Source organism: Marmota marmota, unplaced genomic scaffold, assembly GCF_001458135.2.
Source record: "Marmota marmota marmota unplaced genomic scaffold, marMar, whole genome shotgun sequence".
NCBI classification, from domain to species: domain Eukaryota; kingdom Metazoa; phylum Chordata; class Mammalia; order Rodentia; family Sciuridae; genus Marmota; species Marmota marmota.
The window spans coordinates 24,351,934-24,494,169 of NW_026000211.1; the positions used below are offsets into that span (position 1 = coordinate 24,351,934).

Sequence of the window (142,236 nt, forward strand, 5' to 3'; positions counted from 1 at the left end):
GCTCAAGAGGTAACGTGCTCGCCTGGCATACGCGGGGCGCTGGGTTCGATCCTCAGCACCACATAAAAATAAAAATGTTGTATCCACCAAAAACTGAAAAATAAATACTAAAAAATTCTCTCTCTCTCTCTCTCTCTCTCTCTCTCTCTCTCTCTCTCTCTCTCTCCCCCTTTAAAAAAAAAGAAAAAGAATCCCAAAATATTATTTTTTTTACCTACCAAAGTCCACAGTCTTATACAAAGCTATGGGTATACCGTAGCTTAATTCTAGGAAAATTTTAATCTGTATCACTGAAAACATTAAAAAAAGGTCTGCCAGCAGATTGGGCTAATATGTGCAAAGCTGTGCTAAATGGAGGACAATACCTGTTATGGAAGGTTGCCAATGAGGAATTTTGCAAGGAGACGGCTAGGCGAAATGCAGCAGCTGGTTATCCTCAGAGAAATCTAGATATGTTGTTAGGAAAGGGACCTTATGAGGATCAGCAGCAACAAATTGCATATGATCCTGGCGTATACGCACAAATTGCTGCAGATGCAATTAAGGCATGGAAGACTTTACAAGGACATGGAGGTTTACAAGTTCAATTATCTAAGGTAATACAAGGAGCTAATGAACCTTATGCTGAATTTGTAGATAGGCTTATTCAAACAGCTACCAGAGTTTTTGGGAATACAGAACAAGCAATGCCATTACTAAAACACCTGGCTTATGAGCAAGCGAATCGTTGGTGCAGAGATATCATTAGACCATGGAAACATGAAGATTTAAACACATATATTAAATTATGTAGAGACATTAATGAACAAGAGCAAGTCGTGGCAGCTGCAGTAAAACAGGCTTTAGATGCCAGAGACATTAATGAACAAGGGCAAATTGTGGCAGCTGCAGTAAAACAGGCTTTAGATGCCAGGCCAAGAACATGCTACAATTGTGAACAAACAGGACATTTTAAAAGGAATTGCCCCATTGGAGGAGGGTTTAACAAAACTAGGTATCAAAGGAGTAGAATACCAGGTATTTGCCCACGATGCCGTAGAGGGAGACATTGGGCTAATGAATGCCGTTCTCAAACCACCATAGAGGGTACTCCATTATCAAAAAACGAACAAGGACCAGGTGTTTATCCACGATATCGTGGAGAAAGGCATCGGGCTCCATTGCCAAAAAATGGACAGGGGGGCCCAATGCTCCGGGGCCCAAAACCACAAATATACGGAGCACTGGAGGAACCCAGCAACCCCATCAGGGTAGTGCCCAGGACACATTGTCCATCAGATCCCTCATCAGACAAACCAGAGGGAGCGCAGGGTTGGACATCTGCGCCTCCGCCAGAGCAGTACTAACTCCAGAGATGGGAGTTCAAATCATTCCCACAGGGGTGAAAGGACCTCTTCCCAAAGGAACAGTAGGCTTATTATTGGGACGCAGCTCTTCTACTCTAAAAGGACTTATGATAAGTCCTGGGGTAATTGATCCCGATTATGAAGGTGAAATAAAAATTATAGCCAGTTCTCCAAAGGGTATATCAGTAATTTCACCAGGAGATAGAATAGCACAGTTACTAATAATACCCAGCCTACATGATAAATTTTCCAGTCGTACTGTAGAAAGAGGTTCCAAGGGATTAGGCTCCACAGGTGTAGATTGGGCTATGCTTTCTTTAAATTTAGATTCTCGCCCCATGCTAAAACTAAATATTCAAGGACATGAATTTAATGGGCTACTGGATACAGGTGCAGACCTTAGCATCATCTCTCGTCAAGAATGGCCAAAACATTGGCCATTACAACAAGCCACTCAAACGCTTCGAGGCCTAGGAGTGGCGACTAATCCCCATAGAAGTGCAATGGTATTAGATTGGAAGGATCCTGAAGGATGTGAAGGAACTATACAGCCATATGTATTGGATCATCTTCCCGTAAATTTATGGGGACGAGATGTCCTAGATCAATTAGGTTTGACATTAACAAATAACATCAACCAAAATGCACCCACTATTATGACTAGACAAGGTTTTAGGAAAGGAAAAAGATTAGAAAAACAAGAACAAGGTATAGCAGCACCAATACAAATAGATCAAGGAACAGACAGACATGGGTTGGATTTTCAGAAAGGGCCACTGAGACAATAAAAATTACTTGGAAATCAGAAAGACCAGTATGGGTTCCTCAGTGGCCCCTGACTAAAGAAAAGATACAAGCAGCCCATGACCTGGTCAAACAACAATTAGCAGAAGGACATATACAACCTTCTGTATCTCCCCATAATACTCCCATTTTTGTCATCAAAAAGAAATCTGGTAAATGGAGATTATTGCAAGATTTAAGAGCCATTAATAATGAGATGGTTATTATGGGACCTGCTCAATCAGGGATTCCTCAATTGTCTGCTTTGCCAAAAACCTGGTATGTTTTAGTTATAGATATTAAAGATTGTTTTTTTTCAATTCCAATTCATCCTGAGGATAGTCCACGTTTTGCATTTACTATCCCTGCACTGAATCATGAAGGTCCTGATCAGAGATATGAATGGAAAGTACTCCCTCAAGGGATGGCTAACAGCCCAACTATGTGTCAAATTTATGTTAACAAAGTAATCCAGCCACTTAGAAATCAAAATCCTGAACTACAAATATTTCACTATATGGATGATGTATTATTAGCACACAAAGATAAAAACACATTGCTAGAATGTTATGCCACACTTACAAACTTATTAAAAAATTATAATCTAGAGATAGCAATAGATAAAGTACAATTAAATTTTCCAATTAATTATTTAGGAGTTCTATTATCCTCAACCATGGTCCGTCCACCAAAAATTCAAATACGAGTAGATCAACTCAAATCACTTAATGACTTTCAAAAGTTATTAGGAGACATAAATTGGATAAGGCCTTATTTAGGTATACCAACAGGAGAGTTGGGACCTTTATTTGATATCCTAAAAGGTCCATCAGATCCAAATTCACCCCGAATGTTAACGCCTGAAGCAAGAAAGGCATTAAAAATCATTGAAACATATATGGAAAATATGCATTTGGATAGAATTGATATAAGTTTGCCTTTATTATTTATTGTACTACCAACAAAAAATATTCCTACAGGAGTATTTTGGCAAGAAGGTCCATTATTATGGATACATTTATCTTATTCTCCTAACACTATTCTTACTAGGTATCCTGAGGCTGTAGGACAATTAATACTCAAAGGAATAAAAGCAGCAAAGGGAGTGTTTGGAATTTCTCCCAATAAAATTATTACTCCATATACTATGAATCAAATTGATGAGTTAGCTAATGAGTTAAATACTTGGGCAATAATCATGTGCAAATCTAATGTTTCATTTGATAACCACTTACCATCTAATCCTTTATTGTCTTTTTGGTCATTGCATCCTGTAATTTTTCCAAAAATGACAAGAAAAACACCTATCATGAATGCTCCAAATATATTCACTGATGGGTCAAATAATGGTACAGCAGCAGTAGTTACCCCTGATCAAACTTTTACATTTTTAGTACCCAAACAATCAGCTCAAAAGGTAGAGCTTAATGCAGTTTTACAAGCTTTTGTGATGTTTAAAGATTCTGTATTTAATTTATTTTCTGATAGTCAGTATGTAGTTAATGCTATAGTATCTCTTGAAGATGCTGGTAGGATTTCCCCTTCTTCTACTGTTTTCTCTTTGCTTTCCACTATACAAAGTCTAATCTGGGACAGAAAAGATCCATTCTTTATAGGACATATCAGGGCACATACAGGATTGCCTGGAGCCCTTAGTTTGGGCAATGATTTAGCAGATAAAACTACACATGACATACATATTTTCTCTACACTAGAAGAAGCTATAAATTTTCATAAAAAGTTCCATGTCAATGCTAATACTTTACAAAAGCGTTTTAAAATAACTAAGGAACAAGCTAGACAAATAATAAAACAATGTCAAAATTGTGTGACCTTTTTACCACAAGTTAATCTTGGAGTCAATCCTAGAGGATTGATACCTAACCATATTTGGCAGATGGACGTCACACACTTGCCAGAATTTGGAAAATTAAAATATTTGCATGTTACAGTTGATACTTCTTCTGGATTTTTGATGGGCTCCCTTCATGCCGGAGAAAAAACTAAAGATGTTATAGCTCATTGCTTACAAAATTTTGCCACTGTGGGTGTTCCAAAACAGTTAAAAACAGATAATGCCCCTGGTTATACTTCTACCTCTTTTAAACAATTTTGCTCAACATTTGGCATTACTCATATAACAGGAATCCCATACAATCCACAGGGACAAGGCATAGTTGAAAGAGCTCATCAAACTATTAAAATGTACTTATTAAAGCAAAAAGAAGGAATTGGGAAGGGGTATATATTCCCCAAAGATAAACTTAAAATAACCCTTTTTACTCTAAACTTTTTAAATTTGGATTCATCAGGACTTAGTGCTGCGGAAAGGCATATGTGTCCAAAAAATGTACATAAGCCCAAGGTACTTTGGAAGGATATTCTAACAGGACAATGGAAAGGTCCTGACCCAGTAATTGTCTGGAGTCGGGGGTCTGTTTGTGTGTTTCCACAGGGAGAACAGCAGCCGATTTGGATTCCAGAGAGATTAACCAAGGTCCTGACCCAGTGATTGTCTGGAGTCGGGAGTCTGTTTATGTGTTTCCACAGGGAGAACAGCAGCCGATTTGGATTCCAGAAAGATTAACTAAAGCGATTTCTACAGACCAAAAAGAAGATGATTTGGCTCAAATCCATAACAACTGATATCCAAAACTCCAGTTTGGCTATTCTTACATCTGCAACAGAACCAGGATGCTTTTTTCAATATCTATTTTATTATTGCCCTTTGCCATATCATGAAGTTCTATTTTGTTTTTTGAGCTCATACAGACCTAGGTTAATGTTTTGCTGATCAGTTCTATTTTTTGACTATAGAGTTTTTAAACATTGCAATGGAGATTTCACCTGTAAAAAGTTATAAGGCCTTTACTATAATGTTATGTGTTGTATGTATTATATTATGTGTGCACACTTGTGTTTTGTGTTATATGTTTGAATGTATGTATGTCCATATATCATATATGATGAGCGCTCATGATAAAATGGATCCAAATATTTTTTTTTAATTCACGTGATTTAAATGGTTTAATTTAATTGGGTAAACAGCTGTTAAAGATTGTTTTAATATGTGAACACAAAAGAAGGTTAACAGATCTGTTTGTTTACTTTCACCTTTCCTTTTCATTATATTTAATAATTCTCTTAAAGATAATGTAAATTGTTAAGAAAATTGTTTTCTTTTAGTGCCTTCTGTAATGTTACATAATTTTTTCTTTAGCCATTATTGCCAGAATTCCTATCTTCATCCCAGTGCTGGTGAAGTCAAAGATAAAACCAATCTACAGCTTCTACAATAGCCATCACTGAACTGCTTGCAGAACTTGCCTGGACACATTGTGAGCTCACCTGTATGCATTGTGAACTATCTGTTGGTGCAGCGACTTGTGGTAGTGTTGGGGTATTTTTGCTGATGATGTCATCGGTGGTACAATTTTTCCAAAAGGAGCCGTCAATTGGCTTGGTGTATCTTCCTCCCTTCTGCTTGTCATGATCGTCCAGCTAAAATTTGGGGGCCAACAGAGGTGAGGCAAAGAACCTCACCCCCCCGCTGGTACAAAGACCTCTCCACAGGTGTGGCTGTATACTGGACCGGTAGTCAGTGACGGGTAAGATCCAATTGCAATGGTACCAACCTAACGGGTAAGGACCATATGTACTATTGGACAACCTAAGGCAGGCACGGTCCCTAAGCCACATGCTTGTTGTTTAAACAGAGAGGGGGAGATGTTGAGAGCCACAGCTGAAGGGGCCCCAGCAAACTTCCAGCTGCCAGCAAACTTCCAGCTGCCGGCTGATGATTGGCTCACAGCGGCCCCAGCAACATCTAGCTGATTGGCTCCTCTGTGGTGATGCTCATTGGGCTGTTTCCCTGCCCTTTCAGACCACGGAGCTGCTCACTGGGGGACTTTTTTGGCTCCGCCCACGTGACCCAGCCAATCGGCCTCAAGAGCAGGAGGATGGGGGGAGGTGGGGAGAAGCTTGTGTGGGAGAGGGAGGCTTGTGGAAAGCCGGTGGTGGCAGTTGAGGCTCTGAGGGTTTTTCCTGAGAGGCTGTTTTGTTTGGCGTGTGTGGTTCTAAAAATAAAGTTAGTTTCTTTTGATAAGTGGCTCCTGATTGTGCCCAGCCAGACTGCAGCAAAGGTCTTTCATATTGAAAGGGAATATCACTTACGACCAACTCACTAGGGGAAAACAGAATTGAGAAGTTAAAATTTTTTAACTTCAAATGGTTTCTTCTGAATTTTGTTTGAGAATTAGCAATCATACAGACATGAGAAAAGTACCAATTAGCCCTAGTAAACAAAAAAATAAGTTATTTTCCCCAAAGTAATTACAAAGACATTCAAGATGAACTTAAAGGGCACAGCAGGAAATAATTATTGCATATCCCCTTTTACTCATTAACTGATCATCTTGAAAATGATGGACCCAACATTTTGTCTACTCTCTTGGTTAAAAGGAGGTTTGGAGGATGTGGTAGAAGAGATGTATCTCTTAGAAATGATTTTCTTAATTAAAATAGGATTTAAAAATCATTCTGTAAAATACAGACCTTATTTAGTGTAATAATATAACTCTGTGAACTCTCCTTTCCTGACAGTATTCCATAGTTTTGGGAGTACTCTGGACTGTCAGATTATCAGGCTTGATTCCTACTCCCAGTACTTACTGTGTGACCTTGGAAAATTCATTTAACCTCTGTGAGTTTTAGCTGCCCCAACTACAAAAATGGGATAAAAATAGGAATTACCTCATAGACTCATTATGAGGATTAAATGAGTTAATATATATAAAGTAGTAGAATAATACTATTGTGGTTTATGAAAAATGTTCAACATCATTAATCATGAGGGAAATACAAATTAAAACCATAATGAGGTGTCATCTCACACCTGTTTGAATGGTCATTCTCAGACAGAAAAGATAACAAGTTTGGCAAAGATGAGGAGAAAAAGAAACCCCAGTACGCTGTTGATAAGAATGTTAATTAGTACAGCCAATATGGAATATAGTATGGGGGACCCTCAAAAAATTAAAAATAGAACTACCATATGCTCTAACAATGACACTTCTGGGTATATATCCAAAGAATTTATGTCAGTATATGAAATATATATCTGCATTCCATACTCACTGCAGTATAATTCACAATAACTAAGATATGGAGTCAATCTAAGTATCCATCAGCAAAAAATGGATCAAAAAATATGGTATATTTTCAGATTCAACTGTTAAAAAGAAGGAAAGTCTGTTATTTGTGAAAACATTAATAGAATTGGAAAAAAATATGTTAAGTAAAAAGCCCAGGCATAGAGAGACACATAATGCATCAACTCATTTTTACATGGAATCTCAAAGAGTTGAATTTATAGAAGAGTAGAGTAGGGGTCACCAAAGTCTGGGGTTTGAGGGTAAGAAAGCGGGAGACACTGATCAAAAGGTACAAAATTTCAGTTAAACTGAAGGAAAATTCTTTCAAGATCTGTTGCACAAAATGGTGACCAGGGCTGGGGATGTGGCTCAAGCGGTAGCACGCTCGCCTGGCATGCGTGCGGCCCGGGTTCGATCCTCAGCACCACATACAAACAAAGATGTTGTGTCCGCCGAAAACTAGAAAATAAATATTAAAAAAAAAAAATGGTGACCATAGTTAAGAATGATGTATTTTTATATTTCAGAATTGCTAACAGTAGATCTGAGATGTTCTCAAAGCAACACCAACAACAAAATAAGTATATGAAGTAATGGATGTTCATTGACTTGATCTAATCATTTCACAATGTATGATATAGTCAGCCCTCCGTATTCACAGGATCCACATCTGCAAAGTCAACAGTTTGTAGATTAAAAACCCCCAGGGAGCCAGGCACACTGGCACACACCTGTAATCCCAGTGGCTGGGGAGGCTGAGGCAGGAGGATTATGAGTTCAAAGCCATCCTCAGCAATTTAGCGAGACCCTGTTTCTAATTAAAATATTTTTAAAATGGCTGGGGATGTCGCTCAGTGGTTAAGCTTCAATCCCTGATACCAAAAAAAAAAAAAAAAAAAAAAAACCAACTTTCAGGGAAGCAGTGCATCTGTATTGAACATGTCTAGACTTTTTTCTCATCATTATCCCCTAATAATACAGTACAAACAACTATTTATGTTGCACTTATGTTGTATTAGGTATCATAAGTAATCTCAGAAAACTGAAACTATACCAAAAGATATAGATAGGTTGTATGCAGATATGAAAGCATTTTATTCAATGGACTTGACTATCTGAGGATTTTGATATGGGGGATACTGGAACCAATCCCTTCGAATACTGAGGAATGGCTACATATCAAAAAACATCTGACTGCACCCCATAAGTATATGAAATTATTTGTCATTTTAAAATATAATACTATTACTTATTAAGTAGTATATTATCAATATACCTTTTAGTTAGCTTTTGGGTTGCTATAACCAAAATACCTGACAAGAACAATTTAGAGGAGGAAGGTTTATTTGAGGCTCATGGTCAGAGGTCCCAGTCCATAAACAGCCTACTCCATTGCTCTGGGCCCAAGATGACGCAGCACATCATGGGGGAAGGGCCCAACAGAGGAAAGCCACTCAGCTCACCAGGATTAGGAAGAAGAGAGAGGAGGCAGGGAGGGAGGGAAGGAGGGAAGGAGAGAGAGAGAGAACATTGAAAATGCTACAGGGAAGATGCACATGCCTCCAGTGACCCACCTGCTCCAGTTACATCCCACCAGCCTACAGTTACCACCCAGTCAGTCCATTCAAACTAGGATGGACTGTTTAGGTTACAGCTCTCATACTCTAATCATTTACCTTGGAATTTTCCTACATAAGCAGGAGCTGTTATTCAAGCCATAGCAATACCAATACTGACATACTGTCCCTGAATTCAATGAAAAAGTGCCATATCTTTATTGTGTTAGTGACAAAATACCTGAGATAATCATCTTAAAGGAGGAAACCAGTACAGCAGGCCAACTGAAACCCAAGTTTTTTCAGAGCTCTGAAAGCAAGCAGATTAACATAGCAAAACATCACAAAGACTCAGGAATTTCTAGCACCGTACCTTCACAAAAGTATGAGGTGAAAAAAAATGTCATTTAGTCAGTTTGACTCCTAGATTTCCCCTAGTGGCAAAGTCAGAAAAACATTTTCTACCCTCTATTCCCATCCTGCAATCTGCAAAAATATTTCTTTTTGGAAATATTGAATCAGGAAGACATGGATTCAGAGACAGCAGACACAACTGAAGGCACAGATGCTATAATTGAAGAATGGTCTAAGTGAAAATCTACATGAGGGTTAATTTTATGTGTCAACTTGACTGGATCACAAGATAATCCATAGCTGGGTAAATATTACTTCTGAGCATGCTGTGAAGTTGCCAAATAAAGTAGGCCGTTGGCATCCAGGTAGGTGGGGTCATCAATCCATTCAATATCCAAATAAAACAAAAATAAGGAGGAAGGGATGATTCATTTTTCTCTGCCAGACTCCTTCAGCTGGATCATCGTTTCCTGCCCTTAGTGATTCTGTCCCTAGGAGAAGAGAAGCCTCCAAAGAAGGGTTCCACAAGTTTTAAGAGAGAAGGGGGAAATCTACTCAGGAATAGTAGGGTTCTTAATTTACTTAATGGAAAAGAATCTCACCACACACCAGTTAGAGGCATAGACAGAGATTTATTAAGGAAAATAGATACATATTGAAGCAAGAATGCAAGTCATATCTGTTAGGTGCAGGGCAGGCTGAACTAAGTCTGCAGGGCAGGCTGAACGAATGTTAACTGCAGGATAACCCAGGCACTCAAACCCCTCTCTGTCTGGTCCTTTATCACCTGTTTGCGTCAAGTCTGAACACTCAACCCCACTCAAGGCTGAACACTCGACCCCCACCTCACTGGTCTGGTGCAACAGAAACCCACATCTGACCTCTGCCCCATCTGCCTGAAGGCAGAAGACAACACCTTTAGGAACTACTGTGTGATCTAATCATTGTACACCAGCAAGGCAGCTTGCAGACCCAGAGACCCCATTAGAATTTGGCTATAAAAACTCCCTCCTGCCAGGCCCCTCTCTCTTGCTCTCTCTGTTTCCCTCTCTTGCTTTCGCTCTCCCTTGCTCTCTCTCTTTCTTCTCTCTCTCTCTCTTTCTCCTCTTTTGCACTGCTGCAATAAAGATCTCTTGGTCGCTCCAAGTATTGTGGTCACTTTCCTTTCAATATCTAGAGTGAGAGATAACAATTTGGGGATTCCTGGCTCTTCTTTTAAAGGAAATTTGGTGAAGAATGGTTATTGGAGTGCATGTAGGAACAATATCAGTCCAGTGATGCAAGACAGTTTCTGGTGGTCTGGTCAATCGCAGGATCCTCACATTGATGTGATCTTCATTATCTGAACAATAGATAGTGATGGAAAGTCCCCAAATTATGGACTCCTCATATGGATTCAAGATATTGTATTTCAAGTGGACATGAAAGTTCATACCTGCAATCCCAGCAGCTCAGGAGGCTGAAGCAAGAGAATCACTAGTTCTAAGCCAGCAATTTAGCAAGGGCCTAAGCAACTTACTGAAACCCTATTGCTATAAATAAAATATTTTTTTAAAAGGCTGGGGATATGGCTCAGTGGTTGAGCTCCCCTGGGTTCAATCACCAGTACTGAAAAAAAAAATTCATCTCTTGTTAGGGTCCGTAAACAAGTCAAGATGGCGCCTGGCACTTTGCCAGAGGGAGTGGTTTGTGAAATAACGCCAGCGAGCGGTTAAGATGATGGAGATTCCTTAATGACTGACTGCTGTATCTAGTTTATGTTAATTAAGATAAGCTGTGTGTAATTGGTTAAGTATATATACCTCTCTGTCCCGTAATAAAGTGGCTCCCACTCCTGCTGTATCAACCTTCACAAGTTGCTCGTCACCCCACCCCCCCTTAGTTTGCTGCAGCCAGACTGGGGCAATCTCTCTCTTTACTTAATCTATTGATGGGGGAAAAGGGAAATTGCGTGGAAATGGAAGGAGACCCTCATTGTTATACAAAATTACATATAAGAGGTTGTGACGGGAAAGGGAAAATAAACAAGGAGAGAAATGAATTATAGTAGATGGGGTAGAGAGAGAAGATGGGAGGGGAGTGGGGGATAGTTGAGGATAGGAAAGGTAGCAGAATACAACAGTCACTAATATGGCATTATGTAAAAATGTGGATGTGTAACCGATGTGATTCTGCAATCTGTATTTGGGGTAAAAATGGGAGTTCATAACCCACTTGAATCTAATGTATGAAATATGATATGTCAAGAGCTCTGTAATGTTTTGAACAACCAATAATAAAAAAAATCTATTGATGGGGGAGGGGTGTTTGTTAGCTTTTCACGACTGTAACCAAAATACCAGCTAAGAATAATTTAAGAGAAGGGAAAGTTTACTTTGCCACACAATTTCTGAGGTTCAATTCATAACCAACTTCATAGCTATAGGCCCAAGGTAATGCAGAATATCATGGCAAAGGGCATGGCAGCCAGGAAGAAAAGGGGAATGGGGAAGGGGCCACAGGGAAGATCTACACTTCCAAGGCCCACCCCTAGTGACCCACCTCCTCCAGCCAAATCCCACCAGCACCAGCCTACCCCCACTCAGTCCATTCAAACTAGGGTGGACTGATTTAGATTACAGCTCTCACAATGCAATCATTTCACCTTTGAATATTCCTGTGTTAACACATGAGCTTTTGGAGGACACCTCATAATCAAACAGGGGGTTTTAATAGTACACAGTGAGATTTACAGATTCATTAGGAATTTAGGAGTAACAGACCTGGGAGAAAGACTGGCTTGAGGAGAGACAGGCCTGGAAAAGTATGTGGAACTGAATTAAAATCTTTTCTCCTCATGCTTCCTTTATGTCTCCTTTCTATCTGTTTCTTATTCCTTCTGTCCTGCTTCAACCCTAGCTCACAGTCCTCCTGACTGGGACTAGAATCTACACCACTGTCAGCTACCCACCAGTAACCTGGCTCTCAGAGCTTCAAATCACAGCATGTGCCCTCCTGGATCTTCAGCCTGCAAACAAGTTTTTGAGATTTTGTAGGACTTTTCAGCTCCTCCTGTCCCACACCAGTCGTATGAACTTATGATAGATAAATAGCCTATTGGTTCTGTTTCTCTGGGGAAACTTAATACTGTGTATACACTAAAATTATTAAGATTCCCAGCTTCCTTTCCCATGGAGCTTCAAGGAAGCCGTATATTCTCAAAGCAAGTAATTAGAAGAGTAGTCTCTGGAAGAAAACAATCAGGCCCTTTCCCCCCTCATCCATCTTGCCTAGCAGTTGACAAGCCTTTCCTAAATCCACAAAGCACTGTTTTAGAACAATACTTCTATATGTAAATTTACAGCAGATTCATCACAAAAGTTGAAGAAAGCCTTTAGCATTAAGGACAGAGACCAAATATATACAAACTGCCAACCAAAAGAAACTCAAAAGAATCAAAGCCAATGCAGTTATGTAGAAAGCATTTTTTAAAACCCTGCAATTTATGTCTTGGTACATAAAAGGAGCCACATCCATGACAAAAACATGTGATGATATAAAAAGAATAGACTAAAAAGAACTCTCAAATATCACTTTGGGTAGCCGGGATTAAGAAAACTGTACTAAAAACACCTGGAGGGAGATGGGATTAAGAAAACAACACTGTACTAAAAACACCTGGAGGGAGAAGGGGGAAGAGAATAGAGGACAGATTGAGTTACTTCTGGAAGATAATTGGGGATTAATTATTAGCAGGCAATTATAGCATAGTGATGGAGGGAGAGGATAAAGGAGAGCAACAGGTTAATCTTTTAAATAAATAGAAATGCAGAAAAAAAACAATGAAGGAGCTGAAGTGAGGACAAGGTCATACATTCAACCTTGTCAACAGTAAACACCTCTGGTCCACCTTTACATTGTTTTCTTTTTTTTTTTTTTTAATTCTATCCAGGGCTGTCCTTGAACTTGCAATCCTCCCAAGTTATATATGACAGCAGAATGCATTACAATTCATATTACACGTATAGAGCACAATTTTTCATATTTGGTTGTATACAAGTTATATTCACACCGTTCTTCACACATGTACTTAGGATAATGATGTCCATCTCATTCCACCTTCTTTTCTACTCCATGCCTTTTCTACCCCCTCCTTTCTCCTCCCACCCCTAACATTTATTTTCTTATTTTTACTTTGAGACAGGGTCTTGACAAATTGCCAAGGCTGGCCTTGAACTTGCAATCCTCCCAAGGGGCTGGGTTTATAGGCCTGGGCCACCGCACCTGGGTTCAAGTCCACCTTAAGGAGAACAAAACTAGGTAGCTGTGGAGAATCCTGGAGCATCCCTGGAAGGTAATTCCCAGGGCACAGTGAACCGGAGGAGAGATCAAGCACCAATTGCCCCACAGGGAAGGGGGCGGAGGGCGGGGGAGTGGGCGGGGCCGCGGCCCGCTCTGACTCTCAGGGGGCGGGGCATAGGCGGAGCCTTTGCTCTAAATTGGCGCGCCCGGGGTAGCGTGGGGATTCGGATTGGTGACTTTTGAACCCGGAAGCAGTCGGATGCCTTCGGTAGCAGCCGGAACTTGAGGCCGCGGGCGCGGCAGAGGCAGAATGGTCGGCGGCGGCAAGCGCAGGCCCGCCAGGGAGGGGCAGCAGGTACTTCCTGAAAGGCTAAGCGGGCTCTGCGGGGAGCTTTAGGTGTAGTCGGGACACCTGGGGGCAGCACGTTGCATTCATCGGGTAACCATTGAGCGCCAGCTGTGTGCCCGGGAACAGCGGTTTGTCCAGGGCCGCTGTTTCCCGCCCTGCGGGGGTTTGGACTGGGAAGTAACCTTTACGTCTGCTGCCCGACTTTTCTCGGCTCAGTTCCTTGGGAAGCAGATTGAACCACCCAGCTGCGCTGCTCATTCATTCACGCAGCCACATTGATTGGAAACCGACGCCGTCCCATACCCTGTGCAGGACGCCGCGGGTTCAGGATGAGCCCGGCGACCCCTGCCCCATGTAGAGACCCCCCAGCCTGGGAAGACCGGGCACAAGTGAATAAACGTTTTACGGTAACCTTTTTTTGTTTGAGATGATAATGCTGGAGAGTAGAAAGTGCTCTGGAAACACTGGAGGAGGATTTAACGAGTTCCAGGGGATTGCTCAAGAAGACTTAAGACAACTGGTGTTTGAAAAAGGTTCTTCAAGGCAGAGAAGAAGAGCAAAGAGTTCCTTTGACGTAAAAGTGTAGGGGATTGGGGGGCCCAAAGGAGCATTCTACCTGGCAGGATCCTGGGAGATGGGAAAGTAAGGAGGACTGATCATAAAGGCACTATTGCGGTCGGACAGAAAGTGTACTCATTCTCTTACACTTTTACACAGTTCCAGGAGTCGCATAAGCACTGCAGTGGTAATAAGGGAATTAGGAAAGAAGTGTCATTGTGATATTGAAAGTTTTACAAAAATTTCTCTGGCTGTATTTTAAATTGGATAGGGTGTGGCATTGTTTGAAAGCTTAATTGTTGAGAGGGCTATGGTTACAGGCATTCTTCTCCTTGAGGCATGCGTTCTAGGAACACCTGGGTGAGAGTGAAGTCTGAAGAGGACAGCTGTCTCAAATTTTTAGTCGTTAAGGATTTGGAGATGCTGAACTAGTGTGTGAGTTAAGGTAAAGCTGAAAAACCCTCTTTGAAACTGCAGTGAAAAGCTGGTTTGGTTTAATCAAAAAATAAAATGCCAGGGGCTGGGGTTGTAGGGTAGAGCACTCGCTTACCATGGGCCAGGCCCTAGGTTCGATCTTCAGCACCACATAAAAATAAAATGAAGTTATTGTGTCCAACTACTACTAAAAAATAAATATTAAAAAATGCATTTAAAAAATAAATAAATAAAATGCCAAAGGTGAAGATGATCCTGTAGAGACTATCAATAGCTAACAATAATAGCTAGTGAGATTGTTCTGCTTATTTTTAAATATAATTTATTCCTCATAACAATCCTGTGATACAGGTACTTTATAGTCCTTTATTATAGATGAGAGAACAAGGCACTGAGAAGTAACTTGCCCAGGGTGACAGCTGGAAACCAGTGGAGTCAAGTCAACCCAGACAAACTAACCATTATGCAAAATTGCCTTTCTGCAATGCACATTAAGGCTTTTCTAACATCTTAAGTTTGAGCCAAAGACAGTTACAAAAACAAGAGATGACCAGTCAGGACTTCATATATTTCTGTTTTTGTTGTTGTTGTTGTTGTTGTTTTTAAGAGAATTTTTAAATATTTTTTAGTTTTCGGTGGACACAACATCTTTATTTTTTAATTTTTATGTGATGCTGAAGATCGAACCCAGGGCCCCAAGCATGCCAGGCGAGGGCGCTATTGCTTGAGCCACATCTCCAGCCCGCTACTATTTTTTATTTGTAGTTGGAGAAGCAATATGATGAGGTAGTTAAGAATCTGTTCTGGAGCCAGGTTTAAACCTGGGGTTAAATCTCTGCTCTTCAACCTTCTAGTTAGGGATATAGGGAAAGTTACATAACCTCAATGTCCTTGTCTGCAAAGTATGGATGCTAGTATTAGCTCATAAGCTAGTAGTGAAGATTAAATGAGATAATCCGTAGAAAGTGCTTAGAATGGTGGTAAGACACAAGTACACAATAAATATTCCTTGTTTTTATAATTCTTACTATAAATGGTTCTTATTGTTGACTTATTGTTTGATTCCTATTTCAATACTTTTGTTCAATTTAATATTTTAATGACCTTGGATGGATGCATTATAAGTCTGGCTATAATAAACATATTGGTCGATTTCTGATCCTCTTTTACCTTGTCTATTTAATACAACAACTGTAAACCCACTGCCCATCCCAAGAACTGAAACAGACAGTAGCTCCACATCTACATGTGTTCCTCCCCTAGCCTTCCTGCCTAACTTCTTATAGTCCCTAATCAGAGTAGGTAGCATTCTGAACTTTGTTTGCCCTTGCTTTTGTTCTACAGTTTATCACCTGTGAACATATATATAAACAATGTTTTTTTAGTTTATGAACATCATAAAAAGGCTGTCATGCTGCATATAAAATTTTTGGTACTAGGTTTGAACCTAGGGACTTAAAAATGCTAAACAAATGCCATACCACTGAGCAATGACCCAGTCCTTTTTATTTTTTATTTTGAGACAGTGTCCCACTAAGTTGCCAAGGTGACCCTAAACTTGCAGTCCTCCTGCCTCAGTCTCCAGTAGCTAGGATTATAGACATGTACCACATACCAATGTCAAACTGCATATAATCTGGATGACTTTTTCTTCATTAAATTCTATATTAAGATAGGTCTATATTGCCATTTAACTGTATTTCCTTTTCACTAAGTATAACATTCCATTGTTTGAAAAATATTAACCACCCATTCTGTCAATAGGCATTTCATTTGTTCTGGTTTCTTGGTAGAGCAGTGCCATACTGAGCATTGTATCGTTTAATTTATAAACATGTTATAGACTGACACATAAAATAACATCAGTAAACTTGAGTCTATGGGAAAGTAAAAGAATATAAATATGTGAAACATCTAGGTCAGAATTCTCAATTGTAGCACTATTTACATTTGTGGCCAGATAAAATATTTGTTGAGGGGATCTATCCTGTGCTTTGTAGAATTTGAGCATCATCTATGGCCTCTTATCTCATTAGATGCCACTAGAACCCTGCCCCCTATTTTATGGCAACCAAAACTTTGCCAGACGTTGTTAAATGCCCTTTGGGAGGGTGTGGGGTCAGGGGGAGGATGGTTCCTATTTGGAAACCACTAATTAGGTAGAAAAAAAGAATAAAACGGGAAGAACTTAATTAAAAAAGAAAGGGTCTAGGTTCCTATAAAGAAAAACAGTTGCTACTTAGAAAACTAGAGAGATATCTTTCAACTGATTATACTGTCTGCAGAAACTTACCAGATATCCAACTGGCTTTGTAAAATCTAGCCTATTCACATTTCAGAGGCACTAGAGAGAGGTTTTATAACCTACTTCTGACATTAAAAGGCCTTTTCTGAAGTAATTGGATTTGGGGCCCAGAGTTTAGCGCTATTCTTCTAATTTTGTTAGAGACTATTGATGCTTAACCTTGTTTCTAACCTCTTTATTTGGAATGTCAGAAGGGAGAAAAATCATTCTAAAATGGAAGGCTCAGTAATGCTTGTAGTAAATAACCCTGAAGAAACTCTGGTTGCACTTTGCTAAAGAAACAGCTTTTTAACTGATTAATTTCCTATATTCAGTTATTTACAGTTATCTATGATAATTTGCTTTTGATATGATGATTTTTTTTTTCTGGTACCAGAGAATGAAACCAGGGACTGGGATATTTAACCACTGAGCCACATCTTCAGCTCTTATTTATTTTTTGAGATAGGGTCATGCAAAGTTGCCTAGGGTGTCACTAAGTTGTTGAGGCTAGTCTTGAACTTGCAGTCCTCCTGGCTTAGCTCCTGAGTCACTGGGATTACAGGCATGTGCCACCGTGCCCAGCAGTGATCAGTGGTTTTTTAAACAAAATGCATGATCATATCTTGATAACCAAATAAAGGCAAAACCTGCCTTGCCTTTATTTCCTTTTTTTCTGCTTTTTATTCTTTTTAAAATTTTTTTTTACTTTTTTGTTTTCTGTTTCCATTATCTTAGCAAGTCTTTAAGTACATTTCTCTATGTGGATTCCTCTTGACCACCATATAAACATTTCATTTTTCTTGGTCCAAAAGAATTCCCAGGCCTTTACTCAGAAATAACACTTAAAAGAGTGTTTAGCTATGAGTAGAGGTACACACCTGTGATTCAGGAGGCTAAGGCAGGAGGATCATAAGTTTAATGCTAGCCGGAGCAACTTTGCAAGATTCTGTGTCAAATAAACCAAAAAAAAAAAAAAAAATGTAGCTCAGTTATGTAGAGCATCCCTGGGTTCAATCCCAGTACAAAAAAAAAAAAAAAAAAAAAAAGTGTTTAAAAGCACAAATACAGAGATGGGTGAATAAGAATAAGCAATGGTGTTATGCAAGGAAAATTGCTGAAATTTCTTTTGGAGAACAAAGTTGTATATGCCAATTTTCAGTGTGAAAAGGCAGTTGATGTGAAGAAGAGTAAATCCTGTGAAGCTGATGTCTCCAGTGACCTTCGCAAAGAAGTAGAAAATCATTATAAGCTTTCGCTACCTGAAGACTTCTATCACTTCTGGAAGTTTTGTGAAGAACTTGATCCTGAAAAGCCAGCTGGTGAGTTGCTCCAGAAACATTCTGCTTCTACAAATGAAAAAGATAATAGGAACTTGGACCAAAGATACAAGTAGTTCATAGAAAAAAAACATCTTCAATGTTTCCCGGCTTTTAGTCACTTTGTTACCTCTTTTGCATCCCTGTGTCCTTCTGTAACTGGATCCTACCTGGAGGAGTGCTTACCTCCTCTTAGAGAAGTAGCAAGGGCCCATCTGAGTTAAAAGTTGCATCTTTGCATAGATTTCATGACTGTGGTTTTATTTAGCACTGTATCTCAGTGGTCTGTGAATGGAGAAAGAATGGAATCATGGAGGATTAGGATTGGCCAAATAGACTATCAGAGAGTTAAGGGAATCTGAAGTGATAATTAACTGAAATAAAGAGGAAAAAAAAGTATTGTCATTAAAAAAAATTAGTTGTATGTGGACATAATACCTTTATTTTATTTGTTCATTTTGTGTGGTGCTGAGTATCAAACCCAGGGCCTCTGACACATGAGGCAAGCATTCCACTACTGAATTGCAGCCCCAGCCTCTGTTTTATCATTCTTAATCCACACTTTTTTTGCTATCTGTTGTCTCTCCCTTAATCGATGTATTTAAAGTTGACAGCAGTGTAGTAAGGAGTAAGGTGAGTGTTTCTGGCTCTATTTTGCCTATAGCAGTTCAAAAGTCTTACTTTGGTTGAAATAAGAATGCTTGAAGTATCAATCTGATTGTTAGTGAATTTAAGAGGAAATCTTAAAATCCTAAGTGTTAACACCTGATTTCTTTTCCATGGGAATTTTTACAAGTAACATCTTCACATAATGAAGTTTTTTGTTTTGTTTGTATTTTATTTTTAGAAGCTCTTTAAAGTAGTAATTACTTAAAAGTAGTTTGTTAATAAAAGGGCAGTATTTCCTGTTTGCCTAAATAAATTTATTTTCTCTGTAGATTCACTTTCCACAAGTCTTGGACTTCGATTAGTGGGTCCGTATGACATTCTGGCTGGAAAACATAAAATGAAGAAAAAATCAATAGGTTTGAACTTTAATCTTCACTGGAGGTTTTACTATGATCCTCCTGAGTTCCAGACCATTATTATTGGCGATAATAAAACTCAGTACCACATGGGGTATTTCAGGTAAAGGATCTTTTCTTTTTCTCCTCTAAAACATGGCTACTAATGTTCTTCTGTGCCTCTCATATAATTTATTTTATTTAATGAAAGTATTGCTTAATCTTGGGCTGAGGGTATAGTTCAGTGAGTGTAAATAGACATTCACTAGCATTACCAATGTGAAAGACCTATTTTCCCCTTGTTGGTGATGACATGAACCATCTGTTATTCTTGATGTTTTAACCTACTATAGGATAGTGACTCTTAAGACTGAAACTGATTTTTCCTTTGTAGGTATAAACCTGTTTTCCCTTGGGGATTCAGAAAGGTTCCTTTAGCTAAAGATAGATATTTTAGAACAGTTGCTTTAAGTAAGCCAGGTGCTTCCAAGGGACACAGTAGCAGTTGGTAGTTTAGAGTGGGCTCTAGAGTTGAAAAGGCTGGTCCTTCTATGTGAGTCATTAGTGACTATGGTTTTTCTGTGACTCGGTTTCCTCCCTGAGGAAATAATGGCAATAATAATTGTATGTACTTGATAGGAATATTAGGAGGATTAAATGAATATATGCAGATACTTAGAATGTTAAGAAATAAAATTAGTTTGAGGTGGAAAATACCTTGTTCACCTGTACCAGTAGAGATTCTTTAGAGATTAAGTATAATATGATAGAGGAAAAGATAAAATGAACCCAGGAAGAAGTATTGTACAGAAGAATGCTCATGGGGCTAGAAATTGGGTTGTTTAGATTCTGTTTCTGACTTTGACATTAATTTGCTAGGACCTAGTACAAGTAACCTAACCTCTCTGTTGGTTTCCTCAATTTTAAAATAAAACAATTTGATTACATACTTGAATAAGATCATGTCATCTCTATTGTCTTATAATCTTCTATCCTGTTTTTCAGTTTTCCACCATTTTTCAACAGCTTTTAAAATCAATGATTATGTATATTTTGTGTATAATTTTTCCTATTTCTTTTGACAGGCCTTATTCCCCCTTTCTTTGTGTTTGGGTATAAAAGTAGGTACTAAAAATCTTAATTTTAGATTCTGTTGTATAAATAAGGTTCATCATAGATATTCCTAAGAAATTTAGAGTTAAAACCTAGCAAATTTGTTTCAGTTTTACAGGCAATTTATAAATTGTTACTTATGTATCTAAAATTCTAGTTGACTGATAATATACATTATGGGCAGCTAAATTTTTGATCTTTTCTTAAAATAGGGATTCTCCTGATGAACTGCCTGTATATGTTGGTATAAATGAAGCAAAGAAAAATTGTACAATTGTTCAAAATGGAGATAATGTGTTTGCTGCAGTCAAGTAAGAAAATGTTCTATTTCAGTTCTTCTATTTGCAATTAAATATCTGTTAGCACATTTACAGTGTATTGCAAAGGGGAATTATGGTAATCCAAAAGTTGTAGATTTCTAGAGAGCATTTTCATGACTTTTGAAGATAATCTTGGGTTATCTCAACAAAACATATGTGTCTCATATATCTAGTTATTTTATTTAATGAAAATATTGCTTAATCTTTGGCTGAGGGTATAGCTCAGTGTTAGAACATTTGCCTAACATGATCAAGATCCTGGGTTCAATCCCCAGCACCACACTGACCAAAAAAAAAAAAAAATAACAATATCAACCATATAGATAATGAAGCAGACTGTTGGAAAGTACATTTGAAGCTGAGACAATGTTTAACTAATAAGTATAAAGATACTTATAATAATGTGGTAAAGAGCCTTGATGGCTGCATAAGAACTTACTAGAAAGATTAGAAAGGAAAGTGTTTTTGGCAAAGGAGCAGTACTTCCATATGAATGTGGGAAATATGTGGCCCAGAGAACTTGAAGGCTCTATATGCCATGCCAGAGAGCTTGGGAAGGACTGAAGATTGACTAACTTATAGTTAATATAAATATATTCTCTAGGTATACAGCTGATGATTATTGAAGGTAAGGTTTAGTGTAACTATGTGTGTTGCAATCAGGAGGCACTGGTTTGGCTGTTTTGAGTTTCTATGGCACTTTAATCAACACCATTAATAGCTCTCCAAATTGGGGTAAGTTGATTATCCTTTGTTTCAGTTTCCTGATATGTAAAAAGGAGTGAAGAATAGCACCCACTATAAATTTTCTAAGACGTTTATAATACTCAACTCATGGCAGTGTTACAGTGGACATTATAAACTCTTAAAAGTAGGTAGCAAATAGAAGCGTTTCTTCCTGGGGCCTGGCACTGGCTACAAAGGAAGGGGATCAACATGTGTGTTCAGCTGCCACTCCAGCTCTTCCTTTTACTCTTGATCTTCTATACTGCTGATAAAAATCTTAACCTGCTTATGATAAATATAAAATTATTTTGGGCATTAACAGTCTTTTAAAAAAACTGCTTTGGACTATGCTTTTGTATAAGCTTTCCTTCCATATTTTTTAAATTTGTCTTAACAGATTTGAAGTGAACATTTAAAAAAATCTGTTTACCCTAAGTATTATAACAGTGTCCTCTGGCTCTTTAAAAATAAAAAATCCTTTTTGGTATTTACGTACTACTTTGACTTCTTATACCAGACTTCTCCAAAGCAGCATGCTGTGTCTTAATATTCAAGCGATGCTTAAGACTTGACTTAATCTCAGCTTTTTAAATAGCTCTTACTTCTCTATCTATAATTAAGAAATACTACAAACTTGAATCATATTTGCTATTTCTGTGACTGGCAACTTTTTATTAATATTACTTTTCCCTTGTTTGAGGAAAACTATTAGGAATTTTGAGAGAACCATTGGTAATGATTCTGAAGACTTTCTTGCATGGAATTTGGTGTTTTTATCTTAGCTTCTTTGTACTTAGTATAGTGATCAGCAATATAATGTGGGCTTTTACTTCTTTTCCAGATTATTTTTGATGAAAAAACTTAAAGAAGTAACAGATAAAAAGAAAGCTAGTCTGTTGAAAAACGTAGATGAAAAACTCACAGAAGCAGCCAGAAAACTGGGGTACTCACTTGAACAGAGAACTCTGAAGATGAAACAGAGAGATAAGAAAGTATGATTTCAATCTGTTGATCTGACTGCTATGTTGTTTAGCAGATATTTCCCTACCTGCACTTTCTCTTCTTTAGCCCTATCCTAAAAATGTTGGATGCCATTTTTCAGGGACTCCCTGGGTGGCCTCCAGATACCTCCAGGAGTGTGGAGGTAGTGGGGCAGCAGTCACATGACTCCTGTAGGTTGCTACACAGGCTAAGTCACTTAACTTGTGCCAGTTAACTTTACTACTCTTTTAATCTTGTTATATCAGTTGATCCTTTCTTAAAGTTAAGTGAAAGCAGCTTTGTCTGTATTACTATTTATTTAAATTTCTTTTTTTAATGGCCAAGATGTGTTGCTTAGTGCCAGGTTTTGTTTTATTTTTGGAAGGGGCTAGTTTTGCAAAGATAGGCTTTAGAGTGACTTGGTTAAGGACCTCGAAGATAGTTCTGTTTTGAAAGACAGTATGTAGAGGGGGGTTTGTTCATTCTCTCCAGTTAACATGTATTAAACATGTATTATTAAAGTCCTTCCTCTTTCCCATTAACATTTCTTTTTGCATCACCTAATGCCTGCAGTGTTGAGTAAAGTATTTGTAAAGAAGCAAGCACTTCTGAGTTGTGGATCCTTTTGGTTTTTTAATCGTAAATTTCAGGGTAAGTTTACAGATAAGCTAACAGAATTTTGCTTTGCTGTAAGAAGATTCTGTAGGAGTTTCTTCTTACAACCTCTGAGGAGGAAAGATATTTGTCACTGGAATGAGAGCTTCTCATTCTCTTTCAGCTTCTCATTGTTGTCTACTGGCGCTTGCTCACTTGAACGTTCTATTCTAAGCCAAATGAAATACTTGTTATTGGTAAATAAACTAGTACTGGTGACAAGTGTATACTTAGTTATTGGAAATATACTTCACTTTCTTCTTTAAACTTGATTCATTTGCAGGGTTAGTGATATTCTAAGTTGTAGACAATAAATTGCAGTAGCAATTCTATCTTTGGTCCTAAAGACCAAAAATAGTTTGTAAAAATTTGCATTTTAATGAAACTCATTACAATGGTATTTTTAATTACTTTTGCTCTTCCACCTTTCTGGTTATTGTAGGAAGTTTCTTTCATCCCTGTTTTTATTTATTTACTTATTTTTTGTACTGAGGATTGAACCCAGTGGTGCTCTACCACTGAGCTACATACATCCTAGTCCTTTTTATTTTTATTCTGAGACAGTCTCAGTAAGTTGCCCAGGCTGGCCTTGAACTTTCGATCCACCTGCCTCAGCTTCCCAAATAGCTGGGATTATAGGCATGTATCACATTGCCCTGCTTCTTCCACCTTATAAGAAGGGTAGCAATTCTGGCCTTGTTATTTTGTGTTCCTATTTTGTCTGAACTGAAGACAGTATGGATTAAATAGTTGTTAGGGAATTCTTTTTTCCATATTTTTATTGGTGCATTATAATTGCACATAAAGGTAGGATTCATTGTTATTATATTGTGTGCATGTACAAATATATAAGATTTGGCTGTATCACTTCCCAGTTTTTCCCCATGCCCTTCCTTTCTTCGTCCCCTATCCTCTACACTACTGATCTCCCTTAGATTTTCATGAGATGCCCTCCACCCAGCTTTCTTTGCCTTTTTCCTCTCTAGCTTTTGAATATGAGAGAAAACATAAAACCCTTGATTTTTCTGAGTTTGGCTTATTTTGCTTAAATTAATGTACTCAAGTTCGTGCATTTTCTTGTGCGTTTTTCCATCATTTTATTCTACATAAAACTCTCTTGTGTTTAAATGCCACATTTTCTTTATCCATTCATCCACTGATGGACATTTGCATAGTTTGGCTATTGTGAATTGTGCTGCTATAAACATGGGTATGCATGGTAACTTTATTTGTTTAGGATAAATAGTGAGGAGTGATATATATTAGATTACTTAGAGCCTTGTTTTATTTTTCTGCCATCAACTATAATTTTTTTCATAGCAGGTTTCCTTAATTCTTCCCTGTAACTATAAGACATGATTGAGATCTAAATTTCATGTTTGTACTGCCCGCCTCGCGCATGAGATTTTTTTTTTTTTTTAGTATTTGTTTTTTATACAAACATGGATAGTAAAAATATCAATTAAAAAAACTTACAATAAAACCATGATTTTATCTTCCCCTATTGGTAAATGTATCCTTTTTTTTAATATTTATGTTTTAGTTGTAGTTGGACACAGTACTTTTATTTTTATGTGGGTGCTGAGGATCGAACCCAGGGCCTTGCATTTACTAGGCAAGCACTCTACTACTGAGCCACAACCCCAGACCTTCTTTCTTAAATTATATGTACGTTTGTTTTTTAAATATTATGAGTTTTTTCATTCATATTTTTCCATTCCTGAAAAATTCAGTTCCACTCATATATGTTAATGACTTTGTCCTTAAGTATTAGAGTAATAAGAGAACCATTTTAGTATAATAGAGCACTGTATAAATCTTTTACACTGACAGTACCTTATGGTATTTTGGAATGCAAAGTCTTGATATGAGTTACCTCATTTGACCTCTACAACATAGAGGCTTATGCTTTATCCAAAATACTGAGTGATAGGTATAGACCTAAGTTTACACTTTCCATGTTTGGTATTATTTTCATTTTATCTTCTTAATGATTAACTGTATGCCACTTTGCCTTTTTTATGCCTAGATTCCTTCATTTTAAAAAGTGAATATTTGTTAAATAATGCTGTAAAATGAAGGCATCTCATTTCATCCACTTCTGATCTTTTGCCTAGGGATATCACCTGCCCTATACAGGGTATCTATACAAGATTATTTCTCATAATGTTAGGATTCTGATATTTGCCAATGGTTGATACTTCTTTAGGGACAATTAGATTAGTTAATCATTTGTGAAACTATGTATACACAATAGTTTTAGTTGTATGTCATTCAGTCTGAGTGGAAAAGAAAAGTCAGTGAGTACCACCATTATCTTTTTCTTTGTCACTGTTCTGTGACCTGCTTTTTACACTTACAAATATATTATGAATATCACTCCTATTGCTAACTGTAAGATCTGCCTCATAATTTTGAATGGCTGCAGAGTATGGTGTTTAGGTTGCTTAAAATTTTTCATGATTACAAACCCTCAGTAGTTATCCTTTTATATCTTTCTTTGCACATTTACCTGATTATTTCCTTAGAACAGCCTGCACATAGTATTGCCAAGTCCAAACTAGTAGTTTAAGGTAGTTGTGTGCCTGTTTTTTCTTGGCTTGTTTCAAGTTTTATGAGTTTTTTCTTTTTTTTCATTGGTTTAGTTTTTTTTCCATGCTGATAGTTATGATACTTCATTGTTTTAATTAGCATTTTTTAAATTATAAAGGATGGTACTTTTCACTTCTGTCAAGCAATTGCCTTTATTTTGTGACTCTGCCTAACTTGGCCCATTTTTCTATCAAGGTTAGACTTATTCTTGTGTTTTGAGTGTTAGTCTTTTTCTTTAAGGATTTCTTATAGTTTTAGAGACAGTAATTTTATTTATTTTTTCTTGGTATTGGGGATTGAACCACATCCTTTTTATATTTTGTTTTGAGACAGGGTCTCAACTAAGTTGCTTAGAACCTTGCTAAGTTGCTGAGGCTGGCTGAGGCTGGCTTTGGCTGGCTTTGAACTCGGGATCCTCCTGCCTCCAGCCTCCTGAGTCACTGGGATTATAGGCATGCATCACTGTGCCAAACTATTAATTTTACCATTATATGTTTTGCAGTTATTTTCCATCAGTTAATTTGTCTAAATTGTTTTCTTGATTTTTTTTTTTTTCCTACTTGATTTGTTTAAATATTGTTAGCTCTTTTCCTTCTCCAACACAGAATTAGAAAAAAGATTTGCCTTCCAGTAGTTTACTTATAGGTTTGTTTTTATATTAATCCTAAAATCCATCTGTAATTTTTTGGGGGTATAAAGATACAAGGCTATAACTTTGTTTTATCCCAAATATTGAGCAGTTGTCTGTAAACTTCCTTTGCAAAAATCTATCCTTTTTGTGGCTTAATAAAAGATAATGAGGACATTGTGTTTTAGGATGGTTTTTTTTTTGTGTGTGTGTGGGTTCGGGGGGGCTATTGGGGATTGAACTCAGGGGTGCTTTATCACTGAGCTACATTCCATAATCCTTGGTTTGTTATTGTTTTTGATTGTTGATTTTTTTTGTTGTTGTTTTGAGACAAGATCTTACTAAGTTGTGCAGGCTGGCCTGGAACTTGGAATCCTCTTGCCTCAGATTCCTGAGTGGCTGGATTATAGGCTGTGCCCAGCAATAAAAGATAAAGAAGCAAGAATGGACATATGTGAATGAAATAATGTAATGTACAGAGACATAAGTGAGAATTTTAAAATGAGAGTTTGTTTGCTGGTATCATGGTATACACTTGTAATCCCAGCTACTCAGGAAACTGAGGCAAGATAATGGCCAGTTCAAGGCTAGCCTGGACAACTCACCAAGACTGTCTCAAAATAAAACAAAGCAAAAAGGAATGTGGAATATAGGTTCATGGTAGAGTGCTTCCTAGCATGCACAAGGCCCTGAGTTTGATCCCAGTACTGGCCTTCCCCCACCCCGCCCAAAAAAAGTTTACTTTTGAAATGTGCCCTTCTTCTGTCTTGGTAGGTCTCACTGGACTGCACAAAGAAGTAGACTATTGAAGCAGATGTTTTATTAAAAGAACAACCTAAAAATAACTCCACTGGTGTGAATAAGAGGAAGAATGTTGATTGGAAGAATTATGATGGTGGTAGTCCTAGTTGGGCCTTTTTTATCTATGATAATTATCACTTAATAAAAGCAAAGATTATATGATTTGCCTGCAAAGGGCACCACATAATTAAAAACTGCCCTACTTTGGGGAAGTTTGTCAACAGGCCTGAATTTTCCAGGTAGAAATAGGGAGTCATTTTGGCAGGATAAATGAGAGAAATGCTGTCCTCTACTTCTCACTAAAAGAACCCTGTTCCTCTGTCTTCTCTTTAAGCCCTGGTTCTTACGCTTTGTACCTGGAAGATACATTGACCTCGGGGGAAAAACCCATGTTCTGACCTGCCTCCTGTAATAGGAAGTACTCAGATTCCTTCCTAATGGATCAAATACAGACTTGAAATGACAAGCACAATTAATAAAAGCCATTTATGTCATTCTTTTATAATTACTTACAATTATAAAAACAAGTATTTGACTTCTAGCTAATTTTAAAGGAGAGAGTATCGAATTTTCACCAGAGTCCAAATTTTCTGAAATAAAGTATCATGGAATGTTATGTTTAAACAGAAATATTCAGAGTTTGTGTGCTTATTTTAGGTTTTTCTCTTATTCCTTTTTGTTTGATTTGGTCTGTTTGCCATGATTTAATTTCATGTTTATCTTTTTCTTTAATTTAGGTCGTGACAAAGACCTTTCACAGTGCAGGCTTGGTTGTTCCAGTAGATAAAAATGATGTTGGGTACAGAGAGCTCCCTGAAACAGATGGTAATATATTTTATATGTAAAATGTGCAAATATGTTAATATATATGGAAGAAGGTTTTCCTTATATTTAGAAATAGGTAGTAATAAAGAGCAAACTTAGGTTTTAGTCATGCCTGAATTAAAACTGGGTTCATAGCAAATTATGTAGCCTCACTAAACCTTGTCTTTTTTATGTGCAAAGTGAGATTAATGGCACTCAGTTTATAGAGGTATTTGAGAAGTAAAAGATTATATAAAGTGTTAGCATACAGTGCTTGCCTCATAGTGCTAAGTATGCTAATTATGTTTAAGAATTTAAAGAATTTTAACCTGTCACATAAATTACTTTTTCTGAGCTCTTTCATAACCTTTGACATTAAGTCAACTTACTAAATAGTGATTTTTGAAATAGTATTTTTATAGTTCTTTGTAAACATTATAATCTTCATGTAAAACTATTTCATTTTTATAAACCCAAGATCCTGAAATACTCATATATATATATATATATATATATATGTAGAAAGACTTTGAAAATGAACTACTACACAAGATCTAATTATTGCTGTTGAAAAAAAGAATTGAAATCACTTCTCAGCTCTTTTTTCTTCCCCTCTACTCACTTCTTATTGTGAGCATCCCTGTTGGTGTTCTTTTATTTATCATCCTGTTGAAGAGAACATACAACTTAATAGGAAGTAAAAATTAGCACCTCCTCAAGGTGGGAACAAGTATTCTTGCCCAGCACACACATTTGACCATCCTCTTTTCAGAACAGAACTAATTAATATTGGTCATTCCAGTTTCTATTGTTGGACCTGGGAGTCTGCATTTTAACCAGTTCTCTGGAGGACCTGTTCTCAGACTTTGAGATTGAGATGTCTTATAAGACAACTATTCATTTATAACTATTTTTTTCCTGTATTCCTACCACATTAGAGGAATTCATGGGGGAAATAAAGGTGGCTAAGCTGTCCAGTACAGTGGCCACTAGCCACCTGTGGCCACCAGCACGTCAAATGTGGCTGGTATGACTGAGAGAAGAATTTGTAATTTATTTTAATTTTAATGTAAATTTATAAGTTGAATCAGCATTATTAGTTTTTATATTGAATGTATGTTGAAATACTATTTTAGAAATACTAGGTTAAATATCTTAATTTCACATTTTTCTTTAAGGTGTATACTAGAAAAATATCAGTTATATAATTAGTCCGTTTTATATTTCATTAGACAAGATGATCTGTCCCGTATCTCTTAATCGATCTCTGTTGGGGAAGGAGTATAGTACTTAGTTCCTGTCGTACAGTCTCTTTCTTGTACCCTAAGTGACCTTCTCTTCTGCCTTCCTGCTTACTAGTCCACCCACAGCTTTTAAAAGCATCATTACTATCTCATTTAGGCAAAGTTGAGAGTGTTATAGTGAAAGCAGTCTAAAACTTTGGGGTAGTGGATTTTGAATCATGGCATCCTGGAATAAAGGCTATTATCTTACCATAGTTGTGGTCTTGAAGTTTTATGTTCAATATTAAGCCTACTATTATAGGTTTTAAGTTCTTTTGTAGCTTATTTTTGAATGAAAAGTAGTAGAAAGATGTAAAATTAAGAATCTAATCGATTGGCAGTTTAATATGTGACAGGGATTAGCAAGTCACAGTTAAACTTTTTGCTAGTTATTAATGATTCAAAATCTTCTTTGAAGCTTCCTACATTATTATTTTAACCTGGCAAATAAGATACAATTTTTTCAGCACTGGGGATTCAATTCAGGGGTACTCTACCACAGAACTACATTTTTAAAATTTTGAGACAGTGTCTCCCTAAATTGCCAAGGCTGACCTTGAACTTTTGATCCCCCTGCCTCAGTCTTGCAAGTCTCTGGGATTACTAGTGTGGACCACCACGCCCAGTTTATGGCACAATCTCAAATGTCATGATTCACTATATAAAATGCTATATACATATTATGTGATCTTCATATAACTCATGATTTTATTCCCATTTTCAAAAGGGAAATAGGTTCACAGTGTTTAGTAGTAGTAGTAAATGAGGGAACTAGATCTCATACTTGGTCTTTCTGACTGTGGAGTTTATACAAAGTGAAAATAGTTGCTTATACAGTTACCTGAATCTTAGACAAAACTACTATGGCCTAGCTTAAGTATTCCAGTTGGTGTTAGTGACAGGCTACAATAGGAATTAAGTATTAGACCTCCAGAATTGTTAAATCAAGTATTTTGAGTAGTAACATTTAAACTTTCATTTTTGAGTCAAGTATTCACAGAGAATTACAATAGGGCTTCTGTTAAATGAATTTCTGTAGAATGTTTTATCCTTATGTTGATACATGTGAGCTGTCTTCATCTCTGTTCTTCAGTAGTTTTCTAGCTCAATAATTCTTGTAAGTTGCTTACTCTTTTCTAGCCCATGTGATTTGCCAGGGACAAAACCTGAAAATATGGTACCAGAAAGTGATAAACCTTAAAGTGTTTCCTAAAACAAACAGATCTTTACTTCCATAGCAACCCTGATTGATGGCCTGGAGCACTGTGGTGAGATAGATTCTAAGGGTCCTGATCAGTTAGCTATATTTTATGATTACAGGAAGGAACCACTTATTTTTCATTCTTAAGAAAGGAGGGTTTTGAAGGAAGCTCATGCTTTTCCTTGAAATGATTGGCACTGATTTTTCCAAAGGGGGGAAAAAAGATCATGAAACTTATTTAACTTTAAAAAGATTTGAAACCAATAAATATCACTATAATTTTTAGCCACATAGTGAGGAATATAGGTGATAAAGGTTATTTATCCAGTGTGATACTGGCTATCAAAGGTGGGAAAGGGAACAAAACACATTATGTCACCTCATATAACAGCATGTATTCTGCATGGCCATCACAACTGAATCAATCAAATAATATACACCAGGTTAAAAATCCTGGTGTGTCTTTACTGCTTTTGATAATCACCATATTTTTTAACTAGTATTATCAGAATATTGTGACTTATACATATAACTTTATATGTCATTCTCAAGTGCATTTAGTAATATTTGAACCATTTCTTGTATCACCTTGTTTACAAATGGTTTTTTAGTTATCTGTTAAGAAGTTTAATTTGTCAAAAGTACTCCTGTTTGACAAAAGGAAGTCTAATTAGATATTTAGGATATTCAGTCTCATTTACATCCTGAGATCTGAGATAGATTGGCATTCAGAAAATTAAGAAAATGTTGAAAGCCAAATTAGAAATGTGAGGTCACTGTTTTTCCTTATTAAAATTTTTCTTTTGTTATCTCAAATTACACTTTCACCATGGCTACACTTTTCCCATTTTGGTAAAGGCTTTAGTAAAGATGTAATTCTGCAATGATTTTTTGTCTTCTATATAGCTGTCACTTTGTTGTTTTTTATTCAAAAATAACTTTTTTTTTTTTAATAGGACAGGGCAGGAAAAAAAGAGTAACTTTATTTGTATTTTCTGTTTTTAACCCAACTCCTAACACAGTGCATGGCCTGGTCTGGAGCTTGGTAATCTTTCTGTCTAGGGCTCCACAGCAAATATTTTGCATTTTGTGGGCTACAGTCTCTGCTTCATATTCCTGTTTTGGTTTTTTGTTTTATTTTCCAACTACTTAAAAAGGCAAATTTAAACTAACTGCCTAGTTTGAGGACAATTACAACTGAGATGAAGCTGGGCATATTGGTGCATGCCTATAATCTCAGAGACCTGGGAGGCTGAGGTAGGAGGATCGCCCCTCAAAATAAAAAATAAAAGCTGGGGATGTAGCTCAGTGATATAGAATCCCTGAGTGCTGCCAAAAAATAAAAAATAAAGATGAGCCAGAGTTGTTCAAAGCTTGTAGATTCCTAGACTACCCTCCTGAAAACTCATCTAAAGCTTATATAAAATTAGGATTAAAATTAACTCCTTGTGAAAGTCACACCTTGCCAAGACAAGAAGTCTTTTCTGCTAATCCATTTTTATGCTTGAACCCCAAGTAGAAAAACTATAAAATTTCCATTCTAAACTGAAGCAAGGCATCGTTTTTACAGATGAAAATGTTTATGATCTTATAATTGTATAGATGATTTCTTTATATCATTGATTTTTTTTTTTTTTTTTTTTTTTTAGCTGACCTCAAGAGAATTTGCAAGACAATTGTTGAGGCTGCAAGTGATGAGGAGAGACTGAAAGCATTCGCTCCCATTCAGGAAATGATGACTTTTGTGCAGTTTGCCAATGACGAGTGTGATTATGGCATGGGGCTAGAGCTGGGAATGGACCTCTTTTGCTATGGTTCACACGTGAGTAAAACTCCACCTCCCACCCAGTACCACACATTCCTCTGTGCACATTTATATCCCCAAGTTCCAGCAGAAATAGGGTATGGATTCCGCGTGTATTTCAAAGTGAACTTTTTGAAGTGATTTTTAAGCATACATTCTGAAAGTAATTTTTTGAAAGTCTATTTTGTATTCTGGTGAAGGCAAATAACCAGGATGATTTCTTTCAGGTTAACATTACCTATTAGACATATTTCAGGGGTACACCATTTATTTTGGTGTGTTAGTGTGCATATGAGAGCATATATATACACACACATATTTCCTTTGGTTCCATTTCATTTCTGTTATGGTGGGGTATCTGCTATCATACTTGAATTCTTAAGTGTTTTTTTTTTTTTTTTTTTTTTGGTGGTACTGGGGATTGAACATATAGGGGTACTCCACCACTGAGCTACATCCCCAACCCTTTGTATTTTGAGACAGGGTCTTCCTGAGTTTCCCAGATTGGCCTCATAATTGCAATCCTCATGCCTCAGCCTCCAGAGTTTCTGGGATTATAGGCATGCATCATGCTGCTACTGTGCTGAACAACAAATATGATTTTAACATACTTTTTAGGTTGATATAGGGGGTATCATTAATTATTAGATATTTGCTAATAAAAAAATACTTCACAGCTAAATCAGTGCTTACTCAGTTATTTGTCTCAAGGTTTTAAAAAGACAGGTGTAGTAGCTCTTACATGCTTCTGGGGCTAAACTGGATTTAAATCATATCTTCCTAGGATGTGTAATATTGGGCAGTTTTTTCCCAACATCTTTGTATCTAGTTATATATAACATGTGCATATACACTACACTTAGGCCATTTAGTTCTCATTTAACCTACTTTGTAACTAGTCAGAGGGGTAAAGCATCTTGCCTGTGTTCACATAAGCAGTCTGATTTCAAAATCAGCGTCTAAGGCCATAATTCCTGAACTGTAATGTAAAGTTCTTATGAAGCACCTGGAGATACTGTTAAAATGCAAACTGATTCAGTAAATCTGAGATGAGACTGAGACTACACATTTCTGATAGGTGATGGTAATGCTCCTGCTTTACAGACCACATTTGAAGAGTAAGACTAAACCAATGACTAACTTTAGCATACATCAGAATCATCTGGAGGACTGTTCACGGATTGGTGCTCTCCATCCTTCCCCAAGTTTGACTGAGCTCTTGGGTGGGTCTCAAGAATTTGCATTTTACAAGTTACCAGGTGAAGTTGATGTCACTGGTCAGAAAGCGTGTATCCTGGGCACCCTGATAAAACCATATAATACTGCCTTTTCCCGCCTACCTCATATATGGTGGTTTTCAGGAAAAGTCATGAAAATGTTTAACTACCAGAATGATACAGGCATTGACCAGGACAGTACTTAATCTGCCAGAAAGGACCTAGTCATAAATAAGTAGAGCAGCTATAAGATGTGACTCAGCTAAACAGCACACTTGTAAGAGTAATATACAAGTAATGAAAAGGTTTAGCACAGTACTTCTTGTGAAGTACTAAATGTTTACAACTTATCAACAAAAGAATATACCATTGCTAGTTTTTCTATTAGTATATATGTAAAAGCAGTACTATAAAATAATTCAGTAAACCTGACTATAACTCTTAACAGGGATGAAGTGGTTAATTGGTAGGGGTGGGAGAGAAGTTTGAGGATAAAGGGGAGAGTGATTTGTAACCCTGTATTTGGCATACCTATTCTTATAGAAGCTACAAAAGAAAATAAAGCTTAATATCTATCTTGACTGGTGGGAATACCCTGAAGAGAATGAAAGAGGATTTAGGGCATAACTGGGGATGAAAAATTTTGATAAAACCTAAGTGACTAGGGAAGCTTAAATTTTAACTTGTTTTTCTTCTGAATTTCCTTCAAGACGTGCTATTGCACAATTGCTTTGTGGGGCAAAATACCAGTTGCCTGCCCCAAAATTCACTGTTCACTAATTGAGCAGCTAGTTGTTCATTTTTGGAAGTAAGCTTTGTTAAACAGTGCTTTTTTTATTGTATTGTCTGCTACTCTGCTTAATGTCATATTTTATTTTTCAGTATTTTCATAAAGTAGCTGGCCAGCTTTTACCTCTTGCATATAATCTATTGAAGAGGAATCTGTTTGCAGAAATTATTGAAGATCATCTGGCAAACAGAAGTAAAGAGGACATAGACCAACTTGCAGGATGAATCCGTTTGCTTTGTTTGGTGTACAGTATTTTAAAACAGTATCAAACTTTGTTTTTAAGGAATACGGAAATAAATTGATGGAAAAAATTAAAAATTTTTATAAGGCTCTTCTGACCTATTTTTTTTCACATGCAAATAAATGGCAGTCAGACTGACCATCTAGTGACACCTTAATTCTATTTTGGAAGACAACTAAAGTCATCTGAAGGTCACAGGAAGTCACTGTCTAATGTCTCTGGATGCCTAGACTCTCCTCCTCTTATGGGAAATTGTTTCAATACAGGTTGACCATCCCTCATCCAAAACTCTGAAATCTGAAAGTTCTTGAATGTTAACATGATGCTGAAAAGGTTTTGTATTTTGGAACATTTTGGTTTTGGGTTAGGATGCTTGAGTGAAAGTTTTCTGGGTGTGGTGGTGCATGCCTGTAATTCCAGCTGCTTGGGAGGCTGAGGCAGGAGGATAGCAAGTTCAAAGCCAGCCTCAGCAATTTAGTGAGGCCCTAAGCAACTCAGCAAGACCCTGTCTCAAAATAAAATATAAAACAGGAATGGGGATGTGGCTGAGCACCTCTGGTTTCAATTCCCAGTACAAAAAAAAAAAAAGTTTTATGCAAACATTACAAAATCTGAGAGACTTTGAAACCTGAAACACTTCTGGTTTTAATTATTTTATAGAAGAGATACTCAACCTGCATTTATTGCATGGGCAACTAAGAATTTGTTTGTTCTGAGCCTTGAGTTAATCAACAGCTACAGCTTCAAGGATTGGGTTTTTGTGGGTCAGGAGTGTCACAAGTAAACTGACCAGGCAACTTAGGACATGGTAGCTCTCCTCCTGGCCTTGGGCTTATTAAAACTACATTTTAACAATATCTCCATGACTCCTGTTCTCCCAACCAGTGATCCAGGTATCCCACTGTGAGACTGCAAGTTTTCTGTTAAAATCCAGACACCCTAGGCACCTAGGGATAAGAAACTGAGTCTCTTATTTTTGATGGCCAGGTCTTTCCCTCTGAGAGTTGAAAGGCTCCTGACTAGGGCAACACCCTAGTGGAACCTGAAGGCCAGGATTTCTTACAAAATTTCTGAACGTCGGGGCCTGTTGGAGTAAAAAAGACCCCTCTTTCCCTTCCTCTGCTATTATTAGTTGCTTATAAAGGGCACTTCCCTACCTCTCTTCTCTGTTCACCCTTTGTCTAAGCTTTCATGAAACACTGATCCAATCTGGATTTAATTAAAAAATCACTACCGGACTCAAGTTTACTTAATGTGAACTCTTAGGAGTTCAACAGTGGAGTTTCTACGTATACTTTCAAACATGTATGTGGAATAATACAACCAAGGAAAAATGAAATTTGTAAAATGATCTGGGAGATAATATATATATTACTTGGCAATGACACAAGACCAAGTTCAAACATTTACCTACTGGCTTAAGTGGGATTCCGTCCAGATTACTACTATCATAATTAGTACTGATCCAGATGACTCCTTTAATACACTGACCACTCCATTCCTTGACTTACTCTTTCAATGACGTAGTAGACTAGGGTTTGACAAATACCTTGTCAGTACCAATAATGAAAACCTCCCTAATATCAATTCCAAGCATTCTACTATCTAAACATCATTTCCCATCTTTTTACTACTACTCCAGCAATTTTTCAACCTGACCATACCCCAAGATTTACTTATCTATCTTTTCATTGTACCCAGTCCATTCTGCTTCCTTCTTCACACAGCATTTAGGGTCAATTCCCTGTCATCCTATCATTCACACCTACAGCCTCAACTCCATTTGAGTTATACATGTGTCTGTGTGTATCTGTTAGACGCCTAACCCAAATGAGGAACTGAACTGCCCACTCCTTACCTGAATCTGCTCAATATCAAGGGGCTAGAGGGGGAAAAAAAAAAACAACATGCCAGCTGATCCTATTTTAACCAAAGGTGGCCATGCTGGATGCTCGTTGATCCTGCTACTTTCTCAACTTTGCTTGGGCTTCCAATACTTCAGTTAATTTCAATGAGAAACTAGGAGCCATCAGGAAAACTTCAATAAAATCTCAAGACCCATTCTATGCTGCCTTCCTACATTTCTGTGAATCTTGCTTCATGTCCTACTATGTGTCCAAGAGCCTAGCCTTTCATTTGCTCAAGGACCTCTCTTGCAGATCATTAGTTTTTCCTCTCAAATATTCCCATAATTAGCAACAAAAGAAACTAAATTATCCTGCATCTTAAAATCTGATTTCTCTCAGGTCGTAAATTTTCTCTCCATTTCCATCAGCAGCTGCAACAAAAAGTTATAACAAAACCCTTTATAACATATACCTTTTCTGAAAACCTCACAGCGGTCTTTGATTCTTCTTTTAAACTCTGTCAAACCCAATCCAGAGAGGACATTGCTTGCCATCATCCCATGGTCTCTGCTGTGGTCCAAATTATGAGGTATATTCACAGTGATCAACTTTCCGCCCTTATTTACTTATGTCTGTAACTCCTGAGGGTTGATGACTCCTTGGAATGACAGTTCACTTGGTTTAGATTACCATTCCTTCATGGCACCACTCCCCACCCTCCCTCACTGGTTCCTCTCTTGGCTGGCCCTCACTTCACCATATCTACACAGGAACACGTCAGTGTTCAGTCCTGGGACCTCTTCTCTATCCACACTTAAATCCTTGTAATCTCTTACTATCTATGGAAGATGAGTCCTCTGTCTAGCTTTCAGACTGGAACTTTTTCCTGAATTTCATCCTCTATATACTAGTGCCTTCATTGACCCCCCCAAGCGGAAGTCTAAAAGGCATTTCATATTTCACCTGGATTATTCCAGGAGCCTTCTAATTAGTTTTCCTGCTTCCATCCCTTCCTTTTTATAGACTACTCCCAAGAACAGAGAATTTTGTCAAATTACATCACTTCTGCCTCAATGGCTTCTCATTTTATTTAGATTGAAAGTCAAGTTCCTGTGCCCCCTACCTCTCCTTATCACCCCTTTCCCTTTTTTCCTTACCCCAACCACAGTTACCAAAAGTTGATGTTTCTGGAAACTGGCAGGCATATTTGCCTCACAATGTTGGTATGTAATATTTCTCTTCTTGGAACACTTTTCTCAGATGCCATCCCCTTGCTTTCTTTTAGGTTTAATGTTCAAATGTCACCTTATCCTTGAGGCCCTTGCCTGATCACCCTCTATAAAAGCAGGTTACCTGCATTCAAACATGCACATACCTTTTCTCCATTAGAAAAACTGTTAGGATGGGAATTTTTGCCTAATTTGTTCACCTATAATAATGTCTGACATGTAGGAATCATTTTGTTTTAGGTTGATGAACTAATAGTATTCATCACCATCTAACATACTATATATTTCTTTTCCTACTGGAATGTAAATTTCAAGAATACATAATTCTGCCTGGAACACATTAAATTCAATAAACAAAGAATGAACACATAAGTGAATAATAAAAGATCAATCCTGGACTCTTGGTGTTTTCTTTTGTACTAAAAAATTTAATATATTAGAAGACTACTGACATTTCACTCAATTGTTTCTTACCACTCCCTTTTAAAACCTATTAGCAAATTTCCAAGGTAACTTTTTTAAAGCATGTAAATTATTTTACTTGCTTTCTCTTCATGCATGTAGCATAATTTTTCTTAATGACATTTTTCAAAGTGAACTGAAATGAAACCTTTCTGCAGAACTGCAACTTTCGCTCACAATTGGGGCTGCAAGCCTATTGCTAGTAGCATGTGCTCCTGCTCTTCAGGCCAGCATCTGCCCTTATCCAGCCCCTCGCTTACAACGCACAAGAAATGGCTTTGCAACCTCAGAGAAGTGCTGAGGCTCCCTGTGCCAGTCATACTGGCCTACATGGCATGGGGAGGCAGTACAGAGGGAGGGCTGTCACAGGTGTAATCAAAGGCGAAACCACACATTGTCATAGAGATTTTAATAGATTTTCTGATTAACTCATCACAGTAATCATTTCTACTGTAATGATATGCAGCTTTACTACACTAGTATAAATAAAAACAGATAAATACAGCTCTAGGCAACATCACAGATTAACAAACTAAGCATTCTTCATGAACCAAAACTGAAAACAATTATTAATTAAGAAGAGATGCTGACACCCTTGCCCATTCTCATCATACCTTCTCAAAAAGGGTACTCAAATAAGGCGCTACGCTCATATTGGTCAATTAATTTGCCAATTAGCTAGGCACATGTATTTCATGGTCTCCACTATTTCATCGTTTGGTTGAAAAGCAGACAAACCTCAATAAATCAAAAATAAAAGTGGAACAGATAATATCAAAGAAAACCACTGAATGCATTAAAAGCACAGCACTTTTCCTATATTTCAGCAGGAACACACACCAGAGAAAGAAATATACCTAAGAAAATTTATGCTTCAATGTGCACCCTGAAATGTCAGTCTCTGAAGCAAGATGGGCAATGAAAGCAGGACCTGAAATCAAAAAGGGAAATGTGGAAAATAAAATCCATATGCAGTTTAATGTACAACGACTATCTAAAAGACAAAAACAAAAAAAACGTTTCTCCTTTGAAGGCTTGTAACTCATGACAAGCAATTAAGTCATCCATTAGCCATGCAGAGGAGTCCATACTGTAGCAGTGCTGTCCACACTGCAAATACACTTGAGACCAGTTGAAGACATACAGAACTATCATTCAGAAATGACTTCACTCTGGAGAGCTAAAAGAACTCTGAAGGGGCTATGAATAAAATTTGGAAGTCTGCCAAAGGAAGGAAATAATGAAGACAAAATACTAATTTTTGGCAGATAGCACAGCTAACAGTGTTTCATGGAATTCCTAAAATTTTGCTCAACTTTCAATCATCATTCTAATATGGCTTCATGATCTTTTAAGTCTTCAAGATCGTACAGATTTTAGTGATCTTACAGATCCTACAGGTATATTATTACTAAGAACTAGGAAGTGAAGAATCACTTTCAAAATGTAAAATGGCTCATTGCCGGTTGTTTCAGAAAATGTCTGTCTGCAAAAATTCACTTGCCTATCAAAAATGCATAATCATGTGATATTTAGGCTAGTCCTCTGAGTAAACTGCCTTTGCCAATAGTAAATTAAGACCATAATTAAAACAGACATTTCCAAAACCAAAAATTCCAAGCATACTCCAGTACATTTTAACTCAGCCTGCAAAATTGTGCACTGTGACTATTCCAACCATCATTGAATACTTCAAATATGGATGTGACCAACCCAAAGATTCAAAGGTTATGCTCAGATTCAAATTTTCACTGCTACCTTTGAAATTTTATTGTTTTCATCTTGGGGTTTGATTATCTAAAAAAGGCTAATTAACACTTTTGTTATAATCTACTAAGTAATTTGTAGTGTTTTTAACTTTCTAGTTTTGGGGTCAAAATGGACAGGTCAGAAGACATAATTCAAGAGATGGCAGTGGAAGATCAGAAAAAGGTTTATGTATGCACTGGATCACAGATAAGTAACCACACCTCTTTTTAACCCTTGCTCCCATTGTAAACTTTGTTCATATATCCATATTTGTAAGTCTGAATTAGTCTATAAAAATCACATTAAAAAGGTAAAATTATTTAAGTGAGATATTAACTGATCTGTATTTTATAAATTTTAATCCATAAAAATATAAATAAGAATGGTAAATTTTTAAGAAAAGAAATATACATTTAGTGCAAGTTATGAATTACATTTCATCTTCAGTGTCAGCAGTGAAATATCTCAAGGAAAGAAAAGAATCACTAATCTAATTTCAAGAAAAAAAAAATTCCAGTGTTTTAACATGCAATTAATTCCAGTTACAGCTAAACAGAATACTTCCTCCTCTTTACTGTCAAAGCAGCAGCATTTTGTTTAATTATGCTGAACAGCACTTGTATATTATAGAAGTAGTTTTAGAAATAGAAAATTTGCATAAGACCAGGTCACATTATCCATAAAGTCTGAGAGGAAAAAAAATAAAACAAAACTGTTTATCCTTTAAAGTCAAGTTTCATTCTTTTTGATTCTGAACCACACAGCACACAAGCCAGGAGATTTCGTTCATGCTTCATCTGAGATTTACCTGTCTGGCAGCCTTTGGTGTGGTGTGTGGGCACTGCTCCAGGCCTTTAGTGATGGTACAAACTACATGGTAATGGCACAAGAAACACTCCCTTCTTGTGATGAAACCTCAGTAAAATCACAGTACATCTCAATATGAGAAAGGACTGCTTCAAAAGGTACACCAATTTAAAGAGGCTTTGTTACAGCTCGGGAGAGAGAGAGAAAGAAGAAATAAAAGGTCTTCTGGAATGTAGAAAGGTAATGCTTAGCTATGCGACTCATGAATGAAACAGAACAGTTCTGATAAAAAAAGGGCAAGACCTCGCAGTCTTACAGATGGCTCAATTCAAAGTAATCCCTCGAGGAACAGGGACCAATAGCATGTCTTTGTAACGCTGGAGTAATAGGCCAGGTGCTCCAGGGCTCTGGTGGTGTCTCCTTGAGGCTCCAGCCTGCACTATCACAGCACATCCTCAGCTGAATGCATCCAGTGCAGAACAACAGGAGTTGGATGCTGCCTTCCAGGTAGACAGTGGAACCTCACTCCTTTCCTTCTCTCTCTCCTCTCCCTCCCCTGACAATTCCTCCTTTCTACCAGCATTATTTGCAAACCATGTTGCACAAGCCGGCTTTAATATTTCCTTTTTTTAAAGGAGAAAAAAAAGTGGACGACTCCCTCAGGTTAAAGAGTTGTGCTATTCAACAAATGAACTTCCTCTTCTGTTTCCTCTCTCTCCTCATCTATGGGATTCAGTTGAACATTATTGAAGCGGGGTCTTGGTTTGCCGTCTGGGCCATATGACGGAGGATATCTTTTTTTGTTATAATGCCAAGGAGGCGCCTAAAAGGAATAAACAGAAAAGTACTATTAAAATAAAAGGGAAAAAGAAAAACAGAAGCTAAGTCTATACTTAAATCCTTTTTGTTGACAGGAATAAAGCAATGCAAGCAGCCTGATTTTGTGTTTTCAAAAGTATTTTACTGATAAAGATGATAAAATTATCCAGCAACCATCCTTTGATATAAAAAGTATTATGGCCACTCAGAGTGAGGTCCTTTCCACTGAGACTCTGAGGACTGGATGCCTCTTTGAAGCACAGCTATTCTGATTAATATATGCCAACAAAAAAGTAATAAAAAAAATAGGTGTAGGAAAGGGAAATGATACTGATCCCATCTGAGAAGGAAAATTCATTCCCATCACATCAAGAAAGCAATAAAAAAAGCCCAAATCCCCTCAATACTTCCATAATTTTGTTTAACTAAAATGAACCAATTTTAAAGAAATAATTAAAGGATTGCCCAGTTGTATGCAGAAGCTTCATGAAAGCACATACAATTGAGATAAAATACATATAAAATAATCAACACAAAACTCCACTCCCAAACTTCAGAACCCCAAGAACAAATCTATAATGCAACCCATGTTTCTAGTATACTGATTAATGTTTTCCTTTTTTAATTTTGGCCCCAATAAATAAGATACAGTGCTTTTATGAAAGTCTTGGGTGTTAATGCTTACATTAAAAAAAAGGTGAGAAATCAAGAAGCAGTCCTAACAGATTATTACAGGTGAAGCAGAAAGCAGAATGAGTAGCTACTATATTATTTTGGTTAGTAGATTTTTTTAAAAAAGGATGCATGAAACACTTGTGAAATATTAGCATACAACAGAAATACATAATCAGTTGTGTACTAAAGCAAACGGGGACAGGTTTCATATACATATGACAATTGCAGGGCAAAATAATTTCAGGCATTAATTGCTAAAGCCAGACAGTTTTTGTTATATGGTAAGATAATTCAAAGTTTATCTGTAGTCATGAAACCACTAGGACATAAAGCCTGTTAAAACAAACACTTTTGACCCCCAAAAGCTGCTTACAGCATTCTAGAGACATCATACAAAAGGGGCACATACATATCTACATACAATTCCCTAATGAAATGGCAGGACACACACTCTGGTATGAAGGGTACAGCAGAAAAAGAACTGACATTATGATTGCAAATATATACACATTGTGCTATAGTTAGTGTGCCCATTTTAAAAATCCATTTAACCATCAGCAATTCTAATTGCTAAGCTCAGTTAAAATCATTTAGGAGCTTAGATTTACCACAAGACTACCACAGACTAGGAAACATAAAAAAGAAAAAAGGGTTTGGGGGTGATAGGGCAGACATCTTTAACCAGTCAGGAGTCTTCTAAGACCGGTGAATCCCCTACAATTGACAGATTTGTCACGTTTACTTTAAGCATGTCCGATATATTCCTCATTCAACTATCAAACTGTTTGCAGTCTTTAAATTGTAACTAATGATTTTGATGAACAATACTAACTTTTGCTTACTTTCTATGAATGGAATTTTACACATATCTAATTTATCTTACAGACATCTGATAGATAACAAAAGTAATTGGCAGCATGGTAGGATTTTTTTGTTCGGCAGGTATCTGGGAGAGAACTGAACAGTTCACAAGTTTCATGCCTCCTGACTTCTAAGGTGTCTAGTGAGGAGATCTGACACATCTAATCACCAAGGGGTCCACGTGCTGCTTTAGTTGCTCGAGATGCTCTAAAATGTTCTTCTTTGTGATGATTCCCAAGACAATCCTGAAACAGATTATTATGCTAATAACTGTGTGAGAAATTAAATTAAAAGAGGTTCCAATCATAATGATAAAGAATGAGAGAAGAAAATAAAAACATGAACCATAAGAATGCTTCTCATGAACTTTAGAAAAATAAAAATGAAAATGATTTAAAATCCCAGGTTTCTTTTGCATATATTCTACTGTCTTTCAAAAGTGACACAATACTGTTTTAAAATATTGGTGGCTTATTCTCCTTTCCAAATTAAAATCAAAATTATGAAAGCTTAGCATGAAGATGACAACAAAAGAAAAATGCTAAAGAAACAATGATACATATCTATAAATTCTTTCGAGATTTATTTTCAGTGTTCTCTCCTTAAAGAAACATATTTTTCTAACTTCTAAGATTCATGGCCGCCATCTTTGGAACTACCTCAGCAGTGAAGGAAGACTTAGTTTTAATGCCTCTGAGGAGATTTGAGGAGGAGCTAAAACTAAAGCAATGTTTACTAAAAAATTAATGCTGACCAACAAAAAGTCTTCCTAATTTACAGGAACTGAATGCCACTTCTTAACCCAATAAAACACATTTACAAGTAGGGATCAAAATGACATTTATTTTATGCAATTTTTTTCTAAAAATAGATTCCCAGTTAACCTGTCATTGTTATCACATCAAAGTAATAGATATGAATTCTCAAAATGAGGATACCTGAAAAAACTAATTAGACTGCTTTCAGTTATTAAAACAAAAGTCTGGTACTGGTTTTATAATGGAAAACAATAAAAGTCAACTGCAATATGTGGCAACACAAATAGCAAAAGTTAAAAAAAAAATGAAAAAGACTCGAAATTCTGGAAGCCTATCCAAAATGCCCATCAGGGTGATTAGACATTTCCTTGGTGATCTGGGTAAATCAACTGTTCTCTTAAACTATCTTTGTACATTTTATTCTGACTTCTTGAAGAACATCACCAGGGGCCTTCAAAGCAATCTGATCTTATGTCACTTATAAAATAGTAACTTAAAATAATGGCTGGTGTTGGGGAAGCAGGGGGAGTAGAGAATTTGAAGGGCAGAAATAGGTTTTCTGCTCATGTTTTCTCGTTGTTTTAAAAACTTATGTACTGATCCTTAAAAATTCTCAGAGGATACAAACAACTTCCGCTCCTCAAAGCCCAGAAACTGCACTCTATAAAATAAGCATTCAGTCAATAAGTAGATATTCTTTGACTAAAAAAATTATATTGATCAGAGTTAGTCATCCAGTTCATACATAATCCTAGAATACCCTTTAAAAATTTATTTTTTAGTTATACATAGACACAATACCTTTATTTATTTGAGGTTTAAAAAAGAAAAAAAAAAAGTCGTCAATTCACTTGATTTTATTGTTGAAGTAAAGAAATGTGAAAATGTGACAATCTTGGGTATTTAAATAGAATAATACCAGTTTAATTCTCATTTATGCTTTTCTACCCAATTAAGTAGTTAATTGGTTAATTTCAGTTAATATCATTTACATTAGTAAATTCTCAATAACCACAAGACACACAATAAAGAAAATTACGAATTTATAAAGACCAAGTGACAAACTACTTAGAAAATAATCCCTATATTTACAAAGGAATATATCCCTAAAAAGGGAGAAATTCACATAGTTTCTCTCTTTAGTTAACAAAGATTGATTTGAGGCTAGTAAGGCCAGTTTCTGTGCTGCTTTATTAATTTTAAGAAAGAGAAGGAAAATCAATGCAAAATGCTGTTTCTTTTTTGTGCTAACAAGTAATGATGTAAGAGTTAGTGGCATAAACCAGCATTTCCAGCATTTAAAGTATGTTCTTCTACTCACTTTGCCCCATCAAATAATGACTGCATTTTCAAATACATTTGGAAAACTATGTTTCCTATTATCCTCTGAGGATAAAAAAACTATCAAATATTTTTAAACTTCTGAGGAGTTTCACAAAAAAGAAACCTTAACTTTTTAGACTCCTATGGTCACAAAACTTTTTGTTGTTGTTAGTAACTCCTATTAACATCCTGCTAGCTACATCAAGACTAAAAAATTTTGAAAAATTCTGCTAAATTAAAATATAAAATGTGGGTCATAAATATGTCACTGGTATGTTTACAATTTACAGACACATTTCCCCTGGTTTTTGTATTCCTTTCCTCCTTGCATCAAAGGTCCCAGATTTGTTGTGTCTCTTCCCCCAAATAACTATTTTCCATTTCTAAGGTTCTATAGTATCAACTTTCAAACATCAATAACAACCAAACTCCATGCTCTCTTCTAAAAACCAGAAGACAGGATTTCTTTTCTAGGTTTAAATCATTTAAAATTGAGGGAAAAAAACACCCTACATTCTTATAGAGTTAAAAAAAAAAAAAAAAAAAAAAGTCCCAAGAGCTACCTCCCCAAATTATCTCTTTTCTTTCCATGTATATAAATCTATTTTACTGAATATGTTCCCTTAGAAAAAAGCTCCCCCATTTTTCATATAAATAAGCAGCATCAGATATATGTTAAATTATCTACCTCTACTGACTTTACTGTTTTACGCTTTAATTTTTTTTTCTTTCTAACTCTATGCTGCCAAAATCAGAATTAATCAACAAGGTGAAATATAAAAAATTAGCCCATGCAGCAGCTTTCTGCTCATAGTTGATCAACTCAGAGAATAACATTTATATTTAATTGACAAACTATGTCAAGTACAGAGAATAGCTAAAAAAAAAAAATTGCTTATAACAAATCAGCTTAGATTCCAGTTGAGCCATTTAATAATTAAAAAGGGCCCAAAGACCAGCAAAGCTATATCAAAAGTTACACATTTAAATATATTTATTAAGGTTTTAAATAATGAAGTTTGGTTCCATTATTTTTTAATTAAATAATTTAAACAAAAATAGTTAAGAGTAATATTTTATTACACACATCTCTTCTACTGTCAGTATCAATATTTAATTTTTCTAAGCTTCCTGCCCTTAATTAAGAGCTTTATTCCTTTAATGATTTATTTCATATTGAAGTTATTTTAATTAAAACATGAAAAACACTAAATATAGATCTAACTCTCCAGCTTTCTATTTATATAAATATAATATTTCTATTTCTAACCCAATATGGTCTAGTGTATTGGCCAAGACAATGTTTTAGTAGTTTAAGAAATCACAGAGAAAGAGGGTAAATTCCATTAGTAAAAATTATAGTGTAAAATAGTAGCAAGAGCTTGGGTTTTATGTTAAAACTCTCTGAACTCTAATTACTACATCTGTAAAGCAGGATACCACGATCTACTTTGCAAAGTTAAATGCAAAAACTTGAAGGTGTTCAGTAAATAATTCACTTCCTGAATTGTTCTTCTTCCCTCCTTTCTCTAGATAGAGGTCAGATGTTGTACACATGCTTTGTACAAAATGTTAAAATACAAACTTGCTGTGATTTTCTAAGTGTCTAGCACAGTTTCAGCCAGCTCAGCCAGGGTTAGTCATCCAGTTCATACATAATCCTAGAATACCCTTTTTTAAAAAATTTTTTTTAATTATACATAGACACAATACCTTTATTTATTTGTATATGGTGCTGAGAATTGAACCCAGTGCTTCATAAATGCAAGGCAAGAGCTCTACCACTGAGCTGCAACCCCAGCCCTGGAATACTCTGTTTCCCCTTTCTAGTCTTTCTATTTCCTGCTTTCATATAAAACAATGTTTTTAAGACTTCTAATAAGGATTAGAAATAAAGGAAATACAGAGGCATAAAGAAAGAACAGGTAGAGACACAGGTCCCAGGCCCAGGAAAAGAGAGCAGGATGATGAAGCAGGAGAGTTTGCTGAGGCCCCACAGCCCTTTGAGATCTGTCATGGACAAACACTGGCAGCTTATACATAGAAGGCAGAAAAATAAATCACCAATGTATACATTTTAAATACCTGAGAGTGTGTGTGGTGTGTGTGTGTGTGTGTGTGTCATAAGCTGTTTATACACAAGATTTATGGATGGAAAAGGTGGACAAAAAGCAACAGAGCATTTGTTAAAGGACATTTTTAGCTAATTTACAATTTTCATTTATGTTCTTTCTTTCATTACATGACAAATCAAATTCTGGCTGAAAAAGTAAGTAGTAAATATCTAGAAAGTTATAATTGTATGAAAAATCTATACACTAAAAATGAAATACTCACAAAAAGGAAATAGGTCTCTGCAGTACTCCATACAGATTAGGCACACTATTCCTCCAAGAAAGGAAATGTTCTACAACCATGTTAGAGATGTTTCAGCATCTCTTTCCAATTATGAAGTACAGAATTCTCGACAAATCCTACTTTATGTTTTGGCAAATTGTAGGCAGTTGCAAGTCTTACTTTTTGGTACTTATGAAACTGAGGTGACTGATCCTGTTTTTATAACAGTATACTAAGTCACAGACTTTCCCTTTGGGAGCTGCCTTACACTCTCCCCTAAGAGGATCCCACTCATACAGATCATAAATTCTGGTTAAGTGAACTGACGTCTGTGGTGTCAGACTTACCCATTGTGAGTTACAAGGCACTGCCTCAGACCCAACTTTCGGAAGATATCCACCACAATTTCCATTGGGGTGTGGTCTGTCACTGTAAAAGGGCTCATGTCAAGGATACTTCGAAGTTTCAATGGCCGAGGACTTTCTGCTGGAAGAGATGGGGTGTGTTGCGCAAAACACACCCTAGAACTGCCAACGATACCTTCTTGTTTTTTTCTGGCACTTTCTAAAAAGAGAGAGACCAAAAATTTTAAATTGATGAGTTTTGGGTTTTTTATAGGCAACTTGTTTATTTGGAGGTAAATAATAAATGTATTCTATAACTTTTTTGTGTCTTCCCCTTAACCAAGAAAGGAACCAATTGAAAAGTGATCTAGTAATTTCTTTTTTAATCAGAATCTATTAATGACCAATAATCTTCATGTAACTAAAATATTTTTGGCATAATTATATCATGATACAAATTTTCTTTACTGAAGCCAAAGCTGTTTTCTAACCTTAGGAAAAAAGGATACATGTTTGGAATATGGAATTTTAAAACATGTACACATTCTGAGAGCTGTTCATTATAGGAACCCATCATTGAATCAAGTCTACCTCTTATTCTGTATTGGAGATAAGACCAACAAGTTTCTTCCTTCCTTTGACTCTGCTGTACTAACTTCTCTTTCTAACCAACTGGCTCTCTCTTTTTTTCTGATGTTAAAGTGTAATTTTCCAGATGAATCATAAGCATTACAGATGGGAAGAAACTACAATTATGCTTGCAATGGGTACAGACTGACTTTTTGGGAGGTCTTATTTGTAAAAGTTATGTCGATTTCTCTACCTATCTAGCGGGCTCTGCTTCCAGTTCTTCTGTCCTGCTGGTTAGTTCCATTTCCACCTTTGAAGGTGCCATACAAGAAGTAGCAAAGATGGAGAAAACTATAGAGACTACAGAAAGGAGAAGGAAACCCGAAATGTACAGAATACGCAAATAAAATACTCATTCAGCTTCATGTTTCTATTTTAAGGTATTCAAAACCATATGTGTATAAATATGGTATTTGTTTTAGTGAAAACATTTTGAACATAAATTTTGCTGCAAAAATATTTAAGCCAAAATACCATCAGTTATAGACTGAGAAGCTGATATTACCATTCACAAACACTGAAATACTTTTTACTCCTTTTGATGACTAAAGGCCTTTATTTAACATGTCCAAGTAGCAAGGCACTAAGTGAGGAGGTTCTAACAGCCAGTACTTAGGAGGCCACCTTAAAAGCATCATTATGGTATGGGAAAGAAAATGACATATATACAAAATGTAGTGTATGGATCTGTTTTCCCAACAAAATATTTAAAACTTCCCAAAAATAATACTGGTAAATATTGAAGGTGTGTTCTAAAAGTCCTCATGCGCCTAACATTTCTGAGGGCATGTAATGATTGATATCTTGTACTTCTAAAGTACCCCTACTCCCTAAAACCAACATTTTCTCCCATCCCAATATTTTTTCTCTCAAGATAGTGAGAAGACTTAAAAAAATTTCTACACAGTCAGTAGGAATATCAATTATTCTTAATTTTAGCACTTCTTTTAGGATTTTTTCCTTTGAATATCTATATTAATTCTCATCTTTTCCTTTTCTTTGGCTGGCTAACAGTAAAATCCAGAGAATGGGTATCTAACAACAAAGTTGCCACGTAAAGGTTTGAAACTAAAACATTTGAATATAGTCAAGTCTGACAGCATACTTTGTCATCCCTGGCAATAACTATTCTATTACTCAAGCAAAAGCAAAACTTGGAATTATGGGACTGCAAATCTTTGAAAAATTCTTTCAAATATGTAGGCTTTTCCTAAACTGTGTGTTCTCTGTAGTTTTTTTTTTTCTTTCCTCCCTCCTCTCTTCAATAGCTCTGCAAATTGAATTTCCAGTTTGATTTGAGAAACAATCCCCCCACCTATACTTCCCAGTCTTCCCTTTCAAATGGCACAAGAATTATTTTATAGTCCTTTTGTAGGGGCCACAGAGGTAAACTGGACAGAAGGTAACATGCACCTCACAGAGATATCTTCTGGGATAAGACCAAATGCACAACATTACCAGGTCAGGGTCCTATATAAGAAACTGGGGCATAACAAAGCAATAGTGTAATGTTTCTAGCCTTTATCGCCTTTGGGTGTCAGGGGGAATAAGGCTTAGATTGTGTTGAGAAGATTAAAATTCTTACCTGGCCTTCTTATCAATACTGCAAAACTACTTCCTTTCATTTAAATTGAAAGATAAAACTATATTTAGCAGAAATACAATTCATTAAGGCATAAATTCCTTTCCTGTAGAACATGAGACTTAAAGGAATACAAATTTGTGCTCCTTACCCCTTGTAAACCCAACAAATTAAGATTTTTTTAGTGTAACTAGACCTTTATTTTATTTATTTATATTACATGCTAAGAATACAACCCAGGGAGGCCTCATGTGTGTTAGGCAAGCACTCTACCACTGAGCCACAACCCTAGCCCCTAATTAAACTTTATTGCTTTCCTTTCTTCAAATCTATTACATGTATAGACAGACAGACAGACACATGTATTTTATAAAAGGGTACCTATTGCAATTGTTAAGTCTCTTCTGAGGGCAAATCCCACTAATCTCTGAGATTCTTTTGACATTATGACAGGAAAACCATTGTAACTAGTTTCATTAATCATATTTTCTATATCATCCACTGTCATATTGTCCTGTGTCAGGACAGCTAGAGGAGGATCATTCCTTCGAGGTCTCATGACATCGGCAGCCAGGGTGGTATGAGTGAATTCTTCTTTTGCATCCAGAAAAGGGTATCCATTTAATCGGATGTGAGCTTCATAAATGCCTTCTCTGCCAAAGGCATCTCCAACCCATTTACTTGTCATTACTGCAGCCATCAGGGGAACAATATATTCCAAGCCTCCAGTAAGCTCAAAAACAATAACCACCAGGGAGACTGTCATCCTTGTCACACCACCTGAAAAAAATAAGTACCACTGTTCAGAAAAGACAGGATCCTCACCATCACATGTGACTAGAATTTTGTACTAAACAATAGACACAAAATTGTAGCTACAACTCAATGAAAAGCATCATCATCAAAAACTACTCCTCTTAGGACAATAATCACTACCTTTTATAAAAAAATTTTAGTTGTAGATGGACACAATATCTTTATTTTATTTATTTATTTTTTAATGTAGTTCTGAGGTTCAAACACAGTGCCTCACATGCATTAGGCAAGCGCTCTACCACTGGCTACAACTCCAGCTATAATTACTACTTTTAATAAAATGTAGAGAAAAAAAACCAATCTTTGTTTATAACACAGAAGCCTATTCGAATTACATTTCAAAATCTGTTCACCTAATATGTATTAAAAAAAAATCACAGATGACCAACTAAAACAATATTGCCACTTTGGTCTACTGCTGTAGCAAAAAACCCAAGTTCACACTTACAAACAGTTATTATTAATTCTTAAAGAATTGGTGAAGCACATCACTGTTGTCTTGTTTGCTACCAATCACAGATTAAGCTCCTTTATGGGTAGAATATCAATCTTTAATAAATTTCTATCCTCTAAATCTTTTGAAAATGAGTAAAATATTTTGATGCCTTGGGATCTATATTCACAATATAAGTAATATGCCCCCTGTAAGAAATCACCTATTCCTTTACTCAAATCATCATTCTCCACTATTATCTAGATGGCGATGCCTCCAATCCACATCCTTTTATTTACTACTGCCTTTGTTCCACATACTTCAAATTCTGCACCCGATATCTTAACTGTTTCAACTGTGAAGACTCTGGAAGACCCAACATCACAGAAAACATAATACCAAACTCCTTTTCTTCCTCATATATCCTCATTTAAACTTCCCTAACCCCAATTCCTGGCACCACATTCTTCTTAGCAACCTAAGTGATCATTCTTGGTTTATCCCTTTATTCCAATATCTAGACTGCCATGTAGTCCTAATTTCCTCGACAAAGTATCCAAATATGGGTTTCTTCTTCAGTATGGTCACTGTTACCAGTCTAGTCTAGACACTCAAGACTTTGCTCCTTAATTTTAATACCACTTTATGTTACTGCCTTGACTCCAGGCCCCATTTCCTTCAATACACGTTTTAGCCATGTTCCCAGGAGAGCCTTTCCTAAGTACTACTTTATACCATGTTGTTTCTTTGTTCAAAAACCTACATGGGGCTAGTCAATTCACACTGTACTGAACTTAAACTCCTCCTCTTATTTTATCCTTCAAATAGAAGGGAAATATATATCATATATCTGCTCTATATCTGACATGTCCTACTCAGATTACAAAGGCTTTTTTAAAAAATATTTATTTTTTAGGTGTAGACAGACACAACACAATGCCTTTATTTTTATGTGGTGCTGAGGATCGAACCCGGGTCCCACCTGTGCTAGGCGAGCGCTCTACCACTGAGCCACAATCCCAGCTCCTACAAAGGCTTTAAAAAAAAAAAAAAAAAACTAAGCATTTAACTTATCAGGCACCATTCTAATAGCTTTACATGTTTTTCTTTGTTTTGGTGCAGAGGATTAAATCCAGGGCCTCACATTTACATGCATTTAATCTCATATAATCCTCAAAACAACCATAGGAGATAAACAGCTATTCTTTCCATTTTATAGGTGAGAACATTAAAAATCGAAGAAGAAATGAAAGTTATCAAGTTGAAAATGGCAAAGCCAGGGTTCTGTCACAAATTCTATTCCAGATACAAATTCATCATGACAGAAATCTGGGCCCTTGTCTTTTTTTTTTTTTTTTTTTTAGTTGTAGATAGACACAATACCTTTATTTTATTTATTAATTTTTTTTTTAATGTGGTGCTGAGGATTGAACCTAGTGCCTCACATGTGCAAGGCAAGCGCTCCGCCAAGTCTTGGGCCCTTGTTTTTTTATAATCTGTTCCTTCTCACCAATCCCACTTTGTTTCCCAGAAGTATCAAAAATATACTCAAATATCATAAGTTTCTTCAAAGCCCCAAGAATACACTAAAATTATTCCCATCCCAATTTTTTTGTCTTTACGTTACTATCTTCAAAAGAATTATTTTTAAATTTTTACTAATCTTTTAAAATAAAGCTCAGGTGGAGGTCCATCCTGATAGGGCCTTTCCTATAGCCACACATTGCTGTAAATACCTGATAGAGTAATTATGGTTTTACTTTACTCACAGAACTATTTGTTAGATCTATGAGAAAGAACTAAAGGATAGTTACAATAATAAACTTTTTACCTTAGGTATTAGTATATCCCACAGATCTGTACCAAATATGATTTGACTTCATTCATGCTTACAGATGGTATCAGTAATTGAAAACCAGGCAGGTCTGGCTACTCTAAAAATGACCCTAAAGTAAAAGAAATTAAATCCCAAAGATTCCAGGAAGGGAATTTTGAAGTTGTTATCAGTGTGTCAATAATTCAAAGTGGAGAGAAAAGCAGCCCATATAAAAGGATCATGGCCTGATATTACAACTGTGGATAGAGCATCAGTGCTTAGGGGGTTTTTGTTTGTTTATTTTTAAGGGCTATTTTGGAGATAAATCTTGACTCAAGAAGAATGAAAGTGATCTAGATGGGTAATGGAAGGAATCACAACACATGAAATTCCTTAAATAAAAATGGATGGACTTAGACACGAATTGGTGTGAAAATACTTTGTATATAACCAGAGATATGAAAAATTGTGCTCTATATGTATAATAAGAATTATAATGCATTCTGCTGTCATAAATACATAAAGAATTAATTTTAAAAAGTACATGATATTAATAAAAAGCATAAATTGCATTGTTTAAAAAATGTATTGATTTTTAAAATAATAAAATAAAGCTCAAGTTCTATCCTTCCTAAACTACTTTAGCTCTTTGTTCCTCTAGATTCCTACAATATTTAGACTCTTTCAGCACTGTATATAATAATTGTCATTGCTCATTCTTGTTTTCTCAGTGTTAGTCTTCTCTTCCCCAGCGTGATTGTAGTTGAGGCTGGGCCCATGTTTTATACTTTTTGTATCAAAAAAGAAAATGGAAGCTTAATAATTACTTGCTACTTTAATGAAAATATTCTGTCCTTCATTTCCATTTGATATTACATTTTTGAAGATCAATAATTACATAATTTTGACTCGCTAAACAAAATTTTTAAAAAACATTAAATATTATAACCAAAGTTTAACTATATTTTAAATATAAAAAGAAATGACCTGTTTTTCATGCCAAAGAAGATAATAGTCTCTTGAGTATTTAATACAGATAGTTTGCTTTTATTTTTGTTAAAATTAGTTGTTATGTTTTCTCCTTTTACTATAAATGCACCTTAAGTGGTGGGGGGCTGATAAAGAAATGTTTTACTAAGGCTAACAATAAATTATTTATAAAGCTTAAACCCAAACTATTCTGAAGTTTTGTTATAATGCTAATTTTAACAATGCTATAATTGTTAGAGATAAGCTAAGATCCTTAGTAATGGAAACAAAAATCTCCTTGGACAGGATTTGAATTAAGCCAATGTTGTACTGAGATGATTTCTGTCATAAAGAATTATGTGTATTACAAATATGCTAACTACTATTCCATTTTTTGCAATTACAAATGTTCTCACACAGGTAAAATGAAAACCAGTACTGTATGATACCATAAAAGCACTACTGTTTCCTTTGTTAAAATAATCTCTCACTCAATACTACAACCTCTGTCTCCCGCCAACTCGCCTACCAATTAAGTGTGAGTGTACTACACCATTGGCCATTTTCTTAGACTTGCAAACATCCAAACAGAGGCAAGACAAAGACATATTACCTAAGCATGCAGCAGCACCAACCATGGCATAAAGACCAGGCGTAATGCAATCAGCCCCAACCTCGCACCACTCCTTGAAGATGAACCAGTCGTGGTGATAGTAGGCAAGCTGTTCCACTGCAATCCCCACAATCCTTCCGGCTATTGCTCCAATGGCCATGCTGGGGATGAACAAGCCTGAGGGAACCTAAAACAAAAACAGAACTCTTGGGAGGCAGAGATCCTCTAATTAAATTACATGCTCATACCTACATTCTGTGGTTTTAACACTTTTGATTCTTTTCACATTTTACTGATAAAGCAAAATATTAGTACAAATATAGCAAAATCTTGTTTAACAGTACTTTAACAATTCCATGAATTTAGTTACAAAGTAACAAACCACATTCTCTAGGCTAAAGAGAAAATAACTCAAGGATTAAATACTTTCATCTCAGGGATTTCCTAATGCTATCCCCTAACAAAATTTCATTAGTTCATGTGAAATGGAAAAAAAAAAAAAAAAGGACAATGAGTATTTTTCATAAAATTCAGTTTGAAGCACTATACTTTACTCCAAGATTATGTCCTTCCTACATATGTACAAATGACAGAAATAGATGCTATTCCTCTTAAGAGGTATAATGCAAAGTGAACAATCTTATTAGAGTCCCCCAATATTTTGACTCAAAAGTCAAAAATATTTATTGACTAAATTTTTTTAAAAAATATTTATTTTTTAGTTGTAATTGGACACAACACCTTTATTTCACTTATTTATTTTTGTATGTGGTGCTGAGGATCGAATCCAGGGTCTCCCACATGTTAAGCGAGCGCTCTATCGCTGAGCCACAACCCCAGCCCTTACTGACTAAATTTAAAGAGGATAATAGAAATAGTAAATCTCTTAAGCAAAATGATTTAAAGACCACTGACAGGTTAATTGCTCTAACCTGTTCTGGTCATGAAACGAGCTGAGCACAAAATGATGAAAAGATAGAGAGCCCAAGGGTCATTAAAATGATATACAATAGAACAGATCAAAGTGCCTTTTAAGATCTCCTAACAGTTACACTCCTTCACCTGGAACAAACATAAACTGGAACTTAACTGCCAACTATTTCCAGCTTCCTTATATAACTGTCCATGACAGTTAACTCTAGTAACTGATAAAGTTGGGATTTATAGAAAATAGATTATTATAGTAAAAGGAGCTTTAACAGCTCCTTTAACTTGATTTGCTAAGAAAAAAAGTAAAACCTCAAAGCTTTTGTTATATAACTCTTTATAGTCAATGGACTAAACAAGGAAAATGGAAATATAGATCTTACTTCAAAAATTACTGCAACTACAATTTTTAGAAATAAAGCTGCTATTCCACATAATTCACAAATGGAAAAGGACACTATCACTGGCAAATATTAACTATTATGTAAACTATCACAAAAAAGGGATATGGCTCAGTGATAAGTGCTCTTGGGTTTGAACTATATTTACTGGCAGATCGATAATCAATGAATGTTATTTAAAGATAAAGGACAAGCCAACATCTGCTTCCCCATATACATCACTAACAATCAAAAGACAGTGGCACGTGCCGGAAATTCCAGTGACTTGGGAGGCTGAGGATGAAGATCCCAAATTTAAGGCCGGTCTCACAACTTAGTGAAACTTTGTCTCAAGAAATAAAAAAGGGGGTCTAGGGTTGTGGCTCAGAGGTAGAATGCTCGGCTGGCATGTGTGAGGTCCTGGGTTCGATCTTCAGCACCACATAAAAAAAAAAATTAAAAAAAAATAAAGGTACTGTGTCCAGCTACCACAAAAAATATTTTTTTAAAAAAGGGATATGGCTCAGTGATAAGTGCTCTTGGGTTCAAACTATATTTACTGGCAGATCACTAATCAATGAATGTTATTCTCACTTTTGTTAAGTACAAGAGAAACAACATTCCACAAACTTAGGCTTAACTGCCTTAAATCCTTGATATAAAAAGGCATAGTACTCACAGACCCAGTAATTCAATTCTGTAGTATCTTTTCAAAATAATACCCTATAGTGCTATGGCAGGCAGAATAATGATTCCCTGAAGATGTCCATATCCTAATTCCCAGAACCTGTGAATACTGTTACATGGCAAGGAGACATTAATGTTACAGACAATTAAGGTTGCTAATCAGCTGATACCAAAACAGAAGATTATCCTGGATTGTCTGGCTGGGTCAAAAGTAATCACTAGGGTTTTGTTAAATGTGGAAGAGAGATTTAGAGGTTAATGTCAGAATAATGGGACTAGAGAAAGTCTTGACCAGTTGTTTCTACTTTGAAGATGAAAGAAGGGGACATGAGCCAAGGAATGTTCACAGCCTCTAGAAGCTGGAAGAGGCAAATCCCAGACTCACTCCTACAGCCTCTAGAATGCCCTGTGAACACCTTGATTTTACCCCAGTGAAACCCTTTAAGTCATCTGACCTCACAAATGTAAAATAATAAATTAGTGTAGTTTTAAACCATGCTTATGAAAATTTATTAGAGCAACCATAAAAAACTAATACAACTGGTTTTAAAACATGACCAGGAGTAATGACACTTCCTCTACTAAGTACATGTCTTTCCCCCTGAACCTGAATGGCTTTCTGTCACTGCCTCAGTGAATAGAAAAAAAAAAAAAAAACAGAAGTCATACTGTGTGACTTCTTTAGCTTTCCTGGGACACTTGCTTTTGGAATACTGAGCTACCATATATGAAATCCAACTATCCTGAGGCTACCATGCTGGAAAAAACACAGAGAGAAAGCAAGACATGTATATTCCAGGAGCCTAGAAGTTCTAGTACCAGTTGTCTGAATCTTCTCAGCCCAGGGGCTAGACATATGAATAAAGTCTGAGATGATATGTCTGATAACAATTGTACAAAACATAAGCAAAAAATGCCCAGATGAGCTCTTCCCAAATCAAGAACAAACCAGGTAGTTATCTTAAGATGCCAAAGTTTGGGGTAATTTGCTAAACAGTAACAAATAATAAACTTAATAATCTGCTTAAGGAATTACTTTTTTCCCTATTTAAAACTAAACCTCAAAGATGTGCTTTTTCAGCCTTCATTTATGAAACAATAACCTTCATATAAAAATTTAATTTCTTATTCCACATATAAGTTTTGAACATGCCAAGATTAGATCACCTCATATTAGCACTTACCTTTATACCAAAAGTGAATACTGTCATTATGATTTTAAATATGAGTGCTAAGCATAACTGCCATATAGCTGAATAGACTCCGACGCCTGCTGGACGATCAGGAATATCATCAACAATTTTACTGGCATTCATGTCATTTCTGTAGTCACAGAGAGAAGAGGATTCCAAGGGACCACAGTCTGTAAAAAGCTCCTTAATCAGCTCACTGGTGTTGAGCCTTGTGTATGGATTGGGGAAGGCTATCACAGCAGTAATGGCTGCAACAATAATGACTTCTAGAACAGGGTACTTTCCAAACTTGGTGGATTTGCGTCGACGACACCAGGCAATATTTGCCCTAATAAAAAAAGCTCCCCAAAGCCCTCCAAATACCCCTAGCAGAATAAAAGGAAACAGTTCAAAAAGGTACCATGGTGTATGATATTCCACATAAAAAAGGACCAGACGGCTGTTACCAAATGGATTGATGGATCTCAAAACAAATGCAGCCACTAAAGCAGCAAAAAATGATCTCCATAAAGTTTTGAGAGGAAAATAATAGCTAACCTAAAAAAAAAGAAAGAAAAATTAATATTATCATCTTAAAAGATGCTTCTGATATTTTATAACTTGAATGGGAAGTATCTCTGTAAGTTTTAATGCAGCTAACTCTAAACTTTGTTGCAGCTACAGTTTACATGTTTTACACCAATAAAAAATGTTTTATCTTTAGCTACCTTATTACATCATTTATAAGAACTGATGATAAATGTCTAATAATTATTTCATATACCTAGCATTGTTTTATTTTTAAATTGAATGTCACATTCAATTTTATCATGGTAGTTAAAATTATATGTAACATCAATAGCTCATAAACATATATTTGATTTGCCTCTTCTACATTAAAAAAAAAAAAGAAGAAAAACTAGAAGAAAAAATGAAATTCAAAAACACCCCTGGCCACATTTTGTAAAAGGAAAGTTTTAAAATTAATAATAATACATATATGTAATTCCACTGAAGCAACAGAAATTATTTCCTTAAACATTAATAACTGTTTAAGAAATAATCACAAGAAAAACTTGAAAAGCTAATTTAGGAACTGATTTTAAATTATAAAATAAGAATATGGATTACACTTTAGCTAAGAATAGGTTGTTCTAAATGTCTTCTATTAAGTCAAATTCACATTTTCTTAATTTTAACTATTTCAACAAAGTAAAGTTCAACTTTAAAAAATGACTAATATTTATAAATGAATAATAGGTTTAAGACGCTTTTCTCTAGACATGGAACTTGCCTAAAAGTAATGTAGTATATTACTTTTAATGCAAGAATTAGTAAAAACATTCAATTTTTTTGCAGAGGGTGTGGAGGATTGTGGTCCAGAATAAAACTCAGAGGCACTTGACCACTGAGCCATATCCCCAGCCCTATTTTGTATTTTAGAGACAGGGTCTCACTGAGTTGCTTGGCACCTCACTTTTGCTGAGGCTGGTTTTGAATTTGTGATCTTCCTGTCTCACCTTCCCAAGCTGCTGGGATTATAGGTGTGTGCCTCTGTACCTAGCAAGAACTAGTGAAAACTTTCTAAAAATAAATCTGAAAACTTAAAAAGAAACTCTTTATCTATTATGTCAGGTATAAAACTGAAATGTGGGGACCAGGGGGAGGGAGGATAGGAGTGAAAGGGAATTATTAGATAAACAATAAATCACACTATTACATACAATTAAAATTTACCAATAAGAAATTGTTTTGATTTGAAATGTGTGATAAGATATATTTGTAATGGTAATAACATATGATTTTTATGCTTACACTTTTGTACCTACCTCTTCCAGGCTAAAAAGAACTCCTCCAATTGGTGCACCAAAAGCTACAGAAACACCTGCAGCTGAGGCAGCTGATAGCACCTAGAAAGAGGATGTGGCTTATTGCTTATTCCCTTATAAATTCAAATATTGCCAAATAAAAATTCCTATTACCTGAATTTCCCAAATGCTGCTTCTGCATTTAACTCACATGTTCTCCTCCCCAAGCAAAGGGCAAGTATTCATTTCTTCTAAAAAGATTTTTTTCTCTTCTGCTTTAATTGAAAGTTCATTCATATATTCACTACTCAGTTAAAAACATTTGGACCAGAAATACCAATGTGAGTATGTTGTAAGAAAGAGAAGGCAATGAACACAGACAACTTTTAATATATATGGCTGTGTGGATAAGAGGAAAGAGCAGTAAGTGGAATGGGGGGGGGGGCAATTCTTTCTTTACTTTTAAATAGGATATAATTTCTCCAGATTTGAGAGTTAGATGCTTCACCATTAGTAACTACTCTATTTTAAATCCTGGCAAGATATCAAGGGAACTTAAAACCTATTAAATAGTTTCCCTATATTTTTACTACCCTAAGTCCCCTGAACATCCTGCTATCCTCAATGTAGAGTCTCATTCTGAAAGCACAAACAGCTTAGTCAAGAGTTTCTCTAGCCAGAACTCAAAGAATAAAGTTAAAGGAAGAGAACAATCCACACACATTCTTCTGGAAGCCCTGTCCAACTGACTTACTGGTCCATCAGTTGATTATTCCCTGGTCCATCAACTGATCAAGTAAGGAAATAATTGCAAATATATTTTTGGGAGGGCATTTATTTGTAATTATTCTTCTAGGAAGTCTTTATTTATTTCACCACTGTAATACAGGAAATAAAAGCAACCTAAAACATTTCCTCAAATAATTAATTGTTTCATTTTTGGAAGGGAAATTAGAAAATTAAGTTGTAAATGGTCAAGAGCACAAACTGCACAGTCAAGCTGCTAGGCTAAACATTCTTTTGTTGCAAATACTGACTACATAACAATGGGTAAGTAACTTAACCTCCATGAGCCTCAGTTTTCTCTTCTCTAAAATGAGGATACAATAACATTACATAACTCATAAGGATTAAGTGAGTAAGGTATGTAGAATAGTATGTAGCACCTTGTAAGTACTTAATAAAATTTTGATAAATTATAAATGAGCAAATATTTGCTTCAATTAAAGGGTATCTGGCTTTAGAATGTAGAATCTACTTATTTAGGAGAAGAAAGAGAGCAAATTTAGCTTCCATGTTTTTTTCTACTTAATAGGACTATAGGCAACACATTAATTATTCTGATTCTACATTTAAGAATTTTACAATTAAGCTAATACCCAATGTATCTATAACTTACACACGTTTTAATCTGTAGGAGGTGTCAAAGAGCATTTAATTGAAAAATGTCAGGGAAGTAGGTATAGGAAGAAAGCCAAAATATAGAGTCTTAATACTTGCAACTAATAAGAGAATTTTTACTATGTATAAGACATCATATATACCTAATTACCACAGTGTTGACATTAAAATATAGGTGAATTAATTCAATTCAAACAATATATTCCAATAAATACATATTTGTATAACTTATAATGACTAAAAATCTTACCAAAAAATGTGTTCTGTCAACATATAACAGAAAGTAAAGGAATAAAATTGGGGAGGCAAATGCTACAGCTGCATCTTAGCCCCTAAGTTGATACACTGTAATATAGTTGGGTTTTGTTTTGTTTTTAAAATATATACCCACACAATTATAGTGGTAGCATAGTAGTTAAAAGCATAGTCTTCAGAATCAGATAAAAATTAATTTAATCCACATTCTACCACTAACTATGTGGTCATGAATAAGTCAGTTGGCTATTTTAGGCCTTCATTTCCTAATTTATAGAAAAGGAAAACAGTGCTATGTTACTAGAATTAGTGTGAAATTAAATTTTAAAATGCAAGTAAATTATTTGCTACAGCATCATATATACAATAAGTAATCAATAATGCTAGCAATTTTTGTTATATAGTAAACTATATATTTTACTATATATTATTTAATAATTCACAATCATTATTTAGAGATGGAATATTATGCTTTTATAAGTGTTCCATTTTTGGAATATCCACTATTAATGCAAGAATGATATTTTAGTGCTGATATTAGAAAGTACTATAATTATTTCAATTAAAGAACTAAATAGCCTGATAAAGTATTCTACTATTTTTGTTACACTACAAAAAACACCAGAATGAGGCTGGTGCTATAATTCAGTAGCAGAGTTCTTCCCTTGTATGCATAATGCCCTGGGTTTGAGAATCTCTAGCATCACCAAAAAATATTAAAAAAAAAAAAAAAACACCCAGCAGGATGAAAAGGTCTGTGCTAAAGCCAGAGGCACCCGAGTTTTCAGTATTTGATGACATGTTTTTAAAAAAAAAAATCATGCCTTAAGAAATTAGAAAATTGGGAATGGAACCACCATTTGACCCAGCTATCCCTCTCTTTGGTCTATAACCAAAGGACTTAAAAACAGCAAACTACAGGAAAACAGTCACATCAATGTTTATGGCAGCACAATTCCCAATAGCTAAATTGTGGAACCAACCTAGATGCCTTTCAATAGATAAATGGATAAAAAATATGTGCCATATATACACAATGGATTATTACTCAGCAATAAAAGAGAATAAAATCATGGCATTTGCAGGTCAATGTATGCAGTTGGAGAATATAATACTAACTGAAGTTAGCCAATCCCAAAAAACCAAATGCTGAATGTTTTCTTTGATATAAGGAAGCTGATTCATAGTGGGATAGGGAGAGGGAGCATGGGAGGAATAGACAAACTCTAGATAGGGCAGAGGGGTGGGAGGGGAAGGGAGGGGGCATAGGGTAATTAATGATGGTTGAATGTGATGATCATTATTATCCAAAGTACATGTATGAAGACACGAATTGATGTGAGTGTACTACGTATACAACCAGAGATTTGAAAAATTGAGCTCTATATATGTAATAAGAATTGTAATGCATCCCGCTTATATATATAAATAAAAATTAATTAATTAATTTAAAAAAAGAACTTTAATTGGATTATTACAGGGGACTGGGAGGGAGGCAGGAAAGGATGTAAGGGAGGAGGGTAGACATGATCAATGCACAATATACACATGCATGGAAACATCACAGTGAAATCCATGAATCTGTACATTAATATGTGCTAATAAAAAAAAGCTAAGGAAAGAACAACAACAACAAAACAACTCTTAAGATCTCTGTCCCATGATCCCTTACACTAATGGTTAATGTTCACCAATCATGGAGGAGCTGCAGTATAGTAATGGGCTCTAGAGCTAGCTACCTGTATAGCTGCTGGGCTCCCATATTTAACTCAATACTAGAACGATGAAAGGTGAAGCAATGCAAGTGGCTCACTCAGGTCTTACAGAACACTTTATAATAACTTCTAAACGAGTATACAAGAAATCATTAGAATAACTGGCCTCAGGTGAATTTAATTTTAATATCTAAAGAAATGGGGAAAATGGAATACTAAAAGTAATCAAACTCTGTACACAATAAAAAAGGATGATTCTGAAAGATAAAATTAAAAAAAAAAAAATCTCTGTCCCACCTAAAGCTACAGATTTGCATTTGGGAGGACTAGGTTTTAAAGCCACTAACCAAAGTCTCAGGAGCCCACTTTTCTTCCAGAAAATACCCAGAAAAAAGAGACATGAGGGAAAGTCTATAGTTTGAAGGCCTGCTGGAAGACCTTATGCTGTTCCAAAGAAATGGTAAAGGAAATTGCCTTAAAACAGATGAATAAAGAAAATTTCTCACATCCCCTTTAAGTGGAGGGGATTTTGGCAAGGGTAAGATCTGACCCTGCAAAGGACATCCAGTTTCATTGTCCTTTTCAGTGGTTCTTCAGTATTTAATCCTTACCTCCAATCCCCTCACAAAAATGATCTGAGCCCCCATACACACAAATAAAAAAATAAAATGAATTTCTGATTTAAACTTTGGGAAGTCCTCAAGGTCTTCAGAATTTCCCCACTGGGTTAGAAAGTTTTCTACATATAACACACCACTTCCAATGACGTTAGACACTGCTGACCCCAAAAGAAAACAAAGCAATTGAGTTTGCCCAACCCTAGAGATGTTAAGAAATGTTGAGAAATAAGAGTTAAAGCAATGTTATGTTTGGAAAAACTTCCAAAGAGGTTGGGCGTAAGGCACAGTGAAAACAACTAAGAAAGATCTCTGTGTAATTTAACCAAAACCCAGTGAATACTAGCTGGTCTATAAAGCATTCTAAAACACAGGAGTGACTAAGTAGCAGTAGAGTGGATTCTAAAAAGATGTTAGATAGTCAGAAAAAGGAAAAGAAGCACAAACTAATCTCAAAAATTTTAATCTAAAAAAAATTTATCCCAACACAGTAAAATATGATCTTCACATTAGGAAATTCCCAACTGATATCAAGTCTACAAAATAGATATTTTTCTGTCAAATAATTACAGAAAACACTTACCTCCCGTTTTTTAGCTTCATTTGTGCTATACTTTGGAAAGAGGTAGGAAAAGATATTTCCGCAGCAACAGGCCACATGTACCAGAGGACCTTCTTTTCCTAAACTCAAACCTGATGCCACAGCCAGTACTAAAGTGATGGTTTTAATCATTAAAGTCCATTTTCCCAAGTAACCTCTAATGATGAATCCACTCAAAATCGTTTTAATCTACAAAGAAAAGTAAAAGCAGTTTAATTTCCTTTAAGAAACAGGAGAATGTAACTAATCAAAAATATTCTCATTTTACTCACAAAACCTAGGAAAATTTGAACAATTATGGAACAATACACAATTAATTTTTCAAAAGTATATTATGTGTATGATAAATCTACATTGTATTCTTATTCTCTACTCAAATAAAGTTAAAAGATAACCCTACCCCATGAAAAAAATAAAAATTATAAGCCATGTTAAAGAAAATACAGATCTTAAGTACAAAGGTATAACGAAAAAAACAAAAAATAGCAAATTTGAATATTTCTGTTGTAGAAATAAACAACATATTTAGATACTTAGGACTTTCCACCAAAAATAAAGTTATTATGCCTTTTCAGAGTACTTCAATTATGTGAAATGTATTTCATTATATACAAGAAGGAGCAATGAACACTTCTAACTACCACATGATGCAGTTCCTTATTAAATATATTCTTAATTAATTATCCTTTTAAAATCACCATAATTTAGTCTTTAAAAAATACACTAGAAAAAGCGGATGTGGAAAAATTAAAAAGGGAAAGAAATGAGTTCAAGCCTAAATCTAATTCGCCTTTAAATTACTGTTGGCTGGGGCTGGGGTTTAGTGGTAGCCCACTTGCCTGGCATGTGTGAGGCACTGGGTTCGTTTCTCAGCACCATATACGAATAAATAAAATAAAGGTCTATCAACAACTAAAAATATATTTTTTTTAAAAAGATGATTAAAATAAATAAATTACTGTTGATGAAAGTTAAACCCTGTAACTTTGTAACTCAATGGTAGAGAGAGCCCTTGTCTACATGTACAGGCCCTGGCTTCAATATCCAATAATGCAAAAAAATAAAACAAAACCCCCGAATTTCTAAATATTTTAATCAAATGTTTTCTCAAAGCATAAAATAGACAAACTTTGCCATGCGCAGTGGCGCACGCCTGTAGTCCCAGCAGCTCAGGTGCTGAGACAGGAGGATCATGAGTTCAAAGCCAGCCTCAGCAAAAGCAAGGTGCTAAACAACCTGTTTAACATTCTGAGACCCTGATCCTAAATAAAATACAAAATAGGGCTGGGATATTTGGCTCAATGGTCAAGTGCCCCTGAGTTCAATCCCTGGTACTAAAAAATAAATAAATAAATAAAGCCAGATTGAAGAATCGTTAACTTATTTTTTTTTTAAAGCTTCAAACATGGGTTTTTGTTGTTATTATTGTTGTTTGTAGTTATAGATGGATACAATATCTTTATTTTATTTATATGAGGTGCTGAGGATTGAACCCAGTACCTTACACATGCCAGGCATCCACTCTTCCACTGAGCCCTAACTTATTTAATTTAATGAACCCCAGTCCCTAACTTATTTAATGAACAGATAGTTTTAAAAAAGTAAATTAATGTATTCAAGTCAAGGTCATAACAGAAAAGTATCATCTATCAAAGAACCTTAGACCACAAAATATTTTTGCAGTTTCTCGATGTTTGACCAAGTTTCTTGATAATCTGCTTAATCATGTGCTAAATTAGTGGTGAGAGGAAGGAAAAACCATCAACCTCTACAGTAAATGAGGAAATGATTATGGGGAAGTAGTTCTTGAATGATGTCTACAATTAACTTACACTTTTCAAACATTTCTTCATACTAATACAACAATAACAAAATCCCACCCCCAAACTGCTTTCATTAAGTGCAAAAGAATCATGACAATTACTGCCTAATGATAGTATTACATGGCTTACCTCTGGAATTCCAGAGCCACAGGCATATGGAGCAAATACCTTTACCAGGGAAACTGCAAGAAAGGCAAAACTCAAGGCCCAGAAGATGTACATTATGTAATTCATGATGTAAGAACCAGGACCCTAAAAAGCAAAAATAGTGCAAGAGTATGAAATTAACTTTCACTGCAACCTCTAATGCTTGCGACATAAGGAACCCGAGTAAAACATTTTTATTTTTTTTAATTTTTGAGACACTATGTTACCCAGGCTGGCCTTGAACTTCTGAGCTCAATGATTCTAATGCCTCAGTTTCCTAAGCATCTGGGACTGCAGGCACGTGCTACTGTGCGAAAATGGGTAAATCTTTTAGCAATCTCCTGGTTTATTTTCACAGTAATACAAAACTTTATATTAAAAAATATTTAGGCATAATCTAAAAACTAGTTCTTATATATATTAAGTAGCCTTAATCCCATTAATCTTTTTCTTGATCCCTAGGTATTGTTACCAAGACATCTAAGTTATACTTTAACTTCTACCTACCCATAAACAAATTTTTGGAAATAGCTGGTAGAGACAAAACTGAATTGTCACTCAAGATTACATTCTGTTCCATTTTCTTAAAACATTATTAAATTGAATTCAATCAAGTCAGGCAAGAATCAGCATTCAATTTATATCTTACCAGCAAATATATTCTTTTTAGCTCTGAAGTGCAACTGTAACAAAAATTTTAAATTCCATCTGTATGTGAATATATTTAATATATGATATGCTAAGTTCCAGAATGCTCTTCATTACAAAACATAAAAGTAGTAAAATAAAAATTTAATACTGTAATGTCTCTCTCACACACACACACACACACACACACACAAAATCTCTGAATTTCTTCAATCTCTGAATTTCTACTTGGCTTATCTTACTGATTTTTAAAAATAATTTACACTTTCATAATTCCCAATTCCCAATCTTAGTGATGTAATGTGTCAAATCATTTTTAATAACTCCATATTAACTTTCCACAGATTGTATTGCAATGATTTATCCCTTCTACTACAACTCACAATAAATAAATCTGTACCATACTCCAGGTAGTTTGTTAAATGATACAAAAGTTGCTTAGAGCAATCCTTAGTTTTTTCCTGCTGTAATATATTCTTGTATTTTCCATTCTACTCTATTACATAATTTTTCTTTTGGATGAATGTAGGTTACAATCATCCAATATGTGATTAATTCTATAATTTCACTGTATCAATGATTAACTCATCTTGAGCAAAGCAAAACTTACCTCTGCTTGACCTATGATTAATTCTGCCCATGTTTTCCACTGTGGACATTTATCCCTCTCTTCAAATGTTGTTTCATTAGATCCCCAACAACACTGTTCATGGTTATACCACAATGCACTAAGGCAAATGCCCTCTTTTAGATCAGTCATCCAATCAGCAGCAATGTCTATCAATCCAGCCAATGCCCCTGTAAAAACATGTTGGAGATGGTCAAAAAAACATATCCATATTTTGGGGAGCTAAGATCTATCTAGTTCAGAGATTAATAGAAAACAGGAGATTTCCTATAAATAATAGTTTCACTAAGGAACATGATTTTAAGATTTTCAAATTTTATATATAAATGCACATCTATTACTTTAAAAAACTATAATACTATTCTTTAAAATAAAATTGTTACTCTTTGAATAAAACTCAATTGCATCATTCAAATTAATTATAATTACAAAAAAGTTCTAATATTCAAATACCTTTAAAAGAAAGCTGCTTGGCAGGAGATTCATATATCTGGCTATTGAAGCAAATGTTTTAACTATCCAGTTTCAATCCAAAACTTCATTAACAAATAATGTCAATCTCATTAAAACTTAATGTCCATTAGAAATAATTAGTGAAATTCATTCATGAATTACTGTGACAGATTAACAATTTTTTCTTAAATAATAGAAAACTATATGTATCGAGATTATTTTACTGACAGAATATAAAAATACACAAATTCATGGTCAAATCTGGGTCATTCTTATCATATAAAAATTGGGTCATACACACAGAAGTCACAAAATTTTTGTGCATGCCAATTAGTATTGTTAATACTTCTCTCTGTTTTCCACAAAAACTTTAATTTTTCATGTTTTCTGGACACAATCTTCCATGATGGAAACTGAAAATAATTAAAAGTTCTTAATTTTTTTTACTTAACTGTTATTTCCTAACATTTCTCACCTAGGACTTTGTGGCCATGCATACAGCATGGTAATTAAAGGGTCAGTCTCTTGAGCTAAACTGCTGGAATTCATACAATGGCTGAGCCACTTTTTGACCATATGATCTCAGCCACACTCCTTAATTTCTCTTGTGCTTCAGTTTCTTGATCTGTACCATAGTTATAATCACAGTAATTATGCCATTTTTAGAACACTGCATGACATATATAGCACTCAAAAAAATAATTATTAATTATGATGGTAAAATAAAAGATATCTTATTGATCATCTAGTTCATACCACTTATGTTACAGAGATGGAAACTGAACCCAGAAAGATCAATCATGTTGGATAGACCCTTTAAGTGACAGAACCAAGAAAAGACTAAAGTCTCTTGCCTCCTACTCTTTTAATATGAGAAATTTTTGAGGGAGAAAAACACATGCTTTTAAAAATCTAATAGTACCTGAAAAAAAATTTTTGAGGGAAAGAGGGGAGAACTATTTATAGTTCTGTTATTTTTTTTAAAAAGGACTACTTTAAAAATTTTCTTTACCTGATGCCAATCCTGTTAGTGTTACTACTAGCCATCCTGACCACGCATCATATAAACTTTTTGTCATTTCCCATGCTGATTCTTTCTTTTTGCTGTTGATCTGAAATTAGAAATGTTTATGCTTCATTTTTCAAACTCTGAATAGAAGATAGAATTCTAATATCTAGCAATTTTTCTCAGTTACCATAATCAGAACAGAACCTTCTAAACTAAATAAGGGGAAAGGTGAGTTTGGGGAAAAATCAGTATCAGAGAGTCATTATACCTGTAAGCCAGATGATAAGCATTTATCCAGCATTTTATAAGAACCTCAGATTTAAGTGCAATGGGACCATAAGCCACATAAAAATCTGACACAGACTGTTTTTAAATGAATCAAATTCAATTTTGGATCTATATTTGGTATAAACTTTATATTAGTGGAAGTGACTGGAAATGTCTATCATTCCCTGGTGCTAGAAGTTAACTGAATTATAACTGTCTAAAAGATAAGTATGTGACAGTAAATGCCCATAAATAAAACGTAGAAAAGGCACATGGATAAATAGACTCCTGAAACTTAGAGACCTATATACAAAGATGTGGCAAGCTCCAATCTCACTGGTAAGGCGCAGGGGCTCTTTCATCACAATGTTAAGGCAAAAGTGTCCTTCATTGAATATAATATAGGCAGGTAGGAGATTAATAAGAAGGTAAGAGATTTTTCTGATCTCATTCTACTGAAACACAAGAAGGCAAGTCTTATCTCTCCCTATAAGAATGCATTTTTAAAGCTATCTCTAAAGAGTACTAAACTCTTCTGTCCAACTAGAGTTGTTGTTTTATATTCTCCAGCTAGGATTACATAGTGCTCAACCATCCCATTGGAGGGCTTCAATGACCTGATTTATTTCAAGCCTATGGTCTACTTGAAGGCAAAAGGCCCCACTAAAAAGACACAAGAAGGCTGAGAGTTTATCTCAGTGGTAGAGTACTTGCTTAGCATATGTGAGGCTTTGAGTTTGATCCGCAGTATACACACATACCCACAGACACAAACACACACACACACACACACACACACAGAATAAGTTCTAAGTTGAATGAGGTAATTTTACTCCTATACTATAAACATCCAAACACAGATATTAACTACTTTTAGAATTGGAGGCAGGTCATTTTTTAAATAATCACTAAATTTTATGTTGATTTTCCTCAATAAAATAACTATAATGTCTAATAAAATATTATTTTCAGGCTGAGTCAGACATTCTTCTTGTACCACTGCTTGCATACTACTATAGTCACTTAACAAACATTTGCTTGATAGCGTATACCAAACACAAAAAGATACTGTATGTGCAAGAATGTACCCTCATCACTACTTCTAACAAAAACATTTAATGTTTAGTAATATGTAATACAGTTGAATAAACTGTAAAATATCTATGTAATGAAAAGTACTTCAGCAATTAAAAAGGAGATAGAAGCAGTGAGATGAAGGACAAAGACAAGGTGGCTAGAATTATGCTATTTGTCTAAGAAAGATAATATAGGCACAAATGCTGGTGTTTTTTAAATGAAAGGATAAACCATAAAATTAAAAATGTAAAACATTATTTATAAGGGGAAGAAGACAATTAAGTTAGAACAGAAAGAAACTAGACTTCTTTGACTATAATGTGTTTTATACATTTAGCTTGGAATCATGAGAATATTCTACATAACTGGTGTGTGTGGGTGTGTGTAGTGTGGTAAATTAAATGATTCTGTTTGTGATGTTGAGATTTTTGGCATGCTTTAAATGAGGCACAGATTTAAGAACTAGATATTAAGCCCTATGGTAATGATTTTAAATTAGAACAGTAGTATAAACTTAGGAGAAATAATGACCAACCCACAAGCAAACAGTACCCACTTTTGCCCAGACTGTCTCTATGTATCATTCTCCTTCAATGGGACTGAACTCCTTGGAGAAATGGCTGACTTTAGGTTTTCTGCTGAAATGTGTAAGATAAACTAATATAACATAATGTTTTCCCAGAATACATCACGCCTGAACTCAAGTCAGAGAACACAGACACCAACCAATATCAATTCACTCCCACTAGTCAAAAGTAGAACAACATGGCTGAGCATGGTGTCATAGACTGGTAATTCCAGCAACTAGGCAGGCTGAGGCAGGAGTATCACAAGTTCAGGGCCAACCTCAGCAACTTAGACACTGAGCAACTTATTGAGACCTTGTTTCAAAATAAAAAATTAAAAAAGGCCTGAGAATGTGGTTCCGTGATTAAGCAACTCAGGGTTCAATCCCCAGAACCAAAAATAAACAAAAAAAGGATTTTTTTTTTTTAAAGTGGAACAGGGACCTCAACGAAAAGAGTAACTGTGATAATTATGACACATAAAATGTTTAAATTCATGAGTTCATGAAGATACAGAAACAAAAGCCAACAAGCAAACAAAAATCTCACTGGTCAATTTTCAAGATACTAAGGAACTACATTTTTCAAACTCTCTCTTTGCTGTACGATCTGTTCATCAGAGAATCTGAATAGTTGATGAGGGGAAGGTTCTCTTTATAGAAGTATTTAAACTAATAAATTTTTTTAAAAGACAATTTGATTACCACCTTTTTGTAAAATATTTAAACAGTAATATCTGATCAGATAATGTCAATAGCTTCAAAATAATCTGGAATAAGAGGGCTTTGAGTAAAATAAAAAGGTCAATGACAAAGAATCAAGTGCATGTATACACTGAGACATGTATTTTTAAAAATTTTTAAGATTTTTTAAAATTTAATGTTTTAAGAATAACTGTAAGAACATAAATGTCCTGAATTTCTCAGCTTTAAAAATTGCAAAATATTTGACTAGGAAAAGATGATTAGCTAGGACACATATTAGCTCCTTCATATATTGCTATGTTATTTGAAATGTTTTCAAGAACTATAGACTATTCAAACATCAGAGGAAAAGAGTTTGTTTTGGTTTCTTTTAGTATCCATTTTCCCTAAAAGTTTAAGAACATAGTGGCTTATATATGACACTGTCAGAGTGCCACACTTTAGAACACATTTAAACCCCAACCGGAATACTGACTCTGAATGTATACTCTCAGTACAATTGTACTTACCCCGTAATTACATGTCAGGATTTATAGTGTGTCTGACTTAGGCACAAAGGATTAAAACAGAGGTTCTCAAAATGTGATCCACTAACAATCTTAAGAGTCCCTGAGACCTCTTTAAAGGGGTCTCCAAGATCAAAACTATTTTTATAATAATAGCAAAATTTTAGGTGCCTTTTTGATTTTTTTTACATGCTGACATTTTTATTGATAATGTAAAAAACAATTGCTGGTTCCTTAGCATGAATCAGGAAGTGTCACCTGTCACTTTCAATTTTCAAGCATCCCAGTAAAAAATAAATAAATGCCAATTTTGCTTTAAAAATATTAAGAAGTTACTATGTGTTATGTATTATATCTTGTGTGATCAAATAGCTGCATAAAGCATGTCTGCCACATACTGAATATGAAGCTACATTTCAAGGAGAAGCTCTTGTGTAATGTGAGCTGCAAAATAAGTTAGGTCTTATATGAAATGTCATTTTTACTCAAAAGAAACACTGACATCAAAATATGGTTTTTCAGATTTCTGAATCTACAGTATTTTTTCAATAAAGAACAAAGTAGGATAGGCATGGTGGTGTATACCTGTAATACCAACAACTGGGGAGGCTGAGGCAGGAAGATTACAAGTTCAAGCCAGCCTCAGCAACTCAGTGAGAGGCCCTAACAAATTAGCAAGACCCTGTTTCAAAATAAAAAATAAAAAGGACTGGTGATGTGGTTTAGTGTTAAGAGCCCCTGAGTGTTCAATTCTAGGTAACAACAACAAAAACAACAAAAATCAAGTAGTCCTGTCATTTCATTTCCAGTGATAAAATGTGCACACAAACATTAGAATTTAAAAAATTAGTATTTTGAAAATTAGTACTGTGAGCAGTACCAATATTAAAGACTTTTTTCTTAAGAGAACCATGGTGATATTATAAACTTAATATTAAAATCAGTGACTTTTTGATACAGTATTTTCATTGTTTAAGTGTCAACATTTGAAAGAGCTGCATAAGTTAATGTATCATTGTTTTCCAAATGGTCACTATATGTTACAAAACTGTATATTCAAAATTCAAAGTTTAAAGTAAATCAATGTAGGACAAAGTTCACTAGTACAATTTCAGAGTACACATTACAACTAACCTTTTAGAAACACTAGTACTTGTCACTTTGTATAGTATCAAAGAATACCCACAATAATCTTTTAAAGCCTATTAAAATACTTGTAGCTTTTTCAACTACATTATCTGTGTGAGGTTGAATTTCTTTATATACTTCAATCAAAAGAACATACCACAATGTCTGAATGCAGCCAGGTGTAGTGGTACACTTTTGTAACCCCAGTTACTTGGGAGGCTAAAGCATGAGGTTCTCAAGGTCAAGGCCAGCCTTGGCAATTTAGCAAGACCCCATTCAAAAAAAAAAAAAGGACTGGGATTGTAGTTCAGTGGTAAAGTGCTCCTAGGTTCAACACCCAGTACTACAAGTAAAGACGATGATTATTGTTGAGAGCTACAGCCAAAGGGGCCCTAGCAAACTTCCAGCTGCCAGCTGATGATTGGCTCACAGCAGCCCCAGCAAACTTCTAGCTGCCAACTGATTGGCTCCTCTGCGGTGATGCTCATTGGGTTGTTTCCCTGCCCTTTCAGACCACAGAGCTGCTCATTGGGGGCCTTTTTTTGGCTCTGCCCACCCGACCCAGCCAATCGGCCTCAAAAGCAAGAGGAGTGAAGAGGTGGAGAGGTGGAGAGGCTTGTGGGAAGCCAGTGGTGGCAGTTGGGCTCTGAAGGTTTTCCTGAAGAGCTGTGTGGTTTGGCCTGTGTGTTCTAAAAATAAAGTTTGTTTCTTTTGACAAGTGGCTCCTGAATTGTGCCCAGCCAGACTGCGGCAGATTATGATGATGATAATGATATAATAAAATTTGAATGCAAAAGCAGATATAACAATCAGGCAGTCTTTTATTAAGCCAGTCAATACTGGGAGTTATAAAAATGTAGTATAAGAACTCAGTAAATATCTCTTATTTTGGAAAATATAGTTATTTTTATGAAATTCCATTTGTTTACAAGCAACGGGTCTTGTTACTATTATTTTTAATGAATTAGTGAATATTTTAAAAATTTCTCAGTTTTATATCTATTAATATAACATATTTTAAAAGTTCTTTGAGGGTTCTCAACACTTGTTAAAGTTTAAAAGAAATCTGAGACCAAAACATTTAAGAATCACTGGCTTAGAATATTGATGTAATATATATTTCCTCACATATGTCCTGAAGGTAAATATTGTCTAATGAATCTCAGAAGCTATACTTTTTATAAACAACATAATATAAACCAATTTCACATTTCGTACACATGTATACCTTTATATGAAAGCTTATAACTAATTGGTATAAAGTTATTTTCATTTACAAGTAAATTTCAGATACCAAAATTAGAAAGAGGCTTTGGAGATTTGGAATATTTTTCAAAAGAGATTGTCTTCTCTTTTTTAAAAAATATATTTTATATTTTTAAATATAAACATTATACCAATAAGCCACAACTGCAAATAAAAAGGATCTATATATTGTACTATACTTTAAAGTCAAATTTTTTAAAAATATATTTATTTATTTTTATGTGGTGCTGAGGATCGAACCCAGTGCCTCACACACCCAGTGCCTCACGTGTGCGAGGAAAGCACTCTACCGCTGAGCTATAACCCCAGTTCCATAAAGTCAAATTGGTTTTGATTAGTAATTTGTTATGACACACAAAAAGCCTTAATTAGGATCCAATTTGAGAAATATTCAGTACTGGCAAAAGGAACAAAAGAAAACTGCAAAACCCCATAAAATGACTTCCCATATCTTCTTTTTTTCATAGTACGAGTTTCACAACTCTTCAGCTTGCTGAGTTGCTTAAGGCCAAAAATCATGCTGACTTCCTAATCTTAAGTGTGGCTTGATCTACCCCCCAACTCCTGTGCTGTGCTTTTCCCTTTCCTTCCTATTTTGTCTTCCAATTCTATTTCTTTGTTTTTGAGCTACCTCAAATCCTGTCTGGAAAGATATGAAACATAAACAAACTGAAAAAAAGCAAATACACACAGAAACAGAAAACAGCATTTATCAGATATACACTTAAATTTATTTTAAAGTATAACATAGATTTGGTGGCTGAAGATCACTGGCAGCAATGCATTATTAAATGATTAATTATGCAATATATTTTTTAAACTTACCCGTCTGTGCCTTTCTCTGTCTTTACATTTCTCTCGCACCCAATCAATAGTATGGAAATCATCATATGTACCAACACCCGGAATTGGTTCATCCAGAAGATCCAGTAAATGTGTAGAACTATTAATGCTGCCTCCATTTGTCATTGTATAATGAGTTCCTACAGAGCAGGAAAGAAAAAATGAATATGTTTTATAAAAGATAACAGGGAGTTTCGTAACTTTCTTATCAGTTCATAGATAAATCATATAGAAATAATATCACTTGAAATAATTTCAATAAAAGAGGAAATGTTCAGAAAAATTACCCAAAACTTAGAAATAAGGCAAAAAGATTCATGTCCTTTCACAGCCATATCGTAATTATCAATCAGCAGCCTGCCTAATTGTCATCTGGTGTTCTGGAGAAGAGAATTCTAGATGTCTTAAGGGATAGACTATAGTTAGAAAATGCCTTGTAAAAGACTAATGAATTGAAAGTGATGATTTTCATCTGGTAAAATGCAAATGGATTCTGTCCAATAGGGGAAAAAAACTCCTTGGAGTTGTAGTGTTTTTTTTTGTTTGTTTGTTTTTTGCTTTTTTTGTGTGTGTGTGTGCATGCCTTGTAAGAAATTTCTTTCATTCACTGACTACCATTTTTAGTTTCACACACCCTCCTTTGAATCAGCTTTGTTATAATGCTAGTTCCTTTACTAGAGGCAAATAAAACTATAGTGAACATGTGTTCCCTATATATTTTATATGAATATGATGAATGTAAGGAAGGTTCTAGGACAGACATTAAAAGGTACTCCAACAAAAAGAAATATAGGTTGAGATGTAATTCAGTGTTAGGATCATGGGATGGATCCACAGCACTGCAATAAATAAATAAATTAACAAATGGGAGAGAGGGATTGGGGGGGAACAGATGGCTTTTAAATATGAAAATAAGTTCAATCTAACACATAAAAAGAAAATCAAATACACTATATCATTTTTTAACCATGAGACTGGTAAAAAATAAAAAGAAAGTGTATGAATGCACGGAATCAGCAAAGTTATGAAGAGGCCTTTAGTAATTTAAATATAACTAGTCACAAAATTGGTAATTTAAGTATAAACTGTTAGAAACCCTTTGAGAAGGGAAAAGCTACCCAAATTTAATATACACAGATAGCAAACTCACTCCTATAAAATTTTCCCACAGTTATACTCACAAAATTCTTAAATAAATCCATAAATTATGCATGGTATGGGTAGAATATTGTACTATGCACTATAAATGGAAAAAAATACATTAATGTTAAATTGCTTATAATCTGATACAGAGGTCAGCCAGGACTCTGGGAATAAATATGTTAGGTTCTAAAGTCCACATAGTTGCAACTACTCAACTCTACAATGGAAACACAAAAGATATCAGAAATATGTCAATGAGTATGTATGAATGTGTTCCAATAAAATGTTTTTGAAGGGTAAGATGGGACATATGGGCTATAGTTTGTCAACCCCTGATCTAAAATTTATACAGCACAAACCAAACTCAACTGAAGACATTTATTAATTATTTATATAAATGGCACTCTTCTACTTAGCTTGACAGATACAAAGATACTGGGCAAAAGTCCTTATTTTAAGGCATAATCCAATTTATAAAGTTCCAATATTGAAGCATTATAAAACAAATTTTAATCTTATTACTTATATTTATTTTGTTATTAAAAATAGGGGATACTATAGTATCTCAAACTAAGTGGGATTAATTTAAGAAAATGTCCTAAAGAATATGAATTTTAAATGGTAATATGAAGTTATTAGGCTTTGGTTTCACTATGAGAATTATAAATATACATTTTAAGTTAGATACTTTTATTCCTATTTCTGAAAAGAAGAAACAAATGATGTGAATATGGTCTATAAGAGATAGTTAAATATTACTGTTAGAAAAAGAATTTGAAGATAAAAACAGGGTAAGAAATATTATAATTCAAGAGTGAAAATTATTGGATTTGATTGTAAAAAAAAAGATGGATATGATCATTTGTAGGGGCAATTAGAAAGTGCTTATCAAAACACAAGATTCCTACTTCTAGGAATTGATTAAACAAGTGCACAAAGACTTAACATTTCACTGAAAGTGAATACTGTACTAGTAAACTTAAATGTGTATTTGCTTTTATCTAACAGTGTTCTCTCTTATCTCCCTATTTAACACATTTGAATGTTTGCCTTGGGACGGTGTAAGACTTCTAAAAGGAAAAGAGTATATTGATTTCAGTGTTCTGGCAGAAGTACTCCAGGAATAAATAATTTACCAATCTTGGCTAAAGGTTTAAAGGCCCAATCCCTGCACTGCAATGCCCATGTTCATTACATAAAACATACATTCAAACCTATACTTAAAGCTTAAAACTCTTCCCCACCTCTATCCCATCCTGATTTCATTCAATAATTTTTACTTTGTAAAAGCCATTTTAAAGGCTATAAATTTTCTTAAGCAAAAGCAATTGGAAAATAAATATAATAGGAAGACTCGTAATATACCAACAAATATCTGTTTTCCATATGATAATATGGAACTTAAAAATATTTTTGGAAGAAAGAGTCAAGAGCCTTTTATAGTTTTCTGTTAGGATATAAAGTATTTCTGCAGTATTCTGGTCAAAATATGCATAAACTCAATCTTATAAGGAAAAAAACGGGTATGCCCAAACTGAAGAAAATTCTACAAAATAAGTGGCTGGTAGTCTTCAAAAATTGGTCAAAGTTAAGAAAGATAAAGAATAACTGAGGAACAGTTCTAGATTAAAGACTAAAAGAGACATGACAAGTAACTGTAACAGTGTTCCAGAATTAGATCCTGGAAAAAGACATGTCTTTCCTTTCAAACTAAAGGACATGGTGGTACAACAGAAATATTGGAAAAATTCTATAGATCAAATACACTCAATTTTCTGACTTTGAAAACTGTTTGATGGCTATCTACAAGAGATTTTCCTTCCTTGAGGAAATATACACTTAAATATTTTAAGGTAAACGTGTATTATCTTTTCATTTTACTCTTTACATTATTCTGAAAAAATAATGTAGTGAAAAAATACATAGCTGTAGATGCACTATTATCTATATAAAATGCTATATGTTATATATGGTAGCATATAATACTGAAAGAAAGAACAAAAGAGAATAAACAAATGTGGTAAAATGTTAACATTTTGGAATCAGGGTGAAGGACACCTGAAAACACTATTATTTTTCAGTCCTTGTAAGTCTGAAAATGCCTTTATTTTTTCAATGTTGAGGATTGTCCATGCTTAACAAATGCTCTACTATTGAACTATATTCCCAACCCTGAAATTACTTTCTTAAAAGGACTCTCACGAAATGTTCTGCAAATTTCAACATTTCTCAAACTTCTGATCTTTTTAGTTTTCCATGCAAAAACTAAAAACTTCTATACTCCTCAATACATAGCCACAATACATGGCCAAATTATGCACAAATGTTAAAATAAGCAAAGTTTTTGGGAAGGGGGTGGTACCAGGGATTAAACTCAGGGGCACTCAACCACTGAGCCATATCCCCTGAACTATTTTGTATTTTACTTAAAGACAGGGTCTCACTGAGTTACTTAGCACCTTACTTTTGCTGAGGCTGGCTTTAAACTCAAACCCTCCTGCCTCAGCCTCCCAAGGTGCTGAAAATAAGTAACAGTTTAAGATACAAATTACCCAACTTAACTTCTCAACTTCAATATGCATGAAGCATATCTTTTAGGTAGTCCATATGCACAAATTGAAATTCTCTCTAATGTAACATGCACCTTTCCTTCTTTCCTAAAACAATATTCCAAGATTTGGTTAATTAGGAAATGATATGGCTTTACTAAAACTGATACATGGAAGGGAGCTTTGGCAAGAGGTCTTCAAGAGAATACACAGGTTTTGAGATCACTGCTTCCCTGATGATGGCTTTCTTTGTCCTCAGTAAAAGCTCTTCTTACAGTTGAATTTTATTAACATAAATGACAGGATTTGCAGGGGATTGCCCATTTTTTGATACATATATAGCTCGAACTTACTTACCTGTGACGACATTAATGGAGGATGTAGTAGAATACCTTTTGGAAATAAAGATTAAAGGTTCCTTAGCCCACAGTATTTCCTGATTCTGTCCACATCCCCCAACCAATTCAGTCCAAGACACCCACTATCATAGGTAAAGTTCAATGCAGGCTATAGAGAACAAGATTTAATATTATCATTTCCACATTTCAAATTAAGGCCTCTGAAACCCATACAAAAGACAAAAATCGTCAAAGCAAATATACTTTTGAGTTGTAGGAGATGAGTTTCTAGTTTTCAAAAGGCTTTAAGTAAAAGGCTTAAAGTTTCTAAAATAAATCAGATGAAGAAACAATTTTATGCAACTACATAAGGTCTGCTGGGGAGGGAAAGAGAGAAAATCGAGTAAACAAGAGAGATACAATCATTTAACTGGGAAATTGGCTTCAGTCTTCTACATTTTCCATAAGTAAAATACATGAGACCACAATATATTATTAGCTGCAGTTGTTTATAAATTGTTTTATTTTTTCCACTCATTTTTTTTTTTTTTTTTGGTACTGGGGATTGAACAGAAGGGTGCTTTACCACTGAACTACATCCCTTTATCTATTTTAAGTTGTTGATGATCTCCTTAACTCACTGAGGCTAGCCTTGAACTTGTTATCCTCCCCCTTCATCCTCCTGAGTCCCTGGGATTACAGGTGTGCGCCACTATGCCATGCTTCATTAAATGCACATGCACATCATTTTTTGTGATTTCAAATTACTATATTCAATTGTTTTGACACACTATAATTTACTAAACAAATCTTTAGGATTAGTATGTCATTACAAACAATACCTGAAATGTTTGTATCTGCTTAGTCATCCTCTTTTTAAAAAATGTTTATGCATTTGCCATCTACAATTTTTTTGGTACACCTTTATTTATTTATTTATATGTGGTGCTGAGGATCAAATCTAGCGCCTCACACATGCTAAGCGAGCGCTCTACTGCTGAGCCACAACTCCAGCCCCTAGTCATCCTCTTTTCCAATTCATGTTGAACATATTAAGTCTTTTTGCAGTTGTTCTTAATAGTTTTTACCAACCCCACTATCAGATATTCAATATTAATAATTAGGTATATCTCCAAATAAGCACAGTATCCAATAAGTAATCATCTTCACATAGAGTTATTATTTGTCTAATAGGCCCTTATTTTCTTGCCTACCTGATTTCTCTACCCCTTCTTTATATAACAGAACTCAATTATTTCAAAGAAATATCTACCCCTCACTACATGCAGTTTTGGTGAAGGCATCAATCAAGATACCCTAGACAACTAAGGAAAATGCACATGACTCAAGTTAGACCAATTAAAACTCTAGTTCCTGAATATATAAATCCTAAGATAGAGTGACATAAGGCATTTAGAGCCAATTAATTTTAACAATTTAACCTTCAAAAGGATACATGCAGTTATTCTATGTTTATTTTCTATAACTCATTATTTGTGTGTGACTTTGGTCAAGTTACTTAATCTTGGTTAACTGAGCCTCAATTTTCTAGTCTGTTAAATAGGGCTAATACTAATACCATCTTTTAGATTCATACACACTCAAAAACTTGGGCATTTGTTAGTTCCTGTTATTAGACATGATCCTGCTGTTTATCTTGCCTCTGGGATCAATATAATTTTGCTTTTTCCTAGAATAAACCTAGAACCAAAATATATAGGTCCTAATAGATAAGTGCCCTATTAGAAAGGACCATCTACCAAAATATATATTGCTCACTCTTTCCATTTATGTCCCCATCCTCTTACCTGATGCCTAAGTCTCTTCTAGGATTTATAACTTTGTTCTAAGCATTGACTTCTTCCTAAAGAGGTCCAAAAATAAAACTGATCAAGACTAAAGCTATCATTACTCCATGAGGGGGAAAAAAATGGATATAGGATAGTTCAAGTTACCTAGATCCCAATATCTTAGACTATAAGAAAGTCTGATCTTGGGCAAATTCACTTCTAAACTTAAGAAAAAAATTAAAAATATAATAATCAAAAAATTTCCTCAAGAGCTGACTTCCAGATGCCAGTAACTGCCATCATACTATCTAATTTACTATCTAATTTTACTTCCTACTGGCTGAAAAACATGACAAAAAAAGGCTATAAAAAAAAGATCACTTTTCCTTCTGAGTGGCCTAGTAGAGAAACTCCATGACTTTAATGCACTTTGAGGTTGGAAAGATCAAGAGTCAAATTCCATCTCTGTAAACCAGTACCAATTACTTATTAACTTCTTTGACATACTTTCACTTTGTCATCCATTTCTGTAGTGTGCAGACTAGATCCATATATGTGTGTGTATGTGTGTATACACACACATATAACATATTCAATTGTTTTGACACACTATAATTTACTAAACAAATCTTTATATATGGATCTATATGGTAAAATATTTAACATCACATTTGACAGAAAATAGGAGATCAATTAACACAAGCTATTATTTCTGCTCAAATACTTCGATGTTTAAAATTTCACTAGGCTGCATTATATTACTCATGATATTAATCTTAACTGAAAATTTGACAATATGACAGAAAACATTCTCATGAATTTGGACTATAAGTTCTTCAGCTTTACATTAAGCAAAAGTTCCATAATTTCTGATAATTTAATTCTTTATGTTCCATAATTTCTGATAATTTAATTTTTATGTCATATGAACACAGAAATAATTTCTTAAAATGCATGATCAATGATCAAGTTTTCCATTAATAGTAGACATTTTCATAGTTTAAATATTAAAAAGACCGAAATATTTTAGCAATAGGAAAAATTATCCAATGAATGAACTATAATAGGCTTGCAATTTACCTGCAAAAAAAAAAAAATTGTACCAAGAAGACTTTTAGACTTACTTTTCCACACAGAACTTGATAAAATTCAAGAATACCTATAACAGAATCCATTATATACTACCATTTGTAATCTAAACAAAAGAATGTAAATTATTTTTAAAAAGTTTAAAATTATTCATTATTGGCATGCGTGGGGCGCTGGGTTCGATCCTCAGCACCACATAAAAATAAAATAAAGATGTTGTGTACACCTAAAACTGAAAAATAAATATTAAAAAAATATTCATTATTCTTTGTAACAATAATTTGTTAATGTGGAAAAAACAAATGATGCTGGGACAATAGACTGTACACATGCTAAAGAATGAAAGTAGAACCCTTCCTTACACAAATACATAAACAATAATTCAAAATGGATGCTAGATCTAAAAATAAGAGCCAAAACTATAAACCCTTAAAAGAAAATGCAAGAACAAATTTTTATGATTTTGGTTAGGTAATGGCCTCAGACATATCACCAAAGTACAAATGACAGCCAGGCATAATGTTGCATACCTGTAATCCCAGCTACTCAACAAGCAAGGTGGGAGGATTGTAAATTTGAAACCAGCCTGGCTAACTTAGATCCTGTCTCAAATTTTGAAAAGGGCTGGGGGTATAACTCAGTGCCTGCCTAGCATACATAAGGCCCTGAGTTCACCCCCCAATACCAAAAACAAAACAATTAATTTTTTGGTCCTGAGTGAAATTCTCCATACCACTAAAACAAACAACAACAATAAACCCCACAAATGATGAAGGAAAAGACAGATAAAAGAGAGTAAATCAGAATTAAAATAAGTTCTCCCATGCAGAGGTTGACATTGTTAACTAGCTTGTGTCTTAAAATAACAATAAAAACAACTAGCATTCATTGAGTACTAGTAATTACATATAATAGTTCATTTACTACAACATGCAAGGTAGGTATTATTATCTCTATTTTTCTATTTGAAAAACAAGACAGAGAATATTAGAAAATAAGCTCAAGGTCATACTACTAATAAGTAGTGAACAGGGATTCAAACTCAGTTTGTTTCCTAAGTCATTAGCACTATCCAATGGTGCCTAAGAAAATAATTTCAGAGTGGTTCACTTGTATATTTTAAGATATGTGTATACTCTCTTCCCTTGCAGTAGGTTAAGAACTGTTAGCTACTGCCCTCTCCCCAAACACACGTGCCAATGCACTTAGCCTCTGGATGAGTGATATAACCCTACCTTTTACCATCACTATTCCTCCTTGGCCTTTGGTTCCAGGTTCCAACCCACTTTTTCCTATAGCACTTCAAATGTTGCAATAATAGCCATGAGGGTGCTTTGTTCCCAGTATTCATATTCCCATGCTTCAGCAGAAATCTTTGACACTAAGGCACCCCCTTTTTATCATCAGGTTGTTCCAGATTCATCTTACGCCACAAGAAGGCTTTACTCCTGGCAGAGGTAACTATCCTTCCAAGTAAATACTTAGAAATTAATTCTCCAACTTTAACAGATATGTACTCAAGTAAAACCAAAGGTTAGTAATGAATGTTTACTCTTACATATAGTGATATTTCATTTTCTATTTTCATTCTTTTTTTAAATACCAGGTACAATCCAATCAATTTTGTGCCCAACACGTTAACCTGTACTATAATGAATGCTAAACTAGAGAAAAACAAGCATTAATTGAAATTATCTGTGCTTGCTCGCTCTCTCTCTCTCTCTCTCTCTCTCTCTCTCTCTCTCACACACACACACACACACACACACACAAGCTGCTGCATCTTATACTGAGTTCAATAGTAAAGTTCACAGTTACATCAACAGCAGCCTAAGATTCTTCCTAAAGAGGAACACTCAAACAGGCTTCCTTGAAAAGGGAGTTCCAAGTTACTTGGAATATCTTAGACTACCTCTGAGGTCCATCTCCAAAGATGTAAGAATAATAAGACTTGCCATTTAAACTCATAATGTAGATTATTATTGTATAAGAAAACATACACTTTAAAAAATATTGAAGAAAGGAAGCAGAAATCCAACATTCCATATATTCCCTGACAACGGAATTACTTCTGTTTTAGCAGAAAGTCTAGTCTCCTCTCCCTACCGACCCTGCCTCTCGATATACATGAAATGTGCTTTTTTCCTCTCCCTCTGTTACTTTACTGATAAGAAATGGGCACCCTGGTAAGGGAGGGAAAAGTAGTGTTTTAAGTTGATAATAGAAGCTTTAGAAAGTTATTGGTAATAGAATAATAGACTCTCAAATCAAGGACTAAAATGTAATAGTAAAGCGTACTGTCCTGCACTTAGTAGGTGGTCAATTAAATGTTGGATGGATAAATGAACAGTATAAATAAAGAGAATGCTCTTTAGAATCTGTACAGTCATCCACAGTCATATATAACTAAACTGCAAAGACTATAGCCAACATCAATAAAGCTGACCAAATATATACAACCAGTCAGTAGCAAAGTTGAGCTCATTACCCAATTCAATTCACTACTTTCTTCTCTGTTTTGCCACCAGCTCAAAATAAAAAGCAATATCCTTAGGTAGAGTGGATATTGGGACATATGTACATTTGGAAGCAAATTCCATGTTTATGAAATATCTCTACATATTAGGGTGACCTGGATATTACATGATAAAAATTTTATGAATTTATGAAAGTAGATTTATTTTTGACCTAATTTAAGTGGTAAAGGACTACAAAAACTACAAATTAAATGTTATAAAGAACAAAAATGTAAAAAAAATCTGCTTACATTTTTTGTTTGTTTTAGTACTGGGGATTGAACCAAGGAGCACTTGACCAATGAACTACATCCCCAGTCTTTATTTTTGAGACAGAGTCTTGATAAGTTACTAAGACTGGCTTGAAACTTTCAATCCTCCAGCCTTAGCTTCCCCAGTCACCATGTTCAGCAACATTTTGAAATCTTAACAAAAAAAATATTTCTGATTATGACAAGCCATAGGATGATATAAAATTAATCACAGTAAAGTGTCAGTTATTTTTAGAAAATAGAGCAGTAAAATAGGTAGTAAAATAGTCAAGATTTTATTGAAGATTTAAAATTCAAATACTATAGACACAATAAAATTTAAGACTATTCTAAAACAATAGTATAAAACAAAGAGTTTTGAACACCAAAATAGAGACTCTTTATTTGTTGTTTTTTAGAACAACTTACAGACATGCAGATGAATTAATTTTTAAGAAGTTTAATTTTCTGGTTGAATAAAAACTTAGGGGTAATAAAAAGGCAACAAGCACTTGAATCCTAAAATCATTTACAAGGAGCCTAAACAATGTCCCTTTGGCAATAAGCATATCTTTTTGGGATTTAAAAATGATGTGCAAAAAATGCTAACTACTAATACTTTCAGGAGGGGAAAAAAAAGAACAAAATCATCTATTGTAACAGGAAAAAAAAGGCTATATTTACATCTACCTTTCTTTATTACTGCTTCTACTGACTCAACAAAAAAGCAAGTATATTAGTTTTGATATAACAAACCAATCAGGTACCAACATACGAAGCATTCACTCTTGTCATAGCATTTACTTATTCTGTTTTCTCTGCCAAGACATATCCTATCAAATTTCCTTCATACTTGGAAGACGTCTACTTAAATAACACTTGTTAAAAGGAGACTTATCTCTTCCCCCACTAAGTCCCACAGAAAATGCTGTCTATACTATTCACTAGAAATGTTATTAACTTCCTTAGTTAATTTGTTTCTTTGTTTTCAACGTAGGAAGCCTTCTTATGCCCCTAACCAGCCTTCCCAGGCAGGTCATTACAGATATATACAGTGAGCAGCATATATCCTTAGGATTAGAGGATGAGCCAAATATCTGCATCAAATCCTGACATTTCTTTACCTCAGTTTATCACCTGGAAAATAGAGACTATAATAATACCTACTTCACAAAGTTGTGATAAGGATTAAAATTATTTGATAAATGTAAAGCACATAGAACAGCATATGGCAAGCAGTAATTCCATAAGCATTAGCTATTATTAATATTGCTAGTATTACCACCATCATTCTCCACAGCAACTGGTTAAGCTTTATATATACACAAGAGTTTAATAAATACTATGAATAAAAAATATTCAAGGCATAAATTGATGTGAACATGCTTTATATACAGATATGAAAAATTGTGCTCTATATGTGTAATAAGGATTGTAATGCATTCTACTGTTGTTGTGTATTTAAAAATAATAATAAAATCAATAAAAATTTTTTTTAAATGCAAAATAGGACTGGGGATGTGGCTCAGTGGTTGAGGGTCCCTGAGTACAATCCCCGATACCAATAAAAAAAAAAAAAAGGTCCACATATATGTAGTCAATAAATTTTCAACAAAAAGGCAAAGGCAAGTCAATGAGAAAATGTCTTTTCAACCAAATGTGTAGTAACAAATCTGGCATTCATTTGTAAAACTATTTATATAAATAAATAAGAAAAAAAGTTTAAAAAAAAAAACGATTCAAATAAGTTTTAAAGGATTTGTATGGGCCTGGGGGTTTATCTCAGTATTATAATATTGTCTAGCATGTGTTAGGCCAAGTTCAATTCTTAAGACCACCAAAAAAACATCTCTTCATGGAGTAAATATGGAGGCTCAAGGCCCAAAGATCCATCATAAGGATTTGGTAAAAGAAAGGAATTCAATCCCCAAAACTACTTTAAACTTAATGAACAAAAGAAGAAAGTCAAGAGTACTAAATAAAACTAACAACAGTCCAAACAAATCAATTTTTTTTTTGGTTTGGTTAGTCCCCTGACAAAAAAGGAAGAGAAAGTGTATGAGGTAGCTTGATTGGTTCTGTATAGGAAATCTACTACCCCCAAAGATGGCTATTTCTAAAATGTAATGTTAATTTCTAATCTATCAATAGCAATCATAGTTTGAAACTACTTATACATCTAGCTTATATATATATATATATATATATATATATATATATATAATTCACTTGGATAAAAGTTTCATTATTTACCATCTCACCTTGAAAACTGGTATAGGCTGGGCACAGTGGCACAAACCTGTAATCTCCGTGACTTGGGAGGCTGAGGCAGGAAGATCACAAGTTCAAGTCCAGCCTCAGCAACTTGGTGAGGCCCTAAGCAATTTAGTGGGACCCTGTCTCAAAATAAAAAATAAAAAGAGTTTGCTCAGTGGCAAAGCATCCTGGCTCAATTCCCAGGGATGACAAGAAAAGAAAAAAGACAAGGAAAGAAAAAACTGGTACAGTACTAGTTTACCCAATAAAGATAAGCCTCAGCTTTAGCATGCAGGTTTTTAGAAAACAAATCCATGTTTAATTTATTGATAATCTTTGCAAATTTATACTTTGATTATCTGTCTCTTCACTCTTTATCAGCCTGAAGATCTGTTTTTAATCATTGCAGTTTTGTCCTCATAGGGAAGTTGATTCATTTTTTTTAAATATTTTTAGTTGTGGATTGACATAATAGCTTTATTTTGTTTCTTTAGGTTTTTTATTTTGTTTTGTTTTGTTTGGTGTGTGTGTGTGTGTGTTGCTAGGGATTGAACCCAGTACCTCACACATGCTAGGCAAGCGCTCTACTACTGAGCCACAACCCCAGTCCTTGATTCATTTTCTTGATTCATGTTAGTTGCCAAACTACACATTACCAGTTCCTTTGTGTTGACCCATGGCTTCAATGAATCATATATTATAGACTACCACCTCTTACCCATAGAAACTAGGACACGATAGTATGCTCTAGGTAATACAGTACAGTCAAACAAAACTCATAACTGACTGATCCACAAGTACATGTTGCTTTCCCAAAAAAAAAGAAGAAAAATTACTTTATATTGATAGGTTCCTCTATGTGAGCTGCCTAGAGTGGGTAGAGTGGGGTCAATTTAGTCCCTAAGCATGATTCTTAAAAGAATTATTTATGAAAATATAATAGAAATAAAAACCTTTTATTATGGCGATGACCATGCTTTCTCTCACAAATGTTTTGACTTGTTTTTCGTTAATTATATATTTTACAGAGTTTATTAGTAAGTTCTATTAATGCCCATCAGGGTTCACACGTGGAATTTAAATTTCTCAAGCTCAAGCCTTCTAGTTTATCAACATTAACAAGCGGATGTTGTAACAGCACAGAGAAAACTTGCCTGTCTGCTTTTACAGTTGAATTAGCAAATAATGTGACATTTAAACAATCATTATTCATTCACCTTGCTTCCTGTTCAAAGAAATTCTTAACACAAGTGGGAATAGAGCATGGAAATATAGGGTAAAGAAAAATATATCATCACCTCATTATGAATTATAACAGAAAAAAATATCCCTGGGTGGTGAGATTAGCAGAAATTATTTTCATCTTTATACCTGAAGGTATTTCCTCAAGTGTATTAACATATTTACATATATATTGAAATTTTATAAAGGCAACTCGGAGAAAGCACAATACATGTAAAGTGATCTCTACAGAATTTTTCTCAAAATATAAAATAGCAATCTCTTGTTAACTACAGAATTCCTCAGGATAAATAATGCTGCAACTGTTCAGAGCCTAAAATAATGTCTAGTACACACAATGCAACCAATAAATATTTGTAGAAAATATCATAAATTCTAGTAGGATTTAAAACTGTTATAAAGATACAAAGTTATTTTAAATAAAGCAGGCTAATATACACAAGAAAATCATGACTTCCTTATTTCTTCATAAATAAAAGTTTGGGTAAAACCATGAAGTAAGTTTATAATGTCATGCAGTAATTCAAACTAATAGGTCTCATAAACAAAGTTATCTAGGTAAGAGATTTTTCTTCTAGAACAACAAATGTCAATCAATTTTTTAAAGTATCAATTTAAAAAAAATGAATAAAAGAGGAATTTAATTAGCATGCAATTAATTTTAAGGAGACAGCAGCAGTGCCTGCCAAAAGATTTACACAAGCACGGGGTGCTTTTCTATTTTATACAAATGCTGTTAAAATTGCAAAGGATAGCAGTAAAGTAAACATGGACCTCTTTAGTAACTCCCAGATGTGTTTTTTTCAGATGTGCAAAAATCACCCTAAATGTGTTTTATTCATACCAAATTTTATAAGATACCTGTGGAAAACAATGTAGTACATGCAAGTTACCTAAATCCATATTAAATGAACAATGTTAATATAAAAATTTGTTCATCTTTATTGCCATTTCTAAATGTTCTAAAATGTAACTAAGAGCTTTTACTATAATTTTACTTTGCAGTAAATCTACATGGCAATTGGCAGAAGCTGAAATTTAGCAGTACACAGACACTTTATTTCTCTGAGTAAATTAAAGGAAACACAAGTTTTCTGAAGGAAGAAAAACATTACTTTTAGGTGGCAACCAATACGACTTTAGCTGTAAAAGCAGCTTAATTCATTTTCATAGTTAAACAGAAAGAGGATTTTCACTCAGAAGATGGAGTCGGAGCCCAATGTGATCTGAAGCAGTACTAATCTGCACAGAGAAAACAATCGGGACGACAACAGAACCGTTCGGGAGACTGCATTTCCCCCCAACAACCCTGGGCAACTAAACAACATACTGCAGCATTTAAAGGACAAACGAGAGAACCTGTTTAAGCTAGAGAACCGCCCAGGAGCATGCAAAACATACCAACAGAGGATTCATAGCAAGGGGATGGTATTACCTCTTTTATGTAATTCCCTCAGGGGAATATTGTCTCCTCCCCCGTCATAAGGCAAATAGGGATCAGAAGAAGCATCCATGATTAGAATTTTTAAAAAGAAAAAAAAAAGGAAAAAGAAAAAGAACGCTGCTAGCTTAAAAAGACAGTGGCATTTTTCCCACCCCTGCTGCAGCAGGGAAGGGAGATGCCATATTTGATGAGGGTTTAGAACTGTAGTTCCGACTGGCTGAAGCAACTGGGTTCTTCCACAGTGGATGATGTCATCAAAGGGAAATTATTGCAGCCTGGTTGCTAGTGGCTACAATCTAGCAAGGCTTAGAGGCGGAACAGCCTTCTTAATCAGGTCCTGCTACGTGTGATGATGACTAAGCGCCAACTATAACAGACAAAACTGGTCCGAGAATTTGAAAGTACTCACAATATAACCTCAATAGCTTTGGTTGCAACTGGAGTAAGACAATATAAACATTCTTTCTTTTTAAAATAAACATAAGGAGAACAAAATATTTAATAGACATAAAAAGGAGATTATAGATGAAGACAATGACCCTTTTCATTTCTAATGCAGATGAAAGCGACACTGCAATAATATTGTACACTTTTATAATATAAATGTACTAATTTTATTCAGTAATGTCGTAAGAGTCATAACAATGAAAAAAACTAAAACATACCAAAGGTTTCTCACTTAAAACTTGGTTTTAAGTGTATTCTTGATTGGCTAAAATGTACCACAGTCTTCAACTTAAGATTTAAAAGACTGAATAACTGTAAATTGAGGGATTTATCTCATTTACTAATCCTCTCCAGCAGCTTCTGGTTTCCTTCAAGGAACTAACCAGTAGACATTCTATCTTTGGAGGAGAAAGGAGAAACTTCTTATCAACATACTAAGTAACTTAACTATTGTGTGTGGAAAGTATGAAAAAAAAAAAAAAAGGATTTACTAAGCAGGAGATTTTCCTCTCTCTCCTACCTACCCATTTTGTTCCTATCTCACAGACTTTGTGCTTCTTAAAAGGCTTGTAGTAGAAAATGTTTCAAAGTACTCCAATTGCCTCTCTGCTAGAAAATTTTATAACATCACAAAGTAAGAAATAAAGTTTTATTTAAAACTAATCCAAACAAAACTGATGCTCATTTTCAATCACAGTTCAAAAATTTATAGCTACCTCTAAGATGATTTCTTTAAAATGGAGTATTCTCCTTCTGAAATGCCTATATTTATATAGTGCCAGTAAATTAAAAGGATTGTCCATAGAAAGAATTTCATAGAACTCAGGAAATTTCTAAAAAATTTTGTTTTCTTTAGTATTGAATGAGACAACCATTCCAACTCAACATGAATATATGAAAATTGCAGGTAAGAGAAGGAAAGACAGACTTTAGAAAGCAGTAAAAGAGGAAAGTTCTATCTGACCTTTCTAGTACATTTTAGTTATTTGGAGTCTTTTTAAAATTTTTCTTTCAATTTTATAAATGAAACAGGCTTCTAAATTCCAAAAAATATGAACCTTCAGATAAATAGAACTTCTTGAAAAATCCCACTAGAGACTGGGAGACATGGTTCCAGGAAAGGAATATAAACTAGAATTATTGCCACAGGAACATTCCATTTAATCCTGATGCTAACTATTCACATTTATGACAGGAAATAAAGTGATAGAATCCCCTATGTTTTTCAAACTTTCTTGGAAACAGTTTTTTGTTTTGTTTGGACCAGGAAATCTTTGACAGAGTTAATTTTACTAAATTACCACAATATAAATTTGGTCATTTGTGGTTCTTTGGTGTGTGTTTTTTAACCATAAAAATTTCTAAAAAGATATTCTATGGACATCTGTAAATGATTTCTTTTTTTTATGACATTATTTACATTCTTACATGACTTTACATAAAATGGAAAACCTACCTACAAGTTTTCCTGGTATTGGTAGGTACTATCCAAACTTGTTTTTCCTGATCTACAACTTGGTCATAAAGAATGAAAATGACAGCTAGTACTAACTAAAAAGAGAATATTCTTCCTGTAAAAACTATTGACAATGACATATAAGTACAAGTTTTGCAAATATATTTATTTTTAAAGATAAAAAATCATGTGTACGTGTGATATAGATAATTGTACTTGTATTTGTATAGTTAATTTTTAAAAAAATTTTTTAGTTGTAGTTGGACACAATACCTTTATTTTATGTATTTATTATGTGGTGCTGAGGATCAAATCCAGCACCTTACACGTGCTAGGCAAGTAATCTAGCCCTGAGCCACAACCCCAGCCCCCAGAGTTAGTTTTTTAATGAGGCAAGCAAACCTCATAATTGTTATCATGAGGAATGAGGAAGAAGTAGGCAGGTGGGGTTGCATTCAGTGTTTAAATAATTCCACATCACTTTAATTTTGTAAAACAAAATATATTACTTTGTAACAGTAAGTGTGAAATTTTTAAAAATTCCATGAGTTAGCAAATTTCCCATGCTTATGGGGTCCATAATATCACTTTCTCTCAGAGTAAAAGAATCATGACTTAGGTTAAAATGTGTTCCAGTCACACTTTAGAAAAGTACAAGGTACACTGGAAGGTGTGGCAAACAGGACTTTGATACAGAGTAGGTATGACCCAGGATAACAGAATTACAATAAAGTGAGGTTAAAGCAGGAGAGCAGATGACAAATTCATGAAGTTTTGTGCTAGCTTGGGGGAAATGCTCAGGATTAATACTGAAAAATCCAAAACACTGAAATGGTAGCACATGTAGGACTTAAAAATTCAGAAGAAGGGACTGAGGTTGTGGCTCAGTGGTACAGCGCTCACCTAGTACGTGCCGGTCACTGGGTTCCATCCTCAGCACCCCAGAAAAATAAAATAAAGGTATTGTGTCCAAGTACAACTAAAACAAAATATTTAAAAAGATTTCAAGAAAGGATATTTCTATCTTCAAAAGACTCTAGATTCTAACCTCAACTAGACATGGGATTCTTCATAAACCACAACCTCTCCAGGATGTGTTACCATTATCTGAAAACCAGGGGGGTAAGGATAGATGACAAGAGCATCATAATGCTTTAAGCTCCTTATAATTCTAAAGATTCAAGAAATATACCACTTAGTTTTAAGAGATATTTATATTTAAAAATATGTTTTCCTTTTATTTTTTAAATTTTTTTTAGATGTTGATGAACCTTTATTTTATTCATTTATTTATATGCGGTGCTGACAATTGAACCCAATGCCTCACACATGCTAGGCAAGTGCTCTACCACGGAGCCACAACCCTAGCCCTTCTCTTTCCTTTTAGATCTAACTAGCAATTTGCAGAAAATACAGGGACAGAGAAACATATTAAATGACAGCCCAAAAAATGCAATCAGGAAAATTGAACGTAGGAACAAATAAGTAGTGAGAGAAAAGGGTAGGGAACTTATAAAGTTTAGAAATAAAACAAACAAACAAAAAGACTGAAAGATATATCAATTTTAATGTATAATTTTTAGTGCAACAATTGGAGAATTGTGAAACATTTGATTTTAAGGAACCATTTCTATTTTAGATAATAGTTTTTAAAAGAACCTTGATCTTTTACAAGCACATAATGAAATATATATGTGCATATATCCACTTATATGAAATACTTCAGATTTATTTTAAAATAAGGAGAATAGAGATGAAACAAAATTGGCATGAATTATTATTTAAGCTAAGTAATGAAGATAAGAAGGTACAACACTACTCATCTCTATACTTTAAGATTTTCTATAGTGAAAATATTTAAATGGTTTTATAAATTAAAAGCACTTATATGAGATAAATGTCAATTTAAAAAATTATATCTTTCACTTCTAAAACTAAAATCTTCACTGGAAGCAGCAGGTGAAATCCCACAGATCACAATGGTAAGTGGGTGCTGCAGATTTATATCTGCACACATAATGTGGCATTATACTTTAACCTGCGTTGTCAAGTCCTCTTTCCTAAGAAAAAGATCTGAAAACTTAAAAAGTTGGTGGTTGGGGGGAGAGACAAAGCAAAACCTTCAAGGAAGAAAATCAATGCAAACTACACATGTAGCTACAAAGTTATTATAGCATGAAAGAAAGAACAGTTAAGAATCCTGAAAATACACAAACCAAAAAAATAAATTTTAAAATAAAACATAGTTTTAGGAACTGGAGATATAGCTCGGTGGTAAAGCATATGCACAAGGACCGAGGTTAAATTCCAGCATCAAAAAGAAAAAAGTTTTGCAATATTCATACCTCATACACATAAATGATTTTAATTCTTTTTTTTTTTAATATTTATTTTGTAGTTTTCGGTGGACACAACATCTTTGTTTGTATGTGGTGCTGAGGATAGAACCCGGGCCGCACGCATGCCAGGCGAGCGCGCTACCGCTTGAGCCACATCCCCAGCCCTGATTTTAATTCTTAACATGGCTGTCTGGTATCAGAGGATTAAAAACAAAGTTTTCTTTCATAAACATCACATAAAAATCACTTTTTCAAAATTAGAACCAAAAAAAATAGTTATTTTTTATACCTAAACAATTCATTTTCAAGGAATTTGTCAAATATACTCACACATAAACTCAAGCTGGTTCAAGGACTAAGCAAAAGAAGAACGAAGAATTCTAATTTTTAGAAATATTTAAACCCACATACCAATATTTACATTAAGTGTAAATGAAACAAATGCTCCAATTAAATGATAAATACATTTAACCCGGAATTTTAAAATCCAACTATGTGATTATGTCTCAACTAAAACATGTAAGCAAAAAGTAAAAGGATTTCTAAAAAAGTATAACATGCAAACATTAATTCAAAGAAAATCAGGGAGTAATATCAAAGTAAACATTAAGGGGGAAAGTGTAAGTGGAAATTTAAAAAATCATTTAAAAAATAAAAATCATTCCATTCACAAAGAAGATATAACTTACTATCATGAGCTCAAAGTATATAAAGCAAAAACAGACAAAATGACAAGTATCAGTAGGCAAATCTATAAATACAGTGAAAAGTCTCAACACCTCACTAGCAAATACTAAATTTTGAAACAAGGAGAAAAATCAGAAAGGAAAAACAGATGATTTCATAAGACTGTAACAAACTTTACCCAATGGGTATTAGAAAACACCATAACCAAAAAAAAAAAAAACATACACATTCATTCTCTTTCTCATAGCAGATAGGAAACATTTATAAAAATTGGCCTTTTTCCTGAGCCACCATGCAAGCTGAAAAAAAATTTCAATTTATTGAAATTATACAATGTATATTCTCTCACCACAGCATAATAATATAATAAATCAATTAAAAACTTAACCAGCCAGCTGCAGTGGCCCACTCCTTGTCAATTCCAGCTACATGGGAGGTCAAGGAAGAAAGATTTCAAGTTCAAGGACAGCCTGGGTAACTTAGTGAAACCATGTATTAAAAATAAAATAAAATTTTTAAAAGAGCTGGGGATATAGGTTGGTGGTGATTGCCTAGCATGCTCAAGGCCCTGGGTTCAATCTATACAAATAACCAGAAACTCTTCATCAGTTTGGAAATTATTAACTGCACTTGTAAGTCATCCATAGGTCAAAATATATATTGTTATACAAATTTGAAATGTTTTTAAATTAGTGATAATGATAATAAAGGTTTATGCCATAAAAAATAAAACAGTATCTAGAGGGCAACTTATAGCTTTAATAAATTTACCAGAAAAGAATGCTTAAAACTTAGAAGCTAACCAAGAAATTAGAAAAAAAAAATCATCAAAATAAACCCAAAGAAAGTAGAACAAAATAAGATTAGAAATTAATGAACCAAACAGGTATATAATAGAAAAATAAAGGCAAACTGATTTATTGAAAAGACTAATGAAAAATCTACAGTGCAGATGAATGAGGGAAGGAAGAGAGTAGAGAGATGGGAAGGAAAAGGAAGAGGGAAAAGGGAAAGGAGGGGTGGTGGAGGGAGAAGGGAGAAGGGAGGATTAGAATCAGCAGTACAAGAAGACATAAATAAAAATTATTGGGACAAAAAAATAAACTAATAGTATAGAATAGGGAGTATAGAAATAGATCATCTTATATTCGGGTCCTTCATATAGATCAGAGGTAACACTGTACAAGACTGGAAAAAAAATATTTTCTCAGTAATTGATAAAAGGATAACTGTCCATATATATACCAAAAAAAATTAAATACACCCTCACACACACACACCCCACACACAAATACATTAAGATGATTATTGACCTAAACATACAATGCAAATAAAGCTCTTACAAAATAATATAGGAAAACATCTTCATGACTTTAGGATATGAATATCTTTTTCTTAATTAAAACAAAAGTGGTGGGCAGAAGGTCACGTGCCTGTAATCCCCTTGATTTGGGAGGCTGAGGCAGAAGGATCACAAGTTCAAGGACAGCCTCAGCAAGACCCCATATCAAAATGAAAAAAAATAATAAAAAGGAATTGGGAGGTAGCTCAGCAATAAAGCATTCCTGTGTTCAACCCCAGGTACCAAAAACCAACAACAAAAACAATAACAACAAAGCAAGTGATTAATACATAAGAACACATTACAATTAAGAACATCTGTTCATAATACGTCCATTATCAGGGTAAAGTGCAATCCACAACACAGAAGATCATTTACAGCACCATTACTCAATAAAAAGTCTGGGTCTATAAAACAAAGAAGTACAAATCTTTAAAGATACACATTTCAACAGAAAATGGGCAAATGTCCTCTTAGAGAGGATTTCCAAATAGCTAGTAAGCAAAGATATTCAACTTCTTTGGCTACCAAGAACATGCAAATTAAAACCACAATTAGAATCCATGATAAATTAGGCATCTGACAATATTGAGTAGTTGGTGAATATAGAGCAATAAACACTTTCATACATTCTTAGTCTAAGTGAATACTAGAATACGACTATGGAAAACAATCTATGACCCAATTAGGTCTCACCTAGGACAAATGAAACCCTAACACACACACACACACACACACACACACACTCCATTTACTTAATTTTAGTTAGCTTTCTTTGGACCTTTTTAATTTTTGCACTTATACTCCAGGATACATGCATAATTTACAAAGTAGCGTTGCTTGTAACTACCAAAAACTGTTAAGAACTTGAAGATATATCAAAAATAAAATGAATGAGCAAACTGTAGCATATTCATTTAAAAATGATACAATTTAGAACAAAATCATAGATGGCAATACTTGCATATGATTCTTAAAAACTACATTGCATAAAAGCAAGAAACAAAGGCATATACATCAAATGATTCCATCTATTTAAGCTTCAAAACCTGGTAATATTAAATTACATTCTTTTAAGATGCACAGATGATCAAATCATAAAGTAAAGCAATAAAGTGATTTACAAAGAGAAAACTACCTCTAGAAGAAAAGGAAGGTATCATGATCAAGGAGGCACACGCAGGAAACTTTTGGAATATGGCTATGCTTTATTACCTGGGAGGGCTGCAGAGATGCTTGTTTTATGAAACTGTAAAATTGTGTTCTATGGATTTTCTGATGTGTGCTATGTCACAATTCAAGTCTTAAGAGTTAGAAACTTCTCCCTCTCTTTCTATTTTTCCTTTAGCTTAATCTTTTATTTTGGAGCCAGTAATAATCTTATTCTTAAACAGTATATGTAATCTAAGTCTCAATCAGTTGCAGGTAACAAGATTCATCGAGTATCTACGCTGACTTTAAATTTCTTCTAAACACTGCTTCTAAGAAATTTCCTCTAAGTGGTAACTTTTTCAAGGACAGTTCTTAGGTACTGTCTTATGTAATAGCATACACGCACCAAAAAAAGAAGTTAATTCATTACATCATTACATTCAAGGGAGACAGGCAGAGTGTACAAAACACACAGACACACACACACACACTATCTTCATTTACTTAATTTTAGTTAGCTTTCTTTGGACCTTTTTAATTTTTTTTCCAGAGTAATGGGAATAACTGCAGATAATATTTGAGGTACAAATCATCAGGTTCTACATAGTCTTAATAAAAATTAAGCTCACTTCTTTCCAATGACTTCAAATGATACTCCACAGTAGTTGATTAGCTTACCACTGCAATCTTTGGCTGATTTTATGAAAGCACCAGTTTATCAATATTAAGTCTCATTATCTTTTTCCTAGTGCTTTTGAAACATCCTGAATCACAACATTTCATAAGCTTAGTATGGGTTAATTTTCCCTAAATGCATTACCTTACTCATATAAGCACACAACTTTGGGCAGTCCCCTACTTCCACATATATTAAGCAGGTTAAGTAGGCTGCTCGCTGAAGCAGTATGGAGATACAGGTGCAGGAAATGTTTATAAGGTAGTTGGCAATAGAATGTGAAGGGTATCAAATGTATGAAGAACACAGCCTTGCTTAGAACAAGTATCAGATGAACTTTGGAATTATTTCTAAAAATAACCCTGGGTAAACCATGTGAAATAGTTTTGACCTTTTCCCAACAGCCAGCCATTAAATGGTAGCAGTGGTGTTTGTTAACTTCATTTTATGAATTTCTAAAACACCCTTTACTAAAGATTCACAGTGTATTGATTTCATACTTTCTAAAAGAGTTTGTTGTCAAATTCGAGTTTAAAATCTGACATGTAGCCAAATATCTCATTCATTAGAACATACAACCAATGTTATCCATAGATGCCAAATAAAACAATACAACTAAAATCATCTTGTCATCTACTGAAGACAAAACATAATCTTTAAAACACTGGAGGCAAAATCAAATTACTCTAACTCAGAATCCCTTTCTTGGATACCATAACTTTACACTATCAGATTTTTTTTTTTTTTTGCTTATAAATCCACATACAAGAATATTATGTTTACTAAAAAGCTACTCTTGGATTATTTTATTAGCACTTTAAACTGAAATGATATCAAAGAGCTTCCTTATTCATAGAAAGCAATCAACTCCAGTAGTCTTAGGAACATTTGAACTTTTATCTTTAACAATAATTCTACCATCAATTTTCAAAACATTGAACATCACTGTCTCTCTTCAGAATTATTACTTTTACCTCCATAGTCTCAGCGATTCCTCATTACTCTCAGAAAAAAAGTCCAAAACTTTAATTTACATGATTTGGACCTTGTTTAATTCCCTCTTCAGCCTCAATCCTTTCCTTTCTAATTCCCATTCTCTGCACTCCAGCCACCTTTCTCTCAAGTTTCAAACTTGTTCGTACCTGAGTGCCTTCTCTCAAGCTGCTCCCTGTGCCTGCAAACTGCACTCTATAGACCCAGGTCCCAGCGCCTCCATTCACTGCCTCCCTCATTCACCTGTCTGAATTGTACTCATTTTTCAGTCCTCACCTTAAATAATCATATCTTAGGTTCCCCCACTTACTTGTTCTCACATTAAATATCTTACTATATCACAATAATTGTAATATTATAATTTTGGGGAGCGGGGGGATTATTTATATATTTTAATGGTTTTCTCTCATTACAGTGTAAGCTCCCTAACACAAAGACCCATATCATTCTTCTTCACTGCTCTCTCCCAAGCACTTATCCTGTTGTCTGGCCCATAAAGTAACCTAATAATTACTGTTGACTGGAATATGCATAGAATAAAGTTTTAAAAAAAAAACTGGTTACCCCTGCATGGCAGGATTGTCTTCTACCTTATATTTTTCTTTATCACCAATATTTTCTATAATAAGCACATTTTGCTCTTATTATATAAAAGTGAACTCCATTTTTAAAATGAACTTTAGATTTCAAAAAGTTGCACAGGTAGTACAGAAAGATCCTGAATATCTACTGATTTTCCCCAATTATTAACATCTTATATTTCCATGGCACATTGTCAAAATACTAATGGTGGAATATAATTATTATGTAAACCCTAGACTTTACCTGGATTTCAGCAGCTTTTCTCTTTTTTTAAATTTTGTTATATATAACAGCAGAATACATTACAATTCATATTACACATATAGAACACAATTTTTCATATCTCTGGTTGTACACAAAGTAGAGTCACATCCTTCGTGTCTTCATACATGTACTTAGGGTAACGATGACCACTGCATTCCACCGTCTTTCCTACCCCTAGCAGCATTTCTCTTAATGTTCCTTGTCTTCCAGGCTCAAATCCAGGTTGCCACAATGTACTTAGCATGATATCATGTCTTTCTAAACTCCTTGGTCTTTGATGTTTTACAGGCTGCATTCTTTCTGGAAGCCTCAAGAAAAAATGGTTTCCTTGCTTTTTCCAGCTACCAGAGGTTTGACTCACTGTATTTGCCTGGTATGACTTTAATCACTCACTTCCTTCACCATGTCTACCACTAACACTGATCCTCCTGCCTCTCTCTTTGAAGGCCTATGTGATTACATTAGTTCTACCCATACAATCCATGTAATCTCCCCATCTCAAAACTTTGATTTAATCACAAGGAAGTGCTTTTTATCTCGTACAGTAACATATTTAGAGGTGCCAGGAATTAGAGTGTGGAAGGAGTCATTATTCAGCCAACCACAACATTCTTTGTCTTTTTCATGACCTTTGCAATTATGGTACAAAAACAATAGTGGCTAAAACAGCTGTCATCTAGCACAACTCAAAGCAGAGGCATCAGAATGTCTAGAAGTCATATTTTTCACCATGATGTACTTGCCAAAAAAAAAAAAGGAAAAGTCAGTTTCTCTTCCAAATGACCTGGGTAAAATTGTAAATAATATTCATTTTATTAAGTCATAACTCTTAAGGATACTATCTTTTTAACAGTCTATGTTACAAAATAGAAAGAATACATATAGCACTTTTGTTCATACTGTTGTATAATGATTCCATGTTAACGAAAAGCACTTGTATGAATGTTTGAGTTGTGAGCAAACTTTTTTCAGGGAACACCAGTTATTGTTTGTTCTGTGTCTTGTTTTGTTTTGTTTGAGACAGTGTCTTCCTCTGTTGCCCAGGCTGGCCTCAGAATTGAAATCCTCCTGCCTTAGCCTCCCAAACAGCTGGAATTATAGGTTTGTGTCACAGTTTACCATTTTTATTGAAAGAAATGAAAACTAAGAGAAATGCTGCTAGGAGTAGCTAACTATAGCTGTTTAGACCTAGAGATCTGGCAGACATTTTCTCAGCATATATAAAATGAGCCTGTCTCTTCAAGTAAAATATCTGACAGTATTTGTTGTCGATAACAAAATTCAAGCTTTCAAGCAAAAATTTAATTTTAGAAACTTACATTCACCACTGTAAGTCAAACATCTTCCCAGTAGTTACAGACTTTTCTGATGGGATTGGTGATGATAATAATAAAAAAAAAAAGAAAGTGACTTCTTGATTTTGTGAAATGAAATAGTGAACACTAGCAAGATCTGCATAGATCAGTCATCGCAGGTTGACTTGTGTTCCCCCAAAATTCGTATCTTAAAGTCCTAGCCCCCATGTCTCAGGAAGTGACTGTACTTGGGGATAAGGTCCAAATGAACTCTTCAAAGAGATAATTAAGGTAAATAAGATCATTATGGTGGGTACAAATCCAATATGATTAGCCTCTTTAGAAAAAAAGATTAGGATACAGATACACACGTATGAAAAACCATGTGAAGACATAGAGAGTAGATGGTTATCTATAAACTAAGGAAAGGCCTCAGAAGAAACCAACCCCTGACAACTCCAGAAGAGAAAGTAAATATGTGATTTAAATGAAAGAAAATAAATATGCAGTTTAAAGCTACTCAGCCTGTGGTTCTTTGTTATATAAGCCTTAGAGAAACTAATATATCAAAGAATCACTTTTCCAAATGACTAATGCATATTATAAAGTCATGAATGGGTAATAGGATCCTTTAAAAGTGAAAGATGAGCCAATGGATTTTAATTTAACAGAACACAAAATGTTCATTAATGGGGTTTCCACATTGCAATTAACCTTTAAGAAATTTTCACTTGTCAAGTTCTGGTATCATTTCAAAGAAGAATATTCACAACAGTCTGAAAAAGGTATTAAATTATTTCTTCCAACTTTATATTTACAAAAGGTTGGGTTTTATTATCCTTTTTTGTAATTTCAACCAAAACATTATAAGAGATTAAAGAACATATCTAGCTATCTTCTATTAAACCAGGCATTAGAGATTAACCCCACAAGTACCAGGTACTAGCGATAGAATCCAGGGCCTCACATAGGCTAGACAGGCACTCAACCACAGAGCTGCTCCCCAGTCCTCCCCAGTCCTGGGCACACTTTGCAAGAGGTAAAACAATGCCATTCTTTCCATAAGTTTATTTTTTTATTTTGAAAAATATGTTTTTTATTTAAACCTTATTAATGTTAGGGGATTTGCTTGTTGTGTTTGTTTATTGAAGGGCTTCCTGGGGCCCCATGCAGGCTAGGCAAGAACTTTCACTGAGTTATATCCCCAGCCCTACTGTTATTATTTTTTTAAAATATCTTTATTTTATTTTTATGTGGTGCTGAGATTCAAACCCAGGGCCTCACACGTGCTAAGCAAGTGGTCTACTATTAAGCCATATCCCCAGCCCCCTACTGTTATTTTTAATTGAATTAAATGTTTTTAAATTCTTCTGATTTAGTTTCTAATATGGTAAACACTGATCATTATAACCTACACTTTTAAAAAGCTCTTAGGGGGCCTCAATAGTAAAAAGGGAGTTTGGAAATAAAAAGCTAGGGAACTGCTGCCTAAAAGAAGAAATGTTCCTCAAAGCCTCTTATTTTGTGAATAACACTGGAGAATACTTAGCTTTGTTTTACTTTTTTAAATGTTTGTAATACAGGCTAACAACAAAGGTGCCAAAAATATATGTGGGAGAAAAGACAGCCTTTGTAACAAATGATGCTAGGAAAATTGAACATCCATATGTAAAAGAATGAAATTAGATCCCTATCTCTCCCTCCATATAAAACTCAAAATAGAGGCCTGGGGTTGTAGTCACTGGTAGATTGCTTACCTAGCACATATGAGGCACTGGATTCAATCCTCAGTACCACAAAAAAAAATAATAATAATAATAAAGGTACTGTGTCCATCTACAGCCAAAATAAAAAAAAAATCAAAATGGATCAAAGATTTAGGAATTAGACCAGAAATCTTACAAATGCTAGAAGAAATCATAGGATCAACACTCCATCATTTGGTGTTGGCACTAACTTCCTCAACAAGACTCCTAAAACTCAAGAAATAAAACCAAGAATCAATAAATAGGATGCCATCAAATTAAAAAGCTCTGTACAGCAAACGAAATTATTAAGAGTGAGAGGAGAGGGCTGGGGTCGTGGCTCAGTGGCACAGCGCTTACCACGCACATATGAGGCACTGGGTTCGATCCTCAGCACCATGTAAAAATAAATAAACAAAATAAAGATTAAAAACAAAAAAAGAATGAGAGGAGAGCCTACAGAATGGGAGAAAACCTTTGCCTGCTTCTCCTCTAATAGGGGATTAATATCCACAATATGTAAAGATCTCAACACTAAAAAAAAAAACCAATTAATAAGTGTGCAAATGAATTAAACAGATACTTCTCAAAAGAAGAAATACAAATGGCCAACAAATATATGAAAAAATGTCCAACATCTTTAGCAATCAGGGAAATGCAAATCAAAATTATAATAAGATTTCATCTCACTCCAGGCAGAATGGTAATGATCAAGAATACAAACAAAAATAAAATGGAACCCAGGGCTTTCCACATGTTAAACAAGTACTCTACCACTGAGCTATATCCCCAGTCCTTTATTTTATTTTGAGATAGTGCCTCACTAAGTTGCACAAGTTAGCCTAGAACTTGCAATCCTCCTATCTCAATCTCCTAAATAGCTGGGATTAGAAGCATACACTACACTGTGCCTGGCCTATTCTCTTTCATAAGGAAATCTAGCAGGATAAATACTTCTGATATCATTCTAAAACCCCTTTCAAATCTCAGCAAAAAACCAAAATATATATTGATAACCTCCTAAAATTCTATATAGTCCATCTATTACAAGATACTCTAAAATATATTTATGAATTCTGCCATACCATCACAACTAATCAATGCTATACAGGCTAAATATCCATTATCCAAAATAGTTGGGACCAGAGTGCTTTAAATTTCTGATTATTTCAGATTTTGGAATATTTTCAAAATCATAATGAAAAATCTTGGAGGTGAGACTCAATTCTAAACAAAAAAATTCAAGTATGTTTTAAACATACCTTATACAAAGCCTGGAAGTAATTTTAATCAACATTTGAAATAATTTTGTGGATGAAATAGTTTTATTGTGTGGAATTTTTTACTTGTGGCGTCATTTCTGACCTCACAAGAGTTTCAGATTTTGGAGCATTTGGATTTCAGATTTTTGGATGAGGGATGCTCAACTGGTGCCCTTGTACAATTAGATCCTGTGATAGAATTAGGAGATATCGATGGATATTATAACAAAAGCCCAGTGAAAATCACTACTATTTACTCCAAGCATATTCCTTAAAAAAAAAAAAAAAAAAAATCACTGTTTAATGCATTAGGCAGTAACCACTTTAAAATGTCACCAGAAAAAGAGAAAGAAGGTTGCTCAGAAATAGGGTGTCTGCTGAGCTACTGGTTAGTATTTTTTCTTATAAACATTATGAATCATTGAACCAAACAGCTTCTCCTATTCATTTGTTGCTATAAAACTTAAGAGACAAATTTGTAGTCTCTTCTTAGGAAGTATATTGGTATCATTTTTTTATTTTTATTTTTTGTGATAATGGGGATTTGAACCCAAGTGAATTCCACTGTTAAGCTACATCCCCAGCCCTTTGTATTTTTTATTTTGAGTAAGAGTCTCATTAAATTGCTGAGGTTAACCTTGAACTTGTGATCTTTCTGAATCACCCTCCCAAGTCACTGATATTATAGACATTGCCACCATGCCTGGCTTAATAACATTTTTAAATCAGTCTCATCTCTACATTTTATGTCATCTCAAGTTGTTTTCCCTTTACTCCATCATTGTCAAATACACTAAAAATGGAATTCTGTAAAATCTTTATAAACTGGTTTATATCCTTTTTTAAAATAAAATAGAATATTAATATATTTATCACTATAACTTTACCTTGTGGTTTAAACCATAGAGATCTAAATTTATATTAAGAAGTTAATACAAATTCACTTCTTAGAACTCAAGTTTCATGATAATGGTACCATGGTTCCGTGTCTGTAGGACCAAAGGCCTGATCCCAGACTGTGATGTGTTTTCATCCTAAGAGGTGTCTTGTTAAGACTAGCCAGCTTTTGGAATAGTCACTCTCTATCAACTTTGCCAGGTCTTTTCTTTTGAAATACTTCTCCCAGAGACAGTATTTATGAATATCCCACCCAGAAGGGATATGATTTAAATAAAATCATAAACATTTTGATAAAACTAAATCTAATAATAGTTATTTGAATGCAAATGCTAGAAGCTCAGAAAATAAGTTTTCGCATAAATGGTAGAGTCACAAGACCTTAGGCAGAACAATCTACCTCTGAGTCTTTATACTCTGTGGTTTCTGAGTTCTGAAGCTCAGGAAGTATTACACAGCTTGAGCAGCACTAATCTAAAAATCCAAAATCTAAGATATTCCCAAATGTGAAACTCTTTCAGCACTGACATGACACCAGAAGTGGAAAATTCTATACCTAGCTTCATGTGCCAGACACACTAAAAATAGTGTATACCACCTCACAGCTATGTATATAAATTAATTTCATGTGTCAACTTTGATCCCATGCCCAAAACATTTCATATGTATATACAACTATCACAAAATATGAAAAATCTGCAGTATATTTACACAATGGGATATCACATGGCAAAGAAAATAAATTACCACTATATGCAAACAACATAGATGATCTCAAAACACAAGTAAAAGAAATCAGACACAAAAGAATACATATAATTCTGTTTATACAAAGTTGAATATTATCCCTTTTGTTTTCTGCACTATATATAACACCTAGCTATACCAAGCATACAATATATATTGAACAAATGGATAAGGTGACTTATAAGAGACCCTTGGGGTCAGGGACTCTGCAACCTCACCAACAACTCTTTGTTTCTTTTCAGTGGGATTGAACCCAGTGCCTTATGCATGATTGGCCAGTGCTCTACCCCTGAGCTACACTTCTTAACCCCTTCATTTATGTCAAATTTAAATACCTACAAAGCTAATCTAAACAGAAATCAAAATAATAGTTACCTTAGAAATTTAAAAGGGACCAAAAGAGGATCCTGGGAGTATCGATAATATATTTTTTTCTTGATTGAGAGATAGTTACATGAATTGTATTCACTTTACAGATATACCTATGACTTAATGATTGTATACCTTTCTTTGCATTTACATTATATTTAAATTTAAAAATTTACCCAAACATGGGGTTTTGTTTTAGGGTAAAGAAAAATAGTTTGGGACTAGATAGTATTGGTAGTTGTACAACACAGTGAATGTACTGAATGCCACTGAAATGTATACTTTGAAATGGTTGTTTACGTTACTTGTATTCACCTCAATTTTCAAAAGTTATCCAAAAAGTCAGTCTCAATAAAACAATGAATATATTTATTGGTAGATACTCATGAACATAAATACTGAGTATTAATGCTGAACTTACCAACTGCTGTGTCACCATCTAACAAATTGTCATCTTCAGAAGTTTGAAAGTCCATAATAACACCTGCTCCATCTAAGAGCTCCTCATCACTACTTGCACTTGTTATACTGTTGTAGCTGTTTCTATAATAGCCTCTATGGAACAGCTGCTCAGACTCCATTTAGCTGTCTGATTATCTAGGAAAAAAAAGGGGGGATGAAATAGTTTTTCCATTTTCCCAACATATAATACAAATACCTAGTTTAACATCACACACACACACACACACACAAAAAATGATACTTATATTAAAAATATTAAGTTTATTCACTATAACAATGTTTTTATTGTTATGTTCCAGAAATAACATTGCTGATACATAATTTAATTTTTAAAACATATTTGTATTCTTGCTCAACATCATAATAAGATTTCAACACAATTGTACTGACATTATTAATAAACTTGAAAAGTACATATGTGGCATTCAAAAGACAATCATAAAAGCAGTCAAACCAGTAAGGTTTGTAAAACATGACTGGTTAGATAAGGTCATAGTAAGCGTACAAAAGATGAAAGATAACAAATGAAAGTAAATATACTCCAATTCTAGCACTAAATTCTAGTACTGAATTCTAATCCTAAAGACCCAAGTTTGGTCTGGGGTTGTGGCTCAGTGGTAAAGAACTTGCCTAGCATGGGTTCAATCTCCAACACCAAAAAACTAAAAAACTAAATAAACAAAATAAAGATATTATGTCCACCTACAACTAAAAATATTTTTTTAAAAAAACAGACAAGTGGGCTGGGGATGTGGCTCGAGGGGTAGCGCGCTCACCTGGCATGTGCGGGGCGCTGGGTTCGATCCTCAGCATCACATAAAAGTAAAATAAAGATGTTGTGTCCACCGAAAACTAAAAAATAAATATTAAAAAATTCTCTCTCTCTCTCTTAAAAAAAAAAAAAACAGACAAGTTTTTTTTTAAGGCAATCTCATTTTCAGTAAGTTTTCCTTCTGTTCATGGAAAAATAATTAACCTCAAAGAGTTTTAATAATAAAGCATTTATATTACAAAATATAGCTAGTTCTCTTTAGGAAAATATCTCTAATAACATCCCTTTTTTTTAAGCCAAAGTCATATATATATAACCAAAAATATATATATATATTAATTATAGATGGACACAATACCTTTCTTTCTTTCTTTTTTTTTTTTTTTAATTTTTATGTGGTGCCAGGAATCAAACCCAGTGCCTCCACATGCTAGGCAAGTGCTCTACCACTGAGCCAAAACCCCGGCCCCAATATCTATCTTTTAATGAGATTTGAGATATAAATCCCCTACCTTATAGATCACTTTAAAGAAAGTAACATATTGAGAGCTCCTTGAGATCTTGAGAGTATGACTCTAGTCACAGCATTAAAAAATGAATTTCCTAACACCTTTGAGTCATAAAGACTCTAGACCCCTCTTTGTAACAGGAGCATCCCACTTAGATCCAAATAAACTAATGACTGGCACAATATATGGGCAATAAATGTCAAACTGTTTATTCACTCAGTCAATGAAGTCCAAAAGAGAAATGTATTCAGTTTTCAATAAACAAATATCTGCAACTGTATTAAACTGGTCTTGGAGGAGTAACCAAAAATTAGCACATAAATTAAAAGAAAAACTTAAATATCTGCTGCTTTGCAGCTTTATGAAATGTCTTTAGCTTCTTCTACCAAAGATGGCCTGTTATACTGAGATTGTTAGATTGTGTTAATTAAGGCAAGTTTTATAGTTAAATATTAAAATAGGAAAATAACTGTTCATGCTAAGAATTTTGTAGTTCCTTCAAGACAACCAAATTAAACATTATGGCTTCTGCATAAATAACCAAAAGGCTTTAAAAAAAACATTAATACTTCAAGAATCATTTTAATTTTGATGTATCAAAGCAAATATGCTAAGATTTTGCAAATAATACAGAAATTCTATTCTTCACTTCTTTACGTGACAGAAGAAAGGGGCTTTTGTAATAACATACTTCAGTGAATACTAGAGGCTCCACAACATCAGGAAATCTTTTAAATTAAACAAACTTTTCTTTGTAGCAGGGCTTCAATCAGAAAGTTCCAACATACTCCTCCTATATCATCCCTAAAAGTCCCTTAAAAACTACTAAGTAATAATTGGAAACTTTACTCTTTTAAACTTAAAAAAATATATTTTCATAACACCTTTGAGGCATTCAAGACTCCAAACTTTTCTTTATAAAAAGAGAATTCAATTCAATTCCAAATAAACCAGTTAAACTCAGGCCTGAGTAGAAACCTATTTCTATAAACTTGATAACTTAAAAAAAAAAATAACATTCCCCTTATTAACCCAAGAACTGTATTGTCCATTGCAGCAAGCATAAGCCACACCTGACTAGTGAGCCCTTGAAACATGGCTAGTTCAAACAGAGATCAACTCTATAAAATTCCTACCAAGTTTCAAAGACAATATGAAAAAAGCCATGTATCTTATTGCTAATTTTATATTTGATTACAGATTAAAATAATGTCTTAGGTTATACTGGGTTAATAAAACACATTAAACTTAATATTATTAACTTTCTACCTTTTTAAATGGCTATCAAAAAATTTTAAATTACACATGTGGTTCACACTAGCAGCACAAATATTTTTACTGAAGGATACTTCTATAAAATATTTAAATTTATACGACAGCATAAAGGAAATAGAAGAAAGCCTGGACACCAGCATTAAATCTTTTTAGGTTCTAACTCAGTTTCCAGATATAATCACAAAAAGCTATATAAATGATAACCAGTTGAATTTTTGTGTATTAAAAAATGAAAAATAATGCAAAGTCACTTTCTCTTTTGTAAAAAATATATTTAAAATAAATTTGACAACATTGTATTAAATACACAGTAACTTGCAAACATATTCTTTGATTATATGAAGATTAGTGATAACCTGTGAAAAATCCCCAGGGATTAAGCTAAATTTACTATAATAATTCCTTAATCATCTATATATAATACATTGCCCCTGTCTAATTTAATTTCCATACTGAAGCCAGCAGTTTTTTTCAAACAGTAAGTCTGATCAGTATTCTGTCCCTACTCCATGGATTCAAATCTTTTCATCATTTCCCAGCACTCTTAGGAAATCGAGTCCTTAACAGCAAAGTCCTAGCTGCCTGGCCAATGCCCAGTTCCCCAGTTTTTTTGTTTGTTTGTTTGGTACTGGGGATGGAATCCAGGGCCTCACACATGCTACGCCAGTGCTACACTATTTCTGCACTATTTCTCAAGTCTTTTTATTTTTTTAGTTGCCCAGGCTGGCCTCAAACATACTATTGACCTGCCTCAGCCTCTTCAGCCGCTGAGATTACAAACTGGCACCACCACTCCCAGCTTCATTTTGCAGAGTATATTTCTTGCAGTACTCTAGATTCATTGATCTTTCCATCTCCATCCTACCAGGATCTTTCCTGCCACCTGCCCAACTGCCTTTGATACCCCCTTTACCTGACTTTGATACCCTCTCCTCTTCATCTAATTAACTCTCCTACTCATTCTTCAGATCTCAGATCAAGTACCCCTTTATTTAATAAATCAAGCTTACTATGCTAGCACTGTCCTGTGCACCTTATAAATCATTCAATATTTATATTAAACATTTAAATATTTACATTTAATCTTTATATTGAATATAATCACAACTCTAAAGCTTAGGTGCTATTATTATCCCCACATAAGCAATGAAGAAATAGAGACACAAAAAGTTTAACACTTGTACAAAGTCATGAAGCTAGTATAAAAGAGCCTCTCTGACCTACTTACTACCTGGATCTTCCCTGACCATGACAAATTTTCTCATAATTAGTTCTTAGAGCTCTCCTTTATAGCACTTAACTATGGTTGTATTATTTTACTTGTTAATGTGATTATCTTATTAATATGTCTGTTTTCCCTTCCCATGTGTCATGAGATCTGACACACTGTCAATTTTTGCTCAACATTGCATATTCAATGGTTAGCACAGTATCTGGAACATATTTGGTATTATTCTTATATAATGGAATAATCTTCAGTGGAGGAAGTAAAAAATGGAAAACCATAAGACTTTAGAACAAAATATAGAAGGCAGTCTTTGGAGGTAGGAATAGGCAAAGATTTATTTGACTTGCAACTAAAGCAAAGTCTACAGAGGGGAAAAATGATAAATTGAGTTAAATACTTTGTTCTGTGTTAGAGCTCTTTCAAGGATGGAAAGATGGTGTACAGAATAGGAGGAAATATTTGCAAACAACGTCTGACAAATAACGAATATCTGGATTTTTTTTATACTTCAGTCTGCAATGCATTGTATCCATTTTAATTTTTGTATAAGGTGTGAGACATAGTTCGAAGGTTTGGGGTTTTTGTTGTTGTTTGCATAGGATATCCAATTGCTTCATTACCATCTGTTGAAAAAGGTATCTCCCCTCCACTGAACTGTTTTCTGCCTTTGTCAAAAATTAGTTGGTTTGGGCTGAGAATGCAGCTCAGTGGCAGAGCACTTATTAGCAATGTGAGGCCCTGGGTTCAATCCCTAGGGTTGTTCCTTAGTAGTAGAATGCTTGCCTAGCACATGTGAGGCTGGGTTCGATCCTTAGTACCATATAAAAATAAACAAAATAAAGGTATTATTGTCCATCTACAACTAAAAAAAAAAATTTTTTTTTAATTAGCTAAGGGCTGGAGTTGTGGCTCAGCAATAGAGTGCTTGCCTAGCACATACAAGGCCCTGGGTTCAGCACCACATAAAAATAAATAAACAAAAAAAATAAAGGTATACAAATTATATATATATATATATATATATATATATATATATATATTTTTTTTTTTTTTTTAAATAGCTAAGCATATTTGTGTGAGTTTCAGAGTTCTCTACTATCTCACTGATCAATGTGTCTATAGGTATACCCATAACACACAGTCTTAATAACTGAAGCTATATAAATCCTAAAATTGGGTAATTGATTTCTAACTTTTTTGCCTTTCCATGTAAATTTTAGAATAGTCTTGTATATATCAAACAAAAAAATTTCATTGGCTCAATTAATATATATATATATATAGCATTAATGAACAAGTTCATAATGAATAATACATCTCTGATGGTTGTACAATAACTCAAAATCAACAAGACCTAAACTGAATAAATATTTGCCCTAAACTTGCTTGTCCTCCTACTTTCCCTCTCTTAGTTTGCAGGAAAACATTTATTTAGTAGCTAAAGCCAGCTTACAGAATTATTTATTAATTTTTCCCAACAAGTTACTGAGCACCTAATACATCCAGGAACGAAATCAGGTGCTGAGGTAATCAATAAGATACAGTTCCTATTCCCAAGTCACTGGGAAGTCAGATAACTACCCTATGGTATAACAAGCATCATGGAAAAGGTATCTTATAACACTGAGACGTAAGCATGCTAGCTGGGAAAGAGTCTGTGAATACTTTAACTAGGAAAATGTTTTATGCAGAGTATTGAAAGACTAGGATAGATTAACTATAAGGTGAAAACTCAACACAGGTCAAAAAAAGTATGTACAACAACACAGAAGTATAATAATGAAGCCAGTTTGGGTTAAATTAAGAGGTAAGAGACTGGAGAGTAACTAGAGAGATAGAGAGATGCCAGACCATGAAGGGAGGGGCTCGTAATTTATGCTAAGAAACCTTCATACTAATCTACACACATGGGAAACCATTACAAGTTTTAAAAAGAAAAACCACTGGGCTGGGGATGAGGCTCAAGAGGCAGCGTGCTCGCCTGGCATGCGCAGGGTGCTGGGTTCGATCCTCAGCACCACATACAAATAAAAAAAAAAAAAAAAGATATTGTGTCCACCGAAAACTCAAAAATAAATATTAAAAAATTATCTCTCTCTTTTTTTTTAAAAAAAAGGAAAAAAAACACATGATCAGATATAAATTTTATCAAGTCAATACTAGCAGCAGTGTGGAAGACAAATTAGAAGGGCAAAAGATTGATGGCCTACAGACAGGAATCAGATGAGAACAGACCTTCAAATAGCTCTAAACATGAGATAGGGCATAACTGAACTAAGCCAGCAATATAGAGAAGCAGAAAAAGTTTTAAGAGGAGTTGTTAAATAATACAGTGCATGGAATGGTAAAGAAGAAGAAATCTAAGATATTGACTAAGTTTCTGACTTGAGTAACTAATTTTAAACCAGGTGACATAAATAAATTTCAGCCTTCTCTAAATCACAGGACTCAAGACTACAGAGTTCTAACCAACTTTAGTATTATACAATCCAAGCTTTATTTTCTGCTTAAGGTCAGATTAAATGAAGTATGGTTACCTTCAGTACAACAATCTAGCTCCCAAACGGCAAATACTAAGTAGCATACCACCTGAATTTGGGTGGTGGGGGAAGCAGCGATAGGAAGATCCTAGAAACAGGTGTCTTAAGGGGCCTAAAACCTGAGATAATCATAGTTTTGTGGCTCCCCACAAAGTTCTGTCTCTCCCATAAAGTAGAATGGGCAGAGCTGAGGATCATGGCTAAGTACCAAAGGTATGTCTGTCAACAGTCTGAACAGTAAGCTAAACAGAAAAGTAGGTCACAATCTGGGTGAAAGAATTAGTGAAAATCCTCAATGTCAGCAACTAGAAAGATGGAACAAAAGTCTCAAGATCAGCGATGGGGCAGGAAGGTTTTATAAAAACCTTAATCAAGCCATTTGTATATAAGAAATATTCTCATTTTAAATTTTTAAAAAGTCTGTGTGAGGCACTGGTCACACATTAAAGTGTGACAACTATTATGAATTTCAAAATAATCATTTACTCGTTGGCTAATGTTTATAGAAGAGTTATCAAAGTAGCAGAAATTACAACAAACTAAAACACAATTTTTATCTTCTTAATAACTGTATTTTGTATTGGCCTTACAGCTTTCAGCACACTTCAGTGTAAATTACACTATATACTATCCTTGAGAGGGATGTTGCTATATTTTCCTATACATTAGTACACATTCCAATAATCAAAAGCAGTACATGATAGATGTCACGGAAGACACAGAATTGTTATCAAACCCAGAAAACCAAATTTCACTGTGATTAATAATAAGAAACCTTTATTGGAAGAGACACACCTGAATCAGACCTTTAAAAGTAAGCAGGAATTTTATGGCGCAGAGATGGGAGAAATTATCTGAAGCAAAATGAGTGGCATGAGTCAAGTTACGGAGAAAGAAACAAAAGCACTTGTAAATAAGTGAGTATGTTCACAGAGTACTAGTCCTATAAAAGGTTTCCTTACTCCCATCTAAAATTGTAATGGCTAAAAGCATAAGAAAAGTTCTTAAAGCCAGGTACCAGCACACTCCTGTAATCCCAGCTACCCAAGAGGCTGTGGCAGAAATATTGCAGGTTCAAAGTCACACCACAAAAGGTATTCCTCACAATATATGTACTTTGGGAATGGAATGGTGGTCTTATACACAAGGTACTAAAGTTCATGTAGGGATGGAAAAAGGGGAAATGCTAGAAAAAGAAATCAAAGCTTAAGTATAATAGAACTAGAATGCCAGATTAAATGGAGGGACAAGAGCTATACAAAGGAATGATCCATAACTGGTTTCTCTGAAGAATTAAATGGCATTTGTGTAAGTAATGTAACAGCAAGTAGAGACTGAAGACAGGGATACACTTAAGATGTTTCAGAACCATTCTGATAAAAAAATAATAAATGAACTGGGAGTGAACTCAGAGGTAGAACACCTTCCCAACATACAGGAGCCCCTGGGTTTGATCTCTAGAACCACAAAAATCATCATCATCAAGAATCTAAAGCCACAGTGAAAACAGAAAAGAACTTATATTCAGGTGTCACACAAAAAAAAAAAAATCAGAAAATCTGGACTCAAATGGGAACTAGGGAAAGGTAGGCAGAATGACTCACAAATTTAAGTTTCTTCCTCTTTTTTTTTTTAGTACTGGGGATTAAACTCAGGGCACTCAACCACTGAGCCACATATCCAGCCCTGGTTTGTATTTTATTTAAAGACAGGGTCTCATTGAGTTGCTAAGCATCTCACCATTGCTGAGGCTGGCTTTGAACTCCAGATCCTTCTGACTAAGCCTCCAGAGCCGCTGGGATTACAGGCCTGCTCCACCATGACCAGCTCCTCTATTTTTAATGAAAAGACTTATGTCTTTCTAGAAATTGAAAAGTGAAAAGTATAAAGTAATTGGAGAAGAAAACAGAGAGAAAAGTTGGGGAACACACTGCATATTTGATGATCAAGATATCTGGATAGAAACATCTATTTAGTGGGCAGGTGAATCCATTGAATTCCCACTGGGAGTTTGTGCCATATTCTTTTTCCCATCTGATTTCATACTGAGGAAGAGATCTTTTCTTTTCTCCTTTACCTAACCAAGTAATTTCAAAACAAAGAAAGGAGTATATTAAAATCATGCAGAAATAGTTATTAACTAATACAAATTAATTATACACAGAACAATCATACCTTTATTTTAAAATCACTGTAAAATGAAAATTAATTATAAAATACACATATTTTGAACATCCCAGATAATTAATTTGAGATGTATAAGACTGATGAGATATTAAGGATAGTATTTATATAGTAAAAGAAACCATTTTTTATGTATGTATATAGATCTAAAGAAATTTAATGCAATAGTTCAAATATCTCAGTGATGGTCTAATAATACAATTTTTTGAAGAAAATTCAGATCTAAAAACATCAGAAAAGACAGGTCATAAGGGCAACTACTATATCACAGAATTTAAGTGTGATCATTGACCAGACTCAATTTAAAACATAGCTAATCCTTGCTACACTGATCTGATAATTGTTTTTATAATTTTTTTCTTGAGATATAATAGATCTTCCACTGCATTTATGTAGACAACAGAGATACTTGAAAGGATTCATTATATACTAGTGTCACTAATTTCTATCAGAAACATGATAAAGCCATGAATATTCTCTCATTTTAGAAATATAAAACAAAAAATAGAAAAACTGCATTCTTTGTAGAAATATGTTTAAGCAAATTATCAAATTCATCTACATATATGAACCATGTAAAGCAACACAATAAAAGACACAAAATAAGACATTTTAAAAAAAAAAAAAAAGGTGGGATATAAAAGAATAAGATACAGAGGAAAGAGTAGAAATGTTTGTTAATTAAATTCATAGGGTATTAAAACAAAAAATACATTCTGATAAAATGTTAAGATATAAAATAATCAAACTGATTTTCCCCAAAAAATATTACTTGATATTTTATCCTTTGTGTTCCTTTAGTTAGGTATATGTCAAATTGTATCTTATATATTTTCTTCAAACATAAATGAACAACTTGTTAAATGAATTAGCTATCTAGAGAAAGTCTCTTAAGACTTATAAAACCTTTTAAATCGACCAGACATGGTGGCACATGCCTGTAATCCCAGCAACCTGGGAAGCTGAGACAGGAGAATTGCAAATTCAAGGTCAGTATCAGCAATTTAGCAAAACCCTAAGCAACTTAGCAAGACCCTGTTTCAAAATAAAAATAAAAAAGGCTGAGAATGTTTGACAAAGTGTCCCTGAGTTCAAGCCCCAGTACCAAAAAAATATATATATCTTTTAAATTAAATGCTATTATTCACAACAGCCAAGATATGGAAACAATCTAAGTGTCTAGCAACAGATGAATAAAACAGACACAGAAAAACAAATACTGCCTGATCTCACATGTGGACTCTAAGAGTCAAACTCAAAAGTACTGTAGAAAGGTGGTTACCAGAAGCTGAAGAAGTGTAGATAAGGAAAGGGGGAGAGGTTGTTCAAAGGATACAAAGTTTCAGTTAGACAAGAGGATAAGTTTTGGTTATCTATGTATCTCAAAATTGCTATTTTAAGTGTTCTCAGGGCCACACCCACACACATAAAAGACAAGCAAGTGAGGTGATGTTAGCTTGATCTTTCTACAACTGTATAGACTTATCAAAACATCACATTATATTCCATAAATACATACATATAATGATTTGTCAATTAAAAATACATAAAAAGAAACAAATTCAAGGAGGGGCAGTTAAATGCTTGATAATTTTAAAAGGGCAAAGGAAACACGAATATAAAGGTCAGATTAGAAAAAGGAAGAAAGGTAAAACAATAATCCAATAAAAAGATGCTGGGGAAGACTGAGACTTTGAAAACTAGTTTTCATGACTTTAAAAGAAGAAACTGTTCAACTATGAGGATGATGAGAAATATATTTACTTAACTTGGTTCCATGCAAAGTTGCTGATCAAATCTCTCCATATTTCATCAATGCAAGTGAAGCAGTGATGGTCATGCTACATTCACATTTAATAGAATATTTTTTTAAGAATCAAAATAATCATAGGTATAATGTTTATGTATAGATGTGAATGTGCACATTAAAAAATACAAAAAACAGGGGGGAGGTCATTTTTTTTTCTTTTTTGTAGTACTGGGAGCTGAACCTAGGAACATTCTACCACTGAGCTACATCTTCAGACCTTTTTAATTTTTGAGACAGGCTTAATAAAACTTAATAAAAGTTGCCCAGGCTGACCTGGAACTTAAGACCATCCTGTTTCAGTTTCCTGAATAGCTAGGATTATAGACATGCACCACCATACCCAGCTCACAAAAGAGTAGGTCAAACTCAAAAGGAAAGCAGAGTGTTTTTCTTTTAAAACCACTATTTTCTACAGTGTCTTTTCCTTAATAAATAAAAATAAATGGCCTTATTCTGTCATGTCTCTCATTCTTCTTCTCTGAAATTTTGACCAGCAGAAACTGCAGTACAACGCAGTCGTTCCTGCTGTAGAGTACAGTGAGTTCTGAAATCATACTGCTGAGCTTCAGTCTCAATCCTGACATTTATTATTGTGGGGCCTTGGGCAAGTTAATTAAATCCTTGGTGCCTGTTTCCAACATCTGTAAAATGGGGATAGTGAAACGCACCTACATCATTCTTGGCTTTGGTGTAAAAATTGAGATAACCCACAAAAACACTTAGAAAAGAGCCTGACCCATAGAATGTGCTCAATTATTAATACTTATTGTATTGTATTATATTATATATTTGAGATGCCTGCTGACGAGTCTGACTACAAACTAAGCTGGAGGTTCTACAAAGCAGTGATAGTTGCCAAACCCCACAGGATACTGCTTTGATATATGACCCACCACAGAGATCAAATCTGGCTTCCTGAGTGGTCTGAAAATTATTCCCAACATGTCACAACAGGAAATGGAAAGCCTATCACCAACATGACCTGGACAATTGCCAATTTTCTAACATAAACCCAAAACCTCAACAAATCTGTTCCCTTGGACTGTATGTATCCAAAATGAGTTAAATATTTATATTCCTAATGAGTTATATATGATTGACAACACACATTAAAGCACAATTTTCAAGTAAAGATAAATACAATAGATTCATAGTGACCTCTTCAAATAATTTGACCCATAGTTCAAGTAAACAATCAGGCTTTTAGGTAGGAAATAGGGAGGAAGAGGTGGAAGAGGAATGCAATCTTTAATAGATTCTGCCAACAGTAACTGTGTCTAATAACTAAAGGTCGTATAAGTATATTCAATTTGAGAAAATACCTATCTATAGGTCACACACATGGTTTTTAAGCCATACTCCTATAATAGTAACAGCAGTAGCACCTTTTAAGATGAAAGTCAACAGGACACACACAAGCATTTAAACCCCCTTACGTACTCTTGAACTAAACAAATACTATTATATTGTAGTGACTTAAAAAGGCATGTAGAACTGACAGTTAAATTATTTCCATACTGACTTCATCAAGAAACTAAACTTCTAAATTAATTCTTTATGCATAAAAGGAAAAGCATTCGAGTCAACAAACAATTATATAAGCCACAATGATGCTGCAGGAACTGAGCTGCATGGCTCAAAAAGTTTGTAGAAGTGAACTTCTGAATCTCATATATGTGTATATACATGGTCACTACTGCTTCAGTTATAAACAGGAATTTCTTTTCAAAGGAAAACAAATGTCAGCCTTTGATATGCATCATGTATATGTAATTATTTTCTATGTGCTCCACAGTTTTAAAATGGCATACAAATAAAGAATACCACAGAACCACATGGCATTGGCTTCTGTGGTTCAACAAGTTTTAACATCAAAACACACACACACACACACAAGTTTATATATACACAAATAAATCTAAAATAGAAAAACTGAAATATAATGTCTAAATTTGGGCAAATTTAGCGAAAGTAAAATCCACTAAGTTCAAAATTAATCTTTTCTTGGGTCATACTTCCATTCTATTCAAGTTCTTCGACGTCCTGAAGAAAAAGGGTGAAATTTCAAGTAATGAATGAGGGTACATCCGTAACCAGGATGAGTTTAACATCACTCAGGTATATCTGTTGCAAAATAAACCATCATGAGAGTCCTAGCCTCACAGTTGACCCCAAATCCGTGAACATGACAGCTAACGAATCTTCGCTGGTACAATTCAACTCACCTCGCAGCTCAGAGGCATAGCAAAATCGGTGGCTGTGTTTTGGGCTGCCTTTGGATTCTGCATCTGTTTCAAACCTAAAACCTAGCTACCCAGGGAGCTTCACCTGCAGAAACCCTGACACAACGAAATCGCTATCGCGATTTAAAAGGTACCTGGTGTTTTGTACTGAAGAGATTACGTAAATTTTGCCAGGTGGGACTTTTTTTTGTCCTCCTTCAAACACGGGAGCAGCATTAAGTTAAATCCTCTTGCTTTGCAAGGCCCTAGAGTCAACCTGCTTCTGTCCAAGATTAAAATTAAAACCTCCAACCACACTCCCCTCTTAAAAGACTAAAATTGAATCCATGCTCCAATTCAGTGGTAAAATAGAATAGCTTTCAAGCCACCACACCCTCCTTCCTCATCACCCAGCCCGATTCCAGGCCGCGGACGAACTAGGACTGTGAGAAAGGAGCTGCAGGTTCCGGACCGGACCGGCCCTGACCCACGGAAGGGGAAGAGAAGCAGCAAGAGTCCGGAGCCTGACAGGTACGTCCCCGGCGTCGACGCGTGACGTCACCGCGTTGACGTGAACGGCCGTTCAGCGTCCAGCCGCCCCTACACATCCTCCTCAGGCCACTCGCGGAGCCTCGTCGGCGCCTATTGGGCGGTGTGGGAACAGTGGGCGGGCTGGGGCTGGGTCGCGGGGGGGAGGAGGAGGAGAGGGCGAGCTGGCTGCGAAGCCCTGGCTCAGCGATCACCTCACGTCACTCACGCATTCTTGCTTGCCCCTGCGGTGACCTCGGTAAAGGACCGGAGGAGGTCTCCAGCGGGAGGCATTTTCAAAAGGCTGCCAGCGCGCTTCACTCTGGTGTCATTGCAAACTCGCATTCCACTCAGGCGAGAGACCACAGTGCCCGGGAGCAGCGCGTGGGACACCAGAGAGCCCTGGGCGCAGCAGTGAAAAGCCAAAGCAGCCGTCAACGAGCTCTGGTTCTCAAACAGATCCAGAGACGTGGGCCTTGAAATTTAGACCTGTACTAAATATCTGTGCCTCTAGGTCTCGGACAGAGTAATGGCGCTGATTATGCACCCAACGCACACGGGAGGAAAACTGATAACCTAAATTTAGCAATACGCACTTTCAAAACTAACGCTTGAAAATTATTCTGGGGAAATATATAATCTGAATTATTTCTGTTTACAATTATATCCTGTCACAGAATTCAGTATGCCTGCTCCCCGTGCTCAAGGAGCTATATTCCCATGCAGGGCGAAAAACTGCAGGGGGAAGAATGCTTAGGCTACAACTGTAGCTTGCCACTTAGTTTGGTGAGCAGGTGCAGACTTTGCACTTCTTGAGCAGTATGCGTACCACCGCTGGGTGGCAGAATTAAGACCTGTGAATGTTGAGTGGCTTATCTATAATTAATGTTATGAATATATATAATACTTAATACCAACGGCTTTTTGTAGTAGTACCTTGTTAATATTATGTATGTCTTAGTCTTTACAAATTTTCTATATTCACATACATATTCTCTATCAAATTTTTATCATAGGTTAGCAACTTGTCTGTTTTAACAAATGAGTTTTTTCCATCCTTTTTGCCGGGGTGGGGAATTGGGGGATGTTGTATATTTTCAAACATGTCCGGGGCTTCAAAGCTAGCATAGTGCCCAAGGTGGCAGTGGGTGTGTTTACAATGCAGTCAAGCTGCTTATGATTGCTTTTATGACTTATATTAAGGTAGAATTGTGAAACCATCATACTAGAGAAGCATAATTTTCTTTCATTTTAAACATTGTTAGGTAAATTTCTTAGCTTCTTTTTAGGAAATGTGGGAAATCAAGCAAAAATTTTTCTAAACAGTGAAATTTTTCACAAGAGAGTTGCAGATGTTTTATGTTTTCTTTTCTCATTGTAGATATGTAGCCTAATTTTGGAAAGAATCACCTAGATTTTGATTACAATAGACAGTAGTCAGTCAGTCAATCATCTGCTTTCTATAAAGACGAAAAATAATTCTTTTACAGTAGTGTTAGTTCCTACTGGTGGATTATCCCAAGGTAACTTTTATGTGGAAAAAAACAAGTCTACTTGTATATTTGGTTTGCTGTAAAACTAATTATAGTATGCACACTTTATTCACCTCTAAGAACTTGTTTTAAAATTCATACTTTCTGGTGTACAGAATCATCACACTAGAAGTTCCAATCTTCACTTTGCATCAGAACCCTTTAGGGAGTTTCAAAAAAATATCTTTGCTTAGGCCCCCTTCCCAAAAATTCTGTTTTATTTGGCTTGGGTATTAGGGAATTGAACCCAGGAAATTCTAGCACTGAGCTATATCTCCAGCCCTTTGCCATTTTTATTTTTTATTTTGAGACAGAGTCTCACTAAATTGCTGCCACTGGCCTTGAACTTAACGATTCTCCTGCCCTAGCCTCCTGAGTTGCTGGAATTATAGGTGTGCACCACAGTGCCCAACTTTAATATATATTTTTATAAGCCCTCAGTATACAGGAAGTATTTGAAGACATAGCAAAATAAATTATCCAGTTTCTTCTACTTTAAGTCACAGGGGCTTTGTTGTTGTTGTTGTTGTTGTTGTTGTTAGGACTGACCTTAAGCAATAATAAGAAAAACTCAACCAATATTCAAATTAGCTTTACTTCTCCCTGATTACTCCCCATGTGCAACCCCCCAACCAACCAAATCCTTAAGACCTCAAGGAAGAGAAAAAGAAGAAAAAGATTTAATTCACAGTAGTAAGAGTTTAGCAATTTTAATCAGATCTAGGATAGCTTGTTTAGTTGTGTTGCTGGTAACCTAGCAGATAAAGAGAGAAATGAATGGTGGACATGAGCAGCGAGGGAAAGTGGGTTAAACCTTACCCTCTTGTCAGTAATTTTATTCTGGGAATGTGGGTTGGATTTCTTAGAACAGGCAAAAAAAAAAAAAAAAAGAAAGAAAAAGAAAACACCATCAGGCACTGACAGAACGCNAAAAAAAAAAAAAAAAAAAGTCCAAAAGAGCACTGGAAATCATATCTCAGTGTCTCCTAGATTCTTACTTATAGGACCCAGTCAAACTTCTCTGAACTTTTCTTCAAGTGAAAAAACGAGATGGGATTATTTCCTTTAATAACAATATTTTTTTAAATTTCAACAGAAAACGAGAGAAACAAGCAGGGCATAAATCTGCCTCATATATTTGTGAATTGTTTCAAAACAAGAACTTTTACTGCTTATGTGTCATACACTTGGAAAAGGGAATAAAAAGGATAAAGAGACTCTTAAGAGTCAAATGAGGTGGCATGTGCCTGTAATCCCGGAGGCAAATTGAAAGTTTTTGGCTTCTTTTTCACTTAAGCCTAGGAGTTTGGGGCTAGTTGGGCAACATAGACCCAGTTAAAATAAAAACAAACAAACAAAAAAGACTATCAATGAAATAGTAGTGAAGTTCTAATCTAGATTTGTCTCCAGATTCTACCAGCCCCAGGGAAATAGTTGAATAATGACCTTTTCTTTTCTTGTCCTTTGTCTTTTTCACAAAGATAATATCAAGGTATGTTGAATAGCTTTGCATTCCTGTTTATATTGGAGGCCTTTGACATGGCAAACAGTTTTCCAGTTCCATGTGATTCTTTTCTATAAAATCCTTCCTGAGCCTCAGGTGGAGATTCACATATTCAAAACATTGTCACAAAGTGATTCCTTTCTCATGTTCTGCACAGGTAAAGATTCAGCATTTCATTTTATTCTTACTAGAAATATAGTATGATCACCCTCTCCAGCTAGCCAACTCTCCTCACTGTGAGCCCTTGCAGGTGACCCAGAAAGCAAGAAACTCAAGAACCAACTTTTTTTGTTGTTTTTGTTGTTTTATGTTTTGTTTTCATGTTCCTGGGTACTGCTTTAATACAATTAGCATATTATTTTATTTGTAAATAAGCACCAGTTAACTAGTCCCTCTAGAAACCTTAGGTATACTAGTAAGTTCTTAAGAAAACCCACTCTTCACTGTGCTAAACCTATTGCCAGCCCAGCCCATGTGTCAGTTTTTCACAGAATCTAAGATCAGAAACTGTGAGGTCTTGAGGGCAGAAATACTTTCAAGAGCAGTGACTGGGTAAGTCCACTATACAACCACCACATGCAGCAGAGTTCAAAGCCAGAGGTTATATGAGAGTGTACACTTAGAACATAGAGCTGCCAAGGCTAAGTGCAGTCACCTGCCAGCTTCTACTCTGTCCTCTGAAATACTACTTTGCTTCTCATCACAACTGAGCACCTTAACACTACTTGCCTGAGGAAAGGCGTCTTTGCTTAATGGCCCACCCAGAAGCACCCCACTGCTGACTTGGGGACCAATGAGTGTCTATAACCTCAGCTGAGCCACATGGTTTACACCTTCAAGCCAGGTTTGGACACTCGCACCTCATGCTCTTCTTCATAGGTCCCTCACATCAGCCAGTCTCCTTCTTAAAGAAGTTTTCTGCCCAGTCTTGGGTCATCTCTAGGTACAGTCTGGGCTGATGAGGCAGATAATCCAGGTGCAGACAAAGCTGGCTGGCCTTTTCTTGGGAATGGCCCCCATTAAGTTGCCACTCATTGAAAGAGGTGAGGATGATCTAGGGCCCCACAGTCAGGGCTCCCTCAGGGCTGTCTCATAATACTTACCATTTAGTCTGTTCCAAGTACTGTGTGTTCCAGGACCCTGATGGAATGTAGGGCCAGTGTCAATGTAGCCAGGTGCCATGCTAGGAATGGACAGTGTGGTTGTTGTCTTCACAAAAGTTCTTCACAGCTTACAGTCTGATGGGAGGAGCTAAAGGAGAAAGGGAAGGGCTGGAGGCAAAGCAAATGCACCTACCCTTGAATCCTGCAGCCTGGAGGTGTTGGGTGTGGCCATTCTCCACCAGCAGAGAGGGAAGAGTATCTAGGGAGTGTTTCCGGTTGGTGTGAAGAGAAGTGTCCAGGCCTCCAGGGCCTTCAGGTGTGAGTCACAGATATGAAAAAGTGGGAGGCTCTTGCCCATGTTCTTATATCTGTAAAATGCACTACGAGAGCCATATTTGGATGTTATACCATGGGACGGGTCCAGAAGAGCAGGTACAAGGTCATCTGAGGGTTCTAAGATATCATCAGCCATGCCAGGTGGGTAGCAGAAGAGAACCAAGACACCAACAGTGGCTTGCCTTGAGTTGGGTCATGCGCTCCAGCAGCACGTTGGTTGGGGATTCAGAAGCTGTAGGGCCCCAGCTTTGGATAGAAACGGGAACCCCAGCCGTTGGGGTGGGGGCGGGGCTGGCGGGGAGAAGGGGAGTAGCTGATCGGGACCTCGGGGTCGCAGTGTGGCACCAAGATGTGGTGCTAGTTAGTGTGGTGGCCTTCACACTGCGGGCTCCTGTAGAAGTCGAGCAGGTCCCAGTAGACCTGCTCCAGGGGGCGCTAGTCCTGCCTCCTCGGGCACCTACCTTTGCGAGCTGCTAGGGTCCCAGGCGCTGGACTGCAGGCCCAGGGCGCTGGGTGGGGGGCTCATCCCGAGGCTGCTCAAAGGGCGCCTACTCTGGGCCTGGGCCCGGATCCCAGGGCCTAACTAATATTTTCTCTTTGCATATTGAGCTCGGCCTAGTTGATTAAGATCCAGAAATTCATCAGGTGGCTACAGTTTAAGTCCCAAGTACATAGTTAATTGTTAGTTTAAACTACATAAGGTTAGAGTAGACTTTCAGGAATCTAGCTTAAAGCTAAAAAACTCTTCTGGAAGAAGATGGAGCAGTAAACGAACAGACACCGATTTTCTTTTCTTTTTTCTTTCTTTCTTTTTTTTTTTTTGTACTTGAATATTGCATGTCTGTAAGAGATCTGAATTTTAGAGAATGCTTTTCTTCATGATAAAGTTTTAGGTCCTTCTTGCCTCCAATCACAAGTGATTGCTTTTTTGTCAGGACAGTTTACTCAAGCACATCTACCTACATAAATTCGTGCTTTTTAAATAAAATTATTATTTACATAGTGACTTCACAAAGGGAAAACATTCAGTGTAGTTCTACTGCCAACATTTTGCTGTAATTTGTTATTATCTAACTTGTTTCTTTCTGGAAAGAATAAATAACAATACCCTTTCCCGAGTGTCCCCATAATCTAGCATAGGAGTCAATTCATGATGAATGCAGGATAGAATTTATTTCTAGTAGAAAACTCTTTAGGTACCACTAGTCCCTTTCCCCTTGATATATTATACTACCACTATTAATAAAGATTAATGAAATTTAATTTTTTCTACCAGAAAAGAGGCACATAACTTAAGATTACCTTTAGTATTTGGAGTCCATTATAATTATCATGATTTTTAAAAAGTTAGTTTATGTTGGCATTTCCTTAAATTAAAATATTATTACAGCATTGCTTGATTAAAACAAACATCATTTTTTTTTCAAATGACAAAAAGTAGGAGATTGCTCTAGTTTGACTGTGATTTGTTCCCAAAAAAAGTTCATGTTGGAATTTGTTCCCCAATGTAACAGTGTTGAGAGGTGGTAGAACCTTTAAGAGGTGTTTGGGTCATGAGAGACTAGATTAACCACTTCCAGGGCAGGTTGTTTAAAAGCAAGGCCACTCCTCATGTTTTGCTCTTCTGCACATTCCCACTAACATTTCTGCTTTTCTGCCATGTTTATGATACCACACAAGGCCCTCACGAGATGCTTCTGCCTGGTCTTGGACTTCCAGCCTTCAGAACCATGAGTTAAATAAACTTCTTTCCTTTATAAATTAACCAGTATCAGATGTTCTGTTAAAGCAATAGAAAAGTACTAAGGCAGAGTCCAATAAGTATATGGAAGAGAAATATAGAAATATATACAAATATAAATATTATATTGAATGTAAGATAAAGGTTACATTACAAATCAGTGGAAAAGGAAATGATATTTAACTAGCTTTCCCCCTAAAGGACACAAAGCTGGTTTTCCTATGTTAATTATAGAAAAATAAATAAATTTCAAATGTATCAAGGATATTAAAGTAAAAAGAATTTTAGTGTATTTGGATAACCATATGGGCAAAGAAGTATCTTATTGGCAAAATGGGAAACATGGATGACAAGATTGATCACATAAAAAATTTACAAATTTCTGTATGTCCAACAATACCATAAAACAAATTAAAACATTAGAGACTGGCAGAAAACGTTTGTTCCACAATATGACAAATAGTTTCCATATTTTACAAATAGCTCCTATAAATTGATGAAAAAGAATACCTAATAGAAAAGGAATAAGGATTTGAAATTCAATCACAGGGAAAGTTCAAAATTTTTACAAAATTAAGCCAGGCATGGTGACACATTCCTATGATCCCAGAAGCACAGGAGGATGAGGTGGGAGAGTCACAAGTTCAAGGCCAACCTGGGCAACTTTGTGAGACCCTGTCTCAAATTTTTAAAAAGGGGTTGGGGGTATAGCTCAATGTAAAACATGCCTTGGTTCAATCCTCAGTACCACAAAATTGAAAGGGGGCAGGGGGGACAAACTGTAAAATTAAGAGAGAAACAACCAGTGCTTGTGGAAATAGGCATTTTTATAAATAAAGTTATTGTGTGTGCAAGTTTATGAAACTTGTGACTAACAACCAACCCAGAATGTGGTAGTGCTGGGTTTCTTTTCTCTCGACTAAAAGGCTCAGGGGTCACTCCAATTAAATTGGGCTAATTGGGCTGCACAAAATAACCACACAAGATTGTGTCTCTTTTTGTTTGGGGTCGCTGTGATGGCTCCTCTGACCTTAAGGGTATGCAGAAAGAGAGAGATCGAGAGCCCGTGCTGAGCCCTTTTATTGAGGAGAAGCTATTCAAATAGGCAAGGGGTCAAGTTTCAGGGGGCTGAGTCTATCTTCATGATGTCCACCATTAGCAGGTGGACTGACATCTGGGTAGGCCATACCCAAGGGCACAGTAAGAGAAGGGGACACGCAGAAGGCACTTTCATGGAAGATCCTATCCTAAACAGGGCAAGGGGTTATATTACAAAGGAACAGGTGAGCATAGCTCCACCCATGGGGCTGTAGCAAGACACACCATGCATGAGACAATGACCCTCGAATCCAAGAAGGGTGAGGAAAGCTCTGCCATATTTCTGTGACTGAGCGCCTCAGCACCTAGCCTGGGAGTATGACTCAGTCACGTGTAGGTTGGTCTCCCACATGGTAGATCATTTCCAAATGTGGCTGCCATTGATTTTTTTTTCTTTTACCTTTTAAATTTTGCCTGTGAGTCTTATTTTTACCAAGAATGTGTCAAAAGTAATGCCACCCTTGTTCCTCGCCTAGCTTTCAAAAAGATGGGCAACTCTATGTTCTCCAAATTTGAAACTAGCTGCTATTTAAGAAGCTAGCTAGACTTTTGGAAGGTTTGTGGAGGAACAGATGAGTGAAGCTTCTTGAACCATCCTGTCCAGCACAATTGCTGGCAGAATAGAGATAAGTCAGTTAAAGCCAGGTGGAACAAAAGAATTGCCCAGCAGAACAAAAGAATTGCCCAGCAGAACTCTCCCTGATTTCCTGCTCACAAAATTGTGAGAAATAGTCAATTATTGTTTTAGGCCACTATGTTTTAGAGTGGTTTCTTACACAAGAGTATATATATCCAATACACAAGAGTATTTATTGAAATGGAAAAATGCATACTTTTTGACACAGTTAAACTACTCTTAGGAATCTTTACCTTAGAAATAACAATACCATTGAAAATAGTCTCTTTTACTGAGTGGAGTATGGTTGAATAGATTTTGGTACATCCATATCATGGGATATTAATATTATTGACAAGAATTGGGTGATCTCTTGAGATGTTCATGGTACACTGTTAAAAATGTAAGTTGCAAAATAATATGTATAAATGCATTTTAAAGGATTAAGACTAAAACACATAAATACATGCTTCTTTATGTTCTTATGAACTTAGAGAAAATGTAAATGATATTTATAAAACTGTTAATATTGAATTCATGGAGCAGTGTGCACAGAGGTGAACTCTGTGTATGGAGATGAGAAACTGATGTGATGTCATTTTTGAAAATAAATAAATAACAGCAGCTTCTACTTCAAGGCCTGTCCTAAGGAAGGGAGCTTGACCCTTGTCCTTGGAAAAACCCACAGAGCCTTTCTAGGCACATACCCACCCTGCTGAGTTGTTTGTCTGCAAATAACAGGCGAGATCTTCGGTGCCAGGTGTCCCTGACTCAGTTAGGCTAGGTGAAGACCCATAGCAACCCCCTAGCAACCACCAATCACCATGAGACAGGGAAAATACTTGGGATGCCAGATGATCCTCAGTAGTTTATGGTGGTTGATAACTTGCTGGGAAACCATGTAGTTTAGCACGTACACCCCTCGTGGCTTAAACCAATCAGTTCAAGGGAATCCCCCTCTTGTACTAACCAGTCACCCCTACCCAACTTGTTCCCATCAGTGAACGTGCTAATGAATGTTAAGAGGAGTTATTTGATTTTCCTGCTGTATGGAATAATTTGCTGTGTGATGTTGTGATGCATAGAGTATCCTCACAAAACCTATAAAATCTCACTGGACAAAGGACTCACTCCCTGGGACCGCTACGTTGGAAACAGTTTGAGTCCAGGCTCAAGCTTGCAATAAAGACTCTTGTGTGATTGCATCCGATTCAGCTCCTGGAGGTCTTTTGGGGTCCCACGAATCTGGCATTACAGAGACTGCAAGTTTTATTTTTTTGTATACTTTTGCAGTTGGGTTGTTGCTAGGAGCAAAAGCTGCTTTTGTCTGGAAGAAAAATCCAATAAAATATTTAAAGAAAAGGAAAAAAAAACCTCAAACCATTTTTGTTGTAAAAAGTAAAAACCATTTCCCATCAGCTTAGGAGACTGAGGCAGGGGGAGCACGAGTTCAATGCTAGCCTCAACATAAAAAAAGTGAAGTGCTAAGCAACTCAGTGAGACCCTGTCTCTAAACAAAATACAAAATAGGGCTGTGGGTGTGGCTCAGTGGTCCAGTGGCCCTGAGTTCAATCCCCAGTATCCCCTCAAAAAAGTAAAAAAAACATTAAACTACATAAAGGTTTGTAAATCAGAAGGGGAAATTATCAGGTAATCATCTTTATAACTCTGGTAAAGCAATCTGATTTATTTACTCAATAAAATATCAAGGATATATTTCTTTTTTTTAATATTTATTTTTTGATGTAGACGGACACAACACAATTCATTTTATTTTTATGTGGTGCTGAGGATCGAACCCGGGTCCTGCCCGTGCTAGGCGAGCGCTCTACCACCGAGCCACAATCCCAGCCCCTCAAGGATATATTTCTATATTAATAAAAATAGATCCTTCTTATCCTTTGTAATGTCTTTAGACTACTCCATTGTTTGAATATATTATAACTTATTCAATCGATTCTTTATTAGACATTACATTTCTAATTTTTCCTGGTTATAAAATTTCCTGGCATTTTGGTTCTAAAAGTGAAATTGCTGAGTTTAAGGATAACTGTATTACTAGCATGCATTCTAGAATGATTTTAGCAATTTATATTCTCATCTACAGTTTATGACAGGAGCCTAAAGAATTATCTAAGAAACTATCTGACAACCCACTCCTTCTGTAAGCAGCAAAAAAGAATCTGCTTAGATTAGCAATTGGCAATGTTTTCAAGTCATTTTACTCACAGAGGGATGTGGGTAGAACTAAAGTTATTGTGCATTCAGATACCAAAATTTCAAACGACTAACTAGGAGTGGGAGTGGCTCAAAAATTAGCCCAGAAAAGTAAAGATTAAGGAAAATAAGTCTTTGATAGCTGCACTGGAGGTTGGAGAGAGAAACCAAGGCATAATTTTTCCAGTGTGCCAGTTTGGATGACTATTAGTGCCATCTTCTGGCAAAGAAGCCCAAAGCTCTCAATTTGCATGCTAGGAATAAAGTATTTCTTATGAGCACCACCATTTAAAGACTGCCATGAGAACCCAGAGTTGTCTGGGGTCTACGGTGTGGGTAAGGGGATGGGAAAGAAAGAGGTGAATTTCTTTGAAACAAAGATCTGAAACATTCCACCAAGGTCTCTGGCAGTCTGCTGTCTCTCCACTCTGGCCATATACAGTGCTTGGGGCAACTGAGATAGCATAACAAGCCACTATCAATTTTCCAGTATCTCCAGTTTACTCTAGGTGAGGCAGCCTAAGGGGCTGCTAGATCACTGAGTTCGATTACTCAGGAAAATAGATTTGATTTAAAAGGAATCTGTTCTCAAGTATTTTCTCAAGTCCTGCAATAAAGACATGTACTTAATACAACACACTGCCAAACCCTTCAACATACATAATGATGTAAAGGCATAGAAAACCAATTATGACCTTTATACTTTTTTTTTTTTTTAATTTCAAGGATTCAAAATACTTCCTTGCTCTAATCTGCCAAAATATATTTGGGAAAAAAACTTCCTCTTTTTTTTTTTTTTAAACAAATTACTTATAAAATGTGTCCTCTCTGTCTGGCGCAGTGGCACATGCCTGTAATCTCAGCCGCTGCGGATGCTGAGGCAGTGGGATCTCAATTTCAAAGCCAGCTTCAGCAACTAAGCTTGACCCTGTCTCAAAAAATATATATATAAATATCAATATTGATATAAAATATTGATATAAAAATATATCAATATTGATATAAAAATATTAATATAAAATATCAATCCCCGGTACCAAAAAAAAAAAAAAAGCGACAGCCATATGTCGGAAGCCCTTAAGATTTAAAAACAACAGCATCAACAAAAACCTGTATGTGTACTATATGCGGGAAAAATTAATAAAATGCTTTAGTCCAAATTAGCTTATATTAGAGAACTCTCCCCATCGTTTCGGCCCTGACCTTCCTTTTCACCATCAGCCACGCCCTCCACGCTCCCTCCACACTAGCGGGTTTGCCCGCTCCGCCCCGCTCCCCGCCCCACTCGGGCCCCGCCCCACTCGGCCGCCCCCACGAGGCTCCGCCCCACCTAGCCCCGCCTCGAGCGGCCCCGCCCCGCGCGCGTCCGCTGCTCCCAGCCACCTCCGCGTCGCGCCGGCTCCCGCGCGCTGACGTCACACGCCAGCGCCGGTGACGCGCCGGCCGCTCCCCCTTCTTCTGCACTCGCTCCAGGGTGCGGGCGCCAGGGTGCGTTACTTTTACCATGTAGTCCCAAGCTGTTGTCCTCTTATCCCGGAATCTAGAGCCACTGTAGCAAGGCAGGAGGACGTGGCAGTCAGGGAGCCTCACAGTCCCAAGTGCTGCCTGCCCCCCACCCCTTCTTGGCCACTAGCAACGACCTCTGTGAAGTTGGACGGGCGGTAACGGAGGCACTCCCCCTGCTGCCACCCGCCGTTTCCAAGGGGGTCAGAAAACAGTGTGTTTATTTCCTTTGGGTAGTGTGGGTCGGTCCCAACCGGGTTGTGCGAGGAGGGACAGGGTCAACCCTGAGGTGTCAACTAAAGGCTGGTGTGATTTTTTTTTTGTGTGTGGGGGGGTCTCAGTGCTCCCTTTCAGTCTGGGCTGTGAGCTGCTGGTAGTTAGATTGGTTTCTCTTTCAGGATGTTATTTTCAAAATGCAGGATGGTGATTCTGCCTCATTAAGTCTCTTAGGAACTACCACCTCTAGACCGATGCTTTTGATCATCACCGTTATTCCTACTAAATTCCTGTGACATTGAGGTGAGTTGCACTTGGGGGAAGCAATGATGTGCAAAAGAGTAAAGTCATAGTGGAAACGAGGAGACCTATTTATATTTGCTTGTGTAGAGATTGCATGGATACTCACCTTAAGTGTTTGCGGGAATAATACCTTCACATCATTAAAAATGGTAATTCTCTGAAAGAACTAACTGTACTTCAAAACGTTCCTTAGACATTTTTTAAAAGATAAAATGATAATGGAATTAAAATAATAATATAAACCTTAATATGGAAAAACAGTCATTTAAATTGGTTATATTAGATATCTCCAATCTTAAATTATCTATATTTTAATTAGAAGGAGATAATAGTACTTACCTGGTTATCCCATAATCTTATATTTTTATTTCCATGATTTGACAGTTTCCATATGTAAGGTATTAAAAGTTCTACTACTTCTAAGTGTTAATCACAACTTGTGTGTGTGTGTGGAGGGGGTGCTGGGGACTTGTGCATATACTGGACAAGTGCTCTACCACCGAGCCCTAGCCCCAGCCCCCATAACTCTTTTTTTAATGCAGGTGTTAATTTTATTTTCTAATGTAAGTTTCCCAAGAAGAATAATTTTTTATTGCCTGGGTAAATTACATCAGAAATATTTATGAAGGATTAAAAGTAGTATCCAACCTAAGCTAATAGTGGCCTATTCTTATGATGCAGCAATACTGTAGAGATGATGGAGGGGAACCAAATATGAAGAGAAGTAGTTCTTTGTTTCTAGTTTATTTGTCTGGTCTTAGAAGATCTACAGATCTAGTTCATTTAGAATTGTCTGTTGTTCTAAGTGAAAAGTAAGGAACCTATATTGTGGAAAAACAAGTTTTTGCACAGTGAAAATTACCATCAGAAATTTGTAAAGGTTATGGAACTTGACCACAGGATTTCTTTTGAGGTCATGTTAATAATACATTGACATTGTATTCCAAGTAAATTTTACTCTTGTCTAATCTTCTGCCTTCTAATCTGTCATGAACATGATACCTTTTCATGAATATAAAAGCTTTATTTACATGTTGATAGTTTTCACTACAGGCCTTCTTGAGTATTATCTGAATAGATAGATATTAGAAAAAAACAAGTATTTAGAAAAAAAAGTCCAATAGTATTTCCATTTTGTTTTCTGCTTTCTTTAGTAATGAGAAAAAAGGGAGGGACTTTTCCTCCCTGAGAAGATAAATTGGCCCTCTCCCACAATTCAAATTGGTATTTATTGTTTTAGGAAAACAGTATGTATGGATTGTAGTTGCAGACAGTATCAAAAGACTTCATGAAATCTGTTGCTCTTCCATTACTAATGTTTCCCTTCAGGACAACTTGTAAAACAGCTGATGAGGACTTATTATATATGTGCATATGTGTGTGTATACATGTGTGTGTGTGTATACACACATGTATAAATATATATATATTTACAATTATTACATAAATAATAGCACATTAGTCCTTTCTTATCCAGTTTCATTTACCTGTAATCAACTGGTCTGAAAATATTTTTTTTTAATATTTATTTTTTAGTTGTAACTGGACACAATATCTTCATTTTATTTATTTTTTATGTGGTGTTGAGGATCGAACCCAGGGCCCCACATATGCTAGGCGAGCGCTCTATCGCTGAGCCACAATCCAAGCCCTGGTCTGAAAATATTAAATGAGAAATTCCAGAAATGAACAATTCATAAATTTTAAATTACATGCCATTCTGAGTAGCATGAGGAAATCTCAAAGCAGTCTTGCCCAGGACCTGAATCATCCCTTTATACAGCATATTCACACACCATATGTACTACCTGCCTGTCATTTAGTAACCTTATGGGTTATCAGATTGACTATCAGTGCTTGTATTCAGGTTATCCTTATTTTACTCAGTGATCACTGAAGAGCAAGAGTAGTGATGCTGGCAATTTGGATATGATAAACAGAAGCTATAAAGTATTTCCTTTAAGTGAAAATGTAATAGTGCAATATGATTTTGAGTGAGAGACCATGTAACTTTTATTATAGTATATTGTTAAAATTGGTTTATTTTATTGTTATTCTATTACTGTCCCTAATTTCTAAATTAAACTTTATCATAGATATGTATAGGGAAAATATCAGATCTAGTACTATCTGTGGTTTCAGGCATCACTGGGGGTCTTGAAACATGTCCTCTGGATAAGGCGGGAGTACTATATCCACATTTATTATTTTGATCTTTTTTAAAAATTTAATACTTAGAAGTTAATCTATATTAACACAAATGCTGCTTCATTGTTTATGGTTATTTAAATTTTGCTACTAGAAACTGCTGCAGAAGATAACTTTGTAAATATATCATTTTCTGTACATTTGGAAGTATTTGTAGTATGAGTTCCTAGGAGTGGAATTATTGTAGCAAAGTGTCTGTACCTTTATAGTTTGGGGAGATATTATCAAATCATTTTCCTTAGCATGTAGACCAGTTTACACTACCACAGTATTGCACCACCATATTGTTTCTTTCTATTTCCCTCCAAAACAGTACAATAATAAATTTTTTGAATTTTGCCAATCTGATGGGTGAAAAATGCTCTCTTGAATTTTTTTCTTATTGTAAAATATACATAAAAGTTATCTCTTCTTCAAATTTGATTACTCTTTACAGAAGATTGGATACCTTTGTACTTTTTTTTGTTTTGTTTTGTTTTTTGAAACACGTTCATGCTATAAATTGCTTATGCTGGCCTGGAACTTTCGGTTCTCCTGTCTCAACCTCCCAGGTCGCTGGACTACAGGAATTACATGCATGAGTCACAATGCCTGGCTACCTTTGTGCATGTTAATATAATTTATATACAATTTATTCTTTTTTTATACCTGTATTTTGTTCATTTATTTTTATGTAGTGCTGAGGATCGAACCCAGTGCCTCACATATACGAGGCCCTCACATATACGAGGCAAGCACTCTACCGCTGAGCCACAACCTCAGCCCCTACAACTTATTCTTTTTATTATTATCATTTTATTTTTGGCTGGTACTAGGGATTAAATTTAGGGGGGGGGGACTCTACTACTGAGATAAATTCCCAGCCCTTTTTATATTTTTGTTTTGAGATAGAGTCTTGCTAAATTGTTCACTCTATCCTTGAACTTTCAATCCTTCTGCCTCCCTTAGCCTCCTGAGTTGCTGGGATTACAGTTGTGTGTCATTGTGCCCAGCTTTGTAAACTTTTTTGGTGGTGAGGATTGAAATCAGGATCTTGTACGTGCTAGATAAACTGCTGAACTACATACGTCCTAAGTAACTTCATCTTCTTTGTTCATTTTTCTGTTGGATTTTTCTTTTATGCCTATGAGTACATAGCTTTTTATTTATATTAAAAATGATCCTTTGGGGGTATGAGCTAAAACGTGTACTTTTTATTATTCTTATTTGCTTTATGCTAGTTAATGCTAGTAGTTATTAATCCATTAAGACCTTTTGCTTTTATGGAGTATTTCAACTACCCACTCAATGATTTTGTAAAAAAAATCATTCTTTTGTGTTTTATTTTATTACTACTATGGTTTTATTTTTTCTATTTCAGTTATTTAACACTTCCAAGTGTCCTATCAATGGTTGTTCTGAGGTTTTGTTAGAACCAGTCTGTCTCAGTCTTTTTGTGTGCATGTGTAGGTTAGAAATGGGCTGACAGAAGTGGATTTACTTGCAAATTTTTAGACTCCTATATTGTTTTTTCCTTTCTAGGATTTTGGAAGCTCTGAAAACTAATTCATTTCTCTCCTCATCCCAGGAAGACTGCTTCTTTATACTATAGTTCTATTTCACTGTGGCACATGGGAAATGTCTTCAGGGGAAGAAAAGGCTAGGATGAATGTAGAACATATTAATAGTTGCCACCTCTCAATAATTATTATCATACATTTTTTTTTTTAGGTTTTAAATTGCTTTTGGAGGTGGGATGGTCAGAGTCTAGTCTCAACATTTATTTTGTGGACGTTCTCTTAATCTCCCAGCTGAACCTGGGGTTCCCAGTCTAGAGACATCTCAGTTTTTTATCAACATGGAAGATATGTAGTTCCCTGATTGGGAGAGATGAAGGAGGCATGTTGTATGTGTGGCTGTTGCTTAGCCTTTCAACCAGTCCTATTTTAATCCTAGTATTAACCGACGTTCATGTGTACCTGGTTATTGAGCTAAATATGGAGGGAATCAACTTATTTAATTGATTATTTTTGCATTCTTATTTCTCTTATTTCCCTCTGCTGGCTTAAAATACAGCTTTCTGTTGGTTCCTAAGTCAGTTGTTGCCGCCTTGTGTGTGTTGTTTGCCAGTTTCCAGAATTGTTTTGCTGTTGCCATCTTGAGATCCTGTTCTGTCTTTTTGACCCCTTTAGTGTGGAGAAGAAGTAGTATGTTCAACCTCATATATTTAGTGGTGAGTTATGGTTTTTATAAACTGAAAGTTGTGATTTTATGTAAGCATAGAAAAGATGAACATTTATTTAGAATTTAGTTTATTACCATAATGAAATAAGAACAGTATTCTGTGTTGCGTCAGTTACATGTTATAATGTGGACAGTGCATTTTGTTTTGTTTCATTTGTTTGGAAATTTTTTTTAGGATTATAATTCAGTTGAGAAGTCTTACCACAAAGAAATAAGTAGCTCAATTAAATATGTTATAAGACATTGAAAATAACCTATTTTTTCATGGTTTTCCTTTTATTTCCTCTTATGTATGTTAACTACAAAAAAGGAGAGCGTGTCAGTTATTCTGGAACTCATCTGCCACAAGTCTTTTATTACTTGGACAGGTGTTTGTGTTTGTGCCATTATTTTGATTGCAGTTAGAGTTATCTTTTATCAAAACCAGGGGCAGTAGATTCTCTTCTGCTTTACTGAATTAATTATAACTAAGAGATGCAGTAATGTAGTTGGCAGTAGAATGCAATACTAGGGACTCTTGGAGCTTCCATGTTTTCATGTGATCCCTGGAAAGTAATTGGCAACTAAACTTTAAGAAAGGCCCAAATGACTGATTTTGTTTTTCCTTTCATGGCATTCGCTGGATAGTGATGATTGTGAAATAATCTTATTATGTGATTAGTATGTATTATAATTTATTTTATGAAATTTAGTTTTCTAAGATGAGTGTATATTGATTTTTTTTATTTTCCTAAGTAGCATAGTAATGTGACATATTGAACTTTCCTGTCCTGGAGAAATCATTAACCCATGAAACCCCAAGTTTTTATTTCCATGACTATTTCAGTGAAATTGTCACAGGTGTGTTAAAATAGGTTGGAAGTCTTAATCTATAGCTTATGTAATTTATTATTACAAATAATACTAGTGTATATTATCACTTGTTTTTCATCTGTTTTCTCTAAAGAATAGAACTCTGAAAGCATAACTGTGCATTTCACAGTTACCATAAGTGGTATATTTTTTGCTCAGTGTAAGTTTTTTAGGTATTCCATAAATGGGATAATGGGACATAATTGTTTAAATTTTGGATGGTTCCCAGATAGACATTAGACATTATATTACACCAGTTGATAAAACTTGAATTTAATATGTTTGGAATGACTTTTCCTCTTTAACCCACTGATGATGCTAATGTCTATGATAATGTTTCTTTTCTTGTTTCTCTTAAAGTTGCTAAAAACATTCTTGTTTCCTATAGAAATTTAAAATGGAATATGGCTATGTTTTCTAAGGTAGAGGAAGACTCCCACAAAATTTCATACAGCATAATTACCCATCAATTTTTACCACAGGCTGTGTTCTAGCCTTTGGTTTTACAGGCCTAGACTATGAATTTTGTTATTTATTGAGATTGAGTCTTCTTTTTTTTTTAATTTTTTTTTGTTAGTTGTAGGTGGACACAATACCTTCATTTTATTTCTTTTTTTAGAAGCAAAATAAAATTAAACAAATTTAGTATTGATGGATGAAATGACAGCATCAATTTATTAATTTACAATGAGAAAGAAATATAGTACACTGTCACAGAAATTTAAAATAGTTTCCTGGGAAGCTCATTTTCTCCCAGAAGGGAATCATACACTGGAAATTTGTTTGCTGTAAGTGGAAATAGAAGAGAAAAAGTTGGGTAATTGAAATATTTAGAAGGAGTTTCAGATTAATATAGTGAATTCATGTATGTCCACATTAAAGGTAATCTTGCCAGCAGGCTATGTTGATTATTGCTTCTATGACTCCCTATCTCTACCACCCATTCCCCCCACACACTACTTTTTATTTTTTTAAACTTTACTTTCTAGTGTAGTGTACTTGGGCTTTTCCTGAAATTATCACTCTCTTGAAATTACTGTTGTTGAAGCTACTGATGACTTTAACTACTTAGGTATGGTAAGGGTGTATGTATAATATCTAAAACAGAAATATAAAGAAAAATTTAATACATTTGTTCACATCAAAATAAGCTTTCACATTTAAATAAAATCGAAAGATAAATAAGATATAGGAGGAAGTCATTTGTGATAGCTAAGGATTTGATTACATTAGGAGTTTTTGCAAATTATTAAAAAGAATACTCTTAGTAGAAAATGGATTAAGAAAATAGATGAATAGTTCAAAAAAGAAGAAATACAAATGTTCAGTAAATGTGGAAGAATTTTTTAAGTTTACCAGTTAAGCATTATTTCGTTCAAATAAAAATGAAACATTATTTCCTTCAACAAACAAGAGTAACAATAAATTGTGACATAGTGTTTGCCATATGCCAGGCATTGTGCTCAGTACATGACTTATATTAACTAATCCTCCCAGTGGTTCTGTAAGTACATACTATGGTTATCTACATTTTATAGATGAACATGTAAAGATAGGTCAATTGTCTCAGACCATATAGTATGTGATAAAGCCAGATTTACACACAATCTCTCTTCAGTACTCTTTAACTACTACCCTTTATTGCCTCTCACAGATTTTAATAATTAATAGCCAGTATTAATGAAGGTAGGTAAGATAGAATATAAATTGGTAGACATTTTTGTATGACAAAAATACTGCAAGTTACAATATAAATTGGTAGACATTTTTGTATGACATTATGTTTGAAAGTTTCAAATGTGTATATTCTGTGAACTTATAATTTATCCTAAGGAAATCCTTGTAAGTACACTAAAATATATGTACATAAATTTTATCTGAAGTTGTTTTATAATAGCAAAGAAATAACTTTGAGTATCTTATTAAGCTTGCATTCTTATTAGATATAATAAAATATCGCTACTAAGTCGTTTATGTAGGAAAAAGTTTGCTGTTCTCTGCATATAATTTTAAGTATGGAAATATTTGAAATTCCAAAGCATTCTTACAAAATTGAAATGTCACTGTCTGGCTTTTGGGTTGTAACTATGTTGCAGGAGTGAAACTGAGATAAAGGTTATTAACTTTCAGTAAAGATGTTAGCCTTTTTTTTTTTAATTAGGAAATTCCTAAGGAATTAGAATTTGAATTAAACATAAGTGCTCTTTTAACTGTTTTTTTCCTTCTTTTTAGTATACCTATAAAAATGCCTTAGAAAAAGAACCATGGAGAAGTATGCTAGAGTGCAAAAGATCGGAGAAGGTTCATTTGGGAAAGCCATTCTTGTTGAATCTACCGAGGATGGCAGACAATATGTTATCAAGGAAATTAACATCTCAAGAGTAAGTATATTTTTACTTCGATTACACAAGTAGTGATTTGGTTACATGGAGCTCATTAGAGGACTTGAAAAAAAAAATAGCAATATATACCTTAAAGCAAAAGGCTGCCATAATCCTAAAGAGTACCACTGATTTTAGAATAGTCAGATCTTTATGTCCTTGAGTTTTTGTGTTTAGAAAAGTATGCTTATTATCCTGTAACTTAATCTAGCTTAAACATCTTAAAATGTTTTTATATATAGAATCAGTTCATGCTTTCTATTTTTAAAACAATTATTATTTTTATTATTTTGGTACCAGGGATTGAACCCAGGGACACTTAACCACTGAGCCGCATCCCCAGTCCTTTTTATATTTTAATTTTGAAACAGGATTTAGCTAAGTTGTTTAGGGCTTTGATAAGTTGCTGAAGCTGGCTTTGAACTCGTGATCCTCCTGCCTCAGCCTCTCAAGCCACTAGTATTACAGGCATGCACCACCAGGCCTGGCAGCTCATCCTTTTTAACTCCTTGCTATGTTTTGTTGATTGGATTATATTAATGCCATTTATATATTTTTTTATTAGCTCTCTTACTAATGGTTTGATTTACTATTTTCCTTTTTTTCTCCAACTTAAGATGTCCAGTAAAGAAAGGGAAGAATCAAGGAGAGAAGTTGCCGTCTTGGCAAACATGAAGCATCCAAATATTGTCCAATATAGAGAATCATTTGAAGGTCAGAAAAATTTTGCAAGACAATTCAATATAAGTCCTAAGCCATTGATAATTTTGGATATGTTCCTTGTAAGGATTCATTTTGTGAATGTATTCTCAGGTACAAAAAAAAAAAAAAGGAGTATCTTTTTTTGCTTCAGCACATATGCATATAAATATTAGCTTGATTCTAAGATAATACTGACACCATACCATCTCCCTGGTAGTTTAATTCTGACTTGTTCTTATTAGTGATTGCTTAAAACGAAGCAGTATAGTAAGTACAAGAATTTGAAGAAGCAAAAACAGTAATTAACTTTGTTTTTTAAAATGGTACTAAGGATTGAATCCAGGTGTAGATGGAAGCTAAGCAAGTACTCTATCACTGAGTGATGTCCGCATCCCTAACATATTTTTAAACTAAACTGCTTTTAAACATACAAACACTACCACTGAGAAAATGTTCTCATCTTTAGAAAGTACCCTTTGTATTAGTATATTCTGTTATAATAACATTGAAATATATTGAAAGTTTTCTCAAGTTCTTAAAATGTAGTAATTGTCATGGCTATTTTGGAACTATATGCTATTATATTTGATAATGTAGGAAGTAAGATAGGGCAAAGCTTCTTGAAAGGCAATTCAAAGTAGTTTATTCAAGTCCTACTCAATAAAGTCCTATCACTCCCATTATTATCATAAATCTCTATAAATTACAAAATAAAGATAAATTAAAAGTAGAAGATAATTGAAATGACTAGTTCAAGGTGGTATCACATACTAGTTTCAGAGTATGAGTTACAGCTAAAATTACTTTGTTCCTAGATAAACTTAATACCTACTAAATGAAAAGATACTTTTTAAAACTATTGTTAAATTAACACATCATATTGTTAACTTTTATGATGACAGTAAATTGAAGATTTTTATCTTATGTGAAAGAGTAAAATGTTAGTCATTCTTCTCAGGACCTTGAATTTCCTGTATTTATCTTTCCCCACCATCTATCTTTTAATTTTTTTCTTTTAGCTCTACAATTTTAATGAATGAATGAATGAATTAATTAATTAATTTATTGGTACCAGGGGTTGAACTTAAGGGTGCTTAACCACTGAGCCACATCCCTAGGCCTTTTTTTTTTTTTAATATTTATTTTTTAGTTGTAGTTGGACACAATACCTTTATTTATTTACTTTTATGAGGGACTGAGGATCGAACTCAGGGCTTCACACATGCTACGCTAGCACTCTACTGCAGAGCCACAACCCCATCCCTCCCTAGGCTTTTTTATTTTTAAATTTGGGATAAGGTCTCAAGGAGTTGCTTAGAGCCTTTTTAGTTGCTGAGGCAAGCTTTGAACTTGAAATCCACACTCTCAGCCTCCCAAGTTGCTGGGATTACCTGTGTGAGCCAGGGCATCCAGCTTAGCACCACAGTTTTAATCAAGTTAAAAGGTTTTGACTGTATGTTGACAAATTTCCAGCAGATATTTTGTATTTATATTAGTACTACAGATAGAAACATCTGAATAATTGAAAAGGGATGACATTCTTTAAGATTTTATTATTAAGTTTAAAGGAATACATGCTCATGAAAAACATTCAAAAAGTATAGACATGCATGACTAAAAGTTAAGTACTCCATTCTTGTAACTCCATCCTTATTCCTACTCCCTAGGGATAAGCGCTATTAACAATTCAGTGTTTATTCTTTATTTTCTATGGCTGTGCAAAATATATTGTATTAGGAAAAATAAAGTACCTTATTTTTTTCTCTGTAATCAATATAAAAAACTTCTATGACCTCAAAAGATTAATTCAATTCAAGAGTGAGAGCTTAGTACTTGAGATTGTCTCCTCTTTGACCCATTCATAAGTCCAGACCTCTGGAACTTCTGCCTGACTGGCTACAAATGGAGGTCTGCCTCCTCCACCCCAACCCTTAGGTTGGGGTGGTTTTTTTTTTTTTTTTTTTTTTTTTTTTTTTTTATTTGTGGTTTGTTCAAACATTACAAATTTCTTGACATATCATATTC

General features: G+C 35.1%; 3 protein-coding genes and 1 non-coding gene across 10 annotated transcripts in view; 3 read left to right on the forward strand and 1 right to left on the reverse strand.

The window, feature by feature from the left end:
* Nucleotides 1-13,691: 13,691 nt before the first annotated feature.
* Nucleotides 13,692-34,660, forward strand: LOC107142716 (histone PARylation factor 1). Of its 3 annotated transcripts, none has more exons than XM_015486220.2 (8): nt 13,692-13,828; nt 18,262-18,421; nt 19,357-19,546; nt 20,748-20,846; nt 22,423-22,573; nt 27,975-28,062; nt 32,175-32,347; nt 34,429-34,660. In XM_015486220.2, the coding sequence occupies exons 1-8, from the start codon at nt 13,784-13,786 to the stop codon at nt 34,558-34,560; spliced, it is 1,038 nt and encodes a 345-aa protein (XP_015341706.1). In that variant the 5' UTR covers nt 13,692-13,783; the 3' UTR covers nt 34,561-34,660. The 3 variants fall into 3 exon arrangements, with proteins under 3 accessions (XP_015341706.1, XP_015341705.1, XP_048647653.1); XM_015486219.2 differs by lacking the exon at nt 13,692-13,828 and adding an exon at nt 13,861-14,229; XM_048791696.1 differs by lacking the exon at nt 13,692-13,828 and adding an exon at nt 13,861-14,211.
* A 3,849-nt stretch (nt 34,661-38,509) lies between these two features.
* On the reverse strand, nt 38,510-119,708 carry Clcn3 (chloride voltage-gated channel 3). 5 transcript variants are annotated; one of them, XM_015486223.2, is made up of 14 exons: nt 119,152-119,708; nt 106,568-106,743; nt 75,258-75,415; nt 68,922-69,021; nt 67,439-67,626; nt 66,163-66,285; nt 64,193-64,399; nt 59,643-59,723; nt 57,826-58,371; nt 54,648-54,834; nt 50,382-50,780; nt 47,792-48,008; nt 43,196-43,271; nt 38,510-41,494 (listed from the first exon to the last, which is right to left on the reverse strand). In XM_015486223.2, exons 2-14 carry the CDS (start codon nt 106,725-106,727, stop codon nt 41,336-41,338), a joined length of 2,601 nt encoding a protein of 866 aa, XP_015341709.1. In that variant the 5' UTR covers nt 106,728-106,743; nt 119,152-119,708; the 3' UTR covers nt 38,510-41,335. The 5 variants fall into 5 exon arrangements, with proteins under 5 accessions (XP_015341709.1, XP_015341711.1, XP_015341710.1 ...); XM_015486225.2 differs by lacking the exon at nt 43,196-43,271; XM_015486224.2 differs by lacking the exons at nt 106,568-106,743; nt 119,152-119,708 and adding an exon at nt 89,885-90,192.
* LOC125612906 lies at nt 52,932-53,061 on the forward strand. The gene has a single exon (XR_007343393.1). It is a non-coding gene; the product is annotated as a small nucleolar RNA SNORA18 (small nucleolar RNA).
* Nucleotides 119,709-131,317: 11,609 nt separating the features above from the next.
* The window catches only part of Nek1 (NIMA related kinase 1), a 161,886-nt gene continuing 150,967 nt past the window's right edge, over nt 131,318-142,236 (forward strand). The window contains exons 1-3 of the mRNA XM_048791768.1: nt 131,318-131,845; nt 139,361-139,509; nt 140,127-140,223. Of these exons, the coding sequence (XP_048647725.1) occupies nt 139,393-139,509; nt 140,127-140,223 (214 nt within the window). The 5' untranslated portion in view covers nt 131,318-131,845; nt 139,361-139,392. The remainder of the gene's footprint in view (nt 131,846-139,360; nt 139,510-140,126; nt 140,224-142,236) is intronic.

Excerpts from the sequence above, each read along its gene's own strand:
- Clcn3 (XM_015486223.2), bottom strand. The coding sequence starts at position 106,727 with ATGGAGTCTGAGCAGCTGTTCCATAGAGGCTATTATAGAAACAGCTAC. Across the intron at positions 64,400-66,162 it reads GTGGCTCTGGAATTCCAGAG|ATTAAAACGATTTTGAGTGG; the intron begins GTAAGCCATGTA and ends TTTTCTTTGTAG. Across the intron at positions 58,372-59,642 it reads TTCTTTTTAGCCTGGAAGAG|GTTAGCTATTATTTTCCTCT; the intron begins GTAGGTACAAAA and ends CTTTTTTTTTAG.
- LOC107142716 (XM_015486219.2), top strand. The coding sequence starts at position 14,152 with ATGAGCCCGGCGACCCCTGCCCCATGTAGAGACCCCCCAGCCTGGGAA. Across the intron at positions 14,230-18,261 it reads AAGTGAATAAACGTTTTACG|TGTGAAAAGGCAGTTGATGT; the intron begins GTAACCTTTTTT and ends GCCAATTTTCAG. Across the intron at positions 22,574-27,974 it reads TGAAACAGAGAGATAAGAAA|GTCGTGACAAAGACCTTTCA; the intron begins GTATGATTTCAA and ends TCTTTAATTTAG.